The 111,990-nt window shown below is 31.0% G+C and overlaps 1 protein-coding gene across 1 annotated transcript; it reads left to right on the top strand.

Annotated features, from left to right (window-relative positions):
- The first annotated feature begins 217 nt into the window (after window positions 1–217).
- On the top strand, window positions 218–106,007 carry Dyrk2 (Dual-specificity tyrosine phosphorylation-regulated kinase 2). The gene is made up of 9 exons (XM_088242647.1): window positions 218–485; window positions 17,978–18,191; window positions 27,387–27,550; window positions 47,439–47,716; window positions 62,916–63,054; window positions 65,530–65,701; window positions 74,858–75,001; window positions 84,069–84,198; window positions 105,535–106,007. The coding sequence occupies exons 1-9, from the start codon at window positions 465–467 to the stop codon at window positions 105,875–105,877; spliced, it is 1,605 nt and encodes a 534-aa protein (XP_088098773.1). The 5' UTR covers window positions 218–464; the 3' UTR covers window positions 105,878–106,007.
- Window positions 106,008–111,990: the final 5,983 nt, after the last annotated feature.

Consider the following 111,990-nt stretch of genomic DNA (forward strand, 5'->3'; position numbering starts at 1 on the left):
ATACACGTAGATAAAAAACTTTGTATAATAATAGAAGTGAAATAAGTTACTCAAATAAATAAAATTAATATTTAAAGCACCAATACAAGATTTAACCAGCAAACTGACTTGTAGGATTACACATTATTAGCGCTAAATCGAAAAATATTTTTTATCAATGTTTTCTAAGATCGATTTCTCCAAATGTCGATGTAGGCGATGGCGCTGTGGCATCCCTAGTCGGGCGTAGAGGTGTAGCTGGCAGTCGGTCGCTGGCGTAGCAGCCGCGCCGCGCTACTCCGCACGCACGGGCGTCCCTCGCCGCGCTCAGTTCTCGCTGCCCGGACCCGCCAAGTGGTATAATTGATCACTCCAAGTGCAAGGCTCCGTGCGGGAAGGGGTGGCTGTCTCTGCTCAGGGCCGCCTGGGGGCCGGGCCCCCCGCGAGCCCCGGAGGGCCTGCTGCCATGTAGGGCGGTCTGTAGGATGCTGGATAAGCCTAAAGTGGTACGTCCCCTTTAAATCTGTCGCGGATGCTGTCAAAGATCCATCTCAAAGTTGCATTTTATTTTTAATCACGCTTTAGTGTATAATAAAGCGATATTTATTGAAAAAAAAAAACATTTTTCCAGCTTACAATACTATAACACAAAACATAAATATGATAGTAAAATAGTACATATTTGTAGGTACTGTAGAACCAATACATTGACATTGGGAAAATTGTTACAACAATAACAAATTCTAAGCTAGAACTTTTTAGTAAACTTCACTGGATAAATAATAATGATATCCTCGTACCTGTTCTCAAGTATTCAGTGGAACAAAAACTTAAATTTTCTTCTCAGTGATGAGATGAAAAATCAGCCATATTACTCCATCCTTACTTTGTCTCATAAACTATCAAATAGTGTGATAAACGTCGACGCTTAGATGTTTTTAGACAATAAGATTTAAACAAATAAAATATGATTTGAACTCGTGTTTTGATAAACAATTCAATTCATTTAACAGCAAATTCTTTCGCGATTCAACTTATTATTAAACACATCGTTTTTTGATGAATTAAAAACAAAGAGAGAGAGGAAGGTAAAGAGAAAAAAAATATTTTCCTTTGATACCTCGATGTTATTTTTGTATTTTTAATGATACGTTTAAATTTTTGGAATAAAAATAATAAAAAGATGCACGAAACGCAATTTAGAAGATTAAAAAAAAATTAATTTGGTACTTATCCACGAATTTAAATGTATTTTACATCGACAAAGTACGACTGAATATACTTAAAAAAAAAAAATTCATTGAAAGGGGTGAGAAAATTATAATATTTTATGTAGCAAAAGCTCTCTCATATGGAGAGTAACGAAGTGCCTGCTGACATCAACAAAAAGTGGGTCAAGGGTTTCCGACGACTGCATAGATAGTGGATGTGGATGGATGCCTTAGTTTCACTTTTATAATTAATTATTCATATATTCTTGAACTAAAGGCCTAACTAAGACACGTAAGTCAGATAATTGTTTTTAATCTATGCAAAAATTCACTTACAAAACAAAACAATTAATTATATACAGATGAAAACGTTCTATGTCTCGGTTCATAATGCAAGTAAACATAATTATCAATATGAATTTGCGCTGGCAACTAAAATATAACAAACTTTATGAATACAAGCATTTTAAAAAAAAAATATGTGAGACAGTTTGCTTCACCATTTTAACGAATTACAAAGTTAACAATATGTTAGTTACGTTATGTAAAAAAAACAGATTACTATTTAAATAAAAAAGTGTGTTTTCATTAGATATTAAAAAATATATGTAGTTTTATGCCAAGTTATTTTATTAATACTGATATGTTATATAATTTTAACAAATTACAACAGGGATGGAGAATACCTTAAATAAGGGAATATGGAAGTCAAGGCATTTACAGGGCTTATGACCTGTCTTTGGCTGGTTTAAGTGGCCACTTTAAACACTGTGTAACATTCACCATTTTGCCTATGTTTGAACATCCATATTTCTTCAATTCTTCCATTTGTTGATTTTACTGAAGTTAAGGAGCTGAAACCTTTATTGTTGTGAAGAGATTCATCAGACTGAATTATTTCACATACTAGGCAACGCCTGAAAACGATTTTTCAATTTTTGTAATTTGTTAATCTTAATGACCCCCGAGGAGGTGAAATCCAGTCTTTTGTCTACGAACATTGGGATAAATTCAAATATTGTTATGTAATTTTATTCTTAAATAACTTTAAAAAAAGGTAATTGTTAAAAGCTCCTGGAATTTTCAGCTTATTATCAATATTATTATTTATGACTGTAAAGTTAACCTACTTATTTATTTCGTCTGTTGAGAGGGTATGCGGCAGGTCAAAATTTAGACTAATGGGTATTTGATTATTTATTGTATTAACATATCGTACGTCCGAAGATGGCAGATAAAACTGGGAGCTTTTTTGGGTTTTTGGATAGTCCTCCCCCATAAGAAATAATTGATAAAAAAATCAAAACACTAGAGACACGCCAATGGTATATCTATAGGGTGTACAATTTTTTTTCTACAGTGCCATAATCCAAGGAGAAAATACAGGACTACCTTTGTATGAAGAAAAGTAAGACAGCATTTGTCTTAATGTTAATGGTTAAAATAATCCTTACGTAGTTTGGTGTTATTATTATTTATTTATTCATTCAGAATACAAACCGATATCTGGTTAAATGATTATAAATACAAAATATAAAAATATTATTAATATATTGTATTAACCTGTCACGCTCAGAACGATAAATACACATTTCTGAATCCTAATTTACTCCATTGTTCATTTCAATAGGATCTAAAACGATGTTGAATTTATTACCAAAATACAATATGTAATAAGGGTCATTAAAATTGACTATTTATACAGAAATATTATTTAACTTCAGCGCAAAATTTTAATTCATATTTTTTTTGGACTTGAAATCAATTAATCATCGTCAAACTCCGCACCAATGCTGCATAGGGCACGGTTTCACCGTCCCTAGACTGGCACCTAAAGCGTAGACTGATCACACGAACAGGAAAAACTGCATGTACTATTCCAATGCAGTTCCTCATGCACCATTAGATACGGATACGTTTTCGTTACTCAGCTTTTGTGAGCAAAACATATAAATACTGGGTAAGATTCTATCGAATAATTTCAGTTACTAGAAAAACATGAACAATTTCAAACAAATATAATATGTAGGTAATCTTTAATTTGAAATTGTCCATTATATACGCAGTAACCTTTATCCTGGAAAAAAGAATTTAGGAACTAAAATAATTGTAGAGTTGGGTAGGTTAAAATCATTAGAATAAAGTCATGGACAGAGTTTATTGCGTTCAAGGATCGATCCTTTTGTTTTTTTGTTTTTTAAGGTTTCAGTTCACAAAACGGGGCTTAAAAAGCTATTTATTTCTTAAACCATGGCACATTCAAGCGTCTTTTTGTTAAAAACGTTTTATTTTTATATTTGTGCATCCGACGTGGAACTCAAAACATAATTGAGGGCATTGGAAGCAAAGATAGCAACCTCCAAAAAAATATTTTTTTTTGTTATGATGTCATTCTGTAGTTTATACACTTTATTTTTACAAAAATCATGAGCTGAGTTGCAAATGTAGTTCAAAACCTTACTTCTGATGGTTTGAAAATACTGTTGAGCAAACATAGCTATATCCATCAGCCATTTTGTTCGACCAATGACGGGCTTGAGATAAAAATCGTCAAAATGGCCGTGCCATACAAATATTAAAAAAGTTTTTTTAATTCGTGTTTCTATTAAAGCTTATTTATTAGTATCTTAAAGTTAAAATTCAGTGAAAATAACATTTCGAACATAAAGACTCTCTTTGGTATTAGTAAAGAAGTTTTTGTTATTTTTCTCGAAAACATCAAAACGTGAGTTTGCTATCTTCGCTTCCAATGCCCTCAATTGTGCCTATGTACATCATGTTTTTTTCATCAGAATTTATGGTGCTCATTAAAAATACATCTCAAATAGAAATATTAATTTCTGTACGTTGACGGATTTCTCATTATTTATCATCATAATTCCCCCTTTTCGCATCCAGTAGTGCATAGGGAACTGCATTGAAATAGTACATGCAGTGTGTCTCGATCGTGTGATTAGTTTATGCTTCAGGTGCCAGTCTAGGGACAGTGAAATAGTGCCCTATGCGCATGGGTGCGGAAAGGGGTTTGACAATGATTGATTGATTTCAAGTCCAAAAAAAAATATGCTTTCAAATTTTGCGCTGAAGTTCAATAAGTTCAATAGTTAATTTTAATGACCTTTATTACATATTGTATTTTCGTAATTAATTCAACATGATTAATTTACCATCGTTTTGGATTCTATTGAAGTGAAAAATGGAGTATATTAGGATTCAGAAATGTGTATTTATCGTTCTGATCGTGACAGGTAATTACAATTATAATATTTTTTATACTTTCTATTTATAATCATTTAACATGTACACCTGTTTGTACTATTAATAAATAGATAGTTTTTTTTATTTATTTATTTATTTATTTTAAAGAAACAAACCGTCGACAATGATATGATAACATAAAAAAAATACGGTTTAAAGACAAACCAGCGAAGTTTCTAAATAAGAATCATACATATTATTAAATTATGTCTCAACAAATATGTTATCGTTAAATAATAATAATAACACCAAAATACGTAAAGTTTATTTTGACGTCATAATTAAACATTAACATTAAGAGGAAATGCGGTCTTACTTTTCTTCATACAAACGTAGTCTTGTATTTTCTCCTTGGGTTATAGCACTATGGAAAATATTTTTTTACACCCTATAGATAAAACATTGGCGTGTCTCTAGTGTTTTGGTTTTTGATCAATTTTTTTATGGGGGCTAGGACTACCCTAAAACCCTAAATTTATCTGTTATCTTCGGATGTACAGTTTGTAAATAAAATAAATAATTTTGGAAACTGTAAAAGATTCGGAGACTAAAAATTTCATTATAATACTATTTCTAAAAAAAAAAGCCGTACCGATTCTACGAAACTTTGATTTTATCGATTTTAGTTAGACTCAATCAGTCCGAAACGCAGTTGTTTTTTTCGCTCAACAACGGAGATGCATCGGCGAGAGAATGACAGAAAAACTATGTCCAAAAACCTATTCATAAAATTTCTCTGCCATTGCATTTTCTCTTTTAAATACTGCGAAACTCACGAGTTAGCAGCGAACGCCAAACCTTGTAATTAAAAGAAATACGTTAAAATTAATCGCCTATCCCTTTCATTCTAGATGTTCATTAAAAATATATCCGAAATTAAGAATTATTTACTCACGTACCTTACAAAACTTAAGAAAGGCGAGTTTATTTTTGATATACTGATACCCTTTGATACGTCTCTGTTTTTTCTGCTTGTTGGTGGTCGGCATTACACATTATACCTAGTTGGTTGACAACTGGCTGCTGGCTGGTTTCTTTGTTTTGGAGTGAATTTACGTCGTCCTTCTTATTAGAGATTGCCACATGATAGTATTGAAGGCAGAATTCGAATATATTTAACTTTTTTTAAAAAAAAATATTTAATAAACATTTACGTATTGTAACATTTTCTGGTTTTTTTAACAGTTTGAGAGCAGTTTTTAAAAATGAACGTCCAATGATTTTTTGAGATTTTTTTTTTATATCCAAAAAAAGACTTAAGAAACTTCTTTAGTATAATAATAAAATAAAGTATTTTTGATATTCGGAGAAGTTAATTAAGGTCTGAAAGGGTCAAACTAGTTTAAAAATATGTAATTGCTTGACTTCTCCGTCTTATTTGTTTTACCCGTTATTATTTATTTGTCAAATACGTTATTTTTTCTAAATGAAATATGATGAAAGTTGAGTATTTTTTTGTTTTAATTACCGTTAAAAACAATATAAAAAGGTAGACGATATTAGCAGCTATTCCAAAATACAGGGACCGCGATTCTCGTTGGGGTAGTCGATAAATTGTGGTAGGCATTTATATGTAGGTAGGGTAGTAAAGAAATATCGAAGGGGTGGGTATCCGCACTCAAACCGCCCTCCTCTGATGCGTCACAGCTTCCCCTCTCAGGATCAACAGGACGAGACGGCTGGGAGAGGAGGGAGGGATAGGAGAAGGGATGTGTCAAGGAGAGAGAGGACGATATTAGAGCGAGTGGGGAACTTCGAAACAATCAATGCATTAATATTTATATGTACCGGCACGATAAAATAATATAGGGCGGATTGATTTTCTTCGTATTACAATTATTTTATTTATTCAATGGTAAGTAAATGCACTAATTAGTAAACTATGAGGCCGACTAATCTCCACTCGATTTCATTTTGCGAAATTTTTGCCTGTGAGTAATAATAAAACTAATAAAGAAAATAGTAATGTATCTACCCATCCTGATTTTATCGTGCCGTGTGGATTGGGACGATGAATGTGAAATAGACATATTCATTTTTTTTTTTTTAATAAAAAGGAATAACCCGCTAAGCCTCTGTTTTGAGGGTTGTCAGCAGGTGAGAAAGAGGGGATATGGAAGAAGGTAAGGAAAAATACACCACAACACCCACACCAATTAAGAAAAAAAAATTCTTTAATTTTTTTTTGCAACTGGCGGGAATCGAACCCGCAACGCCAGTTTTACAGTTGGCCGTCTATCTAACCAACTGCGCCACGGCGCCTGTCAATTTGATCCGATCTATTGATCCGAAACATATTTTTAGCGACATTCAATTTATAGCACAGCAAAACCTACGTGTGTTAAATTTGATTTATTTATTAATTAACTACTCGTATTTCAAAATGATCTTTGACATTTTCATTATCACAGTAATCGTTCCGTGTCTGGGCTCGGAAGAAGAATACAAATCTGTGTGTGAAATCGAACTAAAATCCAAAACGAGTGTTTCGACTCTGGTTACTCTGAGGTAAAAATCCTGAAAATGGAAATAAATAGACCACCTCGTGGTGCAGTGATTGGTGCGTTCACCCACTGTGCTTGAGATCCCGGGTCGGATTCCTGGCAAAGGCCATATTAAATATTGTTTTATAAGGTGGTCTTATATATTATACGGTTTGTTTACGAGTAAATCACTGATTTTATCTAATACAAGTGTTAAAATAAATTCGTTTGTAAGTCATTGGCAATGGCCCGCCTCGCCAGCCTCACCCATATTTTGACCAAAAATATCACCGTTTCCTCTATATATTTAATTATTTTATTCATACAAATACATATATACATATTTATAACTTACTTAAATTCTTACTAAAGTAATTACAAATACATTTGTTACTACTCAATCTAGGTCATTAGTTGACATTAGCGAATACATTACTAAGCAATTTAAATAAACTGTTATATTGAGTTAAAAATTATATTAATTGTAATTGCTGTTTAATTTTATTTTAAATCAAATGACATTTTAACGAGTTTGCGTGCACGTACTTATTACTAAGCTATTTTTAAATTAAAAGATTAACAAGAAACACAAGTTTGTACCATAGAAAATTGGATACGTTGGGTAACGTTTTCGCAATGCGATATTTTTGTATCATTATGACAGTTTCGGTGCACAAAAAATGTTTTAAAACTATCATACAAATAAAACATGGTAATAATAAAACGACTTTTGTGAGAACACACAAAAAATTAATTGCTCAAATATCTTCATTATATGTGAACTTGCGTAATTTCACATCGGTATTAATATTACTTTTATAAAAAGAGCTGCACATTAAGGTATAATATGTTTTTTCAGTGTCAAGTTAAATTATTTTATCATTGAACTAAAATAGTTCTCAGCACTCATCTCGTACCGGTTTTTGCATTAAATCTGCGACATAACTATAAATAAAATATTCAAATAACAGATAGAAGAAAAGTATGAATTTTAAAAGATGAACTGAATGCTGAATATCACACAGTGTGTAAGGTTAACAATTAAACCAGCCAATGACGGATCATAATAATATGTCCAGTAAATACCGGACTTACGAATTCGTTGGTAAAAAGGTTTTATATCTCCGTCGAAAATACTCATATAATTTGTCTATTTCATTTTGTTGTTTCGAAATTAGTCTAATCCTCAATTACATTTGCCTCGTCACAGTAAATTAAGAAGACCATTGGTAAGTAATAGCATAAAACTCCCGGGTTTGAGTAAAATCACTTTTCATTGCAACAGAGAGGGAAAACATATTTGAGAGGGATTGTGGAAATATTGGCATTTACAGGGCTTACGACTTTATGGTTTATTAGTTGGTTTAAGTGGCAAGGTCAGTTACAAAAAAAAAACATGGTTCCCTTGACCGTATGAATTTTAGATAAAATAATAATACTCATTATTTTTTAAGAAGTCGTAATAAAATAGTAAACGCTTACATACAACAAAAAAGTCAGTAATTTTTTTTTGTAGACTCCGAAATATTACTTCTGTCGAGTTAGGAGATTTTTGTATATAACGATTCATATTATAGCATACGTATTACACAAACTGATATTAAAATAACACGAAAATTTTTACGTAAAGAAACTAAATAACTGTTTCCGGTGAACTTTTGGTGACCGCTAGTGGTAAAGAGATTCAGGTTAAACGGTTATTAGATAAACAAAACTAATTTTTGCATAACGCCGTCCAGCTGCTGTTATTAAGAAATAATGTACTATTTTATTTAAGTAATCAGAAATCATTAAGCGTAATACTTGTAGTAAATTGTGGGACCATAGCACTGATTGAGTTAGAAATCTCACACTATTTTACGTGGATTTTGATTGTGCAAATGAAATTAATTTATTATTTAGCTACATTAATTAGAAGTCACGCCACAGGGCGGCGGTTGACATATCAAGCGACTAAAACTTAAAATTTATTTGTGTTTTAGAAGGAGACTTGGCAAAAATTTATTTTCAAATACTAGACTGTTGTCGAATGACGTCTTCAAAATGGCATAAGAACAATTGAAGATAATTAATTCTATCAGTAAAAATAAAATACAAGAATACGTTTTTGAGAAGTACTTCAAATAAATAATATGACTTTAATTGATTCAGAGAAAGTTTATTATGCATGCGAAAATAAAGTTTAAAATTATTTTTTCGATCAATTTGTTATCCATATGATAATTTCAAATATGTTTTTGTACATAATTGTTATAATATACCATTTCCTTCCTCCTGGCTGTATATCCCATTTGCTTGGGGTCAGCTCTCCTAGTTTTCAGTCTACCTAACCAGTAACCCATCTTGCTGACTGCCACCGTTGACTGTTGGTCCTCCGCTGCTATCCTCAACACAACGTCTTGCCCGACGCCGTTGTCTCCCAACAGCCCATCGCCCGAAGTATGTCCGGGTGGCCTGAGAGAAGATTTGTGTCTCTTCCGCCTGTTCTGCCGTACTGATGCACTTCATCTCCGCCATCACAGCCGTTGAGGCCTTCAATTCTTATAATACATCTACTATAAATAAATGGCCTTATGATATACTTATCACTTAATGAGTTTTTCCCAAAACTCTTTGGGTATGTTATGTAAAATTATATTCCATCCATTTCGCAAATAAATCAATCAATCTCACTAATTGTAGCAAGTACAATGTACTATGACTACTAGCGATTTCGTGACTTACGTGTCTTTTATCATTGATCGAATCGGCATTCATTTTGTAATGCAGATAAATTATTATAAAATAAAAACTTTGTTATTAGTGTTACACGATTATTCTATTAAAAAAAAGAGTATAGTTTCAGGAAAGCACTCCTTCCATCGACTATTTAAAATTCAGAATATTTTTCGCAGTTTAATGGAATCTTTTATAAAAACAAAATAGTAAATCAGTGGTGGAGCTTAATGCTGAATAAGTGGTTGATTTTTGCAATAGTGTAAAAATTAATGTAATTATTTATTTAAGTACCTACCCATATTATTTTAAAAGCTGTATTAGTCGAAGCAATATTGCACCTTTATACGTGTTTTTGAAATGGGTCGTAATTAGGGGCACTGCCTCTCCAGGTTTGACTTGGACTCTACGAGATTGAATGGTGCATATCTGGGCTATGGCTTAGCATCGTATATCTCCGGGTCAGATTGGGTAGTGAGAGCGAGAGCCATCCCTGGGCTAACACTTATTGGCATACTTAACTTGCTCTCTTAATTTGCCTTCATATTTCTTATTAGCGCACCTGTCGCCGGAGTTTCTCGATCTGAACTATAATGGCGTCAGTGTTATAATTTTGAGAATTCTGTATCAAGTATTATTAAAATTTGATCGGAAAAGTTCTGTGGCTTACGTATATACTGTAAAACCACTCGGGTAAACGAGAAACGGCTTTATGACGAGACCAATAAATTACGGCAAATATTTCCTCAGTTTGTACAATCCGATTTTTCAAAACTTTCGGTTGATTTACGATGGGTTCAGTTATTGAAAGTCACAAATTTCGAAGAGCTACCGAAAGTAATTTGAAAATGTTTCTCTATCCCCGTTAGTTAAGCTTTTGAGAAACGCGCTTTTTCTTTAATTGGATTTTTTTGTACGAAACTGCTTCGAAGTGACAGTCGTCATATAAAGGCAGAGTTAATTGTAAAGATTAATCATTATAATATGATTTGACAATATTTTTTAAAGTTTAAGCAAAAAAGTTGCATACAAAAGCTCATGTAAGAAATACGAATTCAACAATCAAACTGGTCACAGTAGCACTGATTAATTTGTATTGTAGATTGTAATCTTCTTGAATTTAATTGTAGAATGTAGTTCTTCTCTCCGATGGAGGTTGGAAATCATCATTGCGATTCTTACTTTATTGGCAGCTGCCCTGAACAAGGACTGAGCGCTGCAATGGAACCAGTCGCTCGAGTTCTTAAGCCAAGAGATGCGCCTTCTACCTGCACTGCGTCTTCCTTCAATCCTTCCCTGTGACTTGTAAAATTTTATATTTTTCGCCTCTCATCACATGCCCAAAGTACTCAAATTTTCTTTTCTTTGTGGTCTTTAGTACCTCTTTATCTTTTTCCATCCGTCGGAGAACATCATCGTTTCGGACTCTATCTGTAGATTGTAATACCAATTTAATTTAAGTTAGGCAAATAAATTATTCCGATAAAAATTTATGTTTTGTTCAATAAGGATAGTTAATTTTCTGATATCTCCGGGCCCGCCTTTATCAAAAGGTGGTAGATTGCGGGTAGTTTCGTGAAATCGGGTTCGGGACCAAAAGTTCCGAGGTTTGAACGCTATTATTTATTTTTATTTAAAAAAAATAAAGTTAGCGTTTATGATAAATACGGAAACTTCTCCAAACCGTAGATATTAAGAAGGTGGTAAGTGGTTTTAAATATACAACAAAATATTGACGAACATTAGCCGAAATGTTTAACCACAAATCAATGCATTACATACAAATAAAATATAATATTTTTTCACATTCGTAATAATAAGTTTAGTTTAGTTTTTAAAGTGAAACTAATTTTTCAATTTAGTTTGCCTAAAATGTAGTCAGAAATTAAACTACATAGAAGTTACGGTAAAAAAGATGTTAAATCAACAGTTACCTATTTCGCGCAATGCCTCAGAACATTTATCTATTACCTACACATAATTTGCTCTAATCGTGATAAAAGTTAGACTTATATAGCACGTTTTCTAAATAAAAATCTATAATTGTTTAATAAAAAGTATTTGCGGAAATTAGGACAAAAAATCCATTCATTCTTTACAAAGCTCGTGCGACAAATTTAATAACAGCATGATAGATAAGTAATATGTAGTTAAAGTATCAACCAAAGCATTATTAAATGAATGTCTGTAAATATAATGTAAGTAATATTATGCTAATATTTTAGCAAACATACTAAGAAACTAGGAATAAAAATGTGATTAATGGGAATAAATTCAACAACTTTGGTTTGATAAAAACGTTTTACCAGTATGGCCCTAATTCATCATGTTTCTTTTCTATCTAAGGTTTAACATACAACCAAAACGGATCTTGTCGTTACAAATTACAAAAGAGCAGTAGTTACTTTTGTATGGAAAAGAATTACGAAACATATTTTTAAAAATAATTTAATTTATATTAATTGCATAGATTTTTATACTGTACTATTAAGCGTGTTGTCCAGATGTTTATTGAAATTTATGTTTGTGTGATAATTTTTATTTGTAGTATATTTTAATAATATGCATGCTTCCACTTTCTATTATGTTGTATTCCAACTCAACACAGGGCTCTAAGCCTCATAGAGTTAGGGATACGTTATTATTTTTTTAGTAATATGCATCTTTAATGAATAAAAAAAATGTTTCACAGGAAGGTAAAGTGATCAGTCCTGCGCTTGAGGGGTCAGTCCAAAAACAGTGAATTATTGCTGTGTAAAACCACGGCGAAGGCGTAAACAACTACACAACGAAGTGGAATTATCTGCGCTTAATTTTCTTGTTTAGGATTTTCACCCGATAGCAGCCATCGAGTCACAAACACTCATCAAGGATTCTGGTTCTATTTTACACACAATTGTATATCTTATCTACTTGACACAGATAATTAAATTAAATTAAAATCTTGTAAATTAGGATCTTATTTATCTTTATTTGAACTTTAATCTTAAGCCAAATAGTTTAATTATATTTACTACCGATTCCAAGTAATAATTTTGTTTGACTGCATATAACTAAACATGATGGCCATATTAAGCCAATCACTACATCAAATATTTATATCATTTTCGAAATTGATGTTCTTAAAAAACAATTACATTCTTCACTACGGGATTTTACAAAACACATCAGATATAATTTTCTTCCTTCCGAATACCTTTTCCTACAATAATCCACGACTCTCACCCGCTTTGCGTGGTGATTTGTAAAGCGATTGACGTAATAGGTTTGTAAAATTTAGCAGTCAAAAGTAAACTGAATAAACCTAATGCCAACCAGTGAAATGCACGCCATAGTGAAATATTAACTCCAGTAATTCAATAAGAATACAATTACGAGCGGATAATAAATTATTCGGATGCCTTTATGTTGCGACATTTTGCGTGTCATCAGGTTCGAGGTAAAGGCAAAAGTCAAGGTTAAAAAGTAAGGATTTTGGTTATATTATTTAGGTAGGCAAGTACAGCAGTTAACCTTAGCATACAAATTTTCCCTAATAATGAACCATCAGTTTTAATACAAATTTGTAAGTCTATTATTCAATTTTCGTTTTTCGTCCGTACAAACATGTTATTTGGTTTGTTGGAAATTTGCTTATTATTTTTTTATTTTTTTATTAATAAATTTCATAAATGGTACATGTTTTTTTAAAAGTCTATATAAATCTACTTTTATACACCTAGTAAAAGTTATGACTGTAACTCTCCAAAAAAAGACTTAACTCTTGTGCTTGGAGAGTGACTAACACTATTATAGTTATTTATTTATTAGAGTTTATACAATTTTAAATATACAAGTACATAAAAAAAACAACATAGATTATATAAAAAGAAACAGAAAATAATAATACATTCATTCTAATTAAAAATGAATGCAGTTTTTACACTTGTTCAAAAAAAATCTTTACATTTATTTATAGATATATTCGTTTTAATAGTTTTTAGTTCATTGGGGAGATTATTGTAAATTTAGACACCTTTGAAGACGAAGCTATTTTGACCATGACTTCTGTGAAATTTAGGAATTTGAATATTTTTTTGGTATCTGTTTAATATTATCGTAACATATTAAAATTTAGTGTTTTGACTTACGAAGTAATTTATTAATTCGAGAGACCATTGTTTTGCTCATTAATTGGTGTAAGTAGTTTATGTTTTAGGTATTTAGATCCCCACATACCTAAAAGTTGTTTGCTACCCTCTTCTATAGAAACTAAAATATTTGTGATTCATAAAGAAGCCATGGAAATTAGTATAAAAATGAAATTCGGAGAATGAAAAAAATGTGTTTTTAATTAAATAAAAAAAAGTTGCTCTGCGTAATTTGCATCAAGAAAAATAAATTTTCACAAACAAAATTGAGTTTTTGCTGTGATTTGAAAGTCAAAGGCGAGGAAAAGTGCCTTAAAATATACATATATCTTTATTAGACACTTTTTCTGTACGTGTGATGTCACTAAATTCCTCCTAATCGGCTAAACCGATTTACGTGCAGTTTTCCGCGAAATGTAGATCTTTGCGCTGCGCTAGATATTAAAGTTTTCAATCGAATCTGTAAAAAAAGTTAAAAACATAAATCTATTTTTCCTCTACCTACCGAGAATGCATGTACAAAAAAAGGAAGGATGTTGTTTTTTGTGTTTAAAAAAGTTTGTTTTTAAATGTTTACAAACAACATTTGCTTTTTATGGATCCCAATCAGATTCATTCCTTACGTCCCTTATAATTTCTTCCCATTTATTTCTTTTGATTAGATTTTTTATAATACTAAAATAATATTAACTAAAATTCAATACATTAAAAAAAACCCATTCATGAATAAAGTGCACCCATGTTGGTGAGAAGAGCTGAGTTTGACATTTGCAAAAATAATTATTTATTTGAAAATTAATTATTTTATGTTTTGGAACTCAACCATAAACAAGTACGTAGGTACATACTTATATTTTTGAAATGAAAAGTCTTTTTCCAAGCTAATAGCAGGCAAGCCAACGTTTGGGCAGGACAACGTCTGTCGGGTCCGCTAGTATATATATATTTTAATGAAAGAATAATTTGCGTTCATATGATTTACCCACATATTTAATTTTGAGGACCGTTTTCTACGAGTTGTAAATAATTCACGATAAGAAAATGGAAATCAAGTTGAGGTAGAGTAGGATTCGAACAACGGATCTTTGATCCATGCGTCCGAGACACTAGCCACAGGACCACAACCCAATTCGAATGATTAATATACTCTAATATATAGTCTGAAGATCAAGTTAAATTAAGGGCGTGTGATTAATTGGAGAAGCTGATGGCCGTAATTCAATAAACTTTCGTCCAATGAACCATCCTTAGTAATTGGCAATTAATTAAACTTGACTTTTATTGAGAGCTTGGTTGAAATAAATTTCTTAAATCGGTATGAATATCTACATTCTCATCTCGTGAATGGGAGGTATTTTTAACAAAGTGTAATTGGTTTCGCCAAGAGCATTATAGTTTATTTTAAATAACTTATTTGGCGAAGGCGTTGTTGATTAGTCAGGATAAAAAAAAGGTATGTTTTCGTAAACTCATTTCTTACATCAATTCATATTTTAAACTTTATTAAGTTTAATATTTTAAACATCTTTCAAATGTTAACAATCTTTATTCATTCAACCTCATTAGTTTTTTTAAAACAATCTCGCTTTATTGAAATAATACAAGTACTACTATTTTTAGTGATCTTTTTGAATGGAATAATTCACTATCTTTTTGGGTGGTGATTGGTAAAAAATAACTACATACTTAATAGTGCAAATGTTATCGTATCGTGGGTATACTGGCAAAAAACGTCAACTCGAAAATATGCAGATTTGACTTAACGATGCAGTTTTGTAAAGTTTTTAATGCTATACAATCTTGCAAAATACACTTAGTCCTATAAAATTTCATACATCAGTCGTATACTAGGCATTTTATCAGGCTTAAAGCTTTAAATAACTTAATATTTACTTAATATAAAATTAAGAAACGGAAAAAAAAAGTAATAATTAAATCTTAAATGAACATTTAACATCTTACTATATTTAAATCAGATGTAAAAGAAAGAAATTGGGAAAAAAAATGCTTGAGTTTTTATAATAGGGATTTGAGAAATAACGTTTTTTGCCAATATATCAACGATACAGTCTCACAAACATATAATTTCGAGTATTTCCAAAAAATGTGGTTAGGTGTATTAGGTATCATCTTGAGGAAGATAAAGCACTGGCAAACTATCAGCAACATAAATTCGATAATACTTGCGATCGGAATGCCTAATACCCCGACATATAATATTATGTCATATTCTATCTATGTCTGCAAAATAGTAAATATAACTTATAAAAGTTTTTGAAGTGCCACGTTCGTATTTCAATGTTAAATTCAAAGTTAAATGACTATCTTATTACATATAACTATAAACTATCTGAACAGCCAACATAATCTTAACTAAAAAAAACACATCAGACTTACCCTTTTCTTAACTTCATACAGTAGAAAATTATGTTTCGTTTAGAATATAATATCGAATTTTAAGGAACTGTTTTTGCAAATAAAAATGAATGTAATACGAACTCTAACTCTAAACACAAAGTTTCACTCTATTACAACAACAACAACAAACTATCACACCGTTTCCCCGAAAGGGTAAGCAGAGAGGATAGAACGCCACATCACTCTATCTTTGCATACAGATCTCGCTTCCTCTACATTCATACATCTTCTCATGCACGCGCGCCGATATTCCGAATTTTGACCTGTCCATCTAGTATTTGTTGGATTTGGCCATGCTATGTCTTTCTCGGTCTTCCTCTATTTCTGCATCCATCAACATTCGTATTGTAAATATTCTTAGCCGTTCTTTCGCTGTCTATTCGCCCTACATGTCCAAACCTCCGCAGAGCTCCTTTCTTGATTTTGTCGATAATGTTTGTCTCAGCCTTACATAATGTACGGATCTCAACATTTGTGCATCTTTCGTACATAGTTTTACCACACATTCGCCTGAGAGCATCATTCAGCATACTTTTATTCCTGTTTTTCCAAGTCTATACTTTGCTCTACATCAGGGTCGGGACCAGGACTCCGTTGTGAACTTAACTACTATATTAGAGAGGTAGAAACGTTATTATAATGGATGTATCTAGATACCATATGCAATTTTGTTCTTTATCTTGTAAACCAATTTTTATCAACAAATAAAAAAAAACATTGTGGCTCAATTTCGACATATGCAATAGATTAAATTTTAAAAAACACGTTAGGTGTGTATGTAGATGCTACGTGTATATCATTATGACTTTAATTGAAAATTTGAATTGTCTATTTTTAAGTATTATTCTTCAGATGCTAGGCACAGGATTTACACAGTTTACAACTAAAATTGAAATATTTTGCTAAAACACAAAAACGCATTAAAAAAAAATTCTGCACATCCGATAAAATAGTAATTACTAAAAAAATTAGATTTTTAGTAAAGTATCTGTTCGGAATAAATTATATATATTTTTTCATATGTTAAAACTTGACATAATTGTAGCTTTAAAATAGGGAAATATCACTTTTTTACATTTTTATTGTAATAAAGGTCTTTAAAATACTGCCCACTAAAAAAAATTGTGCTAATTAACCGTAGCATAAAAAATACTTTTAAATTTGTAATTTTGAATTCCCGCGAAAACGGTAAATCCACTGGCCACGCCCCTAATACTTCACGATTCATGTTTATTTATTCGTGGCCTTTGAAATTTGTGTAGAACAATATAACGAATCTTGACATCGCAACAACCAAGGCCAAACACGTCGAGTTTTTCTATGAACGTATTTTTATTGAATTTATTTTTTACACTTATACATGAAAACATTTCTCCACAATACCCATATTGATTCCGAAAATACAATAAATGATTTTAAATCCATTCAATATATTTTTATCGGTATTTGTAGGATGTGATATTTCCCCTTTTACCCACCTGGTGGCTGTATAGCACCCACGAACACTTATTCGAAATTTTCTCAAAAAGTGTAATACTTTAACTATTTTTTTACGACAGTCGAAATATTCTTTAAATATTGTTATTTCATTTTATAAAAACAATCTAAATATATTTAGCCTATCGGCCTTGCTTTAAAAGGTAAAAAGTCACAACAAGAAACCCAATTAAAAATACATGGTTTTAAGATAGCGCGTGTAATAGGTTTCTGGCTCTCCTGGAAATTCAGCTTTTTTGAGTTATGACTCTATTTTATGAGATTTTATGTTAACGAATATGTTTAGTTGCAGATAGAGAATGAGAAGAGCTCGGTGCTGGGCACTCTGTCGGGGTCCCGGCTGAGTGTGGAGCTGTCCGGGGTGTGCGGGGCCGGGGGTGGAGGCTCGGGGGGCGGAGGAGGCGCGCCCCGCGGGGACAACAATAACGACGCCTCGCCCCCGTCCATCCAGGAGCCGAACAGGAACAACGTCCCCTCAAGGGTGCCCCTTACTCCAACAGGTAATTCATTTTAATATTACAATTTATAAGCTAGTGTTTGAAGCACTAACTTTGTTATTTCTGTGAACCTTGTTCAAAAAATTGTATTAAATAACTGGATGCAGTAGAAATTTTAAACGCTTTCCAATTTCTTTAACTATTTCTTTACTGTACTAAAAAAATCTGCGCGTTCCGGTGCTATGGATACAATACAAATACAAAAATGAGTGATTTAAAATCCGAAAAATGCAACATTCATAGTTATTGCTTCGATCAACTATATTTGAAGACAAAAGTCATAATATTATTAACACCCGAAGCGGAGCTCCGAGAGCAATTGAGAGCAACTGGGGTTTTGTAGCAGTGGTACAGGCCGTCCTGCGTCAAGCGTAAAATGGGCTGTCTTGCTCACGAATATATCTATAGCGTCGAGAGTGAGACGTGAAGAGTGATTGAGACGATCGTCTATTCGATACTCTTTTACTTCATCGTAGCGACAATGTGACACATAGGTAAGTTTTTGATTGTATAGGTGATCTTCAATTTCAGGAAAATGATTTTTTTACGCCCAATGAGTATTTACTTATAAATAATATATTATTTTAATCGATATGTAACTGTATAACAAAATAATACTGAAAATCTTAACATTTACAGAGATATAAAAGTTAGCACATGCAAAGGCTATACATCACCGGGAAGGAAGAGTTAATAATCGGTATATGGTTTTATTAGAAGGAATAAACACAATTTCAAGTGGAACTTTTTTTACTCGGTTACCTTGTTATTTCAAGGGGTCGATTTGTGTAAAATCTCTAAAATAATTTTGATATGCCAACCGGTTACAGAGCACTACTGTTTCCTCAAAAAGAAAAATACAAAACTTTAAAAAATCGTAATCGTGATACCATGAAAAATAAAAATAGTTAAAAAAAATATTTTTACTTAGTTAGATAGTTTCTTAATAAAAAAATATATAGAACAAAACCATTGAACTATCTTACTGGGCGAGGTTCTTCTCTTTAATAGGGTGATTCTGATAATATAATGAACTTATGAACTTTGATTTTATCTTGGGATAGATAGGAATTATATTTCAATAGATTTCTGAATCAGAGCGTCGCAAAATGACGTTAAAAGGTTGCTCTGTATAAGCGTTAAGAATGGCTGGTTTGCTTAATAGGATTTGGTTCTCCTAGTTCACTAACAAGCTAATAAACTAACATACCCTATCATCGTCATAATTAGGAAAATTAGACGGTGACGGACAAATAGACTATATAGTTCAGACTGAGGTGCATTGAGAAAAATAGGAGGCATTGAAAACAGTAAATGTGAATTCTAAATAATGCGAATCTTTTTTTAAAAGTCATTATCCGTTCATCAAAGCTAAAAATTTGTTTTTGAAATTTGCGGATATGAAAATAAGCCACAAGACCTCTAGAATGGATCCGAGTAAGTAGAGGGGGCTTTCAATGCATTGGAATTTTCTGAAAAGTATTCAATACCAACTTCGATAATAACGTTTTAACCCTGTCATCATAGCGTGTTCTTGGCACGCATGTGAAACAAAAATGATAGATGACGTCATTTGTTTTTCCTAGACAATTGAAAGTATCGCCCGTCGTATCTGCGTAAGCAATTTCCAGTGATGTAAGGAATTTGATATAAAATTTTCCCTTTTTGCGTGCCAATAAAAGTTTCCGGAGCTCAGATCAAAATAATACTCTGACCTTTTATAGAAAAAATAGGATTTGAAAAAATAATGATGTGGCGTTTTAAAAAACACATTTGTTAGTATATTTCTTCATATCTTATCGATTAAAACCTGTTTAAAAAATAAAAAAAATATATATATTACTCTTTTTTTCTTAACTCTCCCTTTCCGGTGATGTATAGCTAGTACACTTTGCATCTAATGACTTTAATATATCTATAAATATAATAAATGTCTACTGTTTAAAAAAAATCAGTATTCCTTTGTTATACATTTACACATTTATTTATTTATTCATATTTTTTCCTTACAAACTATAATTAATAATAAAAATAATGTGACTTTTGAATATCTTTTTTTGAAATGTTTTTACATAAGAGAATAAACAAAGAAGACTAACTTAATAAACAGAGATAATCATAAAAATATTCACAGTTTTAAAAACGAGGTATATAGTATATATGTACCTACATCTATAATATTTATATTACAAAACGCACAATGAAATTGGTTCAAATGTTTTTTTTACTAAATAATAATTACTTACTGGGCACAGAAAAAGTATTAAATCAGAAGTCGGAGATAAATCACATATAGCATCGAAAGTTTACCAATGTGCCGCATGTCGTGGCGTATAAAGTAAAATAGCACTGAATATATCATTATCTCACATACTCTTTATGTTTCGCTTTCGATATAACATGTATTTTTGGATTTTTTGAATTTGTAATACCATAAAGGAAAATTAAAATGTATACTAGCAAGTACAAGATGTATAGTAGGGCCAATTTAATAGGTCACATTTGACATTTGTCGGTTTTAGCTTCATAGTGAGGTAACCTGCTTAAAAACATCGATTAAAGTGAATGGACATCGATTTGGACTTCAAACATAATATATGTCAATTGAATTCAGTTGCTATGAAAAAGTACTTATAGGTACTGTAATTTTATTTTCAAAATCATAAGTCGAATCCCTGTCCCATTATTATTTTCTATCTTAAATTTAAGGAACAAAATAAGATATGTACATAATTTAACAAAACTATAAACATTCGATTTTTCGGGGTAACATCCCTAGTGTTTAAAAAGAAAAAGGGCTCACTGATGCAACATTGTAACGACGTTTAGAACAGAAAAAGTTTTTAATGTTTAGAATGGTTTATTAGTGAAAGTAAATCATAAAATTACCTTCTTTTGTCATTATTACAATAAATATGTAATCGTAATTGAAAAAAGTTAAGCAATTGTGTAGTTCTAAATTTGAAAAAATAAATAATATTTTACTACCGCTCTTACAGGGTTATGTTGTTGAATTTTGATGAAGTGTCAAATGTGACCTATTAAATTGGCCCTACTATAGTATATTTTAACCTTTGAACAGCTGAAAATTATCGTACACATATTTACAAAACCGCTTTTGAAAATGTAATTTTGAGTTTTAAGAACTTAATATTCGTTTTTCAGAAAATTCGTTTGTGTCTAGTATTTCAATGCTGCGGGGAGAATAATAATTGCGTGTTTCTTACGTCTGACCGCACTCCACGTGGGTAGCTAAGCACCCTTTCTACTTACCTAAGACACTCTTGTTTCTTATGTGCTGTTTTTGTCAGTTCATAAACGTGACATGACTCACCTTTGACAATATTAGATTAAATACGACTTACCGTTTTATCATTTATGAAACACGCGTGAATATGTTTTCATTTAAAGGATTAGTAGGCTAGTTCTGTTTTATAAATACAACGTAGGTAAATACGAACATAATACTCACAAAACTAGCAAACAAACCATCGCACCAGCAGGCAGAGAAGATAGGATGCTACTTCATATAACTTTGCATACACACCTCGCTTTCTCAAATTCATAGATTTTCTCATGTACGCGCGATGATTATTCCGACTATTGACTTGATTAAATTTTTGTCGTACTATATCTTTCTCTTCTAACAGAGACCCTCGACTCAGATATAGAGATTAAATGCAGAATTAAGAAAGCAAGAGCTGCTTTTAATAAAATGAAATATCCCTCTCCTGCAATGCTAATCTCAACTTGAAATAAGGCAAAGATTGGTAAAATGTTATGTGTGGTCTGTATTGTTGTATGGCTGTGAGACTTGGACTCTGAAAGTTAACACTATGAATAGGCTGGAGGCTTTTGAGGTGTGGTTGCATCGCAAAATGTTTAAGATATCTTGGACAGATCTGATAACGAACTCTGAAGTCTTAAGTCGAGCCAGAACAAACAGACAACTCTTAACCACCATGAAGGCAATTGAGGTCTGTTAAAGTCAACAGTTAAAGTTATTTTATTAAAAAATATAATTACATTGAATACTTACATTGTTTTCTATTGATCTGTCGTTAAAAATTACGATTTCCAAAATCTTTCATTCGTCATTTATCACGAGTTGAGAAATATCACACACTACGAATACCAATAAAAATCAATAAAATTTATTTAGAAAAATTAATTTTATTTTAGAAATCAATATGGATAGTGTGGAGAAATGTTTTCATATATAAATGTAAAAGATAAATTTTATAAAAATACGTTGCTGGAAAAACGCGACGTGTTTGGACATGGGAGTTGTGGTGTCAAGATTCGTGATAATATTCTAAACAAATTTCAATGGCCGGGAACAAATGATCATGAATCGTATTAATGGCGTGGCCAATGGAACGACCGTTTTTACGGGAATTCAAATTTACAAATTGAAAAAAAAAATTTTTGCTTCTAATAATAAGCGAATAATTTTTTTTTATGAGATAGTAATTAATATACTTTAAAAATATATTAAAAAGTTATATTTCCCTATTGTGGCACTCCAGACGAGGGAATGCGATTAGATCTAACCTTTTAAACAGCCACCACAAAGCAAAGTTAAGTAATTGTCCCAGCTGTTTTATCAAATTTGACAAAATTGTAAAAAGTAAATTATTTTTTTTTACTTTAAACCCATTTTAACTAAAATTTTTAACGTGTAACTGGCCGCTAAATCTCAACGGAAAAAATAAAAACTGGGAGAGAATGGATTTCCAGCTTACCGAAGTATTTAGCAGAAGACATACATACATACATACATTTTTTTGCACCACAACAGGCCAGGAGGCCTAATTACAGTGGTGAATTACATCACAGAGTACCCAGGCTTGAGAAAAATCACATTTTAATTTTTGTGTTCTCACCGGGCATCGAACCCGGAACCTTCCGTGCGTGAGTCAAGCGTCTTGACCACTACACCACGGAGGCCGCCGACATGATCTATGTTAAATACTAACGAAAATAATGGAATTCCTTCCTCGATTCAGGCTATCCCTTAAGTGGCAGGTACTTATAAAACTAACATCATACAAATATCTAAAAGTAAATATTTTTAATAAACTAAAATTCAAATAAGCTGTCACATAAAACGTTTAATTTGTTTTATAAAATGGCTGTTATTAACTATTTAATAATACGGGGAAAACCTTTTTCACGGCGCAATTATAGAGGCAAACTATTGTGTTTTACTATCTCGTAATTCACCACGACATAAAACAACAATAAATCGATTAAACAAGATTTTCTACATTCATCCCTTGGCGTCAAGTCATAAAAACGTCAGGAAAGCATTGCGTCTATAAAACTCATTTTATTATGTTTGACAGGGTGCTAATCCTATAAATTTAATTTAAAGACCCGAATATTGATTAGGAAAATAAAACCGAGTAAAATGGTTTATTGTAAAAAAGTATTGCGCATTTACATTTTACTATTACTTTCTTTTACTCATGGATTTTTATATTAAAATAATGTCACATCGCCGAAAAGTTTGACTTGTAACATAATTTTATTTATTTATAAAATATTTAGACGACTGTTTTAAGGGAGGTAATACAGTAGGTACATGTCTGAAAACATTTGCATAAACTGAAAACATGTACGTTTTAATGGTTTGTTGTAGTATTTTTTTAAAAAAATACATGGATATATTGTATACAATATTTTTGTTTCGATAAAAAAACGTTAAATAATAAATAATTTTCCTCCTGATTAACCATTTAAGCTAATTGTTTGTCATCGGGTGCTGAGATATTAGTGTAAATGTTAACGGAATAAAAATTTTGAAGGAACTGATTGTTAAATACATATTTAACCAAATGTTGAAATAGTTGGATATTTTTAGAAATTAGCATTATATCTTTGGTTTGCGCTCAAATTAAATTGGCTACAAATGATTGTCAAATGTCTGGGTCCATCAGTCAAAATTATAATTAAGCTTACTACTAGTGAAAGTTCCTACCGGTGGCCATGACACATGACACGAAACATCATTCAGATCACGTATTCACAAAATGGCAACACAAAACAAGATGTCTGCCGTCATATCACGTGATAATCTCATTTCAGGCGCTCATATTTTTGTTCTCGAGAGACAATATAAAAACCAGGTATTAATTATTCAACATAACACGCGATGCAATTAATTTAAGATTCTTAAGAAATTAATGAAATTCATACTCAGGAAAGTTTTTTTCGGAAATTTCTATCATTGTTCAAAGTCATAGTTTTACTTCCTTTACACAACGTAATGGTGCATATATTATTTTGTCCATTTTTTTCAGATAAAAATGGACGAAAACACGATTGAGTTTACATAAATTATGTCTTTTGTATCATAGAATCGATTCCTCTGGTTTCGTTTAGATTACTTTGATCAAATTAAATTTGGTGTAATTACAAAAAAATATAAAAATAAAATGTTTTGCTTAGTTTAATAGTCTTTATCAAATAATAATAATAATAAAACCCTGAACTCATTTAGTTGCTAAACGACAGTTTGCAGTGTGAACTTAAGTTATTCTTATTCTAAGTGGTGGGGGTCAGTGCTATGCAAGCTCCTGACGTCACTCCGACCTGTGAAGATCTGCTGTGACGAGTCCCCGTAAATAATTCTCGGCCTCCAAGCCCAGGTCTATAAAGAGCCTGGCTTCTATGTGGAAGGCGAAAGTTTACATTTTTCCAAATCTCCCCCTCCAAGCCTAGATCCGTAAGGTATCGGGCTATAAGTTGGGGGAGAGCTCTTTAACATACTCTGGTTTAACCAGTGGTCCCCTAAGGATGAGACTCCTTTTATGATGTAAAGAATTACATTAACATGTGTATGGGTGTGTATGGGTGTGTATGGGTGTGTATGTGTATGGGTAAACACCCATACACATACATCATCTTATCTGCACTGTAGAACCTACATCTAGAAGTTTCGGAAACGTTCATTCTAGCAAGTTGTTTGTTAAATCTGCTCAAACTTAAGTTACTAATTAAAATAATATTCTCTTGTAGTTTTGTCGAAATCGCACTTTTAATCCCAACAATTTTGGGAAACATAGTTTTAAATGTAAAGCGCCAGTTTAATCGTATTACGTTTGTTATAGTAACGAATGGACCATTGTATGAGACAAGTTTAGTAACATTTAATTGATTTGATTTGATTCTACGTCGATTTATTTAAAAATAACTACAACTTTTTAGATCAATCTTCATTAGTTATTCATAATACATGTATGTATACTTTATATGCCATTTTATAATCACATATAAAAGCGAATCGGTGAATAAAAAAATACGGAAGATAGAAATTTTTCTCACCATATTAATATGAATCAACCTGGTAGCATGTTTTACAGTTTGACACGGATTTTCCTTTCCACGAAGATTTTCAGTTCTGATAATAACGAAAACAATGTAATACATCTTTCAAATGGAAAATTATTTTCTTAGTTTTTCTATTTTTCTAAATTCTATGCCAACCAATCCCGAAGCTTTGAATTAATCACTTTAGAATCATAATTAGATACCGGACGTCATAATAATATCATCTAAATTCGTAATATACATATTGGCGTGGTTTTTTTATAAAAAATATTATTGCGAAATTCAAAAAATATTATGAGATTTCCAAGTTGTTTGATTTTAATATTTTATTTTCAACATGAAGAACTTTCAATCCAGTGTCTTTATTAAAATTATTGTAATTTTCTCTCGGATGGTTTGCGAATTCAGAAAAATTATCATTATTTAGAAGTGTCCTTTTACTGTGATATTAAAGTTTCTTTTAGTTTTTCCAATGTAGACAGAATTTGATTGCCAGATTTATTATATTTAAGGGCTTTTTCTTTGTGATTTTTTAACAATGTTCCTATATTATAAGTTGTGTAGAATGCCGGTATGATGTTTGATGAAATGAAATAAGATAATTGTTTAGAAAATATGTCATTTATAAATTGAATCTGCCTCCATAGTTAAGATGGGTTATCTCTATTAACTGTAGGAGTAGAATATTAATATTTAACTTCTCCATTCTACTCCACTCTTGTCAAGTTTTAAAGATCATATCCATCTCACATTTCGCTTACCATCCTAACAAGACAAAAATACTTGATTTATCGCTCCATACGCAGCAAAATATTTAGTAAATATTGATAAAATAAAAGTGGATAGGATTCATTAGTTAGATATACCTCGATAAATAAGCTTGTATAGATTTAAAACCGGTCGGTAGAAAAAAAATGGTTAAAAACAAAGTTATTATTATTTATTTTATTTAATATCTTAGCTATTGCCTACGCTACGGAGTCCGCCGATAATTAAAAATATATTTATGTAATATACAGGGTGTTCTTTAAACCCTGTCACATCCGAAACCACGATGATCAGTATGAGCAAGAAGACATATTGGCACATTAAAATATTTTTTTAGAACGAATAAATTTTTTTAAAAAAAATATCGAAAAAATCGAAGGTTGCTTACTTCTGCGGGGGTGAAACGAGAAGGGGGAAGGGGGGAGTCTGATACTGCGCCGCGCTCCTCGCACTTCTCCCCTGCAGAAGTAAGCAACCATTTGTTTTTTTTATATTTTATTTAAAAAAAAAAAAAAAATTCTTGGTCTAAATATTTTTTTAAATATGCTTATTCTTGCGCATACTGATCATCGTGGTTTCAGATGTGACAGGGTTTAAAGAACACCCTGTATATACATGTGAATTTACACTATGTAATTCGTGTAATATTATATAAACAGCATTGTTAAATTAACCTGTCAAACTATAAATAATTATTACTTTTAGAAGGACTAACATTTTGCCTACAACTATTCTAAACACCTGATGATTCCCTTTCTCAGTTTTTTATTTATTATATAGGTAATATATTAGAGTAATATCAATGTAATTGAAAATGTGCACTATCAATGATCCTAACAGTAAACCAGTAATACATCTTTAGGGCAAGTTGGATCAAAAAAGTTGAATTAAAAATGTAAAAGCTAAACTATTGTTACGTTTGTATAAAAATGGACAAAATTGGTTGCATAAAAAATGTAAGACAGAACAAATCGTTTTGCCCATTTAACGAAAGCGCGATCATAGATGATTATTGTTTGTTTGTGTAACTGGCCCTTACGCATTCACATCTGTTATAAATGTTTTAATTAATTTTTATGTTTTACTCTTTCCCAGAGGTCCTCAAAGTGTACGGTAGTAGACTGACTGAATATGAGAGGGCGGAAGTGGATAAGTTCCCCGAAGTGTGGTACCTGGGGCTAGACTCTGCCAAGGTGCTGGGCAGGCCTGGAGCGCCACTCAATTCGGGTTATGATGATGACAACGGAAGCTACAATAAGGTAAACATAATTTTGAATATGATCAAGATATAATCATTCGACAGTACGTTTTGTTAACACAGGGGTCTTTAAAATGTATTTTAATATTTTTCAAGGCTTCGCTGTGGCAACAGAAAAATAATTATTGAAAAAAGTAATGTAATTTTTCAGATTTCATTTGATTTTCAAATCCAATCAAATTCTTTTTATTCTTAATTGAACGTAAAATGAAGTTTTGTAAATTTTGCTTAAATAGGTAAAATGAGAGCACTAAGTAGAACTGTCATACACTTTACTTGTTAACTATGACCTAATATGAGTCAATTTAAAACGCATAGAATGCTCCGTTTCCTTTAGAACTTCCGAACAAAAAGAAACACTCTTCTACTAAAATGCACTGTTTTTTTACACTAAAAACGCATTATGTAACTTAGTAGACATTATAATAATAAATATGTACATCTCCCTTCCCCTCCTTATCCTCTCTTTAAGCATTCTTGTCCTAATCCCGCCTAATTTACAGTAACTTAATGTTCTTAAAATAAATACAAAAAAAATCTTTGATTATTGAATAATATTTACGAGTACATGAAAATAACATTTTTATATGTATAAATTATATGTATTTATTTGATATGTAATATATTTTCTTTACTAACTTTGTATACTATGTGGAAATCTGTTATTAGTTCTGAGTTTATACACTATATCTGTTTGTTTACTAAAAATATGTATGTAGAACTGTTGATTTCCCAAATAAAATAAAATAAAATGAAATAAAATAAAATAAAATAAATACAGTGGAATCAATTAAATGCAAAGGTATAAGAGATAATTAGAGAACTTTTATGTTTACCGAATAGTTGTATTTTTGGATTTAGCAATATAAGAACTCTCGCCCTCTACTCAGTAGCCAGGTTCTTTAAATACCTGGGCTTGGAGGGCGAAAACTAATTACGCGGAACCATATCAATAGACCTTCTCAGGTCGCAGTGACGTCAGGAGGTTATATAGCACTGACACCCACTTCAAAGAATAAGAAAATATTTTTAAACTATATTAAATAGTCGTAAATATCCGTGCTAGAAAATAGAAATCAAGTTCTGGTAGAACGAGATTCAAACCTCAGACCTCTGATTCGTTAGTCCACTACAGTTTACATGTTAGAAAGCCCAATTTTACATTAGTTTTTATATGTCTATTTAAAATTTAATACAAAATAAATAAATGCACAAGTAACCACAATTTGAGTTACAATTGAAATTGCATATTATAACACCCGCGTAGATGTTTTTAAGTAGTTTGAAAATCTAAGTTACACAATAAAAATGAAGTTTTACGTTTTATTACTATTACAAAAAAATAAAATAAAATTTATTGAACTTAACAGCGCATTGATTAGCGACGGTACATTAATTTTTAACCACAAAAATTTGTTTTTCGTCATTAAAACACGTTTAGTTCAGTTGTATTTTAATATTTAATTAAATTTAGACAAAATATGATTTTGAATAAGCAGTCGTGATATTCTTCATGATACTCGTAACATTTAAGTATCGTTTACATGTGGACAATACGATAGATATGACGACATTGTCTTATGCCAGCTCCGTGAACAGCCTCGATCGCGCAGGACAACAGGCTTATTCTATCACAATTTCGCTTCGTAAGTTCGTTCGTTCGTCATATGAGGGTATAAGAAGAAGCAAGCTCTCCATTGAAGGAGTTACTGAGATATTTGCGAAACACTTTGAATAAAGAATTGTGAGATTTCTAATTATGCTTCACTAACTCAATGCAGAATGCTAAGTTTGCGGTGTAAAGGAGTATAATTGAAATTAGTTTTTGCAAGATTAAGAGACGGTTGTAAATTACGCTATTATTTAGGAAGGTAAGGTTTTATGTATAGTTTATTTTGGCATCAATAACTAATTTTCCGTTTTTGGTGGAGATTTCTATATAACGCATTAAAAATCAGATTTCGCCCTCTTTCCCTCTCATACGATACGAATGAATTTACGAAACGAATTAGTAACAGAATAAGGCCACAGAACGCTGGAACAATACGAACATTTGGCTGAAGTTCACACGTGAGCGCTGCGAAAATGAATTCACGACCGCGTTTTTTACGAGTGAGTTCACGAATCATACTATTTATTTTGTGCTAATATGTATTGGGATTGTTAAAGAACGAATTAAGTAAAAGTATTTTTTTTCTGCCTCCATTTTCGGCAGAAAAAATACGTGGGAGTAACACGCACGCGTCATAAGGTCGTGTCCGTACGCGTTCAAACTAGGACAATGCAACCGCGCGCGGTGGTGGGGGAAATCATTGTTCCGCGGAGATAGCATGCCGTCTATCTCTGTAACAATGTCTGTCAAAGAAGTGAAACCGTTGAAATTTTTTTGTGAAATTAAAATAAAAAAATAGTTAAATTTAATCAATTATTTTTACCATGCAATAATTTAATATGGATCGCAAAAATATCAAGCGATCAAAGGCTGTATCGCTGACAATGTTCAATAAATAAAGTAATATGAAATTATGAAGTCAATTTTTATCTGTGTATTATAAAATAATGATTTCCTTACTGCGTATTGCCAGAATAAATAAACAATTTAGAAAAAAAAAGTATGTTAACCTAGCCGGACTGAAGGGGAATTCGAACCCCCCATAGACCGATTTTTATTCGATAACTCGAGTATTATTAAAGCAATTTGCCCTATATTTTTAGTATTCGTGAAAAAAGAAACAGAAGCATTTTACTGTTTTTGTTTTTAAAATTTCAAATCGTTTAATATTAAAACTAAAAAAAGACGTAATTAATACAAGGGTCAATTTCACTTTCCGTACATTAGCATTCGGCAAACTAACAAAAATGAATAAAATACACGAATGAGTAAAATATGTGTACGTGAAAATATGAATAAATTATTGCACGATCATAAAAACTTCCAATTTTTTATTCTCGTGACGCTAAATACCAGTAGGCGCTTGGGTCATTTGGTCTTCCCGTTCGAATTATGTGCAATTTTCGGATGCTTATACCCGTATGCAGAGACTAACCTTAAGGTGAGGAAAGTACATTCTATTGTCTTCACCTTCGGATTATTATCTGCATATGAGATTAGAATGTACTTTCCTCACCTTAAGGTTTGTCTCTGCATACGGGTATTAGTGAGGAAAATGTTAAAATATGTTCTCTCTGTAGGTTTGTATTTAGGTTGACGCTTCTTTCTTTTATAAATGTAAATAAAATATTCATGAATCGTACGCTTGGTATGTCACAACTCTTTTCTTTGCACGTATTGCCAAGCAAATATATTTAAAACTACCTTAGAAACTATTAACAGTTATTTGCGTAACTCACTTGACAAAAGTCGCTCATTAATAATGACCAACTATTATTACCTCTTCTAGACTTTGTTATGATAAATCACACCAGCACATTGTGAAAAGACACTTTCCTCCTAGAAGCCATTAATAATTTTCAGTGTTTCAAAAACTTTCCAAAATGTAACAAGACTATGAACACGGGTTGTTAAAAGACTCATAACTTATATCTAATTAGTAATCCGTTGTTAAACACGAAAATAAATTACGTAACTAATTAATCATACCATAATTTTTATAAGAATAAAAATGAGTAATGTTTCTTATTAAATCTTAATACGTATAACTCATATTTTTATTATGTTACTTAGTTTAAGCAACGCTTGTTTTATTTTTCTTTCTACCTCTGTTTTTTTGAATTTGCATATAATATTATTGTTTTACAAAAAATACGTTATTTGTCACCATATAAATTGAAACAACTTCATTTTTTTTCTTGTTGTGAGAGTAGTTAAGACAAGAATTATTAAATGTAAATTATTTATTGTTAAAATAAACTTAATTTAATAATAAATTTTCGGTACATTTATGTGAAATCATAGTTACATTCAGAATTGGATTTTAATTGAAATCACCAATTACTAAAGACGTGAAATTTATAGCTCTCTATTTTAGCAATACATTAAACATAAAACATGTTCAAACATTCTAAACGAGAATCGATTAGTTCATATCTTTAGCATAATAAATTCGTAAATTAATTAAAACTTTCTTTATGTTTGTATAATCAAAAAACAAATATGTTAATGTTTTTATTCGTGCCTGAATTTGCTTTGCAAAAACGTGAAGAAAAGGATTTGAAGTATTTTCCTCTGTATGTTTTCTTTTTTCAATAAAGCAACCCTGCTAAGTGTTTTCTAATTATGTTATTGTATTGAGTAAAAAATACATGTTTTTCAAAAAGAAAAGACAGAATTTTTTCATAACTTAACTGGGGTGTCGCGGTTTATTTGTTTATCGTATATTCGGCTTAAGCCAATAACAACAGTCATATGAAGAAACATACGTACAAGAAACTGAACAAAAAGAACCTAAAACCATGTGGAAAATGTGTGCTGGTGGTTGTAGCCAATTCAATAAATATGACGGTGATCTTTTCTGAATAAAAGATCTTGATAATAGTGGATTGTATACAATTTATTTTAAAGCACAGTGCGCTCCGTGACGACCGAAGACTTCGAGAAAAAACGAAATAGAGAGAGATTATAGCCCTTGTGCTGTCTTTATATACTATGCTATTAGTACCCACCAGAGTAACAATACTCTGGTGTTGCACGCACCAAAATCAGTAAGAATTTAAATTAAGAACTTTTATGCAAAAAACTTAACACTATGTATAAAAGACAAAAAAGTACAATAAAATAATGGTAATCAATATATTCATAAACAAGATAAACATATATGACTTCGAACCAAACCATGTCAATCCATGTTTATCCTGCAATGGCGAAGAGATCCACGAAAAGCCGGAAGATCTATCCAATAATTCCAAGTTCTGTGACGAATTGACTTGTCTACGCATTCTGGACATTGGGGTATAAAAACAAAAGTTGCTATTTGAAGATTTAATATATAGCAGTTTTTGACTTCTGGTGACATACTCGTAGTTAGAAACATGAATGGTTGCAACAGAGATGGGACATCACACATTAAGTATTTTGAATATGCAAATAAGATCCATCTCAGTTCTCCAATGAAGACAGATTAAGAGATTGCTCTATTACAAAATAGGAGTAATTATTTATTTGCAATCCGAGCAACTATGCCACTTTTCTTAGAAAACGGTATTGGACAGACTCGAGATAGACAATATGAGTCCTATAGAAAAGAGAACAAATTGAAGAAGCATATTCTAGATGGGGTCGAACTAGTAAAAAATACAAAGTTTTGATAGTACATATGAATATTTTTGAACTCTGTCGTCATTTTATTGATAAAACCAAGAAGTTTGAGAGATTTGTTTTCAATATTATCAATGTGTTCACGATAGAACAGTTTACTACTGTAGTGTATTTTTGATAATTTCTTTATATTTTATTCTTTATTTTTCACCTCCTGACAAGCCTTGAAAATAAAGTCTAACCGGGTTATTCGATTATAAATAAACGGATAAAAAAATACCCTTTTCTCTGATTTTTCAACAAAAAAACATTTTCTCAGCTGTATATAAAACTAATATAATTAAACTAATGCGTATACTTCGGATAAAATTGTATTCTACATAATATGTAAAGTAAATGCATGTCGTGGCTGACTATTTCATTTCGAAGGTAGTCATGTGCAATAAACATTTGAGTTTAATGTTAGTAAATATTGTTATTAACCATTTACCGACTTTTTATGTCTACCGGTTTCGAGACGAACCCGTCTCTTCGTAATTGGTAAATATCACATACTACGAATACCGATAAAAATATACGAAATGGATTTAGAATAATTAATTGAATTTTTGAAATCAATATGGATAGTGTGGAAAAATGTTTTCATACATAAATCCAAAAGATAAATTTAATAAAAATACGATGCTAGAAAAACGCGACGTGTTGGGTCATGGGAGTTGTGATGTCAAGATTCGTGATAATTTTCTTAACAAATTTCAATGGCCAGGAACAAATAATCATGAATCGTGACATACTTGGGGCGTGGCCAATGGAAGAACCGTTTTGCGGGAATTCAAAATTACAAATTTAAAAATATTTTTTATGGTACTAATAATAAGCAAAAAAAAATTTTTTTACTAAGAGAGTAGACTTTTATAACTTTAAAAATGTAAGAAAAAACGTGATATTTCCCTATTACTGAGATATCACTAATATCCGTTATGTACTAAGAGTAATTGCGATAATTTTTTATTAATTTTTTTTTTAAATGAAATATTTGCGTTCTTATAATTTACGCAAATATTTAATTTTAGGGCCATTTTCAACAAGTTGTAAATAACTCTATTACTAACTCTAACTATTAAAAATGGAAATCAAGTTGGGTTAGAGTGGGATTCGAACCACGGACCTTTGATCCGTGAGTCCGAGACACTAGCCACGGGACCACAACCCGATTATAAATTAATCTAGTAATTAACATATTACAACAGAGATGAAGAACATTTAAGAGAAGGTAATATAGAAGTCCAGGCATCTACAGGGCTTATGACCTGTCAATGGCTGGTTTAAGTGGCCACTTTACACACTGTGTTACATTCACCATTCTGCCTATATTTGAACATCTATATTCCTTCAATTATTTCATCTGTTGATGTTTGTGAAGTTAAAGAGCTGAAACCTTTATTTATGCGGGTGAGATTCATCTAATTGAATTATTTCACCTACATACTTGGCAACGCCTGAAAATATTATTTTTTCAATTTCTATACTTCTTCATGGACCAGGTAATTTATCAACAATATTTTGAGTTTGTCCAAATTTTTGTAGACAAGGACTGGATTCAACTCCCTCTAAATGTTCTTCTTCTCTGTTGTAATATGTTAATATAAACAGCTCCCCAGGGAGTTGAATCCAGTCTTTGTCTACGAAAATTTGGACAAACTCAAAATATTGTTAATCTAGTAATATTGTTTATCCAGCAGGAAAATATTTCCTTCGGCACGGGTCATTCCAGTTAAGGAATATGAGTTTATAAAAGGTACATTTTAAATTCATAATTGAAAATAATTCATTCTATTGTATTCAAATAAACGTCACTTTGTTCCTTTTACACGAAGGGAGAAAAAAAAAAATATACACGCGTCCAAGTAAACAGAAATTTAAAAATAAATTTATAAATTTTTGAAATGCAGCCTTTAAATGAACGACTTGGAAATACTAAAAGACTGTTAAAAATATAATTAATTAATATAATTAAAAAATGTAAATATAATATTTTGCACTAAGATAATATCATGATGTCAGAAAATTAAATCGAAAAAAAACATATTAATCAAGGAATCAAAACATTTGTGAATAATATTCAATAAAAAAAGCGTAATTATTTAGAAACTGCCAAGTCTAATGTAATATTTAGAACATATCATCTCTCCTTTTACGCACCTAATTGTGCATAGGGCGTTGCATTGATACACCAATCGCAGCGTATCTTGATCATTTTTTATGGTCACATGAAGATAAGATAATCAGTCTTACGCTTCAGGTACTACTCCAAGGACTATGAAATACTCTGGTGTGAAAACACTCTTTTAAGTAACTTTTCATATCAACTATGTCAGGAATCGAACCCGAGACCTTTTGCTTGGTAGGCAAACGCGCTGACCATTACGCTTTTGAGGCCGATAACACAATAGAATGAGAAATAATTTAACATATCTTTGGTTAACATGCATTGCATTATCACTGAATCAGTGTGGTTTTGTTGAAAATGCTAATTATTTCATAAAAATGCTATTTAAAATACTATCCCTATTGATTTATTGCTGAGGGTAGAAATAAAACTGTCTGTTTGCATTTAAATCGAATGTCAGGAATAATAAAAGGCCAGGGTTAATGACGTCATAGTTTTCTACCCTATCTGTCCATTAGCCTAGGTAGTGAAAAAGCCTTTACTGTTATACATACAACATACAAGTCAATACGTACATAGAGTATGAGATTTAGGATATTAATAGTTGTTGAAAGTCTTCAACTCCCACTACATGTCAGCACTAATTAAATTGAGTTCTCACGGGGACTCGCATGTGATACACAACACATTATCGTATTTATATTATACGAAACATTTCAAGTCACGCATTCGTTACGTGACCTTTTTTAGAATTATATTTTAGGTACTCGAGTATGTAGCTAAGTCACATACGCATTGGTTACAGACTATTTGTTTATTATTGTTCATAATCATTGTCAAATAATTATAATTGATAGCCCAGAAATTGTTAGAGGCATTTCATATCGAGTCCCTGTCCGTAGAACTCGTCAATCTATTCGACATTCCTAACTCAATGACTAATTATTTGAAAAATAGCACTCTTCGAAGAATACAGATTACCTATAATGACAGTTTTAGTGACATCGACATATAACATTGTAAATACCATATTTTTATCAAATCTGTTAAGGACATTTTAAATTTATCTCCTGCTTGACTTTTAACTTTTAATTTGATTTTAAATTTTATCTTTCAATTTTAACTTTTTGATTTTAATTCTTAATTTTAACTTTAAATTTCAACTTTTAATACAAACTTTTAATTTAATTTTAATTCAAACTTTAAATTTTTATTTTAATTTTAACTTTAACTTTTACTTTTACTTTTACTTTTACTTTTGATTTTAATTTTAATTTTGACTTTTGATTTCAACTCTCAATTTAAACTTATTCATATAAACATCTACTACCTGCATCTAATAAATTATTGTTGGTTGTGAATTTTTACAAAGAAATTTAAATGTTCATGGAAGCAGAGAGAGAGGGAGGAAAGTAGAGTTGGAGCCATACAATGTCTTCTCCCTTTTATGTATTTTTAATTGAATATTATAATTTTACTTTTTTAGAATTCAATAATTTTTCCCCTCTCCTCCTCCATTCATAATAAATTAGTGTGAAATCTGTAATTAGTCTTACTTTTTTTAATTGTTCTTTTGTACCTTGTTTTATATAAAGACTATATGAATTCTCCAATAAATAAATAAATATAATTGATAGCATGTACTAAAATGAAAACAAAAACTTTTAATTGCTACCTACTGTTACGAAGCTTATATATTAGCTTTTTTATTAACATTATTACATTCATGAAAAATTCGATTTACTTTTTAATAAAGTCGTATAATTTTCTTTCAATCAATAAATAAAATATGCGTTTGTATTGCGATTTATTTATCATAATTGTTAAGTCTACTTGATTAAAGAAAATCAACTCTGAAAGCCACGTAAAAATGAGAAAACATGCATTATAAAAAAAATACGTGTTTTAAATATTTTGAATTAGAAATTTCATTTTTTTTTTTTTTAAATAATATAGTACTAATAATTATACTTGCATGACTAATAATTATGCTCGACTTGACTATGACTAATGGTTATACTTGTTGAATATTTATACTTGTATATGTTGACTCCTTATAAATAATAAAAATCATATTTAATTCTTTCGTAAAAATAACAAGTTATAATATATTTTATAAATCTATGGCAATTTATAACAATTAAGCAGAATTGATTTTTACTGTATTTATGCTAAATTGTATAACATTGAGCGATGCCGATGGTTTGATTGCAAAAGCGTACTTTCTATAAATAATGATTTTATTTATAATATAAAATTTTTAAACAGAAGTAAATTTATATTTACGGTCTTCTGTTTAAGAGTAAAGAAGTTCTTAAGAGTTAAGAAGTTCTTGAGATAATAATTGTAAATGGTGAAAACTATATTTAACAAGCTTCCTGTCGAAGTAAAGAACTCTACCAGGTTCAAGCAAAGAAGCAGACGATTTTAGAACTTCCTTATCGAAAATCGAAACTTTATGGTATTCTTTTTTAAATTTTTAGTACTTAAGTTTTTTTTTGTTCATTTGTTTTTTTATCTTTATTTTTATTTTATTAGAATTCCGCCGATAAACTTTTATTTATGATTAGTTTGGCGTTATTTAGATGTTGTTAATGCTTGTATATAAATTTGAATAAACAAAATAAAAAAATGAAAAAAACAACAACATATAAGTTTCTTTTCTTTTTACTAATTGATAAAATAAATAGGTTCTCTTTGCATTTAACTGATTTGTAAAAATACACAATTTTAAACGATTAATTTGTGTTATTATTTCAGTTAAAAACTCATGAATTAATACAAAGTATCATAAATAATGAGTGTTTAAGAAATAAATTAAAGATATGAAGAGATACTTTATGATTAGAAAATATCAAAAGTAAAAAAAACGAGACATAGCATCTCAAAGTTAGAGTAGCTTCTAAATAAAAAATAAATTGCTCATTAAAAACATCGTGACACTTTTATGGAAACTGAAAATGAATAAAGTTTTGGGGAAGGATGCTGAGAGGGGGAGGGAGACTGGTGGAAGGGGAATTGACTGCTCCAGGTGGGGATGTTACTACTTCTCAGTAATGGCGAGGTGAAAAAAGTAGTGCGCAGAGTTTTACCGAAGCTAATTATGAACAACATAGCTTGGAGCCGCGGTTAGCAGAAAATACATAAAAGTCTTTGACATGTAGTTGTGCTTTTACTCGACGATACATAGATTTAATAGCTGCCTATTTCTACTCGACAATACATACATTGATAGTAAATATGATTCAATTCCGAATATCTGTTAGGGCTACTAGACATAACGTGCTATTTTATATAGATATTGGCGCAACAAATTATGCCATTAATTCACCTTTTTTAAGATTGCATAGCCTAGCCTACCAGATCACTTGTACTGACATTTTTCACAATAGCCAAATGAAGTTTAAAAATGCTGTTACTAAAAAATACTTTCGGCATCTAGCTACTGTTTAAATATTTATGTTCATTTTTAAACGAGAAAAAGAAATGTATAAATACAATAAATACAAATATGTGTATGACTAGATTTTTGCAACTTTATTTTTCAAATAGGTTAATTTGAATTATTACATTTAAAAAAAGTACAATGAACTCTTGAGGTCTTAACACAAGACAGTTTGTATTTAATATAAAGGCATTGCAATAATACTAACAAATTAAGAATTAAGAATGATTTTAGCTATTTATAGTAATTTATTGCGTTATCTTTATTTTTGTTTACCTAAGTATGTAAAGTAAAAATGTACCGCATATAGTATTGTAATATAATACAACATATTAATATCATTTTAAAAACTATGTAACATGTATAACTACTCTGTTTTTTTATAGTTTTGTATAGAACACTGTAATGTTTAATGCATATATATTTGTATATGTTTATAAAAGGCATTTGTACCGTGTAAACTAATAAAAAAATATTTTGAAATACATTTAATAGTCGCCTCTTTTTCTCGACAATGCAAAAAGATTAAATTAATGGTTGCCTATTTTAGAAGAAAGAAAATCGATTGCAATCAATGAAATAGAATTTAGTATTTAAAAAAAACTTTTTTAAAAGGGAATAACGCCCTATGCTTCTTTTTTAGAGGCTTGTCAGCAGGTTGGAAAGATAAGACTTGGAAGGAAAGTTTAAAAAATGCATTACGATACTCAGACTAATTGAGAAAAATAAAAATCTTACTTTTCGTTCTTGCAACTGGCGGGAATCGAACCTACGACGCCAGTTATCCGTCCAACTAATTGTCAAATTGACTTTTAATATTCAATTACAGTTTTCCGGTAAGCGAGTTTTACAATAATATTTACATGTTATGTAGGCAGGTACTTTAATTTGAAATTTTACTTTGGAGTATGCCACTCTTATTTTTCTAGACACTGCGCCTATACATTATGCAACTGGCGGGAATCGAACCTACGACGCCAGTTATCCGTCCAACTAATTGTCAAATTGACTTTTAATATTCAATTACAGTTTTCCGGTTAGCGATTTTTACAATAATATTTACATGTTATGTAGGCAGGTACTTTAATTTGAAATTTTACTTTGGAGTATGCCACTCTTATTTTTCTAGACACTGCGCCCATACATTATGTAAAACCCTTGTAAAATATTCTACTGGTCCATTTCAAACGGTTTGGTACTGCGCCAAAATTTAAAACAGTTTTTTAAGGAAGAAATTTATCGCAATCGTTTTACTAATGGATAAGTAAACCAAGGTCTTATTGCAATACGAAGTCCTAGCGATGCTTTTATATAGATGCCTTGTTAATGTCTTGAATACAAATTTGTCAAGAATGTTTGAATCCAACCCCCCTTTTAAATAATTTGAAATACAAATATATTTTTACATATTTGTAAGAGAAAGTAGCCTTTATCGTACCACCGCCTAAATTGTACCACATCGCATATTGAGGTAATGGTTTAAATTAATTACCATATTTTGATCAAATAAAAAAGTATTGTCAAAATTAGCAAACACGCTACTAATTTCATGTCGTATATCCGCAAAAAAGGTAAAAACTTGATACTAAATAAAGTGAAAGTTTTCATGTATTTTTTTGAGTTCTTTCGTAAAAATCCTTTGTTATGATGAGTAAAATTTGTGGGTGCTATTATAGGTATATTTGGATTATTATGTCGGTCAAACAGCACTTTTTTTTGGTTCTCCACTGAATATTTCATTTCAATAATAATTATGGTTTTTTTTCTTTTAAATTTCTCGTTTACATTTGGTACATTTTTTATTAAATAATATATCACTTTATATGAATACAAAAAACCCACACAGGCATAGTCTGTGCGTGAGTATACCAAAACTATAATACCTACGTTATGAAATTTATTGTGTAGATGCATATACAAATATATTTTGAAAAAATCATATAAAATAAAAATTGAATATGTTGAAAATAAAATATTAAAATAAGACAACTTAGAAATCTTAGAAATTAAAAAAGCGATTCATAATAAGAAAACAATAATTAATAACCAAATAAACAATATTTTTTTTTAGTCCTCTCCTGTCTTACTTCGAAAATAATGATATCAGATTACCACCCGTGTAAGACAAAACCACTTGATTTATTGGGTCCACGTGTAGTATTTAGTGAACATGATAGAAATAAAATAAAAAGGAATCAATTCATTAGTTACGTAAACCTTGACAAAGAAGCTTGTTTGCTTTGAAACCGGTCGGTGAAAAATAAAAATTAGTGGTTAAAAACAAAATTGTTTTATTTATTTTATTATATTGAATATTGCATTAAAAAAAATGAGTAAGAGTAAAGAATCTAAATATAAGAAATATAAAAGAAAAAAAATACATGTATTGCAAAAAAATATTTAATTAAAGTTGATAATTAAATTAGGAAAAAATACAAGAGCAAATTAAATGCCCATAACATTTTGGAAATATACACGCCCTTTGCCAATGAAAACCGTTTAAAACTTTTTTTATTTAAAATTAAGCATTATTTTACACTTTTGATTGGATTCAAGTACAATTAAACCAACTAGTTACTTAAATTGTATCGATTGGAATACCTCGGTAAAGTGCTAAGAAACCCCACTTGTCATTTAGTAAAACATCTGAAATTATTTTTTATGTAATAAATAAAATACATATAAGTACAATTATTGAGAAATTTGCCGAAAGCAGTACGATATAGGCTACTTTCCCTTACGATATATGAAAAACATTTAGAAGATACTTTATTTCAAAAAATATAATAGATGTAGGTAATATGGATGAAATAAAGTACGTAAAGTGATCACGTCAACCATCTAAGTCGTAAACAAGTCGTAAATACTTGAAATGCTTAGACTTTTACCTATTATATTCTCTATACACATTTTTTTTCCATCTTTATCGAAATATCAACACAAGAATACATTTACATATTTGCTGTTAGGTATTATATAATCATCATTATCATTCCCTTTCCGTACCTAATAATGCATAGAACACAACATTGGTATATTGTTAAATGAAGGTAAGATGATCAGTCTTACGCTTCAGGTACCAGTCCATGGACTATGAAATATTATAGTGTAAAAACACCCCTTTGAATATAAACCATGACGGAAATCGATCCCGAGACCTTTCGCATGGCAGGAAAACGCGTGGACCATAATACCATGAAGCCGTAAAATTATATTATTTAAAATAATATTCCTAGGTAATCGAATTATATTCCTAATGAATAACACATTTCTTAAAAATAGAGTTTTCATAAATAAAATGAATTTAGCTTTGTCAAAAAAAAAAGGAAACATATCTAGCACGATATTGTACAATTTTCATATATTTTTCTCAGATTTAATTCGTTTCATAATAATTAATTCAATTCTTCCGTATTAATTCATTTCATAAAATAAGCAATTTTATGTTTTCAGAATCAATACAGTTCGTTCACAATTTATGCGTTAGTAACTTTTATTTTATTATTCTTAAAACAGTCAAATATACTTTTCATAGTAATTAAATGATCTTCATGAGATATCCTCATCCGAGGACACATTTAATAAGGAAGTTAAGCCCTACGGGAAATTGGATACAATAAATGCTTGCTTGCGCGCGGTAAAAATTGGAGCATTAAATTGTATCGCAGTTTCCTGAAAATATACGAAAAAAATATCAAATATTTCAATTAAAATGAATTACTTCAAATGACGTCACTGTTTTATATAAATCAACCAATGATAAAAGAGTTGCGGAAGATTTCCGGTTTGCTTGCCGTCAATGAACCGATGAGAACTGATCAAGAATAAGCAATAGACGTCACATGCGGAGTTATTTCAGAAATACAAAACTTTAAAAAAATCGTAGCGCTGATAATACCATATATGAAAATAAAAAAAATAAAAATTGTCTTAGTTTAAAAGTCTTTTAAGAAATACAAAAATATGAAAAAAAAACACCGAATTTCTTTATTAGTATTTTTAATTACGAATAACACTAACATGATAATGCGAAATAAATTGTAGTTTCATTTAAATATATAATGTTATATGCTCGTTGTTTTTACAAGTTTCCAGAATCTTTTAAATTAAAGCTAATATTTCACAGCAAAAGTCGTGAAATCAATAGGGAAATATTTAATACTACGAATACCGATAGAAATATATGAAATGGATAAAGAAAAAATAATTTTACTTTCAAAATCAGGGAAAAACGTTTTCATACATAACTACAAAAATATATCTACAAAAACGCTACATATTTGGCCTTGATAATTCTGACTTCAAGATTCGTGACGATGTTCTATTTACATTTAAACGGTCAGAAACAAAGTTCGAAATTTACATGAATCGTAAAGTATTAAGGCCTTGGCCAATGAAATGGACTGTTTTCACTGGAATTCAAAACTAAAAATTTCATGTTGGTTTAATTGGTGTCCTGACGAAGAGACTGGTACGTCTCGTAACCGGTACACAAAGAAAAGTCGGTCAGTGTTTTTTTACAATTATTTAATAACATTTAGTAATATTTATACTTTATCAAAAAAAAACTTCAAGAACAAATACAAAATAAAACTAAAAGAAGTAAATCTAACCACGGAACTATAAAATAAAGTAATCGTAATGATTGTAAAACAACAAACACAACAACACATTCGATAGCGAGAATTCGTGATACTTTTTACGCGTAATAATTTATCTGCCAATTACTTTTTGTTGTTAATTTCATTCCACCGTTTTTATAACGAAACAATTAAATGTGAAAGACATATTTTTTTTAATCCGGGTGTTGTTAACATGTCTAATATTTACTTGTACTTGCACTAAAGGTATGATATTTACGACGTATTTAAAAAAAAAAATATTTTACTCAACATAAAAAATTAAGTATGTTTTTTACCATTTTTCATTTTAGCGAACATACTGCAGTTATCCTTGCATTATTCCTGCGGTTACACTTATATACATAACACATAAAGTATAATATCTTAATTTTATTTAGTCATATTCGACATTTAAAAAAAAATCAATAATTTTGAGAAAGCCGGTAATTGGACTATACATGTATTGAAATAATAAAAGATTTATAAAATAATACATTTAAAGCAAGTGCGTCTTAATAAATCGATCAGGAATCAAACCGAAACCTTTTGTATGGTAATCCGACGCGCTTGCTAAAAAGATAGCGTTGATAAGGAAGTTCAGTGCAATGGGAAATTGCTTATAAATAATGTTTTCTTATGCGTGGTAAAAATAGGGCATTTAATTGTACAGCAAAGTTTTTCGAAAATATAAAAAAAAAAAAAAAAATGAACTACTTTGAACGACGTCACTAGTTCTCCGAAATAAACTAATAATAGAGTGTTGTGATAGATTTCCGATTACCGGGAACCAACGTAGAGAACTTGAGGCGTCACAGGCGGTGTAATTTCAAAATCACATATCTTTGATAAATTAAAGCCCTGATAATACGATACGCTAAAATATGTATAAAAAAGTTGCATTAGTTTAATAATCTATTAACAAACAAACAAAAAAAACCATTGAACATAATGATCATAAAAAAAACAATGCCATGCAATTTTGTTGGGCAGATTTTTTAAACTTACCGTCTAATTTAAACTCTTTTGTTGATATTATCCAAAGATAATATTGGCATTACCTTTCTTCTAATATTTTTGGCAAGTTATGTAAATTTGCATTTCCGGTGAATGATATTTTCAGCACTTAATGGTTTCTTAATCAATATGTTTAAGACCGCTTTCACCTTTAATTCATTGTTTCGGTGCGAAGCGGCACAGTCTAGACAAATTACACCACCGCATTCGGAACTAAGTCGCGCGTGGAGCAAAAACCATTTCACCGACTCTCGAAAATTGAGCACGGATTGAAGTGATTCTACCGTCATTTAGTTACGATACTCTTCTTCATCGTGAGAAAATGCCGCATCACCCAATCGAGTGTATATTGTATATTGTGATGGTACGATATGATCCGAAATAGCTATTGGAAGATACTTTTATTGTATAGTACGTCGGTTTCACTATTGCGTAAGTCTCATTACCCATATTTTCATACATGCCGGAAGAATTTGCCTTGGCAAAAGTCATTAATTCCAAGACAATTTGGAAAAATAGACATTACTTTTAACGAGTTACGAATTACGAGTAAATATTTCATGCTGGAGAATTAATGTCTGTGTTTGTTTTATATAATCATTCAAATATATAAATATTTTGGCTATCGCTATTGAAGTGAATGAACTGCAAATTGCATTGATACTTATTTGATGGATTAAAAAATTATGTCAGTTACATTTTTAAAGTTAGTTAAACAAAAAAAATAATTTGGTAAGTACCTATGTGTATGAATGATCATATTTTTCAAGCTACCTTTAATATATATTTTAATACCAATCTCTTTATAAAAATTAAAAGTAAGAACAAAAAATTGGCTTGGATATTTTTATCAATAGATTTTAATAAACGATTGTCTGCTTACTATAAGGTTTTTATTACGTTTCGCTTGAAGTGAGAAACACTTAATTGTATTATGAAATTGAGAGTATTCTTTTTAAGACAATGTTTTTCTGTAGGTACCGAAAACAAATATTTAAGTTTTTTATTAGTCATTATAAATCGTAAAAATATTTAGAGTCGAGAATATCAAAAACTATTATTTAATAATATGATTAAAAAGAGCGTCATTTGTTTCTTAGTCATTCGTTCCATAATTTATTTTATACATTTTACAAACATACATTTGAGAGTTAATTTAATAAAAGGAGAGAGTGATTTCATTAGGATATATACGTGAATGAACTTACACCTACTTAATGAAAAATCCATGTCAAGTGAGGGAACAATAATTCGCTAGTGGGATGACAAAGGGTATGTCTGTCATTTTCCAAACTGTACAGGACAAGCAAATAATTCCTTGTCACTTAGCTTAAAATGTGAAAAGAATAGATGAACCTCATACTTTGATATGTCTATGTTAAAAGAAGCTCTGCAGAGATATTATTTTATCCCTGTCTCGTATGAAAAAGCGTCAGATTTAAGCATGTAAAAATGTCTGTTTTAGAAAATTTGATTTTTAATTTTTTGGATATTCATATTTCAAAAATAATTATACTGAGACTGGATTTTCACAATCTGCACAAACTGTTATGAGCTCGTGAGTGTACAATACTATAGCATTGTCTTCTACATACATATCTTTATTGCACCTTTAGATTTATTCTTCAAAATTTTGGCTTGCTAACTTTCGGTCGAATAAATACATGGCTTCGTTGATTGTAAACTGTTCACATCTGTATTTTCTATGATTACCGCGTATTTGTTTTTGTATCCATATTAATTCCAGACAGTGATTAAAAAAAAACCGTAATCCAATGAAGTAAATATTATATACTGCTGGGTTATCTTTTTTCTGCAAATAGATGCCAAGACTAACAGATTACAGAGAGGTTTCTTTAGTAGTTTTTTTCGTTTGGAAATGAAAAATTTGTTTTTAAGGGGACACTGTCTTAGAGATTGTCCTTGCGGTGTGTTCAATGTATGCATTGTTCAATAATATGCATGAATATATCCATTCATATTTATATCCCGAAGATCTAAATAATACAAGCGCATTTTTATCTTAACATGCAGTGTCCCCTGAGTAGCGTAGTCTTTATCTAACATGGCTCATCCTGTTCTAATAATGTATTTATTATTTTATTTTAGCATCGATAATAGATTTTCCCTACTGATATTTTTTGATGGAATTAAATTTAAATTATGATAAAAAATACTATATTTTGTTTTGACCACTTATAATGTTATAATCAGTTGCTGGGTCATAAATAAAATAATAACGTGTCTAATTAATTTAAGCCTTTATAGACATGTACAGTTTATATCCCTATAAGGGCGGGTATACTGCCGGAAGGCAGTTGCTTTCTACCTACCCAGACCGTTTGATTTGAGAAAATAAATGGCAAATAATATGAATACATATATTGTGGGTAAAAAACTATATTTTTCTTTTTCTTTTTCATTTTCATCTTCTATCTATATCCATCTAATCTATATATTTATTATACATTTAATAATGAGTTTTGCGCTTAGGATTTTTAAGGTTCAAAAAATCTTTAATTTAATATAAATTTTAAAAAAAGAAGTGTAATTTTTTTATTCATCCATCACCAGGGTTGCTTTCGATGAGAATGTATTTACTAAAAAAATGAGAGGATGTAATTTTTTCATATCCGAAAAAGATTTTATTTGAATGTTTACTAACAACATTAGTTTTATTTGGATCCCAACCAAATTCATTCTTTAAATTCAGAATAATTTCTTAGGTTGAATAACAATGAAATACGCAATGGGCATGACTGAGCGTTCAGGCATTAGTTAAGTGTCGTAATTTTAGAGGGCTTAGGGTGCATCTATGTGTATTGATGATAGGTCGATGGTTTTCTTTTAGAACACCGAATCTGAGTCTATGGTTACGTAAAAGCATTATGAAGTAAAGTTTTGTAAGTATACTTTATAATGTTGAATCTTAAGAGGAAACGCGGTCTGACTTTTCACCATACGTTCGTATTCCCGTATTTTTTCCTGGATTATGATACTAGAGCAGTGATTTTTTTAACATAATAAAGATACTTACCATTAGCGTTACGTTATTGTTTTGTTTTTTTGACAAATTGTTTGTTATGGGAACTAGAACTATAAAAAAAACGCTAAAAACACCCAGTTTTATCTGCTATATTTAGGCGCATTGTAAACAAATATTATATTTAATAACGCGAAACGTACCAATACGGAAAATTTCGTTTTTAGATTTTGTCCAAGAAAAACAAAATTGGTTCAGTTTTGAGGTGTGGAAAATGGGACAACGAAACGTCGATTTTGTCTATTTTAGCTGGGCATAAAAGGTCCGACATGCAAATGTCTTTATCGCACAGTGTTGGCAATAGCAAAGCTTTGCCGGTTTCATCTCTAAATATTATTTAAAAAACATTAAAATAATTTGATTTTTTTTCTTCTTCCCAGGTTGCTCATGATCACATTTGCTACCGTTATGAGATCCTGGAAGTGATCGGGAAGGGCAGTTTCGGTCAGGTGATAAGGGCGCTGGACCACCGCACCAACCAGCATGTGGCCATCAAGATCATCAGAAACAAGAAGAGGTTCCACCACCAGGCCCTCATTGAAGTCCGCATTCTGGACCACCTGCGGACCAAGGACAAGGATGGAGCACATAATGTCATACATATGCTGGATTATTTCTACTTCAGGAATCATCTTTGCATCAGCTTTGAGTTAATGAGGTTAGTAAGCTTCTGTCGTTTGTTCGTCTCTCCTAGTTGCACAGGTAAAATGCAGGTAAGAATTCACCCGTTAATCGACCAATTCGGTTGCTGAATTCAGCTTCTACGCAAAAAAATAATTATTTATTTATTTTATGGAAACATACCGTCAACAATCATTGAAAGGTTGAAAGTCAGTAATGAGGCAGCTGATGAATTGGGAAGACTGCGAGCTGAGACAGCTCCAATAGGCCCGGAGCCCTACGGTAAGCTGCCCAAATATGCTCTTCGTAATGAGCTTAGGTCATGGACCAGGAAGTAGAACATAAAACTCTGGCAACAAGTACCTAGTCAGCACCATGCGAATGAACTGATACTCGGGTACTCACAAAGGTTTGCTTTCGACCTAATAAAGCTCAGCCGAAATCAAGTGAGGGTTATCACTAGAGCCCATGGAGGGCACTGCAGATTGAACAAACACCTCGCGAGTATGAACTTTTCCAAAACGTCTAGATGTAAGTTCTGCAGTGACGATAAGGAAACGCCTATACACATTCTATGTCAATGTCATAAATGAAGCTGCATGCTTGGGAGACCACTGGTTAAACCTGAGGATGTTAAAGATCTCGTCTCCAACTTATAGCCCGATACTTTACGGATCTGGGCTTGGATGGAGAGATTTAGCAAAATGAGATTTATCGCCTTCCACACAGTAGCCAGGCTCTTTAAATACCTGGGCTTGGAGGGTGAAAACTACTCACGGGAACTCGCCACAATAGACCTTTATAAATCGCAGTGACGTCAGGGACTTGTATAGCACTGTCCCCCTCCCCCTTTTAAGAAAATAATATGGTTGAAAGACAGACCAGCGAAGCTTCTAAATAATAATCGTATATATTAAATTATGGTATATTCTTAAATATGTGCGCGCGTGTAAGAGGTTGTGTTTGTAAGTATTTGTATGAGAGGGTGTGTTCGTGCATGTAAGCGTGTACATCCTTAAAACGCAAGTGGGAGCATATTGTATAATATGGTCATATTTTTTGTGCGTATCGGCACTTAAGCCGCCATCTCCTTTATATTGACAATATTTTGAGTTTGTCCAAATTTTTGTAGACAAGGACTGGATTCAACTCCCTGGGGAGCTGTTAACATTAACATATTACAAAAGAGATTAAGAACATTTTAAAGAAGGTAATATAGAAGTCAAGGCATCTACAGGGTAGATAAATAAAGGTTTCAGCTCTTTAACTTCACAAACATCAACAGACGAAAGAATTGAAGTAATATAGATGTTCAAATATGGGCAGAATGGTGAATGTTACAAAGTGTGAAAAGTGGCCACTTAAACCAGCCAATGACAGGTCAGAAGCCCTGTAGATGCCTTGACTTATATATAACCTTCTTTAAAATGTTCTTCATCTCTGTTGTAATATCCTTTATATTGCTTAAGTTTTCATTCCTTAATATTCTGTTCATATTGTATTTTATAACATTATGTACCTAGCTGCTTCAAAACCTTTAATTGTATTTCTTTAGCTTATTAAAAAAAAAAGAAATATATTTCTATTGCTTTAATTTTTTTAAAACCTACTGAACTTTTAAACACAGTTCTATATTTTATTACAGTATATTGTTTTTTTTTTTAAATTTATGTTGTTAATACACTCATCTTTTTATTTTTATACCAACTATACTTCTTAACACTGTTCCTTTATTTTGTTCCTTTATTTTATTTCTTTATATTATGTTTTTTTTTTTAAATCTATGTTGTTTATATACTCATCTTCTTTTTTTATACCAACTTTACTTCTTAACACTGTTCTATCTTTTGTTGCTTTATATTGTATTTTTTAAATTTAATGTTGTTTATACACTAATTATTTTGTAAAACTTTCATGTATGTAAAAGCCTTATGGGCGTGAAAAAATAATAAAATAAAATAAAAAAAAAAAATTCCGAACGTTATTCTACCTGAAAACAATTTTCAAATAAACAATGTTTTTATGAGAAATAATTCTCACAACAACCTACAGTCGTAAATTTTCAAATTAATATACATGTTCAAATAAAGGGAGAATGGTGAATGTTTCACAGTGGGTAAAATGGTTACGTCAACCAGCCAATGGCTCGTTATTATCCATACAAATGCGTAGACTTCCACAAGCACTTTTAAAAAGGTTCTTTATTTTTGTTAAAATATTATTTTTTAATCAGCTGAATTATTTATACTACAAAATAATATATTAAACAAGTATTTATGGTTTACTGTTACTCAATCATTTTTTAAGAAACTTTCTTTTTTACGATAGCAGGCGAAGGGGCCTAAGAGGTTCTTAATTTGTTAGATAAGTGCTGCTAATTTTTTGCGAGAATAAAACAGAACATATCACATTAAAAGTAGTTATCACGTGCCATTGTTCTTGACCTTTGCAACAACGGTGATTGGACTCATAAAGGTAATAAACCAAAATCAGTGATCAAACATCCCATTTCCAAGACGAACAAAAACGTTTTTTTCCCGAGTACCTTAGCCTTGTACATGACGCGTAAGGCTACTAAATACAGAGGTCCAAATATATATTTAAAAAATAAAAGAAACACATTTGCTTGAGAAAAATCACGTTGAATTCTTGTGAACTCTCTAAAAGAAAATTCGGGACCCCCGTGCATGAATCAAAATTCTTAGTCATTATAAAACATAAGCAATCTATTTCTTTTTCCCACAGATTTTTTTTGTCCAAACTGTCAAATAATTTGTTTCCTCTCTCCGTAAATTTACTACGTGCATTTTTTTCTTTTTTGCGGCTCCCCTGGTGTAGTACTCTGCTTCAAGGTTCATTGTTTGATTTCTAGTGAAATTATAATAATCAAACGTAAACGTGTGTCCAAACCTAAGGAAAAAAAATTACTGCTCGAAAGTTTGGAATTTCTCGCAATTATGACAATTTCTTAATCCGACGTGTGACACGTTTTTTGTTTCATTTTACAATCCCAACAAAAACACAACACACCGGTGCTAGTTAAGTAAAAGTTTATAATATTATAGATCTTAGAACTATAATTTTATAAGGAAGTGATGACACGAATTCTAAAGTGAATGGAGTTTTGGGTGATCTTGTAATGAAAAAGATTATATAAGGAGTTTTTAGAAGTAGGGATATGCGTTCTTATGATTCACTTAAATTTTGTACCATTTTCAGTCTGTAAAAAACTGGTCTAGAATACAGGAATTAGGTTGTGATACAGAGGGGTTTAAAACTTGGATTTTTAAGTCATTAGTCACCATGTATAATTAAGTTATCGAAGAAACTATTTACTTTGGCAAAGTCAATATTTTTTATGTCCTGTAAATAGTTTCTTTGACCAAATATCGTGTCTGTTTTAATTTTCAAATATATCTTTTTTTTGTAATTTACATTTTTTAATTTTATTAGGATTTATATTAATGTTTCAATTCCTACTATTCATTTAAAGTTTTTTGATTTATGTTTCATTGTTTAATGTTATTATTATTGATTTGAATTGTTTAAGCATCATTAAATGAAAAAAACGCATGTAACGAAGAAGGTCCTACTTAAACACAGTAAATTCCTAGCTAGTCGGGACTTGAATCATAGAACCCCTGTACATTATAAAACAGTCGTCGTGGCTCAGTTGGTTAAATGGTGAAAACTGTAAAACTGACTACGCGGGTTCAATTCCTACCGGTTGCAAGAAAAAAACAAGTATTTTTCTCTCAATTGATCTGGATGTTGTGGTTTATAATTTACAACTTCCTTCCACATCTTTTGTTTCTTACTTGCTGACAAGCCTCTTAAAAAGAATATTAGCGGGCTACTATTTTTTTTTTCTAATAAAATGAATAAATATGTAGTTATGAGAAGTTACCTTTATAGGTTTAAATTAAGGAATGGTGACTATTGTCCAGGCGATGATATTTCTTCACAGAATATCGAACGCAACGCCATAATCTTAAAGCAGAATGCAGGAAAGATGGAATATCCTTAACATATGTCCGCACTGTAGTTAAAAGTAGTTATCACGCACCATTGTTCTTGAACTTTGCAACAATGGTGATTGAACTCATAATAGTAGTAAACCAAAATCAGTGATCAAACATCTCATTTCCAAGACAAACAAAAATGATTTTTCCGAGTAATACCTCTACATGACAATGGCCTTGTACATAACACGATAGGCTAATAAATACAGGGGTCGAAATATATATTTAAAAAAATAAATATATTTATATGTTTAGTATTTTTTGGGTTGTAGGTACAAAAATATGATACTGCTTAATAAAAAAATCTAAGCACCTCGTGAGCAAGTATTTTTGTGGGTTTTCGTATGAAACTTGACAATTGTTTATCAGTTATGAGTATGGATTTTGACTGGAACAACATGAGGTGATTGTTACGAAAATGACAGAATCTATACAAATTTTCTTAAATAACGCTAGGAAAAATGGTTTAAAATATTTTGTGATTACATACATGTGGTATTTTTATAAGGGGTTTTAAATATAATTACCACATGAAGTGTTTTTTCTGTTGCTATTAATGGAAAACGTAAAATATAAATATTCAGGTAGATAGGTAAATAGAAAAATAGTTGTTTAAATACTACCTGATTCTAATAATCGAAATGAATTCAGCAAAAATCAGCAACACGATTTTAACAAACATAATGTTATTGCATGATTGACGATTCCGGCTTAAGAGTTTGATGAAGCATGCAAAGTGCAACTTTATCAAACATTTTTGCATTTGAAAAAACATTGCATGCTAACGACAAAATATAGAAAAACGTTTACTATGATTGTACAGTTGTTTACTTCCGTAAGTAGATTATGTTCTATCTAGATAACAAATTAATAAAAAAAGGCTTCGTATTTATTTTTTCATTATTAATAAATAAACTCAAAAGTGAAACTACCTGTATTAATTAATAACGATAAAATTATTCAAAATTCATTTTATAAGGTAACAATTTCCTCTAGCGTTCTTGTTCGAATTAGATTTGTTTAGTTACTGATGTATTAAACATGCCCCTTAATTTATTTCAAAATGAATTACCACTTTTCTGTCTGGCTGCGATACACTCCCACATGCTTTTTGTGATACACTCGCTCACTTACGCTTGAACACTTACTCTCCCACGCCCTCTTACATATGTATATGCACGCACACATTTAAGAATGTACCATAATTTAATTAGTATGATTATTTAAATTTATTTCAACAGAGTAGGAAATTTTTTTGAGAAGGGAATATGGAAGTCTAGGCATTTACAGGGCTTATGACCTGTCATTGGCTGGTTTAAGTGGCCACTTTACACACTGTGTAATATTCACCATTCTGCCCATGTTTGAACATCCACATTTCCTCAACTCTTCCATCTGTTGACTTTTGTGAAGTAAAAGAGCTGAAACCTTTATCACGCGGGTGAGATTCATCCGGCTGAACCAAATCACCTACTAGGCAACGCCTGAAAACAATTTTCCAATTTTTATACTTCTTCTTTTACCAGGTAGTAATTCAACAATGTTTGATTATGTCCAAATGCTTGCAGACTGGCCGGATTTCCTCCCTAGGGAGTTGTTCATATTTAAATTTCCCACTCCCATTCCCACTCTGTTGAAATAAATTTAAATATGAACAACTCCCTAGGGAGGAAATCCAGCCAGTCTGCAAGCATTTGGACATAATCAAACATTGTTGTAGTATGATTATTGTTTGGAAATTTCGCTGGTATGTCTTTCAACCTTATCGTTATTATGTAGTTTAATCATTTTTGACTGTTTTTTTATAAAATAAAGAAATAATATATAATGTTGATTTATCACAAAACATGCCTCATGATAACGATCTGTGAGCTTCGTGTATTCAGCATTCTAGTGACGCGACGCCGACCCGGGGTCAAGCAGTGTTGGCATCGGCGTCAGCGTCGGGTGCTGCGATCTTGTCATGTTTAACATATTATAATAAAGACAAGAAAGAATCTCCAAACGAACGCAATATTTTAATGATAATATCGACTATAAGGTTATGTTTATAATCATCACAGTTTATATATAATATCAGTAGTTAATGCAATTTCATGCCGGGAACATTTCTTTAACTTTCCGAAATTTGCCACACGCAATTTCGAATTCATTCAATTGGAAAAGCGATCCCTTATAACCTGGCAGAGAGCAATAGTATCAAATAGTATCAAATAGTGCAAAAAAGTAAAAATCAGTAATAGTAGACATTATTGCGAAGTTTTTTTTTCTACTGCAAAAACTTTATGCTGTGTAAATGGGTACGAATAGTACGTAGTACCTACGCCTACACCTCGTATAAGTTTGATAAACAATCAGCATTCATTGATCAACCAAGAGTTGATTGTTTATTTTTCAGATAATTCGTTTTCGAACGATCGAAACAATCGTTTCGTCGCTCGACAAGCCTTATTTTTTCAATAGGATAAGATTATTTTGAAGAAAAAAAAAATCGAAAATTACGGTAAAAATAAAATAAACGAGTTAAAAATCTCAAACCAAAAATATCTGGCTCTGGCTCTAAGGTCTAGGTTAGGCTTGTTTTCTGTTTTCAATATAATATACATAATGATGCTCTTAATTATATTATATTCAAAACTCTCCAATCGTGATCGATTTATCAAAAAAATAATTCTCATACATTCATTTGCGATATTTTATTACTCACGGAATACATTATTTAAAGAGAATCGCAATTAAGTTTAATTCTTTCAATCAAAAAGTATTATCGTAAAAAAATATATTGGGAATTCACTGAACGAGCTCGCAAAATGTTGCTAAAATCGAAGAAAGTTTTTCTTGTGAGAAAAATATGAACATAGAAATTCGACATTATTTTATCGCCATTAAGGACAAAGCCAAAACTTGATGTAAAGAAACAATGGAAGAGCTTCAGTCCGTATTTTTATGATTTGTATATTTATGTATTTTTGGTGCTGAATTGTCTCTCGAAAAATATTTAAGAAGTGGCTATTATTATTTTCCATTCTACGCTCGTTCGTTCTTTGTAATATTCCGTAAGAAAGCGACGTTTGTCGTCCCGTGGTAGTGTCCTAGACCCGGGATCAGGTTACTTAAAGTTCGGACCCCTCGCTATGACAACTTATTATCCATTTTCTGACGCGGTTATATATGATTAAAAAAATGCCCCAAAAATTTAAATATAAAAGCGCATTACATAAATTATCTTCCTTGCGAAATATTTTCGAATTACTTTGCAGCTTTCGTCAATCTATACTAATATAATTGATGCGAGAGAGTGTTTGTCATAGTTTTCCTCATATTGTAACAGAGCAACTGATCAACGTAATTTTTTGCCAGATGGTGATTTTTATTTTTTTATATTTTATATGGGAGTCTTATAAAATACAAGATTTTTTTTTTTTAAAGATTTTTCTGCAGATAAATTACTTTGAATTTTAGCTAAGTTTTTGGGATCAGGAAGGATATTCTAGAGTGGGCCAATAAGAAACTTCTCAGCATTTGCTCATGTGAAAAAGGAAACCACTTAAAACTCTTCAGGAGAAGCTGAGAAGCTTCCGTTCCACTAGAAGAGTGTTCGGCACTTTGTTCCCTACATTGGTTTATTTTACCAATTGCCTGCATAATTTTGACCATGTATAATACTATCTCTCGTGTGAGATCTTTATTACCTATCACCGATGGGATGTCGCGTAGATCTTCACCCAGGCTTCTGCATCGCGCCTCCAGCTATTGCTTCTGAAAGCTGAAAAAGGGGCAATGCATCATTAGGTGAGGGAAATCTTAAGGAGTTTCACCAACACATGGGCAAGTGTCGATCTCGGAGAGCTTGAAGCGATGCAGGTAGCTCATGAACCCACCATGATCCGTAAGGATAGTGATGGATAGCCGGAGAGCTGCTTAGAAGTATCATAGGTTACTTTTCACCCGGTAAAAAATCTCTCTCTCGGAAATATTCTTAGCGGAAAATTAAAATATTCCGAGACCGATTGACGTGATTTTATGCATAAAAATATACTTTTCCTCCCTCAAAAAAATATTATTCCCTGGGGAAAACTTTCATTGGATAAATGAATTAATTACAAGAATTACGACGCTACGTTGCCATATAATATCGAATCATTATTTTTTACTTAGTGATAGTTGTAGGCCCGGCAATCGATGCACGCTACTTTTTTTTCCTATTTTTTTTTTAAATATTTGTTTTTTTTTAAATATTTGTGTTCTTATAATTTACGCAAATATTTCATTTTGACGGCCATTTTCAACGAGTTGTAAATAACTCACTATTAGAAAATGGGAATCAAGTTGGGGTAGAGTGGGATTCGAACCACGGACCTTTGATCCGTGAGTCCGAGACACTAGCCACGGGACCACAACCCAATTTATTGTTTTCTTACATGTTTTTCTTAGGCAAATAAAATATTTTTAAATCAATTAAAATTGTGATAAAGATTTATTACGGTGTTATATTTCTTATCCAATTATCTGAACACCTAATGCACTAAAAAAGATAAATAAGCGTAAAAAGCTTTCCCTTTTTATTAAGTGGCAAAATTTAGATTTCATGCATTACTAGAATGAATGTGTATCCGTTAAATATCCGAAAAAAGATTAATATTATTTTTAGAATGGCTACAACTCGCTAGACAAAATTACTTCCGATACAATCAAATATATATTTCTATTATTTTTATATAAATTGCATAGGCATATAATAATTTCCCCGTGCCGAATAAACATAGCTGTTGACATATTTAACAAAACTAAATTTTAAATATTTCTATTCAGGTTTCTTAAAATTGTATTATATTTTTATTTAAAAAAAACAAATAAAAATACATGTTCTTAAACATACCTATATCAATAAATATTTTCAATATTTCCAATGAGTTTAAAAAAAAAATCAAGTCATTTCGGGACAAGATTACGATCTTAGAGTTACACTTAATTCAGACGTTCCTACATAATGCGCCGAAAAATACGTACAAAACAAATGAAATATGAAACATATATATTTTAACAGTTAAGAGAGAAAACACGCAAACAAGCGAAGGATACACACCCATACACGCATACACAAACCGTCATACATATGTACCAATTTTTTTTATTGTTTCTTGATAATACATAATGAACCATACATACAAATATTTTCATAAATTTAGCATAAGAAAACAGCGGGATACATTTCTGTCTTAAGATGTCATGCACTGATTGGTCACACATCGGTAGAATTGTACAAAGATTTGTTATATAAAATATTTATAGGTATCATCCATTGAATGTTAAATACACTACATACCTACTCTTTGGCTTTGGCGAGTAGATGAATGAAAAATATAAAGCGGAGTGTCATGATAATATTCAATATTAAGTATTTTAAACGTTTATTTACGTTTATACCGGCTTTAGTATCGGTCAACAACTTTTTTTCAAACGAACTTGGTTTTTCTAGACAAATATTGTTATGCTTAATTTCAAACTTTAATTATTTACCAAATAGGTACTTGTCACACAACATAAAATAACATTTCAGCTTATGTATGTTGACAGACAGAGTTTTTTGTAAAAATTGACTTAGCAATACGTGAAAAAACTGTAAAATAATGCATTTCAAGTAACATTTGAAACACAAGTTAACCCTTCCCTTGCTGTGCCAAAATAATCCTCGCATTACGGTGCTGTGTAGTCTATACACATACCAAAATAAGAGATTTTTTATCGGAAAAATTAAATATCCATAGACAATCGCTTAAATTATTTAAAGTTGAAGTCAAAAGTGATCTTTTTAAAAATCTAATTACTGAAAAATGAAAAATACCATAAGCTCGTGCTTACGGCGCGAGCGAGAGGTACACTCCTAACGAAACTCGGAGAGCTCGTGCCAGAGATGGCCACTGCACTACTGGCGTACCGTAGTAAAGTACTGGCAACTACTGTTTGCGCGTGTAATGCTTGAAATTGTCGCTCACGAATACATCTATAGTATCGAGAGTGAGACGTAAAGAATGTGTTAGACAATCGTTTATTCTGTACTCTTTTACCTTATATTTTTTTTTTATATAAAAAGAAATATATGCGCGCCTATGATTTACCCAAATATTTCGTTTTGAGGGCCATTTTCAACGAGTAGTAAATAACTCACTATTAGAAAATAGGAATCAAGTTGGGGTAGAGTAGGATTCAAACCACGGACCTTCGGTCCGTGAGTCCGAGACACTAGCCACAGAACAACAACCCGATTATGATTACAAACCACAACTCGCTTTGACATGCGACACACTGGTAAACCTTCGAACGTATTCATGATTTATCTCCAATTTCCGATAAAATTATTTTTCTGTGTCCCATAAGTATTCAGTATTTAAAAAAATATACTTTAACCGGTATGTGAATGGGTAACGGAGGAATACCGATAATTTTAACATGGTATTTATTGTGTTTATAGAGATATTAAAGTTATTAGATGCAAGACAGGCGCCGTGGCGCAGTTGGTTAGACGGCTATCTGTGAGACTGGCGTCGCTGGTTCGTTTCTCGCCAGTTGCAAGAAAAAAATCCAAGCAATATTATTTTCTCAATTGGTCTGGGTGTTGTGGTGTACTTTTCATTACCTCTTTCCATATCCCCTCTATCCTACCTGCTGACAAGCCTCAAAATAGAGGCTTAGCGGGTTATTTATATTTTTTTTAAATAAAATAATGTGTAGTAGCTACACACTACACATCACCGAGAAGGAAGGGTTAGAGCAAAACGATATTCGGCGGCATTGCACTTTTTTCTTTCGTTGTTTGGCAAGCAAGACTGTGCCGCCCGCCGCGGTCGCAGTGTCTGGTGTCACAATACTTTTTCGAGTGAATTTGTCCAGTGCGCAAATTAATTGAACAAAATAAAGTCGAATTCATTCTCCATGCACTTAAATTGGTACCGAAATGGATTATTCAGTGAAGGCAAACGGACTACCCAATCTAGGAGACGAATTTATTAGGAAGTGACATAATTAGCTGCCTACAGTGATTGATGTGCTCGCTATTTTTATGCGTGGGAATGTTTCCTTCCAGACAAGAATATGACAGAATCTAAATAGTACATTGTCATAAAAAAATAAGTCAATAATGCACTCGTTGACATATCAGGAGATAATTATGATAAGGCGATAAATAAGATAAATCACGATTTAGGAAATATATCAAAATGGTTCAAAGTGAACAAATTAAAATTAAATTGAAAAAAAAAAAAAAAGCAGAAACAAAATATATGAATATTGGGAGAAAAAATATACCCCGGGATACAATATTCATGATAAATAATATATATAATTGATAATTGAATTATAAATTTTGTGGATGAATTAAATTATCTCGGAATCTACTTAATTATTTGAATTTTAAATCACATTCTATTGAGTAGAAAAAAAATACTTATTGAAGTAGAAAAAATTAAAAAAAAAAAAAACGTTCATTGGAAGATTACGAAATGTAATAGATATAAAAAATTGTGTTCTTATTTATAAAACAATCATATGTTCTTACATAAATTACTGTTCTTCCATTCTTTTTTTATGTGATGAAGGGGAAATTAAAAATATACAAATTAATCGAAATAAGGCGATGAGGATAATACTCAAAAGAAATATGTATTCTAATGTAGAAATAATGCACAAAAAATTGGCTTGCTCACAGTAAAACAGCGAACAAAATATAAAAATATACATAAAATAATTAAGAGGATGAATAAAATAATACAAATAATATGATTCAATCAACAATGTCATACATACGAAACAAGGGATAAAAAAATAATAAAATTACTAATGAGGAGAAAAACAGAATCTCAGAACTCACTGTACAAAGGGATTGAAGATGTACAATTAGTTACCCCAAGAGATAAAAGGAAAAAAAGGAATTGAATTGTTTAAAATATTTTTTTCTAAATATGTTCTTGAGAAATTAAAAAAAAATAGTTATGTTAATAAAAGTTTATATTAGTTGGTGAACTAACTTTTTCTTCCAAGTCAGTCCCTTAATGCTAAAGATCGTGATCACCGTGAACATTTCTGATTAGTCTGTTCCACACATCAAATTTTAGCCCCGTAGCCTTCTTTATTTGGTCAGTCCATCTATATGGAATTCTACCCCGGCTTCTCCTACTTTCAACTCGGCCAGACATTATTGCCTTTTCTAGATTGTCTGGCTCACGTCTAGCATTATGTCCAAAGAAAGACAGTATCCTCCTCTGACACACCACTGACGGATGAGTTGTAATATGGAGCTCTTTCAGTATCGATGTATTCGTCCTTCTGGCTGTCCAAGGAACACGCAGCAGCCTTCTCCAACACCACATCTCGAATACATCAATCCTCTTCCTCTCGTAGGCACGCATTATTAACTAATTTAATAAAGCATAAATAATACGCGACAAGGAAAAAAGACGGAGTTGGAAAAATATCAAGTTTAGTAAGTAAATTTCATCAAATGAGCGAAAAACTTCAAAACGTAATATTTATTTCAACGAGTATTCTCGTAAAATAAAAAGATTTTATCGACTTATATACATACATATTATTATTTGTATGATATCATTTGTGTAAAGATCTTCAGCGTCGTAAAGGCATTATACATAGTTAATTTGATCCCCTTTTTGTCGAATCTCATTAATGTATGAATATTGATTCGGGTCGGGGAAAGTTGATATAAGGATAAACGTAAACAGTTGAGTTAGTTTGTAATTTCGGATTCCCTTTTCTGTCCCTCTGGTTAGTCGGGATCGCGTGCCCAGGAAGTCTTCAATCATGTCGTGATTCCTGCATTGATAATATTAATTTATTACTCAACAAATTGTTTGACTTCGCTTTAAATATAATGCATTTCCAGTGATTTGCTTTCCAATTAAACGGAATTGCCTCGGTTTGAATATTCAGCGAAACGTGTATATTTAAAACAAATATTATTCAGAAATTTTAAATTTGATTTCTCTGGGTCAAAATGATAAGATTTTGATATTTGTTATATTATATTATAACAGGACATGAAGATACTTATAATTACTCATCCAATTCAAAATGAAGTGAACGCAAAGAAAATATGTAAATCGATTAGAAAATTGGGGTTTATTTCAAGATCTATCATTTTGTATGGGTTGTCACATTAAATTTTTCTCATGTTTCCAATCAACAGCAACACGAATATTAACATATGAGTTACATATGTATATAAAGTTAAGCGGAAATACTAAAAACATAGATATACTTATGTATGTATGTATGTGTATGCGCATGGGTATATGTATATGTATGTGTGTATGTGTTTGTATATGTATGTATATATGTTTGTATGGATGTGTGTATGTATATATACATATACGTGTATGTATCAATATGTGTATACTAGTAAGTTGATATATTATTTGTCTGTTCTTTCTTTTAACTTATAAATAATTGTTACATATTGAAATTTAATTGCCTAGCTTGGAACGGGGCATGTACTCTTGTTAGCTAGGCAAAGTGTAAAAAAATGTATGTAATATGATAATATGTATAAATAAAAATTTAAAATTGAACAAATTCAATTGTAAAATTACCGTTTATTGAAAATGCCACATTATTATTTGAAAAGATTCTGTTTTTTTTTTTAATCAATGAAAGAAATATAGTTCTTACGAAAAATATTAAAATTATGGCAAAACTACAAGTAAAAATATTATGAACTTTTGTAATAATAAAGTTTTTTTTTAATGCTCTGTGTCCAGTGGATAAAAAATATAGTTCTGTATGTGAAATATAACCAGAACCCAAGACAACTGTTTTTGACTCTATGGTTGCTCTCAGGTAAAAATTCTGAATGGAAAAATTGAACGGAGATGAGTCCGTCTCATTGTGAAGTGGTTAGTGGATTTGAAAATTTGCAAAGAGTACATTATTGTATTCTTTTGATGTAAAATAATGTCAAACTGAATAGAAATACTTCGTATGTGTTGTTAATAAAAAAACTGCCATGGAACGTTAGCTGGCTTCAAGAGAAGTTTATAAACTTTTCTCAATCAATACATATCAAGAGCAGCCACGAGTTTTGGAAATTGTCAAATTTGATGGAAAGTTTGTTTTGCCTTTCGGTGTAAGATCCCACCGCTAACTTATTTTGAGTGTCTTTAATATATCGGGCGGTATCGGCTAACAGTCATGCTACTGAATTTAATTTTTACGATTATACAATATTTTATGCAATAATGTACAAAGTATCTTATGTGGAAGTGAGCGCGTGAAATTTTCTACGTTTCAGCGGATGCGATGATTGGTGGGTGTTCAGCTATTTGCGTGAAATCGGCGCCTAGAGTTCCGTTAGTAATGAAAATACTTTTTTCTAACAAGTTTTTTCCGAGTACATTTTGTAACAAGAATTGTTAGGGAATATCTTTCAATAATAAGGTTTTATAACGTGGAGTCAAAGAATTTTAAATTGTGTGAAAAATGTCGTCGTTCCTAAAATCCGGCTTGAAATATATCTACTGTGGAAAAATTTCGTTTGAAGCCTTAAAAAGGGAATTTGCTGAAAAAATGTTTGCGAGTTTTTCAATTAAATTAAATAAATATATTGGGAAACCTGTTTGTAATATAACATTTTGAGGGGAAAAGGTTTAGATATAAAATATTCAGTTTTTATGTAAATTTCTAGATGAATGTTCCAAATGGATTAACACCGCAGTTTTTTATTTCACAAAGTTTGCGTATTCCAAGATTTATATTTTCTTCGGTTGCAGTATAGTACCGGCACAAAAGTAAACCGTTGCATTTCCTAACAACGAATCATTTGCATTTTCGTGCCAAGAAATCTGAGGAAATTCGTATTTAGCCTGATTATATTTAATTTAGCGTTGGATTAATTCATACATATAAAACTGAGTTAATCTTCTAATATAGCACACTAGTTTTCTATAGATTGTTGAAATATGTCTATATAATCAATGATATAATCAATCACGTTTTCTTATTTATACAAAAACATTAAATTATATTTATGTAATTATATTATATTTATATAATTAATACTTTAAATTATTTTTAAGTCATAAGGATAAATTTTATCGTTGTCGTCAATTATTTTTAATTTTTTTTGTTTTATTATTTCCAAAGAAATATATTTATTTTACTGAAAGTACTGAAACTACATATTGTTTTTTATTATTTTGTTCGCAGTATCAACTTGTACGAGTTAATAAAGAAGAATAACTACCAAGGATTTAGTCTGAGTCTCATCAGACGATTTGCCAGTTCTCTTCTCAAATGTCTTCGGCTTCTCCAGGCTGAAAATATTATTCACTGTGACTTAAAGCCGGTAAGTTTCCCTATTAATGTTTCGATTCACAACTTACGTAGTCAAAAAAATTACCACAAGAGGGGAGGATACGTAAAACAAATTATGTTTTTCTGTTGAGATACTATATAAAAATAAAAACGAAAGTAATTATCATTTTCCTAACCTCGCTAAGTTATGCATATGACACTACTTTAGTACTCCAATCGCAGCGAATTACCTTAATTGAACACGTGAAGGCACGCTTCAGATCCAATCCCCAGAATTAAACCCAGAGCCTCAAGCATGGCAAGCAAATACCAGTACACCGAAATAGGAAATCTCCACTCGACTTATTTTTTCAGGATTTTTACTCAACTCGCCAAAACAAACAAACACTCGTCCGGGGTTTTAGTTTTATTTTGCAAACAGAATAGTATTATTTATTCTGCCCGGACATGAGATGTACAGTTTTGATGAATATTGACAGGCATCGTGGAATAGTAGGTTAGACAGCTAACTGTAAACGGGTATGGCTGATTCGTTTCCTGCCAGTTGCAAGAAAAAAATTCAGGATTTTTTCCAGAATTGGTCTGGGTGTTATGGTGTATTTTTTATAAATTCTTATAATATCCTCTCTTTTCCACCGGTTGATAAGAATTTAAAATAGAATCTCAACTGGCTATATATAAAAAAAATAATTTATTAGTGGTTAAATATTTTTGTTTCACAATACATTACTAGTCATTTTATATTTTTTTAATTATTATTTCATTTAGATTTTTTTGGATACGTCATTTGAAAAAAGCAACGATATATATAAAACATCGTTTTTTTAGCTGTAGGGAGAAGTTTATATTATATTTATGTAATGCAACACGTAATACATGTAATGCTGATAAAAGTATAATATTAAATAATAATTATAAAAAAACATTACATGGCCAAGATTCCCTTTATGCGCGTGTAATAAAGTAAAGTTGGTACTTGAACATCAACTTATTTAAGTAGATGATACTTTCTCTATAAAGAAGAAATAACCTGTTATTATGAAAAAAGTTTTATATAATATACTTGTATAAAATAATCTTGTACTTTTATTACATGTGTGTTATACAACAAAACCTCTGATAAACCAAGTAATTAAAAATATTATAATAAATGGTTTTACTCAGCAATTAATATTGAGGCTGTAAAATTAAATAAATACATTTCTTTCTCTCATTACGTAATAATAAAAAATAATCTGCTTTATTATTATTAAAAATACACACATGCTCATGAACGAGTGTTAAAAGATCAACTAACTTATTTATTTGAGGAATTTTGGTACAAAAATATACTTATTAGATCCCTTACAAAAATAGTTTTATTCAAAATGTATAAATTTTTATCCCCTTAAAATGAATCTGGTGTCAGTCAATATTTTTTTGCAATTGATGTTCTTGACATATAATAGTACGAATTATTTTTATTTGTAAAATATTTTGCCTAGTTAGCGGCATCTTATAATTAAAATTTCTCATGTAATGTAGTTTTATAGTTGTCAATTACACCTCCACCTCAAGGTTTTATGGTTCAATGATTAGACCTTTTGGCTACCGCGTGAATGAGGACATGGGTTAAAAATAGACATTAAACGCTTAATTTTACAAGGTGTTTTTTCACCAAAATATTCAATCATTTCGTATGGCAGAGAAAAATAAGTTTTTGTGTCCGGAACAGTAAAGAATACAGTTATGTGTGTAATATAGCACCAACACCCCGGACAAGTGCTTTTGACTTGATGGTTGCTCTCAGGTATGACTGAGTAAGGAAATCGAGTGGAAATAAATTCGCTTTTTAGTGTAATGGATGTTTTTAGTGTAGTGTAATTCACCTAACATGCTTATGGTCCTGTGTTCGATTCCTGGAAGGGTGGATTTGAATTATTAGTTTTACAAGTGGTTCTACAGTGCACTATTTTATCATCTCTAGCCGGGCACCTGAAATGTAAGACTGATCACCTTACTTTGACGTGGCTGATGATCAACATAAGCTGCATTTGGTGTACTAATGCAGTGTTTTAAGCAGGGTAGGGCAAATTTACACGGTTTTTAAAATTATTTTGTTTTTTGTTTTTTTACAATATACATAAGAGGTAAAACAGAGTATTAAAAAAATAAAGCATAATTACATAGCACTGAAATAAATATTAATAGTAAAAAAAATCCCACAAAGGCATGGCTTGCTCGTGGATATACAAGAAAATGTTAATGAATTTTTGCTCCTTTAATAAAAAATGGACAGTTATTATATTTTTGTGTAACATAAGAAAGAAAAAATAAAATATTCTGCAAAAGATTATATGGTATTTTTTTATAGTAATTAAAAAAGGAAACAAATGATATTTAAAAAAAACCTTAAAAATATTCCTTATTGTTAAAGGGCAACAAAATATTTCATAGAAAAAAGAGTTCATATCTTTAGTTTGAATCCAGGACAGTGCGTGAAATAAGGGTGCTTCTTCTTTTTCAGGAAAACATACTATTGAAACAACGCGGCAGTAGTTCCATCAAAGTGATTGACTTTGGCAGTTCTTGTTACACCCACCAGCGCGTCTACACGTACATCCAGTCACGCTTCTATCGCTCTCCGGAGGTCATCCTGGGGCTGTCGTACGGCGCGCCCATTGACATGTGGAGTCTAGGTTTGTCTGGTTCATTGAATAAACAGCTTTGTTTCACTGGAGACAATAATGTAACATGAGAGTGCTGGGCAAAATACACCTTTATTTATTAGAGCAAATCACAAAAAACTAATACTATAATAGCTAATACTATTTTTTTATTATAGTACTCCCAGGAGTTATAAAAAAAACTTTTTTGTGACAATACAATATCAGTTAATATAATTCAAAATAGTATGAAAACATAATATTAGAAACACTAGACAGTATTATACACTATTTATAGAAATTATATTAATAACTATCACTTTTAAGATTTAAGTAATACATGTTAATTGATACACTTTTAGGTTTACTATTCGACTTTTTATTTTTTAGTTCATCAGGCAGTTTATTAATTTGGGAACGACCAATATCGGGTATAGTGTTGCGGACTCACGGGCCAGAGGTCCGAGGTTCGAGCCCCACTATACCCCAACATGATTTCCATTTTCTAATAGTGAGTTATTTACAACTCGTTGAAAATCGCCTCAAAAATTTTGATATTTGGGTAAATTGAATGAACGCTTATATTTCTTTATTATTAAAATATATAAATATATATTTTTTTTTCAGAATTTTTTTGTCGAGCATCGTTCGAATAATTATATTCGTTATACGTATACGTATTTAACAAGTCATTAAATTATCATGATTATGCTCAGAAATAATAGTGAAATAATTAATTTAATTTTGGATACCACCAACTTTACAATACTAAGAACATAATTCTTAATGTACTATATTAAACGAATCATTATTACAAAATATTTTCAGTAATTCATTAGTGATTTTCAATGGACTATAGGTAGCATAGTAAGATATTTAGCTTTTTTAGGATTCTCAATAAATCTTATTTTTCTTATTTAAATCTTAAAGTAGGGCACACATATCATACATATTGTTATGTGTGTTCTAATAATAACATTGCAAATATATTTAATTTATAAATTGTTTATCACAAATGTCTTGACCATTATTTTAAATTTTGATATGTTTTTTTCTTCATAAATATTTTTTTCCATTTCGTAATACTTTTTAATTGCTTTAAATAAAATTTAATTTTGTGACTTTGCCTTTTTCCTAAATGGAAGTCTAATTTTGTTCTTTTCTCTAGTATTGTGATCGTGTTCATGCTGGTTCCGATCAATTTTTTTCCAAAATTCTGTTTTTTTATTAGAGTTTATAATTTTATGAACAAATATCATTATATTGTAAAATATTCTTTGTTTATATGTTAATAATTTCATTTCATTTACCATCGACTTTACCCTCGTATATCTGTTTTTTTTCAAAATGATTCTAAAGGCTTTATTTTGTAATACAGTTAGTTTATCTATGTTTTCTTTGTTTGATAAAAATAAAATGCTACTACAGTAGTTAACGTGTGGTTCAATAATTGCTTTGTAAATAGTTTTGCAGGAGTCCTTATCAATAAATCTTCTGATCCTTCCCAAAATTGATATTTTTTTTGCAATCTTATTTATTACCATCTTAGCGTTTTGGTGAAATGTAAGTTTTGAATCCAACATTACACCTAAATATTTAATTTCAGTGACTTCATTAAGTTTTTCATTTTCTATTACAATTGATGGTGTAATTTCTATTCTTTTGTTTCCTATATTCATATATTTAGTTTTGTTAACATTTAATTTTAATTTATTAATTTTTAGCCACAGTGATACACTATTAAGATCATGATTTAGTCTGTCCATAATTGTTTTATAATTTTTTCCCGATATATATATTAAGGCATCGTCTGCAAAGAGTCTTATTTTTGAATTTTAAATAAATAAATTTATAGAATAAAATCTTAATATATAATTGTATAATCTTTAACAAAAAGTCGAAACGAAAGTTCATACTTCTACGTTTTTATATTATTTACGTCATATTTTTTTATGATTTAGTATTTAGCGTGCCATGGCTTTAAACTAACTAAAAATACGTCCTTAATGTCTTACATTATTTTATGAACACGTTCCAGTTTCAGTTAACAGTAGAAAGTAGTTAAGCCTTTGCTAACAAAGCATTTTCTATAAATTTGAATTATTCATAAACCAACTCTTAATGGGGCGGTTAAAAAAAGCGAGTTTCGAAATTCGTTCAAATGCGTCATTTAAAATCTTTTTTAAAAATGATTAATTTAAGCATAATTAATATATCACTTCTTTGACATTTAGATCACGTTTGTTGGCTGATTTAACATAAATATTTAATCCTTAAGTCGAATTCGTGATGTCTTAAAAGAAAATGAATTATTGCTTGACAGTCGAGAAAATATTATTTATGATCTATCTACTTGTATCATTTTCAAAGAGATATAAGATGACATCTAGACGGTCGACAGCAAAAATTTATGATATTAAATTATGACAAAAAATAATTATTATAAAAGACACTGCGAGAAAATTTGATACCTTATTATTTTTTGCGCTTTTTTTATTAGTGTTTTTAATTTTAATATTTTAATATTTGTCAAATAATTGAATTTTTTTAAAATTCTTGTAGCCTGTTTCTCACACGCTATGGATTGGCCTAGACTTATTTTTTGCTGTACACTGAGGCGTAATTAAATACAGATGATGATTCTTAGAACGGTAGTTTGAAATTGTGTTGTGAAAAATGAGCGATGTCGCGTGAACATTGCTATGCAAAACGCGTGGTAGAGTAAAAAAGATTATCAGTCTCTACCAGTATACTGTGAATTCAGTCACGCATTATTTAATTTTATTTATACTTGTACAATTTTGTACTTTTTTATGCAGAATAATGGTCCATCACTGCTGAGGGAAACATTTTACAATAAGAATAATGAAACATGCCTTAAATTAGTTATTTAAGATAATATGAAAATAAAAACGTATTTAATGTAATTAACCTAATTATTATCGTAAACATAATAAGCAAAATAAACTAAAATAATCATAAAAAACATAATAAATTCATATAAACTTGCAGACAAAATTTCATAGTCAGGAAATAATTTTTTACCTATTTGGCTTGATCCACTCATCGATCCGTGCGCAACCCACCTCCTCTATTCATTTCTCAATAGCAATTTTATATTGAGAGTACTTACTAATTGTCTTTATGGACAATGGAGGTAGATTTTACACTTTAACCAAGCAGTAGGCCAATCCTCTTTGACCGAAAGTTGTATTAATTTTAAATATCTAGTAACTCTAGTATTTGTCCAATGAGTTATGGGAGGTATAAAATAATGTTTAAGTGCGTACTGTAAAAGAGCTTTTAAATAAAGTTATTTTACAAATGAAACATTAAGGTTTACGAATATACCGAGGGAGCTAGTTCTGATTGCGACTCTTAAGATAATTATATAATAGCTTTATGTGCAATTATTATTTTTTTGATCAATGTGTCATTTGCTCATCCCCATCCAATTATTCCATATTCCAAAACTGATATAAAAAAGTAAATTTGTTTTTTCAATTTATTTTTAACATGTTTGATTTGATTATTCTACCTTAAATTCACATCTAAATAAATACCTAAATATTTCATTATTCCACTGCTTTACTTTTACTGACTACAAGTTAAATTCCGGAACCTTAGTTTAATGAAACACAAGACGATGTTTAGGTTGCATCTGGTGCACACATATATATCAATGGTTTTGCATGTTTTTATATCAGTTGACTGGTAATCTCTGATTGTTCCAAAAATAATAAATAAATTTATATGAAAAATCATGATCATGTTTAAACAATAAAATTGTTTTTTTTTTTAAGTGTATGAAACACAAACATGAAATATAAGCACTGCAACACCTTCGGTAAAATGGAAGAAATAAGAGGTGCTGCTAAATATATGAAGAATGGAAAAGCGCAAGGTTTTGATAATGTTGCTACAGAGTTCATAAAGGCGGGTGGTGAAATAATTCTTGTATGGCTGCACAAGTTTTTTAACCGATGTTTAAAGGAAGAATGCACTCCTTCAGATAAGAAAAGGGCAGTTGTTATGTCTCTTTACAGGGGGAAAAGTTCAAGGGTGGAATGCGGAAGTTATAGCCTTTTGAGAGCTGTTGGCGAAATGTATGGAAGAATACTGATTGAGAGATTAAGAAAAGTTACTAAGGATAGAGTGTGGGATATACAGAGCGGTTTTATGAATGGAAGAGGGTGAATGGATAAAATATTTTCATGACTAAAAATTTCTTGCTAAACCAAAAGCTTTTCTGCGCATTTGTTGATCTGCAAAAAGCGTTTGATATAGTTGACAGAGAAAAATTATAGAAGGTGTTATCAGAGTATGGAGTGAGCGGAAATCCAATACGGGCTATTGTTTCTCTGTAAAAAGACAGCGCTACATGTGTTAGGGTAAATGAATCAATACACATCGTGGTTTGACATTCATAAAGGAGTCAAACTGGAATTCGTGATGTCACCAGGGCTGTTCAACGTATATATCGATAACCGTATAAAAGATCCGATGGCTTAAAAAATGGGATCAAAAATGGGTGATTTCACGGTCAATTGTCTTTTGTATGTTGATGATGCCGTGCTTCTTGCTAACAACAAAGAGAAATTGCAATTCTTGGTAACAAAGGTCTACGATGTATGCAGGGGAAGCGATTTGCCGATGAATGTCGATAAATCGAATGTGATGGTTTTTGAAAGACATGAAAGTATATGAAATCCCTATGAATGAGGTTATACTAAAACAGGTAGAGGAATTTGTGTATCTGGGAAGTGCTTACAGGGTATGGAATGACTGAGAAAGATATTGAAAGGGGGGTGAGTGCCGGGAACAGAGTAAATAGTGCGCTTAAATCAACCATGGCAAATAAATGTTAGTCACAAGAGGCAAAATTAGCAGTTCACAATGAAGTTCTAGTCCCGACTCTGATGCATGGAAGCGAAGAATGGACTTGGAAAAACAGGGATGAAAGTAGGCCAAATGCTGTCGAAGTGCAGTCTCTCAGGCGAATGTGTGGTAAAACTATGTACGAAAGATGCACAAATGTTGAGGTCCGTACATTATGTAAGGCCAAGATAAGCACTATCGACAAAATCAAGAAAGGAGCTCCGCGATGGTTTGGACATGTAGAGCGATTGGACAGCGAAAGATGAGCTAAAGATATTTACAGTGAGAATGTTGATGGATGCAGAAATAGAGGAAGACCTAGAAAGACAAAGCATGACCAAATCCAGCAAATATTTGAAGATGTACATGTCAAAAGTCTGAATAATCGGCTTGGTACACGAGAAGATGTATGAATGTAGAGGAAGCGAGATATGTATGCAAACATAGAGCGATGTGACGTTTTATTCTCTCTGCTTTCCTTTGGGGAGAAACAGCGTGTTGGTTTGTTTGGAATAATTGTGATTCTTTTAGATTTTGTAAAAAATAGATGAAAAACACTTATATAACTGATCAAATTCAAACAATCCACGGATCAGAGGTCCGAGGTTCGAATCCCAGCATACCACGACTGGATTATTTACAACTCGTTAAAAATGGCCACCAAAACTGAAATATTAAGGTAAATCATAAGAACGCACTGAAAACATAAATATTTATAATAAAAATGACAAAAAACGAGTGTTCTAAATATTTAAAAATAAAAACATGCTTTACCGAATAAAAAATATCTGGACACGTAACAAAAAATCATTTTACTTTTGAGATGAATTAATGAAACACGAAGATTCGCTAAAGTGGACAAGTTCAGTAAAAGTATCAGTATTTTATTTAGCGTTAACGTTTTTGGAACATCAATAAGTGAGTGTTATTATCGTTATCATTTTCCTACTTGTTATTTGTATAGTGGCAATGCTGGGAAATCAGATTACATTTCATTCATATTTAGTTTAGTGCGTCTTCCCACGTAAAGCGCAATAATACCTTTGTTATGTAAATTGTACAACTTGTGACGAAATATGTATATTTGCGGCATAATGAAGGCGTGTTGATGCTAACATCTTCACTCAGAACACGGGAATTATCTCAGAATGAAAAACTTTCGATTTCGTGTAAAATGGCGGTGAGTAAGATTTCTCAGAATAAGAACACACACAGAAGTACAGAAGTATATCCGTATGTGTTTACGTACCAACGCCAACATATCGCCGTGGTCGTAGAAAAACGACGGATGTGCAAAAATGTGACATTGACTTTTTTTTATATTTGATCTTGAAAAGGTTTTATGAAAGCTTTATATTCCATGACCCGTATTACAATGGGAAGTAAACATTTATACTCAATTTAAAAAAAATGTTTTTTGCAATTTTTGTATAATATAATATACACATTTTTGTACGTAAATATATTTTTTTTTTTACTTTTTACCGTCTCGATATGTAGCGATGAAGACCGCGTTTGCAATCGCGGTCCAGGGCCCCGTTTACAATAGGAAGATAACAGAGTTATCTTTGGCTGTCTATAAAGAAAAACCGATATTTTTGTACGAAAATGAGTATATTTGCATGAATATTTAAAGTATCTTCATCGGTAACCTATAATTTAACCTGTTTAGCAGAAAAAATATTATTTATATTCTGCTTTTCATACAGAAAACTCAATTTTACTTTGTAGATAAAACTAAAGATAAATGTCAACTTCTCATTGCAATCTGGGCCCAGGGTAATATTCCAAACACTCGGCCGTAGAAAAAGCTTTTACTTCGCATATTTTGTATGTAAATACATGAGATAAAAGTGTTTTCTACGGCCGCGAGAGCTGTTTAGAATAGCACCGCAGGCGCAGGTTTGAAAAAAATGTAAATGTTACTAACCCAAGTATCAATGGATATTTTTTTGTGCTTATCGAGTTGTGAGATAGTGTCAAAAAAATTCTTTAAACCGCTTTTATGTAAAGTTGAAAAAAAATATATTCGTCGTTGTTCTACAACCATGACGATACATTTATAGTATTAATAAATTTCATTTGTATGATTAAATTAAATTAATGAAATAATGATTATGCACATTCATTTTTAATTTGAATCGGATTGTGGTTCCGCGGCTGTTGCACCACTCTACCCCACCACTCTACCCCAACCAGATTCCCATTGTCTAATAGTGAGTAATTTGAAACTCGTTGAAAATGGCCCCAAAATCGAATTTTTAAAAAATATTTTTTTTTCTTTTTTAAGTTAGCTTATATTACAATACATAGTATATAATCTAATATTTGCACTTATTTTACTAACATATCTATTTATATCATTTTACAGTACACATAACGTTTATTTTTAAATTAATCTAAACTTTTTTAATTCTTCATACATTCAGGCATCTTTTCATACATTTTCAAACCCTTAAACACAATACAATTTTTAGATTCTCTTTTTTTAAATGGCAGCCTCATTCTATCCTTATTTCTTGTAATATAATTGTGGAAATTTTTATTTAGCACTATCAAATCATAGGAACATAAATATATATTATTTATTTGGGTAAATCATTGGAACGCCAATATTTCTTTAAAAAAAATATTAAAATATATAAATAATTTGGTACATACATAATATATGGATGGACGAAATAAAAATAAGATAATTTTATTATATTCAAAAAGTTCATAGTCCTATTTCCTAAATATTTCATAGTCCCTGTTTCATCTTAACTTCATATAACAAAAAATCAAGATACGCTACAATTGGTGTACGAATGCAGTGACCTATGCACCACTAGGTGCGGAAAGGGAATGATGATGATGAAAGTGTGAACGAATTCATCTCCCTCTGCAATATAACTGTTTAAATAAATTATCATGAAATAACTAGGTGCTGTGAAATGTTCATAAGTACTATGTTTATATGATAACACATTTGTCTTAAAATAACGAACATGTTGTATATTATTACCGCTAATAAACAATGCATTACGCATCGATATTGGTAATTAGTAACCTAAAAGGATTTACTATGCGAACGTTGGAGAATGCAGAAAACAAGGAAGAACGAGAAAGACATGACACGACCAAATCGACAAATGCTTGAAGATAGACATGTCAAAAGTTGGAATAATCGACCTGCGTGCATGAGAAGATATATGAATGCAGAGGAAGCGAAACCTGTATGCGTGATGGCGTTTTGTCATCTCTGCCTTCCCTTACGCGGAAAAAAAAGTATTTCAATATATATGTACATAAGAAAAAGTAGGCATAGTATATATGCGATATTCATGCTAATTTTTTCTTAAAATCTTTTGAAAATCTGAACATTTGTGTACAATTGTTTCCAAAAAAATATTTTTTAACAAGATTTGGTACGTCGAAACGCTTGTAACTCGATATTATTTTGTTGAAGTTTAATAATATCATTTTTCAAAGCTCATTTTCATACTCGAGCTTCTCGAGATTGTAATATCACGCAAAGGAAGGCTTCTTTACAAGTATCGTTTCTGTATACCGGTATTATGTAGAACACGTCGTAATATTTGTGATGATATTCGCAACAACTTACCATTCCAAAATTGTTATCACGTATTTCGCTTTACATATCTTGATAAATGAAAATGAAGAATACATTTGTATTTTTATGAAGCACAAATATCGCTGAAGCTTTTTTCGCATTTGATACTCTTTTTATATAATTGATTTCAAATATGTCAATATTTAAATTTTTAATCATGAATTATAATCAACATTAATAACATAGATGGAGAACATTTTAGAGAAGGGAATATGGAAGTATAGGCATTTACCTTATTGGCCGACAAAAGCTGGTTTAGGTAGCCATCTCACTGTGAAACATTCCCCATTCCACCATTACATCCATCTTTCTTCGATTCTTCCATGTGTTTATTTTTGTGTAGTTAAAAAGCTGAAACCGTTATTGACGTGGGTGAGATTCATTTGACTTAATTTTTCAATTTTTATCCTTTTTGAATCAGTTGAGGACAAACTCCAAATGTTGTACATTAAACGAACTGGTTATACGGTTTGGGCGCCAGTCCAGGGACTACAAAATATTTTGGTGAGAAACCGAGCCCGCATTCTCAGGCATGGTAAGCAAACGCGCTAACCTCCAGACTGGGAGACGGACAACAATGGAATAATATTTTTTTAGTAGACAATTATAATATTTGTAAATCGACTGATTTATTTTTTTAAAACATGGATGTTAATGCATTGTTATCTGTTTTAATTTAATGATTTATGATTTTACAGGTTGCATCCTGGCTGAATTATACACCGGCTACCCACTGTTTCCAGGGGAGAATGAAGTAGAGCAACTAGCTTGTATTATGGAGGTGCTGGGATTGCCCCCTGATGACGTCATCATATCCGCTTCGCGTAGAAGGCTTTTTTTCGGTGAGTTGTAAGGCTTTATTGTGCAAGGTATTTACAACGCGGGAGTCGGTAAAATCTCTAGGCGATGCGATTGTCAACGAGAAATGCATTGCAGATATATTTTTACGTGACATAAAAGTTTAAGAGAAGATAATTCAAAAGTTAATAAGTTGGTTCTTTATGGGTTACTTCGAAGACAGGCGCCGTGGCGCAGTTGGTTAGACGGCCAACTGTGAAACTGGCGTCGCGGGTTCGATTCCCGCCAGTTGTAAGAAAAAAATCCAAGAAAGATTTTTTCTCAATTGGTCTGGGTGTTGTTGTGTATCTACCTTTTGACGAGCCTCAAAATAGAGGCTTAGCGGGTTATTCCTTTAAAAAAATATATATATATATTTCATGTTTAAAGAGTGAAATTTTTTTTGTGGCCATTTTATTATTATCAATAGAATTGATATTTAAAGCACCGACTTTATGATTCTCCATATCAAATATTCAGTTACAATATATTATTATTGCCTAATTCATGAAATTACATATGCGTGATAAACAAACGATATAAAATTTATTTAAAAAAACATAAATACCTATATATTGTTACCTCCAATTGTCAGACAACACCGTCTCGGAAACAAGTATGGAGAAATCGGTAGGTTTCGTTTTTCATCGTCATTTTTTAGATTAAAAATTTTGACGGCAATAAAATCAAAAGAATATAATTTTTCGAATACTGGAAAATAGTTTTTAAATTTTGTATTTTACTTACCACACTTAAATAATACCTACTGTAAATTTAAGTTTTTTCCTAAAACTGTTATAATTTTTAAAAAAAACATTTGATTATATACTTACATACATATTTGTATGTAATTTTTTATCTTTATTTGCAAATATATCTATACAGCATAATGTAATTCGAAACTTTAAAAAAATTAATTAGATTCATCTTTATCAGACCTACATATTGTCATGTTATATCATTTAACGCTTGAATTTAAATTTTCTTCCTATCATGTCAAAACCCTCTGGACGTTTACAATAACAAATAAATAAATATATTGGGCGTGTTTATACAAGTCAATGTTAGCTTGGTTCACCAATAGGTACTAAGACATTAACATCGGCTTTTTAAATATTTGAAATCATTTTACACGTATTTGTAGAAAAATCAGTTTAAAATCACGTCATATTAATTTACTTCTTTTTTAACTGTTTTCAAAAAATTACAAATATTACAACAAATATGGAATACCCATTAAAAAAAGAAACGTTAAATTCTCTTAGGTTTTTTTTTTAACAATGTTTACTGTTTTGGATGGCTAATTGAACACTTAAGTGTGTAAAAATTTTGTTATTTAATTTTATATCAGACTTATTTAAAATATGTATTAATTGAATTCATAACGTGTAGGTTCTTCATTTGAATTTAATACGATTGCATTTATTGTAGAAACGTATTACTTTTTCATGTGGCTAGGTAAAAAACGATAATTTAAATAAATCCTTAAAATAATAACCAACTTAAATGTAGCCCAATGTTAGGCTTTATAAATAAAACTGCAATTGTTTTAGTTTTTACATTCATTAGCCTTTTAATAATTAAAACAAAAACAGTTTTTCTGTAGTTTCATAAATAGTTAGGTGCTTCGAAACAATTTGATTTTGGATGAAATCATTTCAAACATCGTTACGGATCATTTAAGTGCCCGTAGAATTTGAATAATGAGAACATTTTTTGTAAAAAGTGGGTATCTCAGGTGATCTCATGGTGGTTGAGAAATTGCTAAGAGGGTCAACTGTGATTTAACTTTCGTAGGTACGTTTTACTTCACAAGGACTCATGTGCAAAAACTCTCGTAAAATGTCATAATGTTACCCAATACCATAATATAAACCCACAGTAAATAATCAAATAAATCATTTTGTAACTTCGTTATTAGCATGGCCTGGTTTAATGGTTGTGAGATGACAATCTTACGTATTTCATAAATGGTATTTTGTGTGCTTACTACAACATAGAAAATGTATTTGATAGATATTGAAGAAAAATTAATATGCAGGAATTTTATGAAGATATTTCACAATATAGTCCCACAGGAGGGTATTTTTACTAATCGAGAATAACTTTAAAAATATATCAAATATTCAAATTCGATTTTAATGACTGTAATGATATAAGTATCAATGTATATTTTTAAAATAATTTCTGCGTTCTGGCGTCGTGTTACGCGTTATGATGTCGCACGTTATGCCCCCCGTGCTTCTCATAAATATTGCGAAAATATATGGCGCAGTAGCGTAATACTTGCCGTTCGTCGAAACGTCCCGTTTCCAGGTCATTCTAAATATGCGTATTAAAAACCAATGTAGAAAATCATCCGACGTCGCACGGAAAAAAAATACCATTTCCATTGTAATTCTTTATTTATTCAAAAATAATAGAAATAAAAAATGTGAAACGACCCTTTCGATATTTTTCAATACTTTTTCTCATGCATCTTTCGTTTACTTAAGCGAATTTTGTTGAATTTAATTTAAATTCAAGAATTCGATATAGGGCTCAGTTCTTGGTAATTAATAACTAAAGCACAACTAAAAGTGTATTTAAGAGGTAAATGAAGAAACTTTCAACAACAATAATAATTTATAACGCCATTTTCCTGAAGGAATGAGCAGAAAAGATAGAACTCCACGATACTCATCTTTTCTTACCGACCACGCTTCTACATTCATTCATCTTTTCATACATGCACGACAATTATTCCCACATTCAATATGTCCGTCTTCTAGTATTAATACTAAATGTTATTACATATTAGCAGAGATAGAAATAGTAAAATAAGGCATAGAAAAGTCGGTAAGTGGTTATATAAAAATATTTCAAAGCATGTAGTAAATTTTTTGACCACAAAATAAATGCCTTAAATATTTGAAGTATAAGTGAATTGGATTTGTCATGGTATATCTTTTTCGTTCTTTCTCGTTATATGAATCCATCTAATTTCGCGTCGTCAATCTTCTTAGTCATTCTTTCGCTGTCTATTCTCTCTATATCCACATGCATAAAACCAACGTACCACCCCTTACTAAATGTTGTCGATAATGCTTGTCTCCGCTTTGCAAACTGCACGGAGCTCGACATTTGTACACCAATGATACATACGAGTAGTTTTAAGACACATTCGCCAGAAAGATCGTATTTTTCAGCATTTAGCCAACTTGAGTTCTTGGAATTTCAATGTTATTATTATTTAATATTATACTAATTAATTAAACCATTTTGTTCTTTTTACGACCCTGTTTTGATCTTTGCTTTTTTTTTATTTGTGAAGTAATTTTTTTGCAGTTCATGTTTTACGAAATTTGTGTTTTTTTTTCAATTATGGTCAATCGAACGGGGGCGTTTATATTTGATGAGCGAAAGATGACCACATACTTAAATACATTTACTGTTATACCTATCTTATTAGATAATATTCCTCAACGTTGTTGCATACCTTAGGTGGCTAAAAGTTTAACTACTACGAGCGACCTGCTTTTGAATTTTTGGAGGCGGACTACTAGCACTGAAAGTAGTATCATCATAATTCCCTTTCCGCACCTTATGATGCATAGGACAATGCATTGGTAAACCAATCGCAGCGTATCTTGATCATTTTTTGTTACATTGATGTAAGATGATCAGTTTTACGCTTTACGTCTAGGGTCTATGAAATATTCTAATGTATAAACGCCCTTTTAAATAAATATTTCATGTCAGCCATGTCAGGAATCTAACCCGAGACCTCTTGCATGGTATGCAAATGCACTAACCACTACACCAGGAAGGCGACTGAAAGTAGTAAAAAGTCAAACATAAGTTTAAATAAAAATAAACATAGATAATACCAATACTAATTCAACAGCACTTATGATTTTCTTGTTGTATTACTGTAGAATGTTTTATTATTTAAACTTTCTACTGAATATGCTGTATAATTTTTAGGTTTTTTTTAAATTTTTATAAATCTTGGGTTTAAGAAAATTTATGTTTTAAATAATATATATTTATATATTAAGCCAAATATGTTAGTATTATAAATGTTTGTAAAATGCAGATTTTCTATTTTCCCACAAGCATAAAAATACTATGTAAATAAATCGAGATTTTAGATTTATTAACTGAAGCAATACGCTTATTATTAGCTTAATAATTCGTAAATATTTACTATGTAATATCGGAGGGCGCGCTGAAAACATGATATTCCATATTTTCAGCAAGCTTATCGTAATTTTGTTTATAGCTACTTATTCGTAAACATGCTGTCAAATGGTCATCTGTCAAACTGGAGTGACGTTTTTTTTTTATAGCATTCATTGTAGAAAATGTAAATTCGCAGAGGAAAGTAGGAAAGGAAAGAAAAGAGTCAAAGAAGTTAAATACGCAGTACGTCTTCAAAATCATGGATATTTTTCTTCGCAAAATAAATTTCAAAATTGCTTTGCAGAGAAGTTCGTAATTTCAAACATATATCGCATCAGACATAGGCGGGCGACTAGGAATGGGTATGCGGTTGACCGCGGTCGACACGACGCTTTGGTCACCCATGTTGTATATTGTTTGAACCGTATAATTGCAACATTAATTGTGCCTAGTTTACTTAACATTATATATGTTATACGATTCCTTAGTAAAACGTTTGCGTGCTATTTTATAAACGTCCAGGAGAGCTGAAAAAAGATCTAAACTAAAACATTTTAGTATTTTGTACAGTTTTCCAGAATGAATAACCTTTTTAATTATTGGTGTCGTTTTTTTTATGTGTATTAACTGAAATATTGACTAAAACTGTTGAAAACTAAAATTTTTAAAAAAATACACATGGTCCCTTCAGGCATTTGACTACTGATTTATAATTGAAGACATCCGTGGATGAAGGCGTTATATCGCAAATTAAAAAAAAAAACTTTTTACCGAGACGAAGATTTTTATCTTTTTTTATATAAAACCAACTACACCAGCAGAAAACCAATTTTGAGAGCGAACGAAGGTGTTATTTTATCAATAATTGTACTGGTGTTGGTCTCGTGGTGTAATGGTCGGCAAATTTCCCTACCATGCAAGAGGTCTCGGGTTCGATTCCCGACGTGGTTGATATGAAAATATTTATTTTAAAGGGTGTTTTTATACTGGAATATTTCATAGTCTATGGACTGGTACCTGAAGCGTTAAGCTGATCAACTTACCTTTACGTAACAAAAATGATCTAGATACGCTGAAATTGGTGTACCAATGCAATGCCCTATGCACCATTAGGTGCGGAAAGAGAGTGATGAAGATGTACCGGTGTTCAAAACTTTAATCCCAGATATCCGTGCTTTTTGTTTTTATCACATTGCACCTTTATCCATTCATGTCTTCAATTATGTTGATATTTCATTAAAAAATGTTCTGATTGTTTTTTAAAATATTTTTATTACAGTTCAAATGCATTGACATATTTTTTAATATAAAAATATCAAGTTATGTTTCATTTATGAGTACCCATAAGTATATTCTCACACTCCGTTAAAATATCGATCAATCTTATTTATTGAAATAAAGTTTAATAAAAAAAGCATATAATAAATAATATTATGCAGCAATTGTGCATACTAACATAAAATATTAAGGAATAAAACGTAATAGTATAATCTTGCACTGTCAAGATTTGAATTAAAAAACCTACATTATTAAAAGTGATTTCACATGCGAGATATTTTGTGTTTACTCAATCTTTTGCTGGTTGTAAATTGCATCAAGCATCAAGTATGTTGTATATTTAAGTAGTTTTGTTAGTAAAGTAATAAATGTCTACTTGATTGATTTATCTAGAATCTAAGCATTTCAAAGATAATTCAACAATTTCCCTGTGAATAAATGTGAATAAAGTATATCTCTAGCCAAGATACATCAAACATAAGTCAAACTATTCATATAACCGTGTAAAATGGTTAAACTGTATAATGTAACTGGATTACAAATTATATTTAACCTGTATCTTTATTCACCGCTCGTTAATTTATAGAGTTACGTTCATATCAACGAGATTTTAGTTATAGTAAATTAACATGTTACAACCGAGATGGAGACCATTATACAGAAAGGAATCCATCCATAACTGTAGGCATAAACAGGGCTTATTTATTTATTATACATACGGACTAAGCTAATTACAACAGTTATATAAAGAAAAAAAATACATAAAAAGCTATTTACAAAGCAATTATTGAACCACACGTTAACTACTGTAGTAGCATTTTATTTTTATCAAACAAAGAAAACATAGATAAACTAACTGTATTACAAAATAAAGCCTTTAGAATCATTTTGAAAAAAAACAGATATACGAGGGTAAAGTCGATGGTAAATGAAATGAAATTATTAACATATAAACAAAGAATATTTTACAATACAATGATATTGGTTCATAAAATTATAAACTCTAATAAAAAAACAGAATTTTGGAAAAAAATTGATCGGAACCATCATGAACACAATCACAATACTAGAGAAAAGAACAAAATTAGACTTCCATTTAGGAAAAAGGCAAAGTCACAAAATTCAATTTTATTTAAAGCAATTAAAAAGTATTACGAAATGGAAAAAAATATTTATGAAGAAAAAAACATATCAAAATTTAAAATAATGGTCAAGACATATGTGATAAACAATTTATAAATTAAATATATTTGCAATGTTATTATTAGAACACACATAACAATATGTATGATATGTGTGCCCTATTTTAAGATTTAAATTTTTTTTTAAAAATTAAAAAAAGAACATAAAAGCAAACAAGAGCAATCAATTAATGGTATACAATAAACATATTATTAATAATAATAATTGTTGTTTATTAACAAAAAAAAACGATTTCTTTATCTACTACGTACATACTTAGGTAATAGATTTCTCTGGATTGTGTCTAGTCTGCCTAACCAGGTACAACCTGTTTTATTAAAAAATAAACCATGACATGCCTACCTACTAGTTAATTTATTATACAGTTCTACAATATTTAAATTTACCATTTATAATTTTAGAATGTTTTTGAGTAAATTTTCCGATTTTTCTCTACCTAAATCCAGTAGCCATTTTTTAAAAGATTTCTTTAATTGAATTCAGGTCATGGTTTTGTAATGTTCGGGTAACATATAGAATATTTGAATCGGGTTATGGTCCCGTGGCTAGTGTCTCAGACTCACGGATCAAAGGTCCGTGGTTCGAATCCCACTCTACCCCAACATGATTTCCATTTTCTAATGGTGAGTTATTTACAACTCGTTGACAAAGGTCCTCAAAATCAAATATTTGCGTAAATTATAGGAACGCAAATATTTGGGGCCCAGAAACCTGAAATTTCTTCGCCCGAATTCAGAGTTTGTGGTAGAACCCATGACCCATCCTTTAGTTTGACTTCTGGTAGAGTGTGAGTGTTCCTTTTGGGGATTGGTAAAATAATTTTCTTTCACAAACATGATTATTCTAGATATATATATTTGCCTTATATCTAATATATTGAATTCCTCGAGCAACTTGACGCGGGGGTACTTGAACGTACCTGAGTTTCAATATATTCATAAACACGATAAACATGTAACATTTCGAGCTAAACCATGCCAATCCATCTTCATCCCACACTGTTTTAACGGCGAAGAGTTCTACGAAAAGCCGGAAGGTCTATCACAAAGAATTCCAAGTTGTGTGACGAATTGACTAACCTACACATTCTGGACATTAGGACATAAAAACTCAAATTTGCTCTTAGAAGATTTGATAAATAACAGATTTTAACTTCTGGTGACAAAGTTGGAAACATGAAAATAAATTGATTGCAACAGAACTTGCATTAAGATTTGATTGATTGCAATTAAGATTGTACGAACTATGCCCAGAACTATCCACTTATACGTTTTGCTCGAGAATATGATTTGAACTTTCCCCTTATTGATCCATTTGATTGTAAAAAAAAACATTTAAAGTGCGCGTCTTAAAACACTTTTTAGTCTTATACTTAGTTTCAATAATAAAGTCTTATTTTATCTTATTTTATTTTATTATATCTCTAATCCTTAATATTTTATATATATTTATATTTTCGACACTTGACACTTGTGCAATATTTACACACATGTCCACCCTCATTCCAATAGAACACCCACTCACCCACCCTCTCACTCACTCACACTGACACAAACACTAGTATGTTTTGTACGTGTATTTAATGTATTTCTGTGGATATCTGTCATTGGTTTTATTCTCTGAATATTTTATTTGTTATATTTTTGTTACATGTATTACTGTTGATATCCTCAATAAATAAAAAAAACATAGATGGGACGTCACTTACAGCATTAAGTATTTTGAAAATGCAAAAAAGGTCCATCTCAGTTCTACGTTCCTCCAATAAAGGCAGATTAAGAGATTGATCTATTTCAAAATGGGAATAATTACCCATTTGCAATCTGAGCAACCAAGTTACTTATCTTCGAAGACGGTGTTGGACAGACTTGATATGGTTAATATGATCCTATAGAATGGAGAACAAATAGGAGAAGCACAAGCGTATGACATGTCATTGGAAGATTTATGCGGCCACTTTACATATTGAATTACATTTGCCATTTTGCCTATGTATTAACATCTGTATTTTTTTAAATACTTCTAACTGCTGACTTTTGTGAAATTAAAGAACTAAAACCTGTATTGATGCTGGTGAAATTCACTAAGGCAACGCCTAAAAACTTTTTTGTTTTGCTAGTCTTTGTCTTCAAAAATTAAGGAAAACTTTAAAAATGTTGAATGATAAATTACTTTTGAAAAAATAAGGTGCTAATATGAATAATCAAATCTATTTGCGACTTGAGTTAAATTATTTACTAAGTTAAAGGATAAAAATATATATTTATTGAAATTTTCTTTCGAAGAAGAACATGGCGCAAGTTTTAACAATATTATTTGTTAATTAAGAAAATTTTCATAATTTTAAATTTAAATAACAAAAAAATCAGATGAAATAAGTAGTAAGTATGTCTAAATGTTTGTAGACCGGCTGGATTTTGTTTTCAGATTCAAAAGGGAATCCGCGGTGTGTGACAAACAGCAAAGGAAGAAAAAGAAAACCGGGATCTAAAACTCTTTCCGCTGTCATCAGGTGTGAAGATACTCTCTTCACTGACTTCATTGGCAATTGCTTAGAGTAAGTAAAAAAACCTTTTCAATTTTTACAAGCAAGAAAAAATCATTCACAAAACTGCTAATTTGTAAAGATATTCAATCATTATAATTATTCGTTTCTTTTTCAAATATACTTCCAATCTGCGGGACTTCAGTTCATAATTTGCAGTATCATTCAAAGTTTCGTATGTAACCTACTAACACGCGTCTTCACCTAGTTTCGGCGAAATGATTCTTTTTGATGAAATACGTAAACGCGGGGTAATATTTTATGTTTAAACTACATTTTGTATAAATTTATTGCTTCACAAAAAGTCTTATTGTTTTATTCGGAGAAAAACCAGATCACCATTGATAACATCGCCGATGCTACCACAGATTAAAAAATCATACAGATTTAAAAACATTTTATTCGTGTTTCGAAACGAGCGAACACTTTAAGAGTCATAACTCATAATTACGATTATAGAACATTCACACAGTTAGATCGTCGTAATGTGACGTAACCATTTGTATTTTTATATCGGTGATGATACTGCGTAAGTGAAAATGAAAGTAACTCAACGCGATTCCCACACAGCGTATAGCATCTTGTAGTAAATTACGACTTCGAGAAATCGTTTGGACTAATGTTCTAACTAACAGGACTTGAAACGGTTTTATTTGCATACAAACTTTTATATGACATCCCATACAAGGAGACTGCTTGAGTTCCTCTACTACTAGAGATTATTTATATTTCGGAATACGTACATATCTAAAATTGTACAAAAATTCCACGATGTGTTAACTAGACAAACAAACATGTGAGATATAGGAACAGTAAAGAAAATAGGTATGAAAAGTGGGACAAAGCAATACAAGCATTGTTACGAATTGATGCTTCTTGTCGCGTTGGCGTCGCTCAATTAAAACAATGGATAATTTGGATAATTTGAAAAATCAACATAATTTTTTTATAGAAATCGTTTCGTTGTTATGATTAACCCAAGTATGGCAACCATTAAAAAAAAGTCGTGAATAGGCATTGAGATATAATTTATAGAGATAACACTCCACACAAATCCGAGCTAAAAAGTCGTCCCCAAAGAACAGGGATTGACCAGCGGAGATAGCAAATATCGTCACGTCGACTTTGACAAGCAAAACAAGTATTACAGTATAAAGCACGGACTGTGTACATCGGTCTACTGTAAGTTCTATTTAGTATGTCGCTCTTTTCCGCATACGCGTCACCTTTGTTTGTCGTTTCGCTTTACCTCCGACAAACTGAGCAGGGCGGAGACAGGAGATAATTATTCGCAAATTGTAAAATATTAATAAGACGTTTTTTGACATTAAAACAGCTATTTAAACAAATATTGATAAATATAAGAATATAACTTGCCGGTGAAATGTTTAACAATTGCTTTTCCATATCGATTTGTACAGTATCTTAGCGTACATAAAGGCATTTTAGTAATTACGAGGAGAAAAGTAGCTGGCGAACGCTAGCAACAGACTAAAGTCCGTTCTATCAAACATAGACTAATTGGCCTCAGGTTGAGGGAACATATTTCGAACGCTTATGTTTACTTCAGTTATATACCCCAATATGAATAGCCGTATCAGAAAATAAAATCAAGCATGAAGCGAACCTCGAATAAATGATCCGCACAGAAGGTTTTAATTTAAGTCCGCAACATTCAATCCCATAGGGGATCGCAAACGAAATTGAATAATTTAAGAAAACCTTTATTCAATAAAAATTATGAAATGTAAATAAATATAAAATTAGTAGAATTTCTGGTTAGTTTTATTTTTGAAAAGTCAGGTTTAGGTGTTTAACAAATGATATGTGAAAAGTGATAAGTATAAAAATAAATAGAAAATTTATTATGGTATGCATATCCGTAAACAATAAAATTTATGAATATGACTAAAGTTTCTTGATTTAGAATTTTAATGATTTATTTTTGGGAATATTTCTAATATTTGCAATGTCCCTTTCCTGAAGTTTTGTGACACAAGATCCCTGTTTATATCGTAAAAAACATAAAATAAATACCTGTAATTCTCGTAACGAAAAAAGTCATGCGTATTATTAGGTGTCATTAATTTTAAACGTTAAGATATGTCTAACACACTAAGTTGGCCGTTAGCATTATTTATTATTTTACAGCGAATATGACACTCACACGTCGCGTCGTTTACTATATAATATTGTCAAATTTGTCACCGTCATAATAATTGTCTACTGTAATATCTTCACGGCGGATATTTTCTCTACTTTCTCCGTTATTCTAAATCTTCTACGAGCAATAATTAGCCGCGTGAAGTGTGCGAAGAAAATCATATTCATTGTATTCCTTCTTGTACGCTTCAACGCAAAGGAATGAGGAACTTCAGCCCTACGGGAAATTGGATACAAAAATGTTTTCTTGCGCGCAGTAAAAATTAGAGCATCAAATTGGAATACAAAGTTTCTTGAAAATGGACGAAAAAAATAGCTAAAAATATTTTGATAAAAATGGTTTACTTTGAACGACGTCACTGGTTCATATGAACCAACCGATGATATGAGAGCGATGAAGGATATCCGGTTTGCTTACTTTTAACGAACTAATCGGGAGAACTGACAGAGAAGAACGTCTTACGTCACTCGCGGAGTTATTTAAAAAATACAAAACTTTAAAAAATCACAGCACTGATAATACGATATAGGTATAAAAAAAAAACAATAAAAAATTTGCTATGTTTAATAGTCTATTAACAAATATTTTTTTTTTTAAACGATGGACTTCCTCATTAATGTACATTTTCCATTCGATAAACAAACATAATGTTGTTATTTGTCTGTCGAATAGGAAAATGCATAGAATGGTCGTGCATTCACTTCCTTCAACTTAATTAGGCGTAAGTACTACTTGTAAACGTGTATCGACAGTTTTTTAATAGTTTAATAATACGATAACGCGTTGAGTATTGTATAAGGGGAAATTTTAGCAAAAGTCTTTTATTCATAGAAAATATAAATAACTAAGCTTTTAGAAACAAACAATAAGCTACTAAACCACGAAAGAAGGCTTGTCAGCAGGTTTTATTTTTTTAATTTGACAGAAGTAGCTAGTAGAAGTTGACAGCTTTAAATGCTTAGGAGTTCACATAACTGAGGATGGAAACGTACGCAAAGACCTCGCAACCCGCCTAGAAATTGCTGGAGCAACTTTTAACATGATGCGCGTTGTCTGTAACTCTAGTCTATACTCGGTCAAAACGAAATGCCGAATATTCAACTCTTGTATAATGCCAGTACTCCTATATGAGTGCAAATCTTAGCACCTTACAAAACTTGGCTCAAAACACCAAACGAGAAGAATATTAGATATAAGGTGGTTCGATTTTATAACTAACACTGAGATCCGAGAACGGACGCAGCAGCCTCCTATAAAGAGCGTCTTGAGGATGCGGCGGTGGAGCTGGCTTGGACACGTACTGCGCATGCCTCAGGAGAACCTAAACCCAAGTTGCTTCTTCTTTAAACCTGCGGGCTGACGCCGTCCTGGAAGACTGGATGACGATCTTTCAACTTTACTCGGCGGAACTCAGGAGCGCTGGATTGACGTAGGAGGAGGCGAAAATGCTGGCTGGCGATATGGTCTCCTAGAGGTAACTGGTGATGTCCACATGCTCCACTTTTTAAATATTTTAAATTATTTTTTTTAAAGGAATAACTCGCTAAGCCTCTATTTTGAGGCTTGTCAAAAGGTAGGATGGAGGGGATATGGAAAGAGGTAATAAAAAATACACCACAACACTCAGACTAATTGAGAAAAAAATATTTCTTGGATTTTTTCCTCGCAACTGGCGGGAATCGAACCCGCGACGTCAGTTTCACAGTTAGCTGTCTGACCAACTGCGCCACGGCGCCTTAGGAGCCGACGTAGAAAAAAAGAAGAAGAAGAAGAAATAGTTCAGAAGTTACTGAACATTAATATAGGTAAATAAGGTACTATTTTTTTTAACACAACTAATCTTTAAGTAGAATAAAGTAAATATACTGAGAAAAAAGACCACAAACAAATATAAAACATTATTAAAATATATTATACAGGTAAATCTAATACTTCATAATATTTTTCTAGGTATGAGGAAAAACTCAAGTTCCTTTACAATAACACGGTCAAAACTAATAATTGATGTACCTGGAAGCGAATATCGTAAAATGGTTATTTGACTTCAATCTATAACTAATGTCACTTTCTCTATCAGATTGGTTTCAATAAACATTTACCAACATTCTACTGTTGAGTCTTACTCGTATATTATAGAAAAAAACAATTCGATTTTTAAACTCATCGTGGCTTCCGGTTTCGTCAAAAATGTAACTAAAAATACATAATATCTTAATTTAAAATTACAAAATCATCCGAAAACAAGAAGATTACATAATTTTATATCATTCACATTATAATATGTTATACTGTTAAATGGCCAGTTTCTTAATTTTCAATACGGGTAATTATAACGATTACTTAATTGAAATCGCATTTCACTATCGATATTATGTATTTTGTTTTCAAATCTCAACTGTGTGATGAGTTATAACATGTTTAATGATCCCCTCAATATTAATGACCGTTTGATTTCAAAGGAAATAAAATTGGGTAAGAATAAGATTTGAAAACCATTTTTTATTTTGTAATCCGATGATACGATTTTTATGCTAGTTAAATTAGACGATGAAATTTTATTCACCTCATCGAGAAATAAAAAAGTAATTAAAATTTTTGAATAGTGAAACTTTAAAAATACATATCAAACCAATTACAGGAGCGGCAAGAGCGATATTTGAATAAAATCGCATAACGTCACAAGTATTTATCAAACCCAAAATAAGATACAAATAATTGCGTGACTGTAATTTAATCAGTACACGAGTAGATATTTGTGATTTTTTATGTTATTTTAATGTCCTTAATTGTTCAGATTGTTTAATTTTACAATATTTGAATTTGTCCAAGTGTTTTTAGACAAAAGACTGGATTTCACCCCCTCGGGAGTCATTAAGATTAACAAATTACAACAGTGATGGAAAATACCTTAAATAAAGGAATATGGAAGTCTAGGCATTTACAGGGCTTATGACCTGTCATTGGCTGGTTTAAGTGGCCACTTTACACACTGTGTAACATTCACCATTTTCCTATGTTTGAACATCCATATTTCTTCAATTCTTCCATTTGTTGATTTTAGTGAGTCCAAATCAACATATTTAAGAATTGAAGAAATATGGATGTTTAAACAAAGGCAAAATGGTGAATATTACACAGTGTGTAAAGTGGCCACTTAAACCAGCCAATGACAGGTCATAAGCTCTGTAAATGCCCAGACTTTCATATTCTCTTATTTAAGGTATTCTCCATCCCTGTTGTAATTTGTTGTGTAATTTTGTTAAAATCTTCCTCAAACTCTATTGAGTATCGTAAATGTACATACTATCGTTTTAAAAATATTTATTCTATGTAAATATTCAATCAAAATCAGATTTGGAGCTATACTACCAAATAATAACAATACCATTAGCAAGCTTAGAAAACCCATAACAATATTGTCAGTCAGCAAAAAATGACATTGTACAACATAAAAATGACGGAAAAGATTAATTTAAAATCACGATAGCTATCTTGACAGAATGTTTAGTTCTGGCATGTCTATAATTATTATTTTCGCCATTTTTTGTTGTCATAAACACGACATCTATTTCTAAGCCCTAACATTATCGTTTGACTTATAACGATAATCCGCATACTGTTTGAATTAATATCTTGTCTAAAAATATTTCGTTTCGTTAACCCTTTGAAACATGTTCTCAAATGTCAATGATTTTTTAAATATTTTTACGCATAACACAAAATGTATATTTTTACTTACAACCTTAAAAAATTCATGTTTAGCTTAATAAAAACATAGAGAAAATTTCAAATGACATGAACAATTTCATTCAAAATTCTCATCTCCAAAATTAATAATTTTTTGACATAGCTAAGAGCTTTCTTACGAATGCACCAAATTAGTCGAGATTAAGTCTGATCACACTACAAGGTATCTTTAAATTCTTTATTTTTTTTACGAATCACCCTTTTTATTAAATTATCCAAATGTTTACATACACAGTTTGCTTGATTTTCTTTTAAAACGTATTCGAGTAAAATACAAAAAGGTGTACAAACCTCTAAGAATAATGTTCTTATACGGATGCATGATTTATTTAAAATAAAACACTTTGTAAATTTACCACACAAGAGTTTATTAAATTAAATACACGACTAGTTTCAGGTAATCAGTATTACCCATCCTCAGGTGTAAATATAAACTGAGGATGGGTAAAACTGATTACCCGAAACTAGTCGTGTATTTAATTTAATAAACTTTTGTGTGGTAAATTTACAAAGTGTTTTATTTGAAATAAATTCAAAATGTCTTTCCACAAAGTAAATGCTGAAACAATAAATACGGATGCATGATGTTCGGCTATTAAAGTGAAATAAATTTAAGGGACGGTCGAGAATAAGTAGGTAGAGAAAAAAACAGTTTTCAGCGGTAGGACTTATTTTTATGTTTATTTATTTATTTAAATTTTATTAAGTTAGTTCAAAACATTTGAAGATCTTATTTTGATATATGTATATAGGCAATAAAAGATATCAATGATAGCTGTCGAAAAATGCCGAACACTCTTCAAGTGGATCGGAAGGTCTATTGACGAATGACAACAGTCTGCCTTCTCCCGATGAGTTTTTTTGTGGTTTCCTCGTCTGTAGAGCAAATGCGTAAGAATTCATAAAACAGACCACAATCGAAGTATCCCACTTGATACTCACATATTATTATAAACATATCAACTAAATAAAACATTTCTTTGAATTAAATTTTAAAGAATAATGTTTTTTGAAGTTAACAAATAAATTACCATTCCTTTGACATTGTACATTAAAACCAAGGTTAAAATGCAACTCCCGTATAAAAATAATAAATGATTAAAAACATCTTAAGAACTAATATAAGATTTCTTAAGAACATGTTTTTTCAAAATTATTTTAATGCTTTATATTTCTGAAGGTAACTTATTGTACAGTTTTAATCCCTTGTACAAGTTTTGAGACTCAGTTGTTCACCTCATTGATAATCTTATCTTGTTTTTATCTCTAGTTTTATATGTATAACACTCTTGGTTAAATTTTATTATATTTTACATTTTATTTTACTTATCCTCATAATTATTTTATGTATAAAAAATGCTACATTATATTTTATTTGTTACTTTACTGTGACAAGCCAATTTCTAAGTGCATTATTTGTACATTAAAATATATATTTTGTTTGAGTATTAGGTTCATCGCCTTTTTAAAGCATTTGTATATTTTTTACTTCGCCTTCATTACACAAAAAAGAATAGTGCGGGTTCAAAGAGTTAAGTACCTACACCGAATGTAAGGTTCATCATATTTGCCTTAACCCAATTGCGGCGGTGTGGGGCTAATCGAACATTGTCACGAATGAGACGGTGGAAATAAAAAGGGCATCTATGAATAAAAAGGCAGTTGTAATAAAAACTAAAAACCGGCAACGTTGTAATCATTCCTCTGTCAACACGCACACTACTTGCATCCCTTCTCTTCCCCCTCCACAGCGACTAACCATCGTGTTCAGTAAAGCTATCAATTATATTACGAGCCTCTTTTTATTTAATTAAAGGCATTTTATGAAACTGAATTGAAAAAAATACACGTTTATTCACCTTTTCCTCGTATTTTAATGAGGAAATTTTCGTCACCGTCGCAATGTTAAATTATTCATGGACGGAATTTTCTAATAGTACAAAAATACTGCTTCTAATAATATAAAAGTATTGCTCTGGTTATACCTGCTAAATGAAGACAGTTATATGTTAGAAATTGGGAACCAAGTTAAGATGCTAGACTTTTGAGATTACAAAAATTAATGCTTTCATGACACTATTGGGAGTACGTGGGGAGTACGTAATATGTATGTAGTTACTATGGAATTGAGGCATTTAAAGTTAAATCAGTTTCAGGTTGTAAACATACTTACATATGTGCATCATCATTATATCCGCACTCAATAGGGCATAAAGCACTGCATTGGCAAAGCAAATGCAGCTTATTTTGATTATTTGTTGCATGAAGAAAAGTTGATCAGTTGACGCTCCAGACATTAAAATATTCCAGCGTAAAATCGCTCATTTAACCAATACTTCATGTCGACTTGGCCAGGAATCAGATTCAGTAAATCTTTTCAGATTTATAAACAGGAAAGGACGGTAAGCGCATGCGCTAACCACTAGATTACGAGGCGGGCTAATTTCTGCTCGATTTCGATTTTCATGATTTTTACCTGAGGCCTATCGCTTTACAAATGTAGACAAGGAAACTGAATACATATCTATCATATCATATCTATCATATCTATTTTATCATATCTATCTACATATCAATCATTGCAATATTTTTTGCTAGTAAATGAGCGTATGAATTAGAAGAAGGAAAACTGTGGAGAATGTAGTACTTATTAATGATAATATTTTAAGAACAAATTAAAACTAATTAGCATTTTTTTAATTCACTCTCAAATTAATACTGCGTATTAGCGTTTGAAGAGAGGGAGTAGAGAAACGTCATTATTAATATTTTATGTCTAACATTTTTTAAGCTGTCTTTCTAACAGTAACGTCAGTTAGACAGCGACAAAAAATAATAAAAGCTCAAGTAATTTCTAAATTATTATTTTTCCTTGACGTCACCCAGAAATTTCCTCTCTCTGTAATTATTATATTTGGATTAAAATAAATTGTCACTTGTCACAATCGAAAACTTTTTGCATAAAAATATTTAACGTCTTCGCTACATACTTACCTTTCAAAAAATAACAATATTCTCGATTGCTGTCACGCGAGATCTTCTATTTAGGCAACGAGTCGAAAAAAGGAACCTCAAAAAATGTGTCTTATTTGGTTATGTTAGTTATAAGATAACTTTTTACGTCGTTGTTAGACTTTGAAAGACAAGTAGCACAAATGTAGCGGGTAAAACGCAGTCTGGGTGAGATGAGGAAAATATAGCAGATTCACTCTCGCCAAGAACTTTCACTCCACAGAACCAGTACCCCGGGTATAGTGGGGAGTGCGAGACACGGTAAATTACAAACAGCATTTTGATTCATAACGTCTACTCTTTAGAAGCTTTTAATTAGATTCAGTCATAAATAAAACATTTAATTCAAGTGCGCGACTCTCAAGCGAAAATTAATTATATTGTGTTTGATGAAGCGCAAATATAAATAACAATTTAGTGTATTTGTATTAAACAACTGCTCTCTCGCATGTAAAATCGAATACGCAATCAATTCTATAACTCAACATACAATTCAAGGTTTATTTAAATCTCAGAGTAATTCACTAAATAAACACTTGCATAGAACAAAAGTGTTCCAATATGTTTTTTTTTTGGGTGATACCGTGTGTGTTGGATTTGTTTCGACGTTTCGGCTACCATTGCAAGAGCCATCTTCAGGGTAAACTGAGTATTTTGTAGAAAAAAGTATGTGTTTAAGTACTAGTAATTTGTACCGTGTCACAGTGGGCAGTAGGCACATTTCTATTCATTTTTGTAGTATGTAGTGCCGGGAATCATGTTGAGTTTAATTTCAGTCCGTCGTCTTTGTTTATGTTATTTGGGTGTCTGTGTGTTTCAATTGCCTCGTTTATTATTCGTGCATTGTAATTACTGGGTTTATGCAAAATTTTCGGTTCTAAAGCGAAAAAATGTCCGGTGTCTTTAAAGTGTTCCGCTATTGCAGATTTGTCAGGATGCGCAAGTTTACACGCTCTTTTGTGTTCGTCAATCCTTTTCTTTGCTGTGCGCGCCGTTTGTCCAATGTATACTTTATCACATCCTTGGCAACTAAATTTATAAACAGCATCCGTTTCAAATTACTAGTACTTAAACACATACTTTTTTCTACAAAATACTCAGTATACCCTGCAATGGTGGCCGAAACGTCGGAACAAATCCAACACACACGGTATCACCCAAAAAAGAAACATATTGGTAACAGTGACCGTGAAAACCTTCGCACCTCTTTAAAAGTGCTCCAAATTTTTTATTTGAACTTCGGTTTTACAACAAACGTGTAACGGACAATTTTGCACGGCTCGACCTGAGTACCTACAACCCCTTGCATAGCTGTAAACTGTAACTAACTTCGCGGTTGATAATCAAATAGTGATTTTTGTTCGTATGGTCGATTCTATTAGCCAGTGGCGTATTATTACTCTAAGATTTAACTACTTTATTAGCATATACAGTTTACTATCATGTGCATAGGGGCAGGCATGTTGCTTTGAGGCAATTTCTTTCTACCTACCAAAACCGTTCAATTTAAGAAAATCTGTCGTATATGAACTTATTGGAGGTATATTAAAATATTCTAATTATAAATTAAAACACGAATATTTTTATTAAAAAAAAAGAAGAAATAAACCAAATATCTACACAACTATTGTTGAGGAGGGGTAAAAGTGGGATGGAAAGAAGGGGTAGATCCGAAAAACTTAAATTTCAGATAGTGGCATTCGAAAAAATAAAGAAGATCAGTAGGTAGATTATTCTTTAATCAAGCAGTTACTACTGTGAGAGAGAAGGAAAAAAATAGAGCGATGAATGGGTATTGAAAGGGTTTTCTCGTTACTAGAACGAAGAGATAGCCCATGCTTTGGTAGAGGTTGGAATTGTGCTGTTTACTAAAAGCTTAATTCTATTATTTATTGTTTTAGCAGTTACTTTGTGAAAAAACATTTTGAATTTATTGAAAATGAAACACTTTATAAAAAAAAAAAAAAAAATGTCATATTAGTTATTAATTTAAAAATACTTGAAAGCGCTTATTGGTGAAATAAAAAAGTGGAAATGTACCATGTATTTTTTAATTAATAACTTAAATGTAAATATAAGTTATTACATCATTATATTTATATGTTTATATTTACACCTGATTATGAGTAAATTAAGAATACCCGAAACTAGTATTGTTATAATATATTATACTCTTATGTGGTAAAAATGACAAAGTGTTTCGTTTTAAATAAACCGTAACTCTATAACCTAATACGAAAAGGTTGGTAAGTAAATTACATAATTTATTTATGGAGAAATAATAAATTAGGACATTTGAACGAAAATATGATACACAGAAAAAAAAACAAAAAAGTTTTTTTAGTTAAAAAAAATTAATTGAAGCACTTAATTTATGGTTATTCATTATATTAAAAAAATCTAAGAGGGAACGCTTTATTTTTAGCCTCTTATTATTTATTTAATTACCTATCGATTTCAGAGCTACACAAGCTCCCTTATCAAGGTATATATAAGAAACGTATTTACCTATGTTTGAGAAAATTCTTTTTTATAATTTTAACAGTGTCTAGATAAATCTAAAACATATGGAAGTAATAAATCAAGTATTGATATTAAGTAGTATTTTGTGTTTATGGAAGTACGGAGTAAGAGGTTATGGGGGTTGAAATTCGATAATTTGCACTTGCTCTCAAATAAGGCAGGAAAGCCTGTTAATATAATCAAATAAAATTTCTGAGTACATAAATGATATCAACAAACTCAAATAAATATTATGCTTTTCTGAAAGGATTACTATCCGTGCTTAAAACACTTGCATCCACTTAAAGAACATGGCACGCGGTATCTTTAGACAAATCAATCTAATATTTCTCGTAACAGTTTAAATGTCAATATTATATAACAATTTCAATACTAGGTACGTCATAGAAAATCTAATTCTCACAACGAGTTATCCGTTACGTTTGTTCATCATTTTAAAATATCCGCATTGCTCCGATCTCCCCGAAGCGGAACAAAATACCGGTTCTGATGGCGATCCACGATGGACCGGATTGGCATGCGGCAGCGGCAGCGGCAGTTGTGAATCTCCGCAAGTCGCATGTCTCGTATATGAAATCATAATTGCACGCTAATTTAGTCTTGGTAAAATGCGTTCACTTTTACTCCGTTAGCTCTTGAAATAAATACCCATTAACTTAGTTTATGTGCATTTGTGTAAAATGAACTATTCATAAAAGATATTCAGACTGCATCAAGACGATCAAGAAATACGAATACTACGTTTGAAATTGTTTTCATGTATTGGTCTTTTAGCAAAATAGCGAAAAACATTTTCGAATCGTACTCGTATCTACCCAAAAAAGTTAAAATTAATCGATACAAAAAGGAAAGTGATCATTGACTATAAAAAGGCTTAATGTGTCTTTTTTAGAGATGAAAGTAATCTTCATGATAGTTGCAACATCTTATTTTTATACGTACAAGAAACGTCTAATAATTATTAAACAGGAAAAATAAACAATAATGTAAGCTTTGTTTCTTTTTGGCTAAGAATTCGTAAAGTTTTTATATGGTTTTAATTTTATGATCAATCTTTTCAAACTTTCCTCACGGTTAACAATATTTCCCAGTCACTCTTTTTTGAGAAATTTCCCAAGGGCTAAACTATTTTAACTTCATCCCACTCTAAATTTTTCAATCGAAAATATGTCAAAAGAAACTTTGGTATTTTGAACCTAAAAATCTACCAACTACTCAGCGAATAATATTTTGCTTTAAGGTTCCTTAAGATTAATAAAGTAAAACCTCTTGGGATATCAGCATGAATCAACCATTGAAAATGAAGTGTTTCTTGTTTGTACGTAATTGATACAACTTAAATTCAAATAATACAAACAATCAAATATTTATTATGTTTATCTAGTAGAACATGATTTGCGATTTACTGTAATTATGTGCCTACGTGTAGATAAATACAATGCACTCGAGGGATTTAATACTAAGTTTATTGAACTATCATCTTTCAACGATAAAAGACTCAAAATGTTTTTAAAAAAATAAAATAAAAATAACTGCACATATAAATAGTGTAGTAAGAGATTTTTTTGAAATATTTATGTAGATTAATAAACGTAGTACTTTATAAAAGTAATACAAATATTATTTATATTCTTACGTATTACATTATTTTTATTTGTTTTTTTAGTACATGTTATACTATATTAATTATGTTTATGTAACAAGTATTCTGTATTCTTGGTACATATATATACATTATATTTGTATAATAAAGATTATTAATTGCTTACATTTGATTAGCTAGGCATTTATAATTAAGTAGTTTAAGTTTTTTTTGTTATTGTTATATTAGTATAGATCTACTTATACTTTAAAAGATAAAAAATCTCCATCTGAGAACAGACTGAGCCATGTTAGATGGAGACTATCCTAAACAGAGAGCACTCCGTTTTCATTTTCTATTCCCTAGTTCTATATAAATTCCCTGTTATCAAATATGTATACTTATATTATGCAGTGAAATTATAAAATGAATAAATGTACGAGTATTTTTCACCATGGCCCCGATTAGAGTTATCTTCGACTGTCTATAAAAAAAAGCTGATATTTGTTTACGGAAATGAGTATATTTGCATGTACATTTAAAGTGCCTGCAGCGGTAACCTATAATTGAACATGTTGAGAAGAAAAATGTATGCACATTCTGCTTTTCATGGAGAAAACTTAATTTTACTTTGTAGATAAAGTTAAAGATAAATGTTAACTTCCCATTAAAATCAGGGCCCATGTAGTCTTAAAGAAGCAATAAAATTCTGCACTCTATAACTCATTATACGCCACATTGCGCTCAGCCATAAAAAAAAAAATAACCGTAAAATAAATGACGTAAGAGACTACTCATTAGCCTTTTTTATTTCACAGATCAAAATATAAAAAATGAGTTCAATTTCATTAGAAAACTCATTTTCAAATTTTTGTCTCTTACAGCAGTTAAAAATTTTGTCGCCAATAGGCGGTTTCTAAGGTTCTGATGAAAGCATTAAAAAAAAATAATTATCGTGGCAATCTGCTTTAATATTTTTGAAATTACTTACTGATATTTTAGTTTCCATTGATGAAACGGTTCCAACTAAATATTCTGGTAAAAGTAAAAATGATAATGTCGTGTAAAAGGTTTGCGTGATTCAACATAAAGGTTGCATGTTTGATTTCCCTCATGTTAGATCTGTTCTAAAGACAAATATTCATTTTCTTCTTCAGCCACGTAGACCTACTTATTAGCTCAGTAAATAATTTATTTATTATGCTTAAGTGGTTCTTAAGGAAATAAAATTAAAATCATTTTTGTATGCCGTCTTTACTTAAATTACAAAACTTGAATTGAGTTATGATTGTCTTTAAAAAATATCAATGTAGACTTGAGATTTGATTTTTATTTCACAAATAATTTAAAAACTTTTTTTAGTTATTTTGTAAGCCCAAAATTTCACGTAACTGAAATATTTATTTATTAAGTTATTTTTCTCTAATATTGTTTTCAAATGTAAATAGTACAGATTACATTTATAAATAATATACTTGCAATTTGCATAATACGCGTGCATCGTAAATTGCTTAACTTTTGCCTTTAGTTTGAACGCCATAAAATATGTTGCACTTAGAACAAATGGCGTACATAGAAAACACGCCCACAACTTGGGTCAAAGTACATAATATGTAATTTTATGATCACTAAATGTTTAATTATATCAATCACAATTTGTAATTTATTATGTGAATAATTTTCGTAGCCTTATATAAGATAATCGTTTTACTAAAACTTTCTTTTAAGAAATGTACACATTGGTTTTACAACGCCAGCCTTTAACTCCCATCTCTTCTCCGGAGAATCACTATGGCTTATTCAGGTACTTTGTGCTGGTTATTTTGTAACTACGGTTTGTGCTAAAAGTTAAATGGCCAGCGGAGTTATTCTTGGTTATAAAATCTCTTCTCCTTCTCTTTAATTGACATTTTCTGAAGTAAGTACTTCATTTATATATTCTTTAATTTTTACTTCCCTTTGTTAGAATGAACTATACCGAAGAAATATCTGACAGTTATAATTGTATGTTTGGAGAGATATTTGGGAAGAAAGTAATTTATTGCCAATTTGTACACAATCCACATTGACTGCGTTAAAATTTTGTGATTTTGTTATTATTTTTCTTTATCTCGCTGTTCAAATGTAGTGTCTAGCTTTTATTGTTTAATAAGCATTCGCGTAGAGGATTTACTTATTCTGGTTGCGGTTCTTGACATTATAATAGCATATTGAATCGGGTTGTGGTCCCGTGGCTAGTGATGCGGACTCACGGATCAAAAGTCTACCTCAACTTGATTGAGTGAGTTTTTTACAACTTGTTGAAAATGGCCCCAAAAATCAAAATATTTGGGAAAATAATAAGAACGCAATTGTTTCCCTTTCAATTAAAACAAATTATAAATTTGTCTTCCTTCTATATATAATAATGCACTACAGTTTGGGTTTGATTATTAACAATCTTAATCATCATGCGAAAGTTTTTTTACTGCAGGTCTCTGGATTGACAGGCAAATTCAGCCTTGCCATTGATGCACCAATACAGCGTCTTTACATCAACAGGTTCGGATAAAGGAATGATGAGAAGATGTTAATCTTTACATATGTTTATGAATCTAAATTCAAAGAGTTATCTTACATGGAAATAACAAAATTGTGCCTAGTTACGAAAAAGACCCGACGACACCAAGCAAAATGTCTCCATAAATATCTAGTAAACATGTATTATTAATTATGTTTAAATGACATTAGGTATTTCTGTGGCAATGTACAGGTGAAGTTAAGTAAAAAAGTGAAAGCTCTAATAGCACCGAAAAACAAACAACTATTTTTAATCATTAATTAACTAGGATACTTAATCACTCAAACCACTCAAAATTACCAAAAAAACTTATCAACTTATTATAATCTCATTAGGAGTCAAACTTGAATATAACAACTCACAACAATTTCTATGTTGTTTTTTCTAATACAATATGATGCGATCAAGTTGTATCAGAATAATAATAGAGAGTTGTATATTTCAAATTGTAGTATGCACATTATCAAACACATAATAATTTTATTTCTATTTACCAAAGTGAATTATTTACAACTCGCTGAAAATGGACCCCAAAATTGAATTTTAGTCATAATCGGAAAAACGCCATATCAAAATGTTTAAAAACACATGATTTATTTATTCATAAATTTATCGTATATGCATAAGTACATTTTTTTCCAAGAATCTATGTAACTAAGAGCATCATAACATGCATATTATAGTGTCCTCTGGTTAGGTTGGTCTCCATCGAACATGGATCAGCCTGTTCATAAATGGAGATTTTTGTGAATGAAAGTATAAGAAGACAGTTATTGAGACAGCTAAAAGTACTTAATTCCAGAAAATAAAACTAAACGTTACATTTAAATTAGAAATGTTGAAAAAATGTTGGCTGCCTCCGTGGTGTAGTGGTTAAGACGCTAGACTCACGAACGGAAGGTTACAAGAATGTCATTTAAATATAAATGAAATTGGAATAATTATAAAAAGAACCAGAAATACATATATCGATACGTGGTCCCGTGGCTAGTGTCTCGGACTCACGGACCAAAGGTCCGTGGTTTGGATCCCATTCTACTCCAACTTGATTTCATTTTCTAATAGTGAGTTATTTACAACTCGTTGAAAATGGCCCTCAAAATGAAATATTTGGGTAAATCATAAGAACGCAAATATTTCTTTCCTAAAAAAATTTATAGCAATACATAAGAATGCATATAATATAAGTACCGATCGGGTATGAATTTATTAGCACCTACATGTATATATATATTTTTTTAATTCACGCTGCACTATTTATATGTAGGTACTTAGAATTTATTTGCATTTTAACTTTTGACTTGACCACTTCCTCCGAACTTCATCTTTATCCTATTTCGATCTTCGATCGTTCCGATCTTAAACGCTACGTTTTAAACGATCAAAGTTAAACGCTAGTAATTTATAATATTGAATTAATAAAAAAATCGTGTTTCCCTTGAAATAGGTACACATTTAACTGGAGTTATTGGAGACTTAACACATATCAAAAATAAATAAATGTTTTGTTGATTTTCAAACAGAGATGGAGATATCAATAGAATTATGATAAGAGGTATAAATGCACCTAAATAACTAGCATCAATTCCTAAATTATAATCCTTTCTTTCTCTGTTGAAATATTTTTCAATAAACTCCCCTGAAGGTTAAAATCCAGTACTTTTTATACACAGTATATTTAAGGGCAATTGTATATAATTTATTGGTACATGAATACATTTTTTAATACAACAGTACCCAGTAATATAAAAACATCATTCTTTAAATCCGTAATCGTTAATACTTATTTATTAATTTTTTTCAAAATACTTGTATTTTTTTAATATTTCTAAATTCTTCATTTTTTGAGGCATTTACAACCAGTTGCGAACAACTACGATTGAACAATGGAAATCAACTTGTGATAGAGTAGGGTTCGACCCTCGGATCTCTGATCCGTGAGTCCGCGACACTACCGCGGGATCATAGTTCGGTGTCAATGATATGGTAAAAGCATTATTTTATTAAAATACATATCCAACGATTTAATTGTACATGGCCACGAACGGCGCTCATTCATTTAAGAACCAGCTAATAAAAATTATTAAAGATGAATAAGAAGAGAAGAATGTAATTGAAATATAAGAAAAATAAATAAACTCATGTATTTTTATACATTTGTGTAATGGGAGTGTACAAAATTAGTATTAATATTTGAAATAATCATTTTACAGTGGAGGGAGTTATTTCCAGAGCTGTATTGTTTTACTTTCTTATAATGCCTAGGCAAAGAGTGAAATTTTTTCACATAAACAAAAACAAATACAATCTTCGCTGAACTTATTGTTTCTATGATTACAAGTGAACGGAACAACATGTCTTAACAAATAAAATATCAGTAATACCTAACTTCATCCGGTTTGACATTCACCTTGTCGCATATCAAGTTCCTTTAGCGCACAATGGCGGAGGTTGATTAAACTCGGATAACCTTCTCTAAATCATTATAACATAAATATAAAATTCTCACAATTTATCATTAGGCATTACTCAATCACCACTATTTGGTGTGAGAGATGTTGTAAGTCGGGAATAAGACCAATCATCAAGGACTTCATTTCACGATTATTCCGAATGAAGCATTATTTAGATGAAGACGAAAAAGATTATCTTGACCACATTATTCATTATGTACTTATTGGAAAACTTTAAATTGGAGAAATTTGACCTTTTGATGCCTATGTTGTGGTTGCAACATTTTAAGTATGAAATTTAAAGTATTAACTGATTTATACACTTTATACACATGTACAATTTATATATATAGGTTTATGATCTTGAAAAAATACATTTTTAAGATGTGAGTGGATTCTATTTTACATGCATTATAGAATTACGTTGATTTATGTTGTTTTTCTTTTATTCTTATACAATATAAAAAAGAATACAAAATAAGTTGTACATGATGTGTACTGGTTAGTTAAAATTTGTTGCCAAGAGATTAATCGCAAAAGCTGAGAGAGTATGGTCTTGTTATTGTGACAGTATATGTCGTATTCCCGACAAATGCGAACCAAAAGTGTGTGGTTTATTGCATTGCCTGAAAACAAAGACAGTTTGAATATCCTCCGATGACTGCGTGTTCTCAATCCAGCATTATATACAGTTATATTTTCTAGAGACATTTTTAGAGAATAAAAACAACAACATCACTGAAAATATTTACATATTATATAACAATTTTATAAACCATTTACAGAACACTTAATAGATAATTGTTCACAAACCATGAATTATACTAATTTGAAATGGAACACAAATAAAATTAAAGACAACTTTAATTATAAGTATGGTTTGCATTATATGGGTACATATATGTTGGTGATTAAATTACTTCATAAAAATTTGAGAGTACAAATCACAATATAATATAATAAACCGAATATAACAGCATAACGATTTTAATGGAGGTTCTAGCAGTGCGTCAGTACACGTTTACACTAGAACAAATTACATCAGTACTTTTTTTCATTTGATTTTTTTAATTTAACAACACGCCCAAGGGGCATTTACAAAAATAATACAGGTTAGTACAGACATAGTAATAATTTTAATAATAAACAAACACGATATTTTTTTTAAGACATATAAAACAAAATTAGCATGCTACAATGCAAAATCAAAAGTAAAACTTCGCCTTATAAAAAATAGAAAAATATGGATATAATGTAGCATTAATACTTAAGTATGAAGATATTATTTTTTTTTTTAAATTAAAAAAAATCAAAAAAAGTATAAGATAATAATAATAGACATCAAAAACAGAGAAAATTTCACGAAAAATAAAGTTTTATGACAACTTTTATAATTGGCTTTAAACAATCTAGGTATTTAAGAACGTTTCAAAATGAATAATTGTCATATCCAAATGTCTATATCACAAGTAAATTTGCTGGCTAAGGAATGTAAACGCGGAATCGGAGAGTATCGTACATAGTTAGTATCTACGTATGTAGTTGCAAACAATTCTGTACTTCTAGTACATGAATTCGGTATTTTTAAGTTCATAAGATTCAGGCTTTCACAACAATCTAGTCTGAATCTACATATTTGATTATGAAAATGTAGTGTTCTCGGGATTGTTGCGTTTTGACTTTTTCTCATTCTATAGTAGATGCCTCTACATGATTGAATAGTTTACTTGAAATCCCTTATTGTAAATCCAAACTCGGGCAAAGACATTCATTTTACATAGCTCCAAAACTATTTCATGTATTTCATAAGAACAATATGACGGAGATTAATTATTTGAAGTTGTTTCGATATTTTTTTTTATAGAAACTATGGATAAAAAACCAGATTTAAATATCTGAATAGAATATACTTAAGGAAGAGTCTTAAATACATAAAATAAAGTAATATGCTAATTAAAAATACTTAACTTCAATATCAATACATAGATGGCGCTCCAACTCGCTTGTGAATGGTTTCTCATTTAATAACATATATACAAAAATCAAAAATGTTACCTGTGTCGATATTCGCTAATAAGCGGAATGGGGAATGTTGTAGTACGTAAAGTGGCCACTTAACCCAGCCAATGACAGGTCATAAGCCCTGTAAACGCTCGAATATCCATAATCCTGAATTTTAAAAAATTCTACCTCATCTCTGTAGGGATATTAATAAAAAAAAAAAAGAATATACTTTCACTATATTTTTTGATTTTTGCGACAGGAAAATTGTGTTCTAATAAATATAAGCACCCATTTTTAAACTTTTTAATATCTACCGTAATTCTTTTAGTAGACTTTATTTCAATTAAAAATAAAATCTTTACCCACACACAGGCAATGTCTTTGTAGGATTTTTTTGTGTTAATTTAACAGTTTATTTTTGTATTTGTAACGTATGTATTTATACCTATTGTAAAATGCAAAGAAAAAAATATTATAAATTAAAAATAATAATAATAAAAAAGAACACAATATAACTAGTTGTTTCCATCTTGATGCGTGTTATTTTAAAAATCTTAGCTAAAAATTAAATATTACATAATTTCAAAAATCATCATCATTTCCTTTCCGCACCTAATGGTGCATAAAAAATTAAAAATGCATAGGACATTGCATTGCTACACCAACTGCAGCGTATCTTGATCATTTTTTTTGTTGCATGAAGGTAAGATGATTGTTTCGGTTTCCAGTCCACGGACTATGAAATATTTTAGGGTAAATAAAGTTAAAAAATACATATTAATTAGTTTCAGTAAAAAAATAATCTATACTATGAGGAGATGAGGAAGTAAAAGTGAGAAGGAAAGAATAACGGGAAAGGAACAAATCTAATATTCAAATAGTGACATTTCAACCGTGATTGAAAAAGTGTCTCTGACACAGAATTTATTTCATAATCTTATATCTTTGCATTTTTTGTTTATATGCTTACTGTTTTTTCTTGCATACCTTTGTTATTATTGTTTTTTTTTTTAACTTTGTAAAACTTTTAATCATATTCTTTCTAACTAATTTCACATATTTTTTCTGTATATTCTGTTTATTATTTAGTATGTTAGCATGTAATTCATTTTTATTTTTTGTAAATGCCTTTTGGGCGTTAATGAACAAAATAAATAAATAAATTGGTTATTTTTAATTATATCATCATTATCAAATCCTTATACGTAACCGATGATGCGTAGGAAACTGCATTGTTAAATGAAAAGTTCTATTTACACGGTTTAAGTGATCAAATTAATCACTGATATTGTTTGATTCGCAGATGGGACCCGAAGAAGCGCTTCACGCCGGAGCAGGCCACCCGACACGAGTGGCTGCAGCCGGCGCAGGTTAAGACGCCCTGCAACCAGCCGCCGAGCCCGCTGGGGGCGCCGCGCCTGCCGCCGCTGCCCGCGCCCGCGCCCGCCCCCGCGCACGCGCACAAGGAGCCGGCCAAGGCGGCTGCCATGACGAACAGCGTGAGCGACCTGGAGTCGGCGCACCAGTACTCGCTGTACCGCCTGTACCACGGCAAGAAGCCGCTGGCCAAGCTGAGCGCGCCGCACGGCTCCATGCACCACTCGCAGTCCACGGGGGACGTGTCCGCCATGTTCGGCCAGGCGTGATACTCGAGGCGCGAGCGGCACTCCGACCGCCGGTACTGAGCAGGAGTACTGTCAGTCAGGCCGTCAGGCGGTCCAGGGGGCGTATTCGCAAATACCCGACGCGTTATCCGCCCGGGATGTTTCGGAATCCACGCGAAGTCGCGTCGTAAGTAGCAGACGTATCGGATGGAGATACCGGACGTGTTATCCACCCCAGTAATCACCGAAACAAACAGAATTCTTTTATAAGACATTTATGACGTAGCCGAGATACTACGATAAAAAGAAAAATGTTTATGTTGAGTGACGTTAGCAGGCGCCACTCAGGGGTGATTTTGTGACATAACGAAATTGAACAGTGTTAATTTATCAATGACAAGCGCCTGAGTGATTCCGAAACATGGTGCTTTTCCGAGTGATACCGAACCATCCCGAGTGGATAACGTGCCGGGTATTTACGAATATGCGTCCCGTGGCCGCGGACGGAGAACGGACGCTGGACGGGGACATGAACCCGGACAATGGACGCTCGATCTGTGCGCCATTCTATCGTCTTTCTAAATCTCGCCAAATATAATGAGACTTTGAATGAAAGGTGGAGGCGACTGGTGCTCTCGTCGGGAGAAAGGCGACGTAACAGAAGTAGATTAGTTAAGTTATCGCTGTGTTATTGAATGTCTCAAAGTAATGCTCTCTTAGTATAAAAGGATAATTGATATCATATTCGAGAATGGTCCCACGAGTAACTTTATAAGTTTGGTAGACGGGTTCCAGCGCGCTATCGTAGTTTGGAAAATATTTGAGCCGCCCTGGCGTCACCTACATATTTCTGGTCATATCCCCTCACTATTCTAAACGTGTATCTAGTGGAAAATTAAATTTATCTTGACCAATATTTAAAGACCACTTAAAATAAAAGCCCAATAATTTTATTCCTCGATCATTAAACTTTCTTTGAAGTGCGATCGAATTTATATCTTGGTTTCGCAGATTGTCTACCGCTGCTCAATTTATCCCTAGAGTGAAGCTAAAATAATTTCTAGTTATCAAAATTGTACACGTCATCAGTTATAAGCCAACTAAATATCATCAATTTATATTGAATAAGTGTTTTATGTCCTCTAAGTAAACTTTAAAAATGAAAATGTTCAAAAATATCAATCGTCAAGATGATTTAATATTAATTGAGTTTCTAGAATATATACCATAAACATAAACGTGTTATTTTCAATATTTGGATCTAAAGCATAAAATAACTGTTTTAAAAAAATTAGTCATATTAGTATAATCATTTTGAAGCAAGAATCATTTTCTCGCAAAGCAATGGAATTCGTTTGTAAAACTCTCATACTTATAAAGTAGCCTTTTCATATTTGTTTTCTATTACATGGTTGGAGATATTGTTTCAATTTGAGAATTGTATGCTTAAGAAATCTTTGATTGCCAAATATTTATCTAGTCGATCATTACTAACTTATATGTTAAATTTAATTGTTGTACTAACAATTTAGTTAAATGGGTGTCAGTATACGGCCTGCATCAAATGCATCGATTTACTCTGGCCAATATGTGATTTAATTTTAAAATTAGCATTAAGCGCTATTAGCTATTGTAGATACGCAGAAAGTACACCCTCTAAGAAGTACAGTAATTACGAAAAACTTTTACGACAATGTACACAAATATAATTTAGTATCCTCAGTTATAGTTCGTATTACGCAACGAAGTCTTTGTTGTCTCCAAACAAAGATGATCAGCTTCTTTGACTTCCTTCTAAATTGCCTCCTTTAGAATGAGTTATTACTTCATTCATTGGGAAGATACCATTTTTGAATAATTATGGTCATTCATAATTGGACAACTTTCTTCCGCGTACATAACACACTACCGGAGCAGTTTCGCCAGCCAGATCTACTCAGCTATGCTCTCATTGTTCAATGTTCAGTGCTCAGCATTCTTCAGATATACCAACGAACATATATTATTTACTAATGTATTGCATACAATGCGGAGACTTATGAAACTACCCATACACGGTGTGTGCTTTCCTTTCTTGAGTCAATGGTGCATGTGTTCATATAAATTCACTAATTTGATTCGTGTCATAGATTTGCCCAACCATTTAGTGAATTATCAGCGTGTAATCAGTGATCAGGAAATTAACCGAAGTAACATTGTCACCCATAATGATCTGATATATATATATATTAAAGCGTGTAATGCGGCCATCGATGTAAAAAGGGGACAATCGTTCTTTTTCTGACAAAAATTTAAGAAGTATTTGTCCTTACTCGCAAACAACCTAAACAATCAATAATCATTTTATGTCAAAGTAGAAAAATGTACGATTTCAATAATAATAAATTGTTGTACTGACTTATGTGGCTGTATCTATAGACGTAATTAACATTATCAATGTATCTTCGTAATATGTATGTGTACTTATTGTTCAAATATTCATTTTAGATTAGACATTGTTGTAATTACTTATTAAAGAAGTGATATTGGACCATACGAAAATCGGTTTGTCTGAGAGAATAAACTTAGTTATACGTGTTAGGTGTGTGGGCTGTTGTGGTCAAGTTTGTTAGGGGAATCGAGTTGAGCTTAATCGTAACTACACTTGTTAGTGTTCCCGAAACGGTGGCGGTGGTATTTTAGTTCAAAATAGAAAATATTTTTATGAAAATGGACTTAGAATAGCTAACTCATCATATAATCACCGTAGAAATCATACATACTAATAACGGAATCGATGTGACCTCTTTCTATAGTAACTTCTGTAATAGATCATTAATACCAATCTTATAAATGTTTATTTAAGATGTTATGTACCTACGTATAATTTTTATATCCACGATTTTATAGTGCGGATCTTGAGGTTGAAGATAATATTGAATACTGTTGCTCAAAATATCAAAGCTCCCTTTCAATTTTTACAAAAAAATCTGCGCTGTCAAAAATTAAAAAAAAACATATTGAATTTTTGCTTCGTAATCTTAAGATCCAGAATTTTTCATTATTTTTCATTATTTTTCATTATTTTTATTGTTTTGGCTCTGCAAGGTTATTCAACATTGCTACCATGTAAAATATAAACATTACAAGGCATGGTTTGAAAAATGACATCTAATTGATAATATACGTTAGTAGTTTACCAAAACTGCAATTGGAAAATTGTTTCGATTGTACCTATTTGTTAAATTAACCTCATTTTTATTGTAAAATAGCCCTAAACCGGATATGTTAAAGGGATCATGCGTTGAATCTCGCCTAGTTTCATATCAGTAATCATTAATTAATATTTTCTTGTAGAAAATCTTCCATATTTTAAATCTGACACACACTTTTCGAAATTTGAATTAAACCAAAATATTATCATATTGATTGTGTTAATTAAAGTAATAAACAATTTGTCCTTAACATGTTTTTTTAAGCATACATATTACTCCCGCATTTCCTTAACAAAGGCAGAAATAAACGAAGAAGTTTTATGAGTGCTGGCTTTCAAACATATTTTTTGAATGTTTTATTGGAGACTAAAATGACTAACATTAATCTTTGCTAAATTCATACGCTCAAATTCACCTTTCTTGACATTTATCTATCTGCACAGTAACCTTTTAAGGTTCTGCGGAATACATTTTTCATTGAGTGATAGTAATTTATTATCTTACACAAGAAAGCTGTACTTCATAGTCATGTTAAAGGTTGTACGGAATACGTTTCGTAATACAAACACATATTATTTACATGTTTGAAACAAAAGTAAGGCGATATCCTGCTATCCTAGTAACCACTTTCTCTCCTAAAAAGCGCATTCCAATCGTCACAATATTGTACAAACGTGTTTATATGTGCACAGATATTAATAAATGAATGGTATTCTGTATACAATGTTACTGTATATTGCACACACAGGTAATATTGTATACATAAGTTGGTAGCGGAGATAGAAAGGTCACGAGAAGCACACAACATTCGCCACCAGGAGAAATTTCTCGATCGGACTTGTCGACTATCCCAGAAGAAAACAAAGAATTCGACAACATTTACTTATTTTATTTACTTGTTCTTTTACAATTTATGTATGACTTTTTTATGTTTAAGATAATATTCTCTCACTTGGGTGTCCCGTGCCAAGGAAGACATTTTATATTTATTAATTTATTCACATTTTTCGCTTACAAACTATAATTAATAATAAAAATAATGTGACCTCACTGGGGTTTCCCGTGCCGAGGACACTTAACAATTTAGTTTTTTTTTTTATTACATTTGAGAATAAACAAAGAAGACTCACTTAAAAAAACAAACATAATTAACAAATATTCAGACAGTTTTAAAAACAAGGTATTTATATACATCTATATTGTTTATATTACAAAACACACAATGAAAACAACAAAAACCTAACATAAGCCATACAGTTGTGGAGCAGTTGATTCAGCATTGGTATGGGCGAATGAGACAATCCATTTTACTTCTACCTAGCTCCACTATCCATTTTTTATAGCCTTTTTAAACATTTTCTCATTACTAATTGTTTTAATAGATAGTGGAAGTAGGTTATAGGTTTTAATTGAATAATATTCAAAATCCCTTTGTCTGAAAGTGGTATTAGTTATATATAATTTTGAAACATCCATTTTAAACATAATAAAATCATAATCTCAAAAACGTATAAAACATTAAAAAAACACATTAAACTCGCAAATAAAAACACTATAAATATAAATATTTTTCCAAATAAAAAATCCAAAATTGCTTTAAATTACATATTTTTTTCCAAATCGATTATTAAATTGTTAAATATAGAAAGAGAAACAAATGACTAAATTCCATAGGTAGACACATAAGAACTCGTATTATAGACAATGTTTGAAACATTCCTCCAACTCATCGCTCTCACGAGCATAGAAAAAATGTATTAACTCGGAATCCGCAATGTCACGGATAATTCCATTTCATTGATAAAAATGGTGAGTATTCGTGATGTTAACACATTGAATACAAACATTTCAGAATGTTTTCGAGACCAAGAAATACGACATCTATTACACAAACTTGACAGATATTTTGAAAAGTTTCGCTTTTTCTTTCCGCACGTTCGATTTAAGGAATAAGCGAGAAACCTTTTTTAAACACGAATGTCGTATTTATGATATTGCTTGCATTATTTATCATAAATGCGGTTGTCAAATGAAAATATTTTTCAAAAATGGTTAGTTTTGCTTGTTTCAAAGTATTAAAATGACCATTTTTGTTACTAAAATCGGTAATTTCTTTTTTAGACATCATGGCAATGCAAAAGATTTAAAAAACTTCATTAAATTAACGAAAAAATCGTAATTGAGATTCTTAATTAACGTCATCTTCATAGTTTTCTAATTAGTTATTCAATTATAAACTCCTGTTTTCCAGTAGAAAAATCGACAGATATTGTTCGCCAACTAGAAGAAAAAAGGGATGTCACGAGTAAAATTTTAGCGGTGATTAAAAAAATCTATATCCTAATGGCATCAAAATCATAGAAAAGTTTTGGCTCTTGAGAGTGCAGTTTCTAAAAAATAAATAGTATAAGACAACAACCCAGCAACCTCCGCTAAAAACCGTATTCAAGCGGAGGCGATACGGATGTCTGGGACGTCTATTATGGATGCCTCCCGAGAGCCTTAACCACGTTTGCTTACTTTACAAGAAGGCCTCAGGTTCTTGCGGTCCTAGACGTCAACGGCTGACAGTTTGTTGGCAGTTTGGCAGTTCAGGTCTGAACTATTGGACGCGGACCTGACTTGGGGGTATACGCGGGGTTAGGCCGCAAATAGAGAGGCCTAGAGTGATTTCTTGGACACAATATGCACCACCCAGGGAGTGGACATTGATTAAATAAGTAAACTTCTTCATTTTACAGATTTTTTGTGAGAATTGCGGACTGCAATAGTAACGGCAATTTTATCCATGGTCAATTTATCATTGGAAATACAGCTGGTGAAATAGCATTTTACATTATTCATTGCGTTGATTCCTTTTCAATAAAACATACATATCACAAGTTAGTATTCGAGAACAGAAATTATTATCATGGAAATACTTCGATCAAGACTGATATTCAGTCAAACATATCGCGAGAT

The sequence above is a fragment of the Micrasema longulum genome, unplaced genomic scaffold (assembly GCF_059751315.1).
Source record: "Micrasema longulum isolate JH-2025_06_02 unplaced genomic scaffold, ASM5975131v1 h1tg000147l, whole genome shotgun sequence".
NCBI lineage: Eukaryota > Metazoa > Arthropoda > Insecta > Trichoptera > Brachycentridae > Micrasema > Micrasema longulum.

Excerpts from the sequence above, each read along its gene's own strand:
- Dyrk2 (XM_088242647.1), top strand. The coding sequence starts at position 465 with ATGCTGGATAAGCCTAAAGTG. Across the intron at positions 47,717-62,915 it reads ATCAGCTTTGAGTTAATGAG|TATCAACTTGTACGAGTTAA; the intron begins GTTAGTAAGCTT and ends TTTTGTTCGCAG. Across the intron at positions 75,002-84,068 it reads GCGTAGAAGGCTTTTTTTCG|ATTCAAAAGGGAATCCGCGG; the intron begins GTGAGTTGTAAG and ends TTTTGTTTTCAG.